We start from the raw sequence: 144179 nt of genomic DNA, 5'->3' as shown, positions 1-144179 counted from the left end.
AGAGAATCAAAGGCCAAAATCAAAGTGTTGTCTGGACTTGGCTCCTAAATCTGGAGGCTCTGAGAAAGAATCCACTTCCAGGCTCATTCAGGTTGTGGCAGAATTTTGTTTCTTGAAGTTGCTGAACTGAACTCCCTTTTTTAATGCCTGTTGTCGGCTCGACCGCTCTCAGCTCCTAAAGATTTCCCTCAGTTGCTTGCCATGTGGCCTCTCCATCTCAAGCCTGCTATGGCATATCAAATCCTCCTCATGCTTGGAATCTCTCTGGTTTCCTCTTTTGCTGAAGAAAATCCCCTGCTTTTAAAGAGCCCATGTGATTAGATACTCACCCTGACGATCTCTCTTTTGTAAATTCGAAGTCAATCAATTAGTACATTAATTTGCTAGGGCTACCATGGCAAAGTATGAGAAATTGGGTGGTTTGCACAACAAGAATGTATTGGCTCACAGTTCTGGGGGCGAGAAGTTTAAAATCAAGGTGACTTTTGGCAGGTTTGGATCCTTCTGAAGGCCGAAGGGAGAATCTGCTCCATGCCTCTGCCCCAGGTGTTGATAGTCTCAGGCATTCCTTGGCTTGTGAATGGCTTTCTCTCTATATCTTCACATCATCCTCACTCTCTGCATATCTTTCTCTGTCCAAATTTCCACCTTTCTATAAGAAAACAAGTTTTTCTGGATTAGGGCCCATCCTAATGACCTCATCTTAACTTGATCAACTTTAAAGACCCTATTTCCTTTTTTTTTTTTTTTTTAATTTTTTTTTTCAACGTTTATTTATTTTTGGGACAGAGAGAGACAGAGTATGAACGGGGGAGGGGCAGAGAGAGAGGGAGACACAGAATCGGAAACAGGCTCCAGGCTCTGAGCCATCAGCCCAGAGCCTGGCGCGGGGCTCAAACTCACGGACCTCGAGATCGTGACCTGGCTGAAGTCGGACGCTTAACTGACTGCGCCACCCAGGCGCCCTAAAGACCCTATTTCCAAATAAGGTCATGCTCGCAGGTACTGGGTTAGGATTTCAACACAATTCAACCTATAAAAATTAGTATTCTTAATTACATCTACCAAACTGGTTTTCCCATATAACATGATACAATCACTGGAGGAACACTAAGGGCAATGCTCATGGGACCACATTACAGTGCTTGTCACAATTTTCATTTCTATTAATGCCTACCTATGAAAGGCTTTAGACTATACTCAAAGCAATACCTTCTAGACAATAGAATGTAGAGAATGTCTAGTTCTAATCATGTAAGGGTCTAAATGATCTGAGGGGATTATCATATATATAAAGAAATTGTACTAAATGTTGAATCTATTGAGCCATTTTCATTTTTTGTCAGTTATTATTGCCGACCTAAAAATATTACAGATTGCTTTAAAAGTGTTGCTTTTCCTGAAGAAATACATTTTCCAAATATAGAGTAACAGAGAATTAACATATTCAGAGCTATGGTAATCCTCACTAAAAAAGTCTTTTATCACTGAATTTTAGTTTTTATCGATGCTAATTGCATTTGGTAGCATTTCAGCATTGTGTGATGCCCTCTGACATTAGTAAAAATACATTTTTAGATTCCAGGGCTCATATGCAGACCTGATAACAATATCTATTACCAGATGAAGCTACTAGTCCTTTGTTTGACTCCTGGATGAATCACTTTTTATTTTAAAGACAACTATATGGCAAAATCTATAGATTGCAGTGCCAATTAAAGTTGAAATGGGTAGTTATGATATTTTAGTTTTTAGGGTCTTGATGACTCAGACCCTAGTCTGAGTGATATCTATCTTCAGTAAGTGATATCTATCTTCAAGGAAATGGAATAGAGTGGTGGCATTTATTTTGTTAAGGCTGCCATAACAAATGCTACAGGCTGGGTGGCTTAAGCAACAGAAATTAATTTTTGCATAGTTCTAGAAGATAGAAGTCTAAGATCAAGGTGTTGGCAGGATGGGTTTCTCTTGAGGCCTTTCTCTCTGGTTTGCCGTTGACTGCGTTCTCACTGTGTCCTCAGATGGTCTTTCCTCCCTGTGCCATCCCTGGGGTCTCTTGTGTGTTCAGATTTCTTCTTCTTTTATGGACACCAGTCAGATTGGATTAGGGTGCACCCTAATGGCCTCATTTTAACTACTTTAAAGGCCCTATATTTAAATACAGTCAAATGCTGAAGCACTGGGAGTTAGGGCTTCCATGTATGAATTTGTGGGGGACACAATTCAGTCCATAATAGTGGTTAAGCTTATGGGTTTTAGAATCAGTGAGATTTAGTGTTAAAAGTCATGCTTTCAGTGTCCTGAATCCATCAGGATGGGTCAGGTTAGGCTGAAGTGATAAACAACCCAAAGACAGACAAAGATTTATTTCTCACACTCACTACATGCCCAAAGTGGATTGGCTGGAGTCCCTAGTCTGTATTGTCCCCACTCAGAACCCAGGTTGACAAAGCTGACATCGATATCTGAAATACTGATGGCAGGTAGCAAAAGAACTGTGGCGAATTTCACACTGACTCCTCAAAGTGCTGCTCAGAATGACATACGTCATGTAAGTTCACATTTCACTGACCAAAGCAATTTACATGGCCAAGCTTACTTTAGGGGAGGTGAGGGGCTGGGGAAATAAAATCCAGCTCGGGCTTAGAAGGAGACATAAACTGGAATATTTGTGCATAGCCCCATTATCAATGGAAATCACTTATTAGTGTGTGGCATAAGCAAATCATTTAATCTCTCTGGGCCTCATTTTCCTTAACTGAAAAGTGGAATAATACTAATATTAATACCTGTCATGTGTGGTTCTTGTGAAGATTAATGAAAAGAATGCACTTATCTTGTGAGATAATGAAAAGAATGCACTTAGCACAATGTTTGGGAAAGACAAAATGCTCAATAGATGTTAGGTATTATGATTATTATTACCATAAATAATATTAGAACTTTCCTTATATAGGGGGAACATTAGAGAACTAGTCAACCCTTCTTTTTCAGAAATAAGGGAACAGAGGCCTAGAGTGGATAAGTGACTATCACTACCTGGAATAGAACCCAAGACAGAGTTTATTACTTCAGCCCACTGTCCTCTATACATTGTTGACTTTCATAGTCTCTTAAATATATATATATATATTTTTATATATATGTAAATATATATATATGTGTATATATATATGTGAATTTATATATATAAGTATATATAGAATATAATTTATATATAAAATATATATAGAATATAATTTATATATATAAATATATGTATAATTTAATAATGTATATATAAAACAGATATGAATGCACTGTAGTGAAGGACAATAATGGTAATTTATAGGGTTGGGGAAAACTCCAGATCCTGTAACACTTTAATGGATGGGGAGACAAGATCCTCTTTATGGATAGGTTAGTGGTTGTGAGATGGGAACAAGAACCCGTAGGGAAGAAACCCAATGAGAAAGAAATGAGAAGAAACACGAGCGGCCAAAGCTGCCAGCTGGCACCACTGCTCAAGAACAAGGAGTCGCCTGAGTTGACAGGTGGATATAAACTGGGTATAGAAAATACAAGGAAAAAAGAGCTATCTGAGTGTCCACAGCTGCCCTCCTCACATGCATGATCCTCTCACAACATATTTCATGAACTAATATTCTCCACAGGGAAGTGTTCTCTCTACTGGGAATAACAAACAAGACATTCTCAACAGCCCCTTGGGCACCGCATGGTTGGCATTGGAGATCTGCTCAAGAAAGGAGCTGGGAAAGGAGCTGTCCACTCTTTTATGTTTCTTCCAACTACCGGAAAACATTAGCATTGTAATTTAGGAGTGGAATCTATTAAAAAGATGTGCTGGCGTTAAAATATGTAAGGAAATGAAAATGTTTATGAAATTAAAAATTAAAAAATTTAAGGAACAATGCTGCAGAAATTCTAAGAGTGTCAGAAGTAACTAGAATATCTTTGGCCCAGTCCTACTCTCTCATTTGAAAACAGAATTTGGAATCAGGCCAAGTGGCCTGGGTTGTAATGCTGGCTCTCACCCTTTTATTTAATTTATTCTTTATTAATTTTTTATATTAGAGAGAAAGAGAGATAGAGAGAGCATGAGTCGGAGAGTGAGGCAGAGGGAGAAAGAATAATCTTAAGCAGGCTCCATGTTCAGCACGGATCCTGATGCAGGACTCAATCCCAGGACTCTGGGATCATAACCTGAGCTGAAATCAAGAGTCAGATACTCAACAGACCGAGCCACCCAGGTGCCCCTCTTCACCTTCTTACATATGTGACCCTGAATGAAGTGCTTAATGTCCATAAGTCTGCATTTTCCTATCAACAAAATGGGAATAATAATAATACATACCTCATGGGGTCGCTATGAAGATTAAATGAAATCTATCATCAAGAAATGTCTAGAATCCCTATCCTCATCGTTACACTCTCAGAGTCTCTTCAGGCCCAACCTTAACATTTTCAGAACAAAATTTTTAAAATAAAATCTATCTTTCCTCTGTAAATCTGATCGCGAATGCAAAGCTTTTTAGTTCAATGCACACTTTTTTTTGTCAGTTAAATAAACTCTTTTCAAAATTATGCTGATATTCAGAAAAATATTGCTTACTACGTTTTCTTTAGTTAGAAATCTTTGTATGAATGGTAGTAAATTCTCTCAGCCTGATTCAGTGAAACGAGTACTAAATCCGACCATCCAGAAACCTAGATTTTATCCAAGAACATTGTCACTAACCAGCTGGATGGCTTCACACCAGTCTCTTAATCCCTGGCTTTCTTACGCATCAATTTTAGAAAGTAATGAGGCATCGCCGGGTAAGCAATGAGGATTCAAAAAAAAAAGGCAGAGTCTCAACTTGAACAATTGCAAGAATAATAATACCTCTAATCAAAACACGAAAGTCAGAAGGTAAAAACAATCTGTCATAAAAGAACATAAACTTTCTTTTAACCATGTTGAGCGTGAGGCTGATGGTGGAGCATCTGGTTGGAAATGTTGAGAAATCAGTTGCAATCTACAACTGGATTTCAGCAGCATAGTTAAGGCAGAAAATACCAATGTTAGGATCATTACTTAGAATACTTGACATTATTATGGTGGACAATAATGATAATGAATATGTAGGTACGAAAAGAACCAACTGGCTAACAAATTATATTGGGGAGTGAGAGTTCATGATAATGATATCATTATCATTGTCATTATCATTATCATTATCATTGTTGGCTAACAAATTATATTGGGGAGTATATATATATTATATGTTATATATTATATGTTATATATTATATGTTATATGTTATATGTTATATGTTATATGTTATATATTATATATTATATATTATATATTTTATATTATATATATTATATATAAGGAGAGTGGAATTGGAGCCAGAGAGCCAGAGAGGAATCATGACAGTGTGGTGCTATGCTATAGATGTCTATGTCTTTGTGGTCAGGCAGTGATGTGTGAAGCTGCAGGTGATGACTGTGTGAACTTTTAAGGGCCTGAAATAAATAAACACAACTTCTCCTAAAACAGCATGCTGACTCTCCCTCCTCCCCCAATCAAAAAAACCAAAAACCAAAAACCAAAAAAACTTTAGGTCTAATTAGGCACTGAGTAAGCCGCCAGCTTCTAACTTGGCATCAAGGGAAGAGAGCACTGAGAGAAATCTAGAAATAGAATGTCAGTTACAGGAAACAATCCAAAGCATGAGACTTGAGAGTAAAAGTCCATTGAATTTCACCCCTGAGAAATTTTTTTGGCCTTCAACAGTGCTGATTCATCAGCGGAGTGGATTGGTCAGAAGCCATCTTGTTGGGAATCAACTGGAAATTGACTGCCGAGGAAATAGAAACTCCATAAGTTTGGGAGTGAAAAGAAGCAAAGACTTTGTATGGTTGTCAAAGGGGATAAGAAGGGTAAGGAAAGAAAAAACAGTCCATGTAACGGAGGTAGAGGGAAGGGAGTCTATTTTAAGAAAATGGTTGAGATGAGATCAGAGCCTCCATGTAATCAAGTGGAGCAAAGCTTTAAAATGTTAGTCTAAAGTGGAGATTATTCTTTAAATATTTACCCACTGGGTAGTATGATTAGTGTAGAAGAAAACTCTATTAAAAGCAACTTCTCTGTTTCTAGAATTTGTCTTTATTATTTTAAGTAAAGGCAGACTCTACCTAAACTAATTTACTAGTGTGTTGATGCTAAAGACATGAAATTATTTTATTAATTTGAATAAATGGCCTCCCACCCACCCCACACCCAATTTTTCTCTTTTTTCAGCTAGTTGTAACAATCCCCAGAAAGCTTTGTTTTTCTCAACAGCTGCTTCTGTTGGTGGCACTCTGTGACCCCTTCTCAACCTTCTGCATCCAACCTTTATGAGAAGGGGGAGCTAACAAACTAATTAGACTGGTAGGTTATGAAAATACAAATTGTGGTACACACCCACGCCAGAAAGGCCTGCCTACATGCACAAGAGTCAAATGTTTGGGCTTGCCTAAACCATTGAAAACTGCTAACCTCAGACCTTCTCTCACACTTGGAAAATTGGTTTTGTTTTGCTTTGTTTTATACTTTGGCATACATATAGAAGTTTGACATATTCATGGAATAAAAACTACAGTTGGAACAATGACATCTACCTTAGGAAAATTATGTAGAAAATTTGGAGATACAACCCAACCATTTTGTCTTTAATGGTAACATGCAAATTGCCAAAATATCAAAACCTGCTTTGGCTGTTGAAATTGTGAGGACAAGCTTTATATAGAAGTCACTTTTTGGTTCCATATAATGGAAAAGACCCCACATGTATCGATAGTTGGCTTGTGAAATATGGTATTTCCTGCCCAGCTCCTGGCAGAATTGTCTTTGCTGAATCTGCCTATAACATCAGTAGACTTGTAGCTATCTGTGCCAGCAGAAGGTCAGAGAAGATGCAATATTTCTAATCCATTGGCTACCTACATCAGAATGAACTAAGCTTATTTTAAAAGAAATGTAGACTCCAAGAATTTCCCCTGCATCTACTAAATCTCTGTGGGTGAGTTTTGAGCTCCCCGGTGATTCTTTCAAAAACTAAAGTCTGAGAACTAGATTTCAAAACCTACAACCACATGTAGATTTAGCACTGCTCCGAGGGAGTGAAAATGGGCATACCCTCTATGACGTGCCAATTTTTCCTACAAATATTTTTTCACCAGAATTTAAAATGAGCATATCCTTTGACACAGCGATTTTATTTCTAGGGATTTATCTCAAAAAAATTGGACAAATGTGTAAAGACATGTAAAAAACAATCTTCATTACAACATTGTCTATTTTAATAGAATAGTGGTAATAATTTAAATATCTACCAAGAGGGACACGCCTGGGTGGCTCAGCTGGCTAAGTATCCGACTTCAGCTCAGTTCATGATCTCACAGTTCGTGAGTTCGAGCCCTGTGTCTGGCTCTGTGCTGACAGTGCAGAGCCTGGAGCCTGCTTTGAATTCTGTGTCTCCCTCTCTCTCTGCTCCTCCCCTAGTCACAATCTGTCTCTCTCTCTCTCTCTCAAAAATAAAAATTAAAAATTTTTAAAAAGTCTACCAAGATTTTGATTCAACTGTATACACTTATTAGGTACCCTGTTGTAAACACTTCAAAAGCAATGCTGTTTAATCCTCATAACATTATGTCATGTAATATAGTATCAAATATTACTATAATATAATAATGTTATTACCCCATTTTATAGATGACAAAGCTGAGGCACAGAGCAGTTAACACAGTTAGCTGGATCAGACAGCTATTTCCCAGTAGAGCCAGGACACAACACCGGGTAGTCTGTCTCTAGAGTCTGTGGGCTTCACCCCACACTACCTGCCTCTCTTGACATTCTGCTGCCTTCACATAATCATTAACGTGGAAGGAAATATTTGACAAAAAATTATGTTTAATATGGTCATATTTTTGTGAAAGTGAATATTTATATATGCATTTTGAAATTAAAAATTTTTATGAAACAGTAAAGGAAAAGAGTGGGCGTGAGAAGTGGGTGCACCAAATTAAAGACAGTGATGGATGTTTTCTAGTTTTTGCTTTTTGCTTGTCTGCGGTTGCTTTTTTTTCTTTTTTCTTTTTTTAGCAATGAACGTATAACGTTCTTATAAGAGAAGAGCAACTTGTGATTGAGCCTAACATGGAAATATATTGTAAAGTCTGTGCTTTTGGAAGAGTGGCCTTAAAGGATAAACAGACTAACTTATAAACAGAGGGCAGGGAAAATAAACTTTTATTTTCCAGCATTCTCCTTCCTCCACTCTAGTCTGCCGTGTTTCTAGCTTGTTTGTCTTCACAGTTAGACTTCTTTTTCATGAGCAAACTAGCGTAAGTGGCTTTTTTTTTCTTTATTAGTCATTTTCTTTTCTATTTGATGTTTCTTTTTCTCCACCAGAAAGGAATAAGATTTCTCTTTCTAAGTAAATGATGCTCTTTGCCTCATCTATAAGCCTGAATGTGATTATTTAATTAAGTTATACAGGGTCTTCTAAGGAAAGCAGCTTTATTCAGCTCCCTGAAGGTTATGTGTTTGATAAACAGTCAGCAGTGATTCAGTCCGAGGTGACAAAACTTACAAGGCCCTCAAGATGCATGTCACAGCAAACTCCGGGCCAAGTTAATGTTTGGTTAACTGAACATAATAATTGAGGGATTTTTGAACTTATTTCACTCTAGTACAGGCAGGTAAAATTGGTGTTCATTTTATAAATGTCACTACTCTAAAAAAATCTGATAAGGCAAGGTGATTTGCCTGTCCTCTGAAGATTTTAATTCTGAAATGTAATGTGTTTTGCTGGTAAGTTATTTTAATTGATTATATTGTTTATCAGTGTGAGACTGTTTTATCCACCCAACATTTACTGCTATGTCACATCATCCTGAAAAAAAATGGAAGTAAATGAACGTTCAAAATAGATTTGGAGTCATCGTCACAAAATAAGATATGCTTTTGAACAACAACCTGTCATTTCTCTGGAAATTTAAATTGACATTTCTGTGTCTCAGCAAACACCTAATTTTGACAGAATTAGAAATTAAAAAATCACATACCCAATCCAAGTCATAATTGCTCAGCAAATATAAGAAGTCTGTCATTTGAAGTAAAGCCAGCTTCTTTTTCTTATTTCAAGAAGTGCATTTTACCTATCCAGAGCTCGTACAAAGAGAATAAATAACCAAGGTCAAACCACAACAAAAATCCCTTGTGGAATCGCCAATTTTCTAAATTGCCAAGTTTCTAAAAAAAATGTTGTGTTAACTCATAAACATAGTTCTTCTTTTGAATAAAGTTTTTCTGAAATGTATTGTATTCCTACATGTTTTTGGTAATTTTATCTGTTCATGTTTAATTTTTTATTTAAAAACTTATTTATTTGTTTTTGAGAGAGAGAGAGAGAGAGAGAGAGAGAGAGAGAGAGAGCATGAATGGGGCAGGGGCAGAGAGAGAGGGAGGGAGAGAATCCCAAGCAGGCTTCATACTGTCAGCATGGAGCCTGATGGGAGGCTTGATCCCACAACTCTGGGATCATGACGGGAGCTGAAATCAAGAGTCACACCCCTCTGTTCATGTTTTAAATCAAACACATAAACCAACATCATTGCTCAACATAGAAAAGTATTTATGGCATGGCTATAATGTTTATAAGCACATATAAAATTGCATTATCTAGAACATTCTGCATAATTTGCAATGAACAGTAAATCTTTCAAAAGCATTTCAGGTCATTGTATTTAGGGTCAAAGTCTTCAGCATTTCCCTAAGGTCAAGAAGAAGTAGTTATTGGTTAAGCTCCAAGGGCTCTCAACAGACATTGATAGGTAATTAAAGGGTAATAGAAAAGGTAATGTTGCTTAGTCTTTTATTTACAATGTCTTTCTAATTTTGAATATGTAAACCCACTTTGCCTCAAATTTCAGCTATTTAAAAAAATTCTAATTTTGTCACTTCATCCACCATAAGAAGGACTCATTCTTAGCAGCCTGTAAGCATGTGGTCTCTCAATAATTGAAGAAAAGTCGACTCAAATATTTTAATCAAAACCATTAGTTATAGGTAGTCTATTCAGCGATATCACTGAGGGGAAACTCAAGACTTAATAGTTTGGGCAGAAAAAACTGTTCTGAAAATTTGGCTGATATTGGGTTCCAATGGTTCCTGAAATTGTGATTATCCACAAAAGCATACACTAAGCTGACATACACTAAATACATTAAAGTAACATACACTAAAGTAACATCAGAGAGTGGAAAATGTACTTCTTTGGGAATCAGGGTATCTGTTTAATTATCTTCATTCCACATCCTCATGTATAAAATGGGAACAATGACACTGACTTTCAGAATTATTGGGAGGTAGTAAATATTGCATGGGAAATTGCTGGTCCCATAATCAACTCACCATAGATGTTACTTTCTTTCCCTTTGAACAATAAACATAAGTGGAATATCTGCAGACTTGTCCTTGTGATAGAATTGTATTTCCTTCCTTCTGCAAATATTTATTAAATAAACCAATCAGGGTTTGGGCATGAAAACAGATGTCGTTTTGTATTCCAAGCGTGAATATTTTTAATGCAAGGAATTAGAGGCTTACACAGTGGTTGGAAGGGTAGGGAAATTAAGGTCAGGGAGGCTGTCAGTGACAATCTCAGACTGTAGCACCACAAGATTCTCAGCTGCTGGCACAAAAGACTCCCCGAATGTCTAGAACTCCACTGACCCCTCAGCCTGTTGGACTGATGCAGATGATTCTCAGGAATCTTGCATAGAAGCTTCTTAGAACCTCACATCTGCTTGGTCATCTGTCTGCAACTGCCTCCAGAAAATAATGGTCCCCTTCTCTTCTAAACATTGTGCTTGTGCCTTTCATTACCACAGGATTCTGGGAAATGTAGTTCTCAGCTTCTTCTGTAATGGAGAGCTGAGGGGGTGGCAGTGATGCCAAGTTGATTCCAGATCATTCAATGCACCTACTAAGTTGCAAGGTTCAGTGCTCAGTGCTGTGGAGAACACAATAATGATTCATGTGTGGATCTTCTCATCCTTCTACCAGTCTGGCAGAGGTGACAAGACTCGTGCATAAAGTGGTTCAAGGCGGAAGACTGGGCTAGAGGCAGATGCAGGGACAATGCCAAGAAACTTAGAGAAATAAATGGTGCTGCTGGAGAGATATCAGGGATGAGTTCAAGGAATAGGTGGACTTTAGATTGAGCTTTGAAGAACCAGAACGTTTGGGGTATTAACAAACGTGGAAAAACAGGGAATTCAGGGGCATGAAAATGATACGAAGAGAGTCATAGAAATAGAAAAGATTGCAGTGAGCATTGGGAACACGAAGTGATTTTATGAAGTGGAAGAAAAGTGTTCTTGAAAAGGAACAAAATGGCGGGGAAATCCCAGAAAGTGGTTTTTGTTATATCAGTGGACACCATTGCCAAATAGACTTTGAAATCGTTAATAGGAAATTGGGAGGAATTGAAAATTTTGAGAATGTCATGGTTAGATTGCCCCAGGAGGATGAGGATGAAGCCTTGCCACCACTCTGTTCCACAGGTAAGAATCTGTCAGGACCTGGCTAGACCATGATGGGCACCGCCTCCCCCGACATGTGCCAGATTCAGTGTGTACTACCATAGGTACGTGCCCTGGGGATCCCCCACCGCATAGGTCAGTAGAAGAAATTGGGGTTCAGAAAGGTTTCAGGACTGCTCAAGTCTATGCAGCTGATGAAATTTCAGGGTTGTGGATCTTGATTACAGAATTAAAATTGTTTCCACATAACTTGCTCTAATACTCTCTCCCCACTGCAGTCCCACCAAAAAAAAAATACCCCCCAAAATCTCTAACAACAAGAAAACTTTGAGTTTTCTGCTCCCTTTTGCCAACTGTCTAGATCTTATTCTGAAATCCTGAGAAATAACAAGAGGGTATAAAATGCGCTCCAGCTAAAGATCATACTTACAACTCAGGTTTTCTCATAGCCACATATTACAGCATAAATATTGTGCTTTACATCACAAAAGAGGAGATCCTGGAAGTTATTCTTCTTTATTTTTTAAGTGTTTATTTATTTATTTTGAGGTGGGGGAGGGCAGAGAGAGGAGGAGAGAGAGAAACCCAAGCAGGCTCTGCGCTCTCAGTGCAGAGCCTGATGTGGGGCTCGATTCCACGAACTGCAAGATCACGACCTGACTGAAATCAATCGTCAGGTGCCCAACTGAATGAGCCACCCAGGCACCCCTGAAAGTTACTCTTCACTCAATACAGTGACAAAAAACCTATTCCACAAATGCCCTGGTAATGCTGGTACTCTCAGTCCATGTCTTTCAGTCCGTTTAGTGTATTACCTAACTAATTTTAAGAACGAATGAGTCTCTACTTATACAAGCATTACAATACCGTCACCATGTTCAAGATGAACCCACCTTCTGTTTCGCAGAAGTTTACACCGTGGAACTGTGACCCAAAACATTTCTGACCCTATGTATCATTATTTCCCTCCTCATACCTTGGCTCTTCTGACTCTAGGCCCCAGGATGTGTCACTGCTCTGCTGAGTTTCTCTACCCAAAATGTTCCATCTCTGCATGATTGCATCCTACTCATCCTTTAAGTCCCAACCGAAGTTCTGTTTTCCCCATGAAATCTTTGTTCATCCAATGCCACTATCACCCCTCTGAACCCTCCTTTCGCTAATACTCCCATAGCATTTAACCTAAATCACTCTGGGAGATGTCTATTTACATTTTGGTTATTTACATAACCAAAATCACTCTGACAGATGCATATAGTGTCTCTGACCCACTGGTCTGCAAGGTTCGGGAGGGCAGGGCCTGAGTTGAATTGATCTTGAATAGCCTTCCCGTTATTTAGCAGAGTGCCTTCAAGCAGCAAGTGTTCAATAAAGATTTATTGTGCTTGGTAATGTGTTTGCCCTCTCCACCTTTCTCCACCTGTTTGGTGTCCCAGGAAGCTGACATGTTAGGTTTGGCCAAAGGGAAGGAGGCAGGGAGAAAGGTGAGGTTGGGGCATTCATTCTCCAGATTTCTCCCAGCGGCTATGAGAGGTCCTTCCCTGTATCAACAGTCACAGCTTTTTTTTTATGTTTATTTATTTTTGAGAGAGAGAGAGAGAGAGCGAGCATGAGTGGGGGAGGGGCAGAGAGAGAGGGAGACACAGAATCCAAAGCAGGAAAGAGAGATGGAGACAGAGCATGAGTGGGGGAGGGGCAGAGAGAGAGGGAGACACAGAATGTGAAACAGGCTCCAGGCTCCGAGCTGTCAGCACAGATCCTGACCTGGGGCTCCAACTCACGAACCGTGAGAGTATGACCTGAGCCGAAATCAAACACTCAACCGACTGAGCCACCCAGGCGTCCCAAAGATCACAGCTTTTAAGGCAGTGCTCTTCCTTTTTAGGCCATTCTTTTTAGGCTCAGAGATGTAATGGCCCCAGTCCTAATACCTGAGACACTGCAGCATCCTCATGGTTTTCCTATACTCGGTCAGAGCTGGGGTGCTAGTTGAAACAGGGGAGTTATTAGTAAGAAATAAAGGACTTCAGTGTGTCGGCATAACAGTTTGAACCAGAGTTCTGTGCAACAGAAATAGAACGTGGCTGCTTGTTTGTCATAGCCAAGGCCAAACGCACTAAGGAATTAGCACATCTGTCTTAAATTTCTTACCCGAGAGCCTGATTAAAATGGCCCCCACTTCCTTTGTCAGCAGTATATCACGAGTTCTTGTAATGAATAAATGACAAAAATAGTCAATACTTAATATAGCACTGTATTATGTGCCGGACTCTGGTCTGAGCACCTGACTGAACAATGCTTTGGGTATTCATAACAATCCAATAAGGGAGGTACTCTTATTGTTCCTATTTTACAGATGAGAATCTGAGGCCCAGAGAGGTTAACGAACTGGCTTAACATCACAGTTGATACTTGACAGGCCAGGAATCGAAGACAGGCAGTTTGGTTCCAGAGTCAGCAATTCTGATCATATTGTGTGTGGGGGTAGGGTTTCAAAATAGGAATTTGGGGGGAATACAAGCATCCATCCATGACAGCAGGTGAGTCTGATGCACAACGGGAATTAAGAACCACTGTATTCTATGTAGTGTTTGTACAGATAAAGAAACATTTTTCTTTTTTAAAAATAATTTTTTAATGTTTATTTATCTTTGAGAGAGATGGAGAACCAGAGCCTGAATGGGGTAGGGGCAGAGAGAAGGAGAGGGACACAGAATCTGAAGCAGGCTCCAGACTCTGAGCTGTCAGCACAGAGCCCCATCCGGGGCTCAAACTCACAAACTGTGAGATCATGACCTGAGCCGAAGTTGGACGCTCAACCGACTGAGCCACCCAGCTTCCCCGAAACATTTCTTCACTACACAGATATTATACAAAATGTTCGCTGAAAGATTCAATAGACGTATACAAAATAAATATGAACATGTCTCCATTGTATCACATACTCTGTCGTCCTATTTCAAGTATTTCCAGAACACATTCTCACAGCCATTGCTTAAAACAGTTCTGTGATAGAAGAATCAGACTGGCTGAGAGGGAAGATGGTAATTCTATCCAGAGGGAGTGCATATATCCATTGATGGAGGGTTTGATATCTTTGCGTACCCTGTCCTCTCTGGATACTGGTATCATGATCTTCCATATTCAGAACTTCTTGCTGATTGCGCAGGTGCACACACGAGGCTATAGGATCTGCCTTGTGACTCACAGCAGGTTCTTCATGGTTTGTTCCTTGCTTGGTCATTCTTGGCAGGATCTATCACTGTTTGTAGCTTTGCCTCTTTCTCTCATGGCCTGCCTGGGGGTTTGGCTTAAAATAACATAACTTTGGCAAAATGTACAGTCTGCCCGGGGGTCTCCCAGCCTTTCCTGTTTAGGAGTTAATTTTGATGTTTCTGAAACTTGTGTTCATCACCCCACCCCAAGACTGGGGACAGAGAGAATGGGGAACATGACAGAGACAGTCACTCCTTACCAAGAGGAGAGCCTGACCGTACTGTAGCCTGAATCAGGTAGCTGCCTGCCTTATGGTGTCCTTTCAAGATTTGCCACACACCCAAGAGGGAGGATGGAGCTGACAAGCACAGCTGAGGAAGTGCCAATGACTTTAAGGTAGGAAAATGGAAATCATCCAAAATTCAACACAGACCAAAAAGAGTGATAAAACAGGAGAGCATTCAAGATCTGTGAAACAACATCGAACACTCTGACATTAGGTGTAAATACATATCCAGAAGGAGAGGAGAGAGGGAGAGAGGGGGGAGAGAGGGAGAGAGAGAGAGAGGGAGGGAGGGAGAGACACATCAGGGAAAAAGAATCATTTAAAGAGATAATGGCTCAAGCTTTCTGAAATTATTGAAAGACAACAAACCATAATGCCTGAAAAGCACAGAGAATTCTGAACTCTGAGCAGGATAAACACACACACACACACACACACACACACACACACACACACGAACATCTAAGGCAACCAGAGGGGGAAAGTTTATTACTTACAAAGTAGAGCAGAGAAGAGCGACAGTGACTTTTTCAGAAATTGTGTTACCACAGTACAGCATCATCTTAACAGTCGTGCTGAAAGATAAAAACTGCTCATCCATTGGAGGGGATTTTCGAAAATGAAGGTGAGCACTGTCTACATGGGTAGAGACTGCTTTTGGCATTTACATGAAACCACTAAAACTTGACAACACTTGCCACATTGTACTGCACGATGTATACTTCTATACTTGTACCCTGTTCTGTATTGTGGGATCTACTCAGAGATAGGGACCTTTTATTCATTTTTTCTCTGTAGCCACATATAGCACCCGACACCCAGAACGTGTTCAACAAGTGTTTCTTATTGACCAAATCAATTTAAATTTGAGTCATAAGGCAGATAATTTAAATAATTCTTATTAAACAAGTATTTCCAGTGTCGACCATGTGCAAAGCATCATCTGTTAAATTGGAAGTTAAAACGATTTACTGAACCACTCTCGTATTTTTTGAGTATGAATAACGGCTTCCCATATTCACTATCATTCCTCCTCCTCCTCCTAACGCTATGTTATGCCCATTTTATGCAGAGCATTGTACAGTGTGATCTAGGGACAAAGAGAGATATAAAAGGCAGGGTCTCCTTCTGTCAGTTTAAGAATACAGAAGATCTTGAAAGGGAAGTTAAGATGGCAAAGTTAAGATGGGCTTGTCTTGTCCCTTGAACACAGCTACATGAACAACAAAGCATTTAGAACTCCTCGGAAATCGATCGGAGGATTAACAGAACAATCTGCATAATCTGAGGGAGAGAACACAGCAGGTACCTGGTGCTGTAAGGTGAGTGGGGGAGGGGTAGAGAGAGAGAAGAGAGAGAGAGAGAGAGAGAGAGAGAGAGAGAGAGAGAGAGAGGATTCCTAGCAGGACTCTTCCTTGAAAGTGTGGAGTCCCACGCATGGCTCAAACTCCACGCATGGAGATCATGACCTGAGCCAAAATCAAGAGTCGGACACTTAACCACCTGAGCCACCCAGGCAAAACTTATATATCGTGATTGTGTATGCGTCTAGGTATACACACATACATATATGCGAGTGTAAGTGCTCTTGGTATAAATCATACATTTTTAGTGTTACTGCATAAGTGATATAAAATTGAATATAACTATACACTCATACTAATGCACGATTACTACTTTAAGTAACCCCCAGAATCATACTTTCATTCAGTTATTTACATTCATATAGTTTTTAACTTTGTTCTGAGTGATGTGCCATGCTAATGTTGGATATTAGTATTAACAAGCCTAGAAGGTAAATTTTCCATTGGATTAAAAACATACAAAGCAAATGATTTGTATTGTTAAGTTATACATGCCTATATGTATACTGATACACATTATAAACATGATATTAAAACATTAAAACATTTAAAACTAAATAAGAAGTATGTTTTATCTTATATTGAAAGATGTCACAGAACAATACAATAAATACTCATATAGCCTCACCTAGATTTATCAAATGATATTTTGCCACACTTGATCTCCTTCTCTCTCTCTCTTTCTCTCTCTCTTTTCCTCTTTTTGTCTACACACACACACACACACACACACACACACTCCTTTTACTCAGCCATCCAAATATTAGGCTACATACATGAGGACACTTTACCTCTAAAAACAGTTCTTAAGAACAGGGGAATGGGGCCCCTGGGTGGCTCAGTCGGTTGAGCCTCCGACTTCGGCTCAGGTCATGATCTCACGGTTCGTGGGTTCCAGCCCCGAATTGGTCTCTGGGCTGACAGCTGGGAGCCTGGAGCCTGCTTCGGATTATGTGTTTCCCTCTCTCTCTGCCCCTCCCCCGCTCATGCTCTGTCTCTGTCTCTCTCTCAAAAATAAATAAACATTAAAAAAAATTAAAAAAAAAAAAAGAACAGGGGATTCTGCTACACAACTATACCACTACTCCACACCTAAGAAAATCACTATTAGTTTGATAACCACATCCAACATGCAGTTCATATCCAAACTTCCTAAATTATTTCATCATATCCTTTTTTTACTAGTTGTTCTTTTTTTTCAATCCAGGATCCAATCAGCATTGATATACTGATTTGGCTCTTATGTCTGTTCATTCAGACTCCCCAAGTTTTCATCTGGACCAGTGCTTCCTCTGTGTATAATATTAAATCCTTGGAAGAGTTCTGAAGAACACTCCATATTCCAGATTTGTCTGTTTCCTTGTGTTAAGGTTCAGGTTGAACATTTCTGGCATGAACACACTGCAGGTGATGCGAAATGTCTCCTGCCACATATCAGGAGGCAGGACATCAGGCCACCCCACTAGTGGCATTGCCAAGCTTGAACACTTGGTTAATGTGGTGATCTCTCCATTATAAAAGCAAATTTTGTCCTTTGTAATCAAGAAGTCGTCTGTGGGTGGATACTTTAAAACTGAGAGACTCTCCTGTGCCCTAAGAACCTTTAAACTATTGTTTAAAAATCTATTCTTGATGATCATTACATTTTGGGTTACAAAATGATAATTTTTCATATTCTACCAGTCCTGTATTTACTAGTAGATGAAGTGTTCTTTATAAATAAATGACAAAATTTTAACAACTAAACAAAATGACAGGGTGCCTGGGTGGCTCAGTCAGTTGAGCATCCGACTTCGGCTCAGGTCATGATCTCACGGTTCTTGGGTTCGAGCCCCGCGTCGGGCTCTGTGCTGACAGATCGGAGCCTGGAGCCTGCTTCAGATTCTGTGTCTCCCTCTCTCTCTCCCGCTCATGCTCTGTTTTTCTCTCTCTCTGTCTGTCAAAAAGAAATAAGCATTAAAAAATAAAAAAAAACCACAAAACCAAACAAAATGATAAAAATGTCACCGCCAGGCCTTAGTACCCCTGAAATTCTAATCCCAGCTGCTCAACTAGTCTCTCCAAGTTCAAAGGTAGATGGTGGCATCCAAAAGTACCCGGGATCCTCAGTACTCAGTGCATTTCAGTGATTCACCCTGAGGTAAGTTGATAACATTCACACATCAGGCTGAGTGTTACTGCATTTAGGGAGCCTTCCTCATTAATCCCAGGTGGACACAGTCTCTCTCCTTGGTGCCCAAGGTGTGCCCTGTACTAACGTCCATCAGAGAGCATCTCTGATACTTCACTGCACATTCATATTGTTATGGTTATTTCCTTCCTTTGGATAAACTCAGGGAGGAGGAGGACCTTGTTTTATTGATCTCCTTACCCATAGCACCTAGGACAATGCTGAGTGTCACACACTTAATTTACATCATCTAACAAAACTCCTGAGAAGTAAATAGGGCACACGTCACCTACTTGTTTTTACAGAGAAGAAACCTTTTACAGAGGGAAACCTTCTCTGTAAAACAAGGAAGTGAGAAGGAGGATTGAATAGGTGAAACACAGAGGATTTTTAGGACAGCGAGGCCATTCTGTATTACACTGTAATTTAATGGTGGGTATATTTCATTATACATTTGCCAAAATCCATAGAATTGACGCAAAGAATAAACCCTCACGTAAACTATAGACGTTAGTGAATAACGATGAATCAGTATTGGCTCCTCAGTTGTAGCAAATGTACCAAACTGATGCAAAATGTTAATAATTGGGGAAAAATGGAAGAGAATAAGGGGGCATATGGGGGACTCTATGTACTTTCTCCTCATTTTTCTCTAAACCTAAACTGTTTAAAACAATAGAGTGTATTAGTTTAATATTATATTACACTTATTTAACATGTATGAATTACATTAATATATGTAAATTATATATACACTATTCACAACAGTAATGGGGAGGGATGGTGAAGAAAAAACAGTGTTTGCAACATTCTCAGTGCATCATATGGTGAAATGTTCTTAAATCTGGTTTTACTGGGCTTCTCAGTTAACTTCTTATGGAAACTTACCCCTAATGAACTGCATTGCTTCAAGAGAATTGATGACAGGAGAGATCATATTCCACAGCAGAACTAAACTAGGGGGAGTTTCCTTCTCAGTAAGGTGTAGGGTGCGTTACCAGAGACATACCCGTGGCTTCAGGTACTTCCTAAGTTAAACATGGGTGGGTTTACGCAACAGGGAAACCCGGATTGTCTTGCCCTGAGAAGTACTGACACAAGAAAATATTTCCATGGCTTTAGATTGGGTGAACTTGCTCTTCAAGCAAAGTTTCTTCTTCTTCTTCTTCTTTTTTTTTTAATAAAAAAAATGTTTATTTATTTCTGAGAGAGAGAGACAAAGTACGAGCAGGGGAGGGGCAGAGACAGAGGGAGACACAGAATCTGAATCAGGCTCCAGGCTCTGAGCTGTCAGCACAGAGCCCGACGTGGGGCTCTAACTCATGAACTGTGAGATCATGACCTGAGCCGAAGTTGGCTGCTCAACTGACTGAGCCCCTCAGGCGCCCCCCAAGTTTCATCTTCTGACAGCACCATCTTGCAGCAGGGATGGCACAAGGTACCCTGCAGTGGCAGTGGCAGTCACAAAAATCCACATTGGCCTGGAGCTCAGGTCAGGAGTTGTCACGGACAGGGCCTTCAGGGTCTCCCACATTAGCTGGTTGTGGGCAGCAAAGGTGACACGCTTGGAAACTAGGGCATTGTTAGGCCATTAGCTTATTTCACTATTTTTTTTTCCTTTCAAAGCTTCGTTGAATCATGAATATTATGACTGGAAATTAGAAAGAGAGGAGGAAATGTCATGGAGGGAGGTTTTGTGTATGCTTTGAAAAAAGTTACACACACACACACACACACACACACACCTGCCTATAGGATTTTGAACTATAGAACATAGTTCAAGACCTCTGGAGATTAGAAGGCACGAGTGTAAGGAGGTGGAGTGCGTCATTGGTTCTGAAAAAAGGACTAGAAAGACATAGGAGGACCCTATTAACAAAGTTTTGTGTTTCGTGGTTGTTTTGTTTTGTTTTGTTTTTCGGTGGCAGAAAAGTGGGGGGTAGGGAGATGGGGGTGGGGACACAATGAGATTTTAAGATGGAAATAAACCCATCTCTCTCTCCCCCAGATCCCATATGCAATTTCTATGCCTAAAGCATATAAGAGTTTCTCCTAAGAATGGACCTGCTGGATCACAGGACATGCAAATCCTCAAATTTACTAAACAATATCAGATTGTTTCAATCTTGTTTCTCCTAGTCTCTAGTGTGCTTTATCATATTCTTTGTGGTATATTTTAAAGACCAGAGGTTTTGAGTAAAGTCCAATTAATCAATTCTTTAATACTCTTAATTTAATTCTTTTTTGTTTCCTAAGAAATCTTTGCGTGTCCTGAATATTTTCTTCTAGGAGTTTTGTAGTTTTTACTTTTCATTAGGTTTCTGATCAATTCAAGTTAAGTTTTTGGGGTGTGGCAAAGTATTACAAATCAAAATTCGTTTTCTTCAATACGGCTGGCATCTTTCATCCAGTTATTTTAGTATTATGTGTTCAGATGCCAAACCAAAACAAAACACTGTTCCTTCCTAATGGATTACTTTGGTATCTTTGTGAAAAATTAATTGTCCATATGTTTGTGGATGCGGCTCTAGTCTCCTTATTCTCTTTTATTGTTCTGTGTATCTATTCTGTTTTGTTTTGTGTTTTAGTTTTTTTTTTTTTTAATTTATTTTGAGAGAGACAGAGACAGTGCGAGAGGGGGAGGGGCAGAGAGAGAAGAGAGAGAGAATCCCACTGTCAGCACAGAGCCCACTGTGGGTCTGGAACCCATGAAACTGCAAGATCATTACCTGAGCCAAAACCAAGAGCTGAATGCTTAACCAACTGAGCCACCCCGGCACCACTCTTTTCTTATATCAATACCTCACCTTTGTCGTTACTGTATCTTGATAACAATCTGGAAATTAGGTAGGGTAAATTCTCCAAAGCTTTATTGTTCTCTGTCATCATGGTCATGGACAGTGTTCCATGAGTGTGAAAATAAAAGATATAAACTTTGTTCCAAGGGAACTGGATTCTCTCTCCCCTCTTCTGTGCTATTATTGTCTTATAGGTCATAATTATTTCTTTGTACATTTTATGTCTTTTAAAGAAGAGAAGAAAGGACAGGCATAGAGTCTTTTATATTAATCCACATATTTACCATTTCTGATGCTCACTTCTGCCTGTGGATTTTAGTTAACTGTCTGATCTCATTTCCTTGCTCCAATATATCTCCAGTTCCCACTCTCATTTTTTTCTCCTACGATTGTCACAATATTTGGTCTTTATGTCATTTTTGTAATTATTGGCTTATCCAATTATCTTTTAATCATTAAAAGAAGAGAAAAAATGAATATTTATACTGCCCTTTATATTTACCTGTGTAATTACCAGTGTTCTTTATACATATGGATTTGACTGACTATATGGTGTTACTCCTTTCAGTCTGAAGGACTTAGCATTTCTTGTAATGCGGGTCTGCTAGCAAAAAGTTTGCTCAGTCTTTGTTCATCTGGGAATGCATTATTTCACCTTCATTTTTGAAACACGGTTTTGCTGGTTAGGACTGGGATTAAGGTGAGGCAAGTGCGTCACTCACCTTGGGCACAAAATTTAAGGGAAACCAAAAATCTCAGGAATCAAGAAAAATATTCTGATGCAATATTTTAGAACCAAAATTGGTGCAGTAAAATCCACAATGAGCAAAATGTCAAAATTTCAAACAAAAGCAAGATGAGTATTACGGATTTTTCATTTCGCCTCAGGCTCCCATATAGTTTGGCATGGCACCTGCTGGCACAGATTTTTTACTCCTAGAAATTTAAATATGTAATGCCACTGCCTTTTGGTCACCACTATTTCTAATGAGAAGTCAACTGTTAATATCAATGTGGTTTCCTTGTACATAATTAGTTGTTTTCCTCTTGCTGTTTTCAAGGTTTTCTCCTTGCCTTTGGCTTCAACAACTTGATTATGATATCTCTAGATGTGGATATCTTTCTGTTTATCCCATTTGGAGTTCTTCAGGCTTCTTGGATATGGAATGATTTGCATCAAATCTGAGAAATTTTTGGCTATTATTTCCTCCAAAATTTTGGGTTTTTTCCTCTCTTCTCTCCTTCTGGGACTCCCATTACACATATGGGGGTATGTTTAATATGTTCACAGGTCTCAGAGGCTCTGTCATTTTTCTTTATTCTTTTTTCTAACCTTTCTTCAGATTGGATCATTTCTATTGATCTATCTCCAAATTTCCTGATTCTTTTTCTCTGCCCACTCATATTTGCTTTTGAACAGCCCTCCCCCTGCCCGCGCCCCCTCCCCCCCAGGAAACTGATGTCTCTGACTAGTTGTTTGTTTGTTTTAATTTTTTTTATTTTTAAATCTGGCTTCCTAGAATTTCCCCTGGATCAACATAACTCTCAGCCAATAACAGGTCAAAGGTTTGCTTTGAGGCCTCTACTCTTTGCCACTGGCCCTATATGTGGCTTGGGGAATGCTTTGAAACTACAGGCAGTTTACAAGTCTGCCCCAGATTTTACTTTCTGCGTGCGCAAGGCCCCACGTTCAGCCAATGACAGATAACCTTCTCCAGTCTTTCTAGTGTGTAAGCATGTCCTGGTGTATGAATGCAATCTTCCTGAGCCCTAGAAATACATGGGAGCTTACCAAGACCCACTAGTCTATCTCATTTTCCAGATCTCCTTGTTAAATTTCTTGCTGTTCTGCTAATCTGTTACTTGTTCCAACTAGTGTGATCTCAGGCTAACTGCAATGTTGGCTTCCCTGCATATTTGCCAGAGATCATTATTATTATCATCAATACCACTGGCATGTGTTTTTCTGCATTCTGTTTCAGATCAATCAGTCTGCTCAGGCACTGAGGCTGCCCATCTTCACAGCCTGTTCTGCCCTGGTAGAACTCTGTGCCACGAAGCTGATGGGACATGGGATACAGAAAGGATGCAGCCTCAGCCTAAAACTTCACAGATTCCCACTGCTGGTACAGTGGTTCAGTAATTTTTGTTGAATCTATGCTTCTCAAATTGTTATATAACTGTGGTGAATTTCCATAGTTTTGAAATCATTATTTTTGAAAAATTGTATCTAGTTTTTAACATTACTCTTTGAGGCAAGTATGTGCTAAGCTTGTCTCTGAGAGGACAGAATCTTCTTTATGGCCATTCTGGAAGTCCTCTGCAAGGACTTCCTTAAAGCCACACAGCATCACTTCTGCCTCATTCTATTGGTCAAGGTGAATCACAAGGCCAGCCATGTTAAGAAGTTGGAAACATAAGCCCTACCTCTTGATGGGAAATCTGACACAAAGTTGCAACGCTCATAGGCAAGCATAGAGGTACAGGAGAACTGTTGCAATCATCTTGCCAGCAATCGCTCACAGTGTGAAAAGATATAGACTGAAAATAGAGAGAGAAGCAGAGATGTGTATATGGATACAGATATGGATTTAAACATAGTATAACTTTATATCATTATAACTTCCTTATCCTTACCTAAATACATTGTGAGAAACAAAAGGCATGCTAAACAAGAAACAGAAATAAAAGGAGTCATTGAAAGCAAAACCTCTATATTAGATCTAGTTTATAATGAAAGTCTTTGCAATGCCCAAATTAAAGTAAATTTAAATAAAACAGCTTGAGAAAAAAATAATGTGTGCTTGTGAAGGGACATTAATAACCAAAAGTTCATATTCTGATTCACCAGGACAGTTGGCTATATCACAGTCCTAATGAGGCAAAATTGTGAAAGTTTCCTGTGCAGACAGAATCTATTTCATTCTCCCTCATAACAGCCTGATGGGGTAGGTAAGTACTACTAATGAGAAAACCGACTATTAATTTGCTGACATAGCTGACAAGCAGCGGAAGCAAGATTTAAACCCAGACAGCCTGTTTCTACAGTCTGTGCCGCATTCCAAACAGTATTTTCCCACAACCCACTCTTTGATTCCCTCAGGCCCATTCAAAGTCCTCTAGTTATATCTAGGAATTTGCAAGCATGTGACCCGTGCAGATAGGACTTTCAGCTGCTGCGTCATAGCCACCATTTTCTCTAACATTCCTGCACTGTTCTGGTCCCCATGGTTACGGCCACTCAATCGGCAAAGCCTCAGGAAGGCACTGGCTGTTGATGGTGTAGTACTCTACTGCTGACCCTCTCATGCCATTGGTCCTTATGCCCAGTTGCAGGTACAGCCACTAACACCCAGCGGGGTCGGTGCCGCCATCCCTGGCAAAATCTTCTGTTGCTGGCAGACGTCCCACCCTGTCAGCAAGAGTGCTGAACTGGGTCAGGCCTCTCTGTCTCTCTGTCACTGCATGGCCTCAGCCAAAAGTCAAGGTGGGCAACCTGAGTCAAACAACAGACACAGCTGTCTTCAGAAATCACCCTTCTCTTGATGTGGAGTACTGGGCTAGAATATACTTGAGGGCTCTCTCTTCCCTTACGATGACTTTTGCTTCAAGAGGTCATTCAATCCAGGGGTGCCTGGGTAGCTCAGTTGGTTAAGTGTCTGACTTTGGCTCAGGTTATGATCTTGCACAGAGCCCTGCGTCGGGCTCTGTGCTGACAGCTCAGAGCCTGGAGCCTGCTTCAGATTCTGTTTCGCTTTCTCTCTGCCCTCCCCTGCTCACACTCTGTCTCTGTCTCTCTCAAAAATAAATAAGCATTAAGAAAAATGTTTTAAATGAGGTCATTCAGTCCAGATGTAAATAGACTCTTGGTGTCTCTGCATCACCAGTCCTCAGTCTCTTGACTTATTGAGATAAGTTTGAGAAATTCCCTTAAGTTCTATTAAATGTAAGCTGAGATCCCCCACAAAAATGTTATTTTAAGAACCGAGTGCTGTTTGGCACTGGTCCCTAGATGTGGCTATGTAGACTGGGCAATACATTGACATCAAACTCATGTAACTAGCACTATTATCCATATTTCATGAATAACAACAGACTTGAAAAGTATTTTTCTGGTGGTTCTGATTCTGATAAATGGTATTTTCATATACAAGGGAAAGAATGACTTTCACAAGAAATCGTGGGCTGACTTTCACCTTGATACTCTAAAAAAGTTTATGTTGGTATTGAAGCTTGGAATACTTCATTAGGGAGAGCTGCCTGTTTAGTACAATTTCCTGCTTCTGTATGATTTTCAGTATGCTATTTTTTCTGGAGCAGTAAGGCATAATCTCTTGGAATAGTTTGTATTAATATTTTAAAGTAAAGCAAATTAACAAGTATAATTATGATTTTTGTTTTGGTTTCTTGGTCATATTCCCATGAGTGAATCAAAGCTGTTTCCCTTAGCTTTTTATTTTTATTTTTCCTAATATTACATCCACTTTTGACTTAGTACATTAGGGCTGAATCTTAGTAAGTGGCCAAAAGAATTGAATATACTTCATGTCGTTATTTATTTTTACCTATTAAGAAATTTACTGATGAGTGGGCTCTCACCCTATTGAGGATGACAAGAAAAGCATGGAAAATTGAGTACTTAGTTTTCCTTTAAATCTGAAATGCTCATTTGTCTGATTTTTTTTATGTTTAAATTTTTTTATTTCTACTTTTATTTTTTATTTTATTTTTTTACAATTTACATCCAATTAGCACATAGTGCAACAATGATTTCAGGAGTAGATTCCTTAATGCCTCTTACCCATTTAGCCCATCTCCTCTCCCACAACCCTTCCAGCAACCCTGTTTGTTCTCCATATTTATGAGTCTCTTCTGTTTTGTACCCCTCCCTGTTTTTATATTATTTTTGTTTCCTTTCCCTTATGTTCATCTGTTTTGTCTCTTAAAGTCCTCATATGAGTGAAGTCATATGAGTTTTATCTTTCTCTGACTCACTAATTTCACTTAGCATAATACTCTCCAGTTCCATCCATGTAGTTGCAAATGGCAAGATGGCATTCTTTTTGATTGCTGAGTAATACTCCATTGTATATATACCACATCTCTTTATCCATTCATCCATCAATGGACATTTGGGCTCTTTCCATACTTTGGCTATTGTTGATAGTGCTGCTATAAACATGGGGGTGCATATGTCCCTTTGAAACAGCACATCTGTCTCACTTGGATAAATGCCTAGTAGTGCAATTGCTGGGTCATAGGGTAGTTCTATTTTTAGTTTTTTGAGGAACCTCCATACTGTTTTCCAGAGTGGCTGCACCAGCTTGCATTCCCAACATTGCAAAAGAGATCCTCTTTCTCCGCATCCTCGCCAACATCTGTTGTTGCCTGAGTTGTTAATGTTAGCCATTCTGACAAGTGTAAGGTGGTCATTTGTCTGATTTTTTAAACATAATCTGTATATGTGGAAATACTAGCCATAGGTAAAGTATATAATTACCTGAGAATTTTATTTTTTTGAATTAACATATTTTAAAAAGTTATTTCCAATTCTGCAGTGTTTTATGATTTTGTTTGAAAGTGTAATAATTCAAGAACACTCACTGAAAAGGTGTTTCTTTTAATAATACAACCCACAAAGAACCAAGACCCATGAATTCTCAAACATAGTATATTTGCTAAGTTAATGTCTTTTTAGTTCTCATGGTCTTAAAATTATTCACTTAGAAAGCTATTCTTTGAGTACAAAAGAAATATTAAGAATGGTATTTTTAAAATAGTAAAAGGAAGGTATAGTTGACATTTTTGCTTTGGACTATAGAACTATATATAATTATATAAATCATAATTAGGGGATATGGTTTTTTTTTAATTTACAAAATGGTTGGATACAATTTCCATTGTAATGAGGCAGAGGAGACTACATATTCGGAAGGAGATTTACCTGAAAATAACAAACTGTTGGAATTCTTGGGATTTGTGTGCATGGGCAGTTCTGTTCAAATTAGTGCAATCTCTTCCTACCACTCCCTCTTAGTCTCATTTATTTTATGTACACTTTAGGGGAAAGCATTTTTCTAGATCTAATGTTTTACATGGCTTTAAATAGTTACAACTACCTTTGTGTAATAGGTCCTAAATCATTATATGCAATTGTAAGCATGTTTATGTGCTTGAACTGTAGGTTTCACAAAAGAAAGTACAAATAAAGTTTCATCACGTGAAATCTGCAAGTAAGTAATTTTAAATGGGGCAGATTTCCCCAAAATCTCTATTCCAGGACTATTTGTTCTTGTCTTATTTTGGTACATATCTCTAATAATGCTTTAGCAGATAAAGAGATAACAGACACATCTTGACTTCTCCTCTGCAATTGGAGGGTCTAAGTTTCAATTGCACACATAATAACTACCCCCAGGAGCATTCAAAAACATAACACTCACGCTCACGTTAACAAGAAGATCAATTCTCTTCTATGCTAGGTTCTGCCTTCCTTGGTATATTCCAGAATTTCACAGGATGCTTACTTATTATGAAAGACCAGCCATATTTGCCTTTGGCTTGTTGCTAGAATCAGAACTCAGATTGTTCTGTCTCTGAGAATGACAAGCTCCACAAATACTGTGAGAAGCTGGGTGTCTAAAACCTGCTATGCTGTTTCTACATGTTAATGGAGTTAAAACCTGTATAGTCTAAGGAAATTCTCCATTAATCCTAGCCAGCATTGAATCATGTTACTGGTGCCTTCATGGTGGTTGCTGCAATCACCAGAGTCGTTCTTCAAGGTGCAAGAAAGGATAGCCATCATCAAGCCACAAGTATTAGCATTAACATTGGTCTGAGCTTCAAATGTGACAGTTCTTAATGTCACTCAGACTACCGCCCTTTAGATATGAAAGTCCCACACTCCCACCCCATGGAAATGGATGACTAATCTGGGAGTGGTACTAATGTCTTCCAGCCATAAACCCAAACCTACAGCTCTCCCTGACTACACAGTTGGAGCATAGATCAGCTCACCAATTCTCTTGCTACCTTCATAGAAACTTTTTTTCCCTAGGACCTTCCATGCCCTTCCCTGACCTAGTCAGAGCACATGGATCCATTAATTTTGGATGGTTTCTACTGTCATGCCTTCAAATTCACTAATCTTTTCTGCTGCAATGTGTGAGCTACCATTAATCTCGTCCAGTGTATTTCTGAATTCAGACATTGTAGTTTTCATCTCTAGAAGTTCAATTTGGCTATTTTTACTTCCTCCACACCTACTTAACTACAGAATATAGTTATAATAATTGTTTTACTGTTTTTGTCTGTTTCTTTTTTAAAATTTTTTAATGTTTGTGTATTCTTGAGAGAGAGAGAGAGCAAGTGGGGGAGGAGCAGAGAGAGGGAGACACAGAATCTGAAGCAGGCTCCAGGCTCTGAGCTCAGCACAGAGCCTGATGCGGGGCTTGAACTCACAAACTGTGAGATCATGACCTGAACCGAAGTTGGACGCTTTACCAATTGAGCCACCCAGGTGCCCCTTGTCTGCTATTTCTAACATGTATGTCAGTTCTGGTTTTAATTGGTAGATTTTTCATCCATCTAAGGTTCCTGTTTCCCACTCCTCTGCATGCCTAGCAATCTTTGACTGGATGCCAGGTGTTGTAAATCATGTTGAGTGCTGGATATTTTTGTATTCCTATCAATATTTTTGAGCTTTGTTCTGGGATATAGTTAAGATAGTAGGAAAACACTTCGATCCTCTGGGTCTTGTTTTTAAGATTTATCAGGTGAGACCGAAGCCATGTTTAGTCTTTGGCTAATTATTTCCCATGGCTCTGACTAAACCCTTCAATCTATCCAATGCCCTGTGCACATAGAGATTTCCCATTTGACTGACACTCAGGAACTATACCCAGCCTATGTGTGCTTGTATTATCCTCTCTGGTTCTTTCCCTTGTCTCTAACAGTTTCCTTACATGGATACACTGAGTATTGTGCCACACAGTCAGGGGGACACACTGTAGATCTCTGGGTTTCCCACTCCTCTTTGGTACCCTGCCCTGTGACCTCTAGTTGCCTTGGCTTCCTGGATTCTTAGCTCCATGTTTTCAACACCTGGAATCTGTTAGGCTCCTCCTGTGTTCCCCTTCTCTGAACCACGGCCTGGAAACTCACTTTTTCTGCGGGGAAAAATGGGCTCATCTAACTTGTTTCCTCTCTTGCAAGGGTAACTATCCTAAGTTGCCTGATGTCTGCTGTCCTGAAAATCATGTATTTCTTTTCTCCCCATTTTTTGTAGTTTCAGATGGAAGCATAAATCCAGTGCCTGTTAGTCAGTCTTGGATGAAAGTGTAAATCCACCCAATTTTGAATATCAGGCAGACTTCAAAAATTTTCCATCTTGGAAAGGAAGATCTGAAGGAGTGATGTTTTGAGATTGTCTGACTAAGAGAGATAGCAATCTTATTAGAAGAAAGGACCTAAAGCTGTGTTTACATAGTATTTTACATAAGATTGAAAAAATTCACATTCTATCAAAGAATGAGGGAGATTGTGGGGGGGGGGCTAACCCTACTCTTGGTGCTGCCATTGGGTTGGGGTCTCAATGTTTGTTCCACCAATAAGCCCACGAGATTCTTATGAAATCTTTCCTCCATAACAACAGCAGGTTCAGACATCATATTTGAAAAGTTTCACCCACACAAAATTAAAATTGTACCCATCCCTTCTCAACAACTTCACCCGTGGAGAGGACAATACTTGGTAGAATGTAATAAATATATCAGGTCCTTCTGCCTTGGAACTTTGCATAGACTGGCTTATTAGTTGTGTATCTGGAATGCAGTGCAAAAGGGAACACAGTGTGAGGTACCTCAGGAGTGGAATGAAGCCAACAAGCATACTCCTGCTGAAAATATTGGTTACATTTGCCAGATTTATTGCACTATCCATATTTTATGTGGCGATAAAGCAGCCCAGCCTGTGCCTTTATGAAGCCTGGGTGATTCTCCAGAGTAGAGTTGTAGGGACCATCAGAGAAAGACAGAGAATTTATTTTTCCTTCCATGCACGAGGACACACTGATTTAAGAAACACCTGCCATGGGGCGCCTGGGTGGCTCAGTTAAGCGTCCGACTTAAGCTCAGGTCATGATCTCACGGTTCACGAGTTCGAGCCCTGCATCCAGCTCTGTGCTGACAGCTTGGAGACTGGAGCCTGCTTCAGATTCTGTGTCTCCCTCTCTCTCTGCCCCTCCCCTGTTCATGCTCTGTCTCTCTCTGTCTCAAAAATAAATAAACGTTAAAAAAAAAGAAACACCTGCTTTCCACCTGAGTTCTTACAAAAGCTACAGTTTCTGGCACCTCTAAAGCAGACACCATATTTTGCAAGAACCCACGGACTCACCCACATGGAAATAAATACATTTTGGAGCCAGAAATAGCCAAAGGAAATAGCCAGAAATAGCCAAATGTTGAAAAAGAAAACCAAAGCGGGAGGCATCACAATCCTGGACTTCAAGCTGCATTACAAAACTGTAGTCATTGGGACAGTATGATATTGGCACAAAAACAGATACATAGATGAATGGAAGAGAATAGAGAACCCAGAAACGGAGCCACAACTATGTGGTCACCTAATCTTAAACAAAGCAGGAAAGAATATCCAATGGAAAAAAAGACAGTAGCTTCAATAAATGGTGTGGAAACCATACAGAAAAATAAATCCAAAATGGCTGAAAGACCTAAATATGAGACAGGAAATGATCAAAATCCTACAGGAGAAAATAGGCAGCAACCTCTTTGACCTCAGCCATAGTAACTTCTTACTAGACAAGTTGCTGGAGGCAAGGGAAACAAAAGCAAACGTGAACTATTCGGACCTCATCAAGATAAAAAAGCTTCTGCACAGTGAAGGAAACAATCAGCAAAACTAAAAGGCAGCCTACAGAATGGGAGAAGATATTTGCAAATGACATATCAGATAGAAGGTTAGTATCCAAAATCTATAAAGAATTTATCAAACTCTACACCCCCAAAAAACAAATAATCCAGTGAAGAAATGGGAAGAAGACATGAACAGATACTTTTCCAAAGAAGACATAACAGATGGTCAACAGACATATGAAAAGATGCTCAACATCACTCATCACCAAAGAAATACAAATCAAAACCACAATGAGATATCACCTCACACTGGTCAGAATAGGTAAAATTAACAACTCGGGAAACAATAGATGTCAGTGAGGATGTGGAGAAACAGGAACACTTTTGCACTGTTGGTGAGAATACAAACTGGTGCAGCCACTCTGGAGAACAGTATGGAGGTTCCTCAAGAAATTCAAAATAGAGCTACCCCATGACCCAACAATTGCACTAGTAGGTATTTATCCAAAGGATGCAGATGTGTTGATTTGAAGGGCCACCTGCACCCCAATGTTTATAACAGCACTATTAACAATAGCCAAAGTATGGGAAAAGCCCAAATGTCCATCTGCTGAAGAATGGAGAAAGAAGATGTGGCATATGTATAATGTGGAATATCACTCGGTGATCAAAAAGGATGAAATCTTGCCATTTGCAACAACGTGGATGGAACTAGCATATATTATGCTAAGCAAAATAAGTCAGTCGGAGAAAGACAAATACCATATGATTTCACTCATATGTGGAATTAGAGACACTCAACAGATGACCATGGGGGAAGGGAAGAAAAAAATAAGATAAAAAGAGAGAGGGAAGCAAACCATAAGAGACTGTTAAATACAGAGAACAAACTGAGGGTTGCTGGAGGGGAGGTAGGTGTGGGATGAGTTAAATGGGTGATAGGCATTAAGGAGGGCACTTGTTGGGATGAGCACTGGGTGTCATATGCAAATGATGAATCACTGGGTTTTACTCTTGAAGCCAATACTCCACTGTATGTTAAATAACTTGAATTTAAATGAATAGATTTTAAAAAATAAATGCATCTTTAAATTTTTAAGGAAAGTTCACAAGAATGGCAGCTTTACATGCTGTGAGAAATATAGAAGTGTCTGACATGAAAGTGCCTGTGATCTAGGAGGGAAATAAGTCACATATTTATTAAAAGTAGCACGAGAGAAGGAGAGGTCAATAACAATATCACGTGGCAATAGAAGAAATGTCAAAGGTAATCAAATATGTGGTAGAGGGAAAAAAAAAACGTTTTTCAGCTCAAAAGGCTGTGCAGTCACTAGCTGGCATGGCTTAAAAAGGCTTCGTGGAAAAAAATGAGGCTTATGCTGAGCTTGAGAGGATTTCAATGAACAGATTTTGAATCCCCCCGCTACCCCCTCCCCAAGAGCCATTCTGACTCATTTCCATAGAACTTGCATTTCACCAGATCACCTTCAGAGGTAAAGGAGAGTTTCAAGAAAGGGAGAGCGGCAACCATTATGACATTCTGCATTTCTCACAGTCGAAACGGTAAAACATTAAGTCCTAGAGACAGGTGAGTCCCAGATGCTCCTGCTTCTCAAGCTGTGGCAGTCCCCCAAAACTGCTTGCAGACTCTTAACCTCCGCCAAGGCGAGGAAGGAGAGCCATCATTCACAAGGTGGGAACCGTTTCATTGAGTAGGAAATAGTGCGAGGAATCACCCATCATTCTGATCATTACCCGAGTCAATGAATACGACTGACGGACAAGACCCAAAGCTGTTCCAGAACTGCTGTGTATGTTCAGGCCAGACTGGTAGCATCATTTTTCTGCTGTCTGTGGAAGTATCTTCTAGACTGGATGCCTGGAAAACTGCTGAACGCGGGACTGCTTGCCAATGAAGCAGAGAGAGTATGCTGCTTACTCCTCCCCTCCCCCACCCCGGACACAGAAGAGCAAAAATGTTCTGCACGTACCAAGAGGAATTTTACTAGAGCTAGAGAAAATGAAGACACATGGAATTGAAGAAATAAAGACAATTAAGCCCATGGGGAAGGAAAGGACAATGCTGTGTGCAAAGCAAATTGGGGCAAGTTGGACAAGGGCGCGCACAGCTGGTGAGGAGTGTGGGGTGGGTATTCCAATTGGAGCAGGAGGGAGGCGCTCACCCACTGCAGGGCTTATAAGTGATCAGATTATGAGACCGTTTCTGGCGTTGGCTCGACTGTGTCATTAAAAATTTAGAGCATAAGCTTCAAAACATCTTAAACAAAGAGTGGCATTTTATTCCATAGAGTTGTCGTCACCATTATAATTACTCTTCAGATTGAAATTTCAGGAAGTCTTTATTTTATTTTCCACTTCCTACAACATCCAACATTTAATGTCAACCTAAAATTTTTTCTCACATTTATCATGTAAATTTTCAAATACCGTGAGTACGGGAAGAGAGCATTCAAAGATATAATGCCAAATCTTTGTTTTCATTATTCCAGTGCCTGGATATTTTAAAACCATTTCTATGTGAAAAGTAAGTATTGATAATTAAATCTGGCAATCCCATTGTAATTTATTCCCCTTTTAGAACTAAGTACCAGTAAGTAAATGAAGTAACATTACTGTTCACATCGGAAGTGGATTTTTATATGTTCCATTATGAATATTAAGATGGAGACACATCACATAGGGTGTTCATCAGGCAGAAGTGATTGCAAAATGAAGCAAGTGAGAGCCAGATAATCATATAAGTTAATATTGTTTAAATTGTTGTGTGTAACAGTCAACTTATGCTTTACTGCTAAAGGAATGCAGTAATGCAGATAAATGAAAAGCACCAAGACATTATAACCACTATTCCAAACTGAAGCCAATTCCTTTTTTTTAAATTAAATATAATTTATTGTCACATTGGTTTCCATACAACTCCCAGTGCTCATCCCAATAGACGCCCTCCTCAATACCCAACACCCACTTTCCCCTCTCCCCCACTCCCCATCAACCCTCAGTTTGTTCTCAGTATCCAAGAGTCTGTTATGGTTTGCCTCCCTCCCTCTCTGTAACTTTTTTCCCCCTTTCCCTCCCCCATGGTCTTCTGTTAAGTTTCTCAGGATCCACATATGAGTGAAAACATATGGTATCTGTCTTTCTCTGCCTGAATTATTTCACTTAGCATAATACCCTCCAGTTCCATCCACGTTGCTGCAAATGGCCAGATTTCATTCTTTCTCATTGCCAAGTAGTATTCCACTGTATATGTAAACCACATCTTTATCCATTTGTCAGTTGATGGACATTTAGGTTCTTTCCATAATTTGGCTATTGTTGAAAGTGCTGCTATAAACATTGGGGTACAAGTGCCCCTATGCATCAGCACTCCTGTATCCCTTGGGTAAATTCCTAGCAGTGCTATTGTTGGGTCATAGGGTAGATCTATATTTAATTTTTTGAGGAAACTCCACACTGTTTTCCAGAGTGGCTGCACCAGTTTACATTCCCACCAACAGTGCAAGAGGGTTCCCATTTTTCTACATCCTCGCCAGCATCGATAGCCTCCTGATTTGTTCATTTTAGGCACTCTCACTGGTGTGAGGTGGTATCTCAGTGTTGTTTTGATTCGTATTTCCCTGATGAGGAGTGACGTTGAGCATCTTTTCATGTGCCTGTTGGCCATCTGGATGTCTTCTTTAGAAAAGTGTCTGTTCATGTTTTCTGCCCATTTTTTCACTGGATTATTTGTTTTTCAGGTGTGGAGTTTGGTGAGTTCTTTATAGATTTTGGATACTAGCCCTTTATCCAATATATCATTTGCAAATATCTTTTCCCATTCTGTTGGTTGCCTTTTAGTTTTGTTGATTGTTTCCTTTGCAGTGCAGAAACTTTTTATCTTGATGAGGTCCCAATAGTTCATTTTTGCTTTTAATTCCCTTGCCTTTGGAGATGTGTCAAGTAAGAAGTTGCTGCGGCTGAGGTCAGAGAGGTTTTTTCCTGTTTTCTCTTCTAGGGTTTTGATGGTTTCCTGTCTCACATTCAGGTCCTTCATCTGTTTTGAGTTTATTTTTGTGAATGGTGTGAGAAAGTGGTCTAGTTTCATTCTTCTGCATGTTGCTGTCCAGTTCTCCCAGCACCATTTGTTAAAGAGACTGTCTTCTTTCCATTGGATATTCTTTCCTGCTTTGTCAAAGATTAGTTGGCCATACATTTGCGGGTCCAATTCTGGAGACTCTATTCTATTCCATTGGTCTGTGTGTCTGTTTTTGTGCCAATACCATGCTTTCTTGATGATTACAGCTTTGTAGTAGAGACTAAAGTCTGGGATTGTGATGCCTCCCGCTTTGGTTTTCTTTTCAATATTACTTTGGCTATTCGGGGTCTTTTGTGGTTCCATGCAAATTTTAGGATTGCTTGTTATAGCTTCGAGAAGACTGCTGGTGCAATTTGATTGGGATTGAATTGAATGTGGAGATTGCTTTGGGTAGTATGGACATTTTAACAATATTTATTTGAAGCCAATTCGTAAACACAAAAATGTTTTTAAGCCTTCATGTTAACTGTTCATTCATGTATTGCCAAATTTATCAATAACCTTCTATGTGCCAGGTACTGTGACAGAGAAGAAATTATTAAATATTGCAAAATGGTTAATCTTATAATAATAAACATGGAATTTTATTAAATGTAGTGGGAAGAACCTTGGGCTGGATGTCTAAATGTGGCTCTTTCCTCATCCGGCTTAGTGACCTTTGGAAGGTTACTAAATCTCACCTTGATTTTAGTTTCCTTATCGGTAAGTGAGATTATACCTAAAATTGCTTTGCAGCCTAAGTTACCATATTCTTATGAAAAACGTATTCACCTTTATTTTTAAATAAGTTATGGTTGGATAAAGTTTTAGGACAAACTAGAAAAAAAAAAAATGGGTAGGCTCTGATGCTAATGAAACCAGGCTCATAATTTCCATTTTGACCTAAGGCCTAAAACAGACTCACACCAGCTTTGCAGACAAGGGCTCTGATTCAAGTTTAGGGCGTGGGTGTGACAGATAAGTGGCAATTCAACCACAAACCCAAGCCCTAAGAAGATAGCACCATGATTTCACCTTTGTAGACCAAAGGACAACACTGAGATTCATTGATTCAAGTTGATATTCCATTATAGAAACTAATAAGGAAGTCTCTCAAGGAACTTGGTGAAAGGCAGAAAGGGAAAGTGGAACCAAGATAATTGCCCTTTTGATGGCTACCTGGCAAGGTGCTGACAGGTTGAGAATGGTGACAGTGAGAAGCTGAGGAAACCGGGAGAAAAGGCTTTCTCTATGTAGAGATGGAAGGTGCACTCCTATGTTATGTGGAGTCGATCTTGTGACCATTTGAGGGAGAAAACAAGGCACAGGTACTGTGCATTGTTCAAAGCCAATTTTTGTTTAGATCCCCAAACAAGAGATATTTATTTTGTGCCTTCTGTGTACCTGGCACACTTCTAGCAATGGGGATACAAGGAAAAGTCCCCGCTTGGTGGAGCTTACGTTCTAGTTGGGGAGACAGACAATACACATGAATGAATAACTAAGTGGAACAGCTCCAGGTCCAGAGAAGGTTGTGGAATCTAGGAAACAGCATAATGGGATAGAAAGTGCGAGGAAGGAGGGAGAATGGCAGGAATAATGACACTAAGGTAGTCAGCAAAGTGCCTCTGTGCAAGTGCCGTTTGAGATGACGCATGAGTGGCAAGAAGGAGGCAGACTTGCAAAGGTGTTGGGGAAATGCGTTTTAAAGAAATAGCCCAGAAATGGGACTCTGGAATGCTCAGGAAACAGAAACAGAAAGAAAGCCCTGGGGTGCCTGGGTGGCTCCTGGGTTAAGCCTCCGACTTCGACTTCCGCCCAGGTCCTGATCTCCCAGTTCCTGGGTTTGAGCCTCGCTTGCTTGGGCTCTGCGTTCTGTGCTGACAGCTCAGAGCCTGGAGACTGCGTCAGATTCTGTGTCTCCCTCTCTTTCTGCCCTTCCCCGGTTCGCACCCTCTCTCTCTCTCTCTCTAAAAATAAATATATAAACTTAAAAAAAAAAAAAAAGGAACAGAAAGAAAGCTCTAGACGATGGAACCCCAGGGGATGAAAAGACAACTTGTGGTACTTGCGGGCTATGGAAAAAGAGTTTCAGCATTGTTTCAATTGCATTGGGAATTCATTGAGAGTTTTAAGGAAGAAGTAATAGTACTTGCCTTTTAATTTTTTTTTTAATGTTTATTTTTGAGAGAGAGAGAGAGACAGAGCATGAACGGGGGAGGGGCAGCGAGAGAGGGAGACACAGAATCTGAAACAGGCTCCAGGCTCTGAGCCATCAGCCCAGAGCCTGACGCGGGGCTCGAACTCACGGACCGCGAGATCGTGACCTGAGCTGAAGTCGGAGGCTTAACTGACTGAGCCACCCAGGCGCCCCGAGTACTTGTCTTTTAAAAACATTACTCCGGCTGCTGTGTAATTTTGTATTGTGTGGGATCGAGAAAGGAAAAAAGAAATTTTACACAGAAACATTTCATAAAGCTTTTCTTTAATAAAAAAGAAAAATCAGATTTAAAATGTGAAACATTCACTCTATCTGCATGTGTATCTGCCTGTCAGATGTCTTCAATAAAGGCTTAATAAGGTACATTCTTTATGTACTGCCCTGTGACCCACGTTGTAAGAAACAATCTCCTAGGGAAGGAGTAATGTTAAATGATGCCCAAAAGAGAGCCCAGGATGGGCAGGGTGGGGGGACGTGGGAGAGAAGATTGGGAGGGAATGGACAACATTTAAAAAATTTACAGTTAAATGTAAAAAAAATTTTAAAAAGATGGTGCTGTACACATTCCACAGCACTTTAGAATAAAGAAAAGCAATTTCCATGAAAGTAAAATTAGTTTCCTTAGTTGAACACATGTGCCAGACATTGTACCAGATACTATGAACCCAAAACGGCAAGAGATACAGTCCTGAAGTTCTAGAGTTGTGCTGTCCACTGGAGTAGCCATTAGCTACATGTACGTACAGAGCCCCCAAATGTGGCTAGTCCAAATTAAGGTGTGTTGCCAACCTAAAATACACTGGCGTTTGATAGCGTGAAGAAAATGTAAAATGGGTCCTTAATTTTTTTATATTGAGTTCAGTTTTAAATTTTGAGCACATGAAATGATAATGCTTGGGACCTATTGCGTGAATTCGATACATTACTAAAATTAGTGTTGCTGGTTTCTTTTTCATTTTTTAAGGTGGCCACTAGAAAATGGAAAGCTACATCTGTGGTTCACATCATGCCTTCTATTAATCAGTGCTGCTCTGGACTTTTAAAATCTGAATAAGAAAATGGCAAGTTGAAGCCACACAAGACAAGCTCTGCCAAATGTAGGGAGGCAGGAAAGAGAAGCTGAGGCTGTCGGGCAGCTACAATCCACTCAGCAGTATGTGAGGGGGAGGGAAGAGTCTTGGCTAATACCAATAAAGAATTGTCATTCTCATAAACCAATCAAACACGGAAAGGAAGGAGGAGGTACAATGTTTTTGTGGCGAGTGATGATGCTTAGCTTTAGACAAATTATTACAGGTGATGGTGGGATACCCAAGTGCACACAGACTGGCATAGCTTTGACCTTGAATCTCAGGAGAAAATTGGGACTGGCGATGAAATTTGGGAGTTTTCTGAACAGATGTGGTGACTGAATTATACAAGGGGGAAGAGAAAGAAAGAGAAATGTGTGACTTGTGGAAGAACTACATTTCGGGGAAAAGAGGAGAGAACCTTAAGAAGACAGAATAGGGAGACAAAAACCAAAGCAATGTAGTGTCATTGATGCTGAGGGAGAGAAGGGTTGAGGGCAAGGAACGGTTCATTCTTTTTTCCTCCGGTGCTTTTATTTATATGCCTTCAGTCTTCATTCACCAAACATTTAATAAACGCCTACTCTATGCCAGGTATTGTGAGGCTTGCTGGAGACACGGCAATAAACATTGGAGGTGAAAATAGTATAGTGTAGAGGGAGGGAGGACTGGGTGAGGAGGCTATGACGGTGGAGAGACAAATAGATTCTAAAGCTTTGCACAAATGACATTTAGTCGACAAAGCTATCAGTGTATCACAGAACCAACACAAGAAAAGAAACGAATCAAAACGGCATGAGAGGAATACTGAATAAGGCATATAATGAAGTTAATAAAATATTTAATTATATTTATGTTTGGCGTGTAGATATAGTATAAAGCAGGTGCCAAACCCCAGCACCATTGACAGTCGGACTGGCTAATGCACGAGGAGGCTGTCCTGTGCTTTGTAGACTATTTAGCAGCATCCAAGGCCTCTACCCCCTAGATGCTAATAGAAATCCCCTCACTTTCCCTCCCTGAGTCTTGGCAGTCAAAGATGTTGCCAGATATTGCCAGATGTGCCCTGAGGAGAGGGCAAAATGGTTCATGGTTGACAACTACCAGCCTGAAGTAAAAATTCAGCAATTAAAATGATTATGTATGGTAAAGAATACTAGTTAAAATCATGCTGGAGGATATGTCCTTCAACTTTTGATAGCTTAATAAATAGAATTTAACTTCTTATTCGTAGGAGGGTCCATTGGTACTATGGAGTTGGGAAGGGGTATGTGATCGTTGGGAAGTTGAGATTCTTTCCATCTTGTGACTCTTCCATTTTCAATATATGACTTCAGATTTCCCTGGGTGTCAACATTTAGCTGGCAGGCCAAGGAAGAGAGAGTGTGGGGTCACACAGATGGTATTCAAGGACCAGGTCTGAAGAGAATATGATCATTCCTTTCCACATTCTATTAGCTAACATGGCATTCCATTTCCACAGCAAAGAAGGCTTAAAAGTGTTGCGCCACTGTGAACCCAGAAGGAAAGGGAAATGTACTTTATGAGCAATTAGCCAGTCACTGCCAATAAGCCACAATTACCTTAGATCTCAAATGTAACTTTGTCCTTATTATCAGATTTGAATATCTACAACAGTCAACTTGATAAAATCGTTAGCTAAATCTCCACGTGTCTTATTGCCATGTACGGACACTGTTGCTTTAGGGTTGGCAGTCTTGAGTTTCAGTTGGTAAAGGAAAGCAACAAAACGAATTGGGGTTTCTATACTGAACAACACACACTCATCATGCAAATGGTTTTATAAGCGCTTAGGACAAATGAGCAATGCTGCCCTTCAGAGAGATGCAGGATGGAATGTTAAATGTTATGACTGAAATCACAGATTGGATGGGAACTTGAACTGACAGCCAGGGTTACCTCGGGAAAGTCACATGGCTGACTTTCTGGATATGGATCCGGGTATAGTTACTTCATGTCTGTCATGCTGGAATTGAGACACAGGATCCATCCATCATCAGGAAAATGAAACAGCTTCATTAAAATCTTCTGAGATGATAACTCACTCAGCTTCTCAAATCCATGACTTATTTGAAACATAGAATAACAAATAGTTTGCATTAAACAGCATTAGTGTGGCACACCTCTCATGTTTATTTTTTGTTCTTTCACTAGGCTAATATTTATCATCATTTAACTAATAAGCTAGACGGTATCTATACTACGTAGATCACCAAACCAATTTCTCAGCACCCCAGGGCAGGAGAAGCACCCTCAGGGCATTAGAGGGCACAAAGTAATGCAAGAGCCACCCCACATGTTCAGGAAGGGGCACTCCCGATGACCTGATAGGTTGGAAGACCAGATAAATAAGCATACCTTATATATTGGACCTCGTAGTACATTGCTTCTTAGAAACAATATTGTGATTTGTTGCCCAGGCTGGTTGCAAGATCTACACAGTCTCAATGTAACCAAAATACAAAATTATTCACGGAGGAGTCTGGACTAACCCACAAATAGTATTAAATTCCTTCTGTTACATTTGGAGGCAGCACGGTGTGGTAAGTAGCAGCTGGGGCTCGTAATAACTAACTCACAGAACTGCTGGATTCATTAAAAAGACAGCAAATAAAAGACATCTGGTCCCAAGTATGTACCATGAAGGTTGGTTCCAGGTCATTCCATTTTCTTCTTCTTTCCTTCCACTTGAATGCAATTACACTTACTTACATTTGTTTCTACATTAGTCTGAAGTGCAAATAAAATGACCTTTGGAAAGCAAAATAAAAATATATTCCCCTCCCAGTACAAGTCTGTTCAGAAAACAATCAAGTTGAAATAGACATACAGAGCAGTGATGATGAAAAATAAGCATAAACTATCAGCACGCAGCTGAATAATCTTTATAAGAATGTGAAGAGAGAAGGCACCTTGCCTTGGCTATGGCCTTCAGGTCTTTATAAAAATGTTGACAGCAATTGGCACAGTATTTTTCATCTATGGATGGCCTTTTTTCTTCTTCTGAGTTACTGCAGTGAAATATACTGCAGCAAAATAAATCCTACAATGAGGGGAGGCCAGCATAGGGCAGACATGGCTAGCTGACCCCCAAAGATGCACCCCCCTCTCCTGAAGGGTAGGGTTGTTGGCTGCCTGCCTGTCCCAGCCTCTTGGCTTTTAAAGGGAGTCATGTGACTATTTCTGGCCAGTGAGCCAGAGTAATGCTTGAATAACTCTTGTGAGCAAGAGTAATGCTTAAGACAAAAGCATCCTGAAGAGAGTGATAAACAAAAACCAGAAGACATGCTAAGAAAAGAGAGCACCAACAGGAGAAACAACATCCCTGTTCCCCCAAGGATGACTTTGATCATTTTAATGCAGCTCAAGTCTTTACTCCCAAAGGAAACAACCATTAAAGACAACTTTATTTGATAAAATTAATGTGGTAATTAATAAAGAGATCTTCAAACCAGTGTTAATAAATAAAAATTGGAAAATTATGGTCCTTTCCTCTGAAAGAAATAAGTGATATTCCTGAAGATGAAGAATGGATCTCCTAGGATTTTTCTGGGAAACAGGCTCCCAAATCATCATTGCTAGTATAATTCACTTGGCCCTCTTATAGACTGAAAGAACATTGGGTGAGATGTTTTCTCTACATTAACATGATTTTTTGCAGACTTCTGCAGATAGGAGAGAAGGGACGGAGAAAATATTGCCAAGAATTTTGACACTACAAAGACTGGAAGGGAATGTTGAGTGAATTAAGAACTCTAGGAGGTTTTAACACTCAGAATATACAGCCATTGCTTAGTGCACTGAGAAAATTTATAAAGATAATTTTGAAATTCTTAGAACAACAGAAATCTAGCCTATATTATCACTATTATTTTTCTTTTGTTGCTTCTCTATCCTACCACAGTCGCCCAGTGTATTACTGCACATTAGGGAACCCAATATAAAAGTAGTTTAAAATTACAGAAGTAATAAATCCTTTTGGTTTATTTTCTTTGCTTTTCTGAATATTTTCAAAATCTCTACATTCTAAGAACAAAGCAGGGGTGTAAACACATGCCTTTAGAAGTATATACTAAAAATTTTTTTAAATGTCCATATTTTGGGGTACCTGGGTGGCTCAGCCAGTTAAGCCTCTGACTTCAGCTCAGGTCATGATCTCCTGGTCCGTGAGTTCGAGCCCCGTGTTGGGCTCTATGCTGACAGCGAAGAGCCTGGGACCTGCTTGGGATTCTGTCTCCCTCTATCTCTGCCCCTCCCCCCTGCTCGTGCTCTATCTGTCTGTCTCTCTCTCAAGAATAAACATTAAAAAAAAAAAAAGTCCATCTTTTAAAGTTTATTCTCGAATTCCTTGTCCAGTAAATTTTTGTTAAAAATTAAATATTTATTGGGGTGCCCGGGTGGCTCAGTCAGTTGAGCGTCCAACTCCTGATTTCAGCTCAGGTCATGATCCTGGTTTAATGGGATTGAGCCCAGTGTGGACTGAGTGTGGAGACTGCTTAAGATTCTCTCTCTCCCTCTGCTTCTCTCCCCCACTCACATGCTCTCTCTCTCTCTCTCTCTAAAATAATAATAAATACATAAATAAATAAAAATGAAAAAATTTTTAAATATTTATTGAGTCAATATATATTTGTTGAATGACTGAGTAGTGTCCTGCAGACACTTTTTGAGAGGTGGGTAAAGTGAACTGATTTTTTCCGGGGCGATCCAAACGAGTAAAAGAAACAAAAAGATTGTTGCTTGTGACTCAAGAAACCCTGGTGCCCGTGGGTCACGTGGGTGGGGACTTCATGAACACGATCTGTGTATCCCAGAAAAACCTGCAGAAGGCCATTCAGAATCAGTCCGGAAACAATACGGAATAGAGAGGACACAAGCCTGTTGTTTCATTGATTTTTATCTTATATTGAATTACATTTGGATTTATATTGAATTCAATTCAATATTTATGTTGCATAAATTGATAATTATTAAAATTATTTAAATATTTTAAATTTTTAAATTTTTAAAATTTAATATTTAAAAATTTAAATATATTTAATTAAATATAATTAATTAAAAATATTTAAATATTTAAAATATAAAAATTTATTTAAAATTATTAAAATAAAATTATTAAAAATTATTAAAATATCAAATAAATTGAATAAATTCAATATTTATATTGAATTACATTTGGATACATGTTGGAGGTTTCTTCTCATCATTATCTTTGAAACATCCTTCTTCTTCCTCTCTCCCTCTCTTCTTCCTTGCCTCTTGACCGTCTTTTTCACTCTCCTCTTCCTCATCTTCACTGCAGTGTAGTTCTCCATATTGTGCCAGTCATTGGACAAATTCATTATGACCGGCCAACCCAAGTTCGGTGTGGCATGCTGAACATTTTCTGTCCTGATATGTGCAGCTATTTTCAGCTGTTGGAAAAAGTTAGTTGAGATCACTTAATCTGAAAACCAATTGAACCCCTTATAACTTTTGCTGAGGCCAAATGAAATATGAAGAATAGGAAATAAAATATCACTGACCAAGGTCACAGTGAACATCACCAGCATGGGTTTAGCCTTCCCGATCAGCTAAGTCATATGCAATGTCACTCTCCTTTTTTGACTCTAGTGAAACCTTTACCGTTTGGAAATGCCTGGATTGACCATGGGTTTATAGAATTGACATGCCTGATAAGAGTGACCCTGTGGCAAAGTGAAGACCAACGGGTTCCCCTCCTCCCTGTTCCCTATGTTATACAGCCCGACTTGCAGATTCTGCTTCCTCCGTCATGACTCTAGCTTGTCATTATTGCCTGTTATTCTGCTAAACCATGGAGTTCAGCTCTGATGAACTAATAGGAGTAAAGAGCTAGACAAATAGTCACACTGTTGTATTAATTACTGACATTTTTGGAGTTGTTCCTAGTTCTCTGGTGAGTTGGCAGCATCCTATGTCCATACAAGTCCCAGTAGTCTCTGGAGAACATGTAATTCCTGGGACCTAACAAAAATCTTTAAATTAAAGCTCCAAGTGTAAAAGGGAGGTACACATCATTTATTCAGTATTATAGTGGGTCTCTTGCATCAATCTACCTGCTCTGGAAAGGAATTAGCCAAGAAGTCCCTTACCTACTCAAGATCAGGTATGATTTCCATGTCCTCACCTCTAGGGAATTTCTTTCTGATCGTTCTTGAAATTTGAACTGAGTTTATTTTATCTCAACATTTCTGGCATATTATGTCCACGAACGCTTCCCATTCTGGATTCTTGGTGTTCTCTACCCTCCATTCTATTTACCTATTTGTTTATTCGATAAGCAAACAATGAACACTCATGCTCTATAAGGGACAGATATTGGACTTACTTCCCTGGGTACAAAATAATAACACACATTGTCAAAAGGTATGGGCAGGGGGAGTGTGGTCTATGATCCATAATGAATGGCTTTGCATTCACTCCACTGGCTTGAATCTGCTAAGTGGAAACTGACCAGAGGTAGCCTTTTCAAGTTACCTATGTCCAATGCAGATTTTTCAACACAAGATTCATCAGCATAAACTGTTTAATCTAGGTGAGTGCCTATGATGGTTGATTGGTCTCCTTGTAGGAATAGATTCTCTTTGTCTCTCTCTCTCTCCTCCATCAGTGGCTGCCCTTGACCTTTGCTGTGGATTAGATTTGGCTTTCAAGATCAAGAGCCTCCTGCCACAGACTCGATACTTCAGTGTCAAGGAGAGGAAGGATAGCAAGTGCTACTGCCATGAAGTGCAGTGTCATCAAATTATGAGAGCTAGGGGCTTTGTATTTAGTAACCCCTAATAATTTGTTCCTAGATGTGTTCAGTGCACATGCTGGCCCTGCTATCCCCACGTAGCTGGCTGGATGTTTTACATCTACAACATCAGGCAACCCTCTAACATGTGATACTGATAAGATGCAGTGCCCTTCACGGGGTCTAGGCAGCCCTTACGGGTTGATACCAAGATGCTGTGGTAAGAACTGGGGCTGAGACTCAAAATTTACACAAATGGGTGCGTGTGGGTATGCACACACACTACGTACATGGGTTTAAGGTATTTTATTTCCTCTATCAAAAATACTACATTTAAATAATGGGTCCCATGTGGCGGAATTTTGGGCACAATGGGAGAGAGTTTTATATAAGTTGACCATTCTTTTTTTTTTTTAAATTTTTTTTTTAATGTTTATTTATTTTTGAGACAGAGAGAGACAGAGCATGAATGGGGGAGGGGCAGAGAGAGAGGGAGACACAGAATCGGAAGCAGGCTCCAGGCTCTGAGCCATCAGCCCAGAGCCTGACGCGGGGCTCGAACTCATAACCGTGAGATCATGACCTGAGCCGAAGTCGGACGCTCAACCGACTGAGCCACCCAGGTGCCCCTCTTTTTTTTTTTTTTTTTTTAATGTTCATTTATTTTTGACAGAGAGACAAGAGAGAGACAGGGCATGAGTGGGGGAGGGGTGGAGAGAGAGGAAGACACAGAATCTGAAACAGGCTCCAGGCTCTGAGCTGTCAGCACAGAGCCCGACGCGGGGCTCGAACTCACAGACTGCGAGATCATGACCTGAGCCGAAGTCGGACGCTCAACCGACCGAGCCACCCAGGCGCCCCAGCAGTTGACCATTCTTAATCCCCCTTAAGTTCACTTTTATTTTTTTATTTATTTTTTTTTTTTAATTTTTTTTTTTTCAACGTTTATTTATTTTTGGGACAGAGAGAGACAGAGCATGAGCGGGGGAGGGGCAGAGAGAGAGGGAGACACAGAATCGGAAACAGGCTCCAGGCTCTGAGCCATCAGCCCAGAGCCCGACGCGGGGCTCGAACTCACGGACCGCGAGATCGTGACCTGGCTGAAGCCGGACGCTTAACCGACTGCGCCACCCAGGCGCCCCCCCCTTAAGTTCACTTTATCCCGAAAGTCTATTATCTACTTTGTTCAATCTAGCCACAAGCATAGGGCCTGGTGGTAACATTGCTGTCTTTCTAGATGAGGTTGAATTTAAGAGCTTCAGGTGTGTTTGCCTCAGCTGAGACTTTTTAGAAATGCTTCCAGTTTAACACAATTTTATGTACATTCTTCCAAATACTTTTAATTTTAGTCATGATGTTGAGATAAATATGATCCACATTTTCCCTTTCATCTAATGAAATGTCAGGTGATCTTTCCAATAAAAAGGGGGTCTCTTAAGGGCTAAAACACAGGGATTTGATTTTTCTTTTTTTTTTTAATTTAAAAAAATTTTTTTTTTTTTTTTACGTTTATTTTTGAGACAGAGAGAGACAGAGCATGAACGGGGGAGGGGCAGAGAGAGAGGGAGACACAGAACCGGAAGCAGGCTCCAGGCTCTGAGCCATCAGCCCAGAGCCCGACGAGGGGCTCGAACTCACGGTCTGTGAGATCATGACCTGAGCTGAAGTCGGACGTTTAACCCACCGAGCCACCCAGGCGCCCCGGGATTTGATTTTTCAAAATTAAACACACTATGATTTATAAAGTCTAGGATTGTTTCAGAATGTGAAGTTAACAAACACAAGATGAACTTGTAATCTAGAAAAATATATCCCTCTTCCCTTTAATTCTATTTTTATTACTACTATTTTATAAGAAAACAATAGAAATGTACAGAGCAAAATGGACTCTCTTGCTTTTAAAGTCTCCCCCCCCCCCCCCCACCTGCCCTTTTGTTTAGTTGGTACTTTGGAACAGTATAAAGTACCATTTCTCAGGGAGTTCCACGGAACACAAGTCCCACAAAAGTTACCTCACTAAAAATGTTCATCACCAGTTAAATGTAGAAATTATTCAATAGTATATCCTGTCTGGAGATTTACAATGTACGTTACCATCTGGAGGCTCTGAGAGAATAGAAGGTAGTAAAAGAACGGTGTAGTTAGATGTATGGACTTTGGACTCAGACAACTTGGGTACAAGCTCCAAGTCTGCTATTTACTGATTGTGTGACCTTGAGCAAGTGCCTTAACCTCTTTAAATGTCAGTTTTCCCATCTCTAAGATGGCCATCAAAATAGTACCAACCTTACAGAGTTGTCGGAAGACTTCACTAATAGTTTCGATAATGCACTTAGCAGAGTGCTTGGCACATAGAAAGCTCTCAAATTTTTGATAATTATTGTATTGTCATTATTAGAGGTGGCTTGGGGTCTACACCTTAGCTACTCATAAACATTCAGGTCTCTGCTGTGATTTCCATCTTGACCTTATCATTCAGAGGGGATAGATTTGCACAGATAATGGATCTCCCAACAAGCCAGCTTTCACATCTGGAATCTGCTCCAAACATGATCTACACTTTGAAGTCTAATGAAGCCAATCTCACTCACAGGCAAACTGCAGAGAGGAGTTTATCTACACCAGTTTAGCTATCTAACTTAACAAGTTTATCTCCCTTGTCATTCTGTCCTTTCAACCCTTTCCTTTTTATTTTATTTACTATTATTATTATTATTTTTACTTACTTCTTGTTATGCTTTTCAGCTGCAGTACTGCTTTGGCTGATTTCGTGTTCCCCTCCCTCTTTCTATCCAGCATTATACTGAACTGATTTCAGGCAACTTGGCTATGCTTTGTTAACCCAGCAATTTAACAAACAGTTACTGAGCACCTAAGTGGTCCTTGAATTTAGGTATCGCTTTGAACATGCAAGCCCAGGATATGACTCCGGTAAAGGCAGAGTCTGAATGTTTTCCTAACATGAGGGGGGGAAAAAAACCGAAAAGAAAACAGCTTCTTTGGCAAGCTACCTGATTAAAGAGCTGAAATTCAAGAAGCCCTCTGGTGAGGAGAGAGAGACTGTGAGCGCAACAGGAAGAAGCCATAGACCCAGTAGCAAAGGTTGAATTTTCCTATCGCAAGCACACTTCTTTTTCCATACGCCCTCTCTCTGAAAGCTGCTGACAGAGCTTTGGCAAAGACTCATCCTCCCGCTCCCTGATAAGCTAAGCCCTGCTTTATATTTAACTCACTCCTGAGCAGGAGGGGTGGGGTGGGGATGCCTCGTTTATAAGGGGAGCTGTGTCAGTCCTCTTCCTCCAGCTCAGCCTGTCTTCTGGAGCCCTTATCCCACCCCCTGGTTTCCGCCTTCATCCTTCAGTGGCCGGTGGGGAACGTGAGGGGAGAGGAAAGACGCAAGGCTGTCAGAGAGGGGTGTGGGAAAAAGGAACACAGGCTGCCAAGCCAGGGAATTCCTAACAATTTAAAAAGGAAGTCAGCTGACGTTAGTTAGTTAAATTTAACATCCTTTTATGTGCAATATTTGACTTTGGAAACAAAAATGAACTTTGCCGAGGGAGAGGCCTCCAAGAGATACTGCATTGAAACGAAACATGTGGCTATTATCTGTGCGGTGGTGGTGGGGGTAGGATTAATAGTAGGACTTTCCGTGGGCTTGACCAGGTCGAATCACTCCACCGGGGACGCTGGGCAGGGCACAGCTCCGGCTCCTTCCCACTCTCCTTCCACCGAGAGCCCTCCACAGGACCAGGGGGTCTGCCCTGCCAGCGAAGATGAAAGTGGAGACTGGAAAAACTTCAGGCTGCCGGACTTCATCAACCCAGTGCACTACGACCTGCAGGTGAAGCCCCTGCTGGAGGAGGACACGTACACAGGCAGCGTGACCATCTCCATCAACGTGAGCGCGCCCACCCGGCACCTGTGGCTGCACCTGCGGGAGACCAGGCTCACCCGGCTCCCGCAGCTGAGGAGGCCCTCGGGGGAGCAGGTGCAAGTCAGGCGGTGCTTCGAGTACAAAAAGCAGGAGTACGTGGTGGTGGAGGCGGGCGAGGAGCTCGCACCCAGCAGTGGCCAGGATGTCTATCTCCTGACCATGGAGTTCGCCGGCTGGCTGAACGGCTCGCTCGTGGGGTTTTACAGAACGACTTACGTGGAGAACGGACAGATCAAGTAAATATTAACTTTTGCTTCCTTTACCCTCGGCTCGCCTACTTGTTTTTCATTTCTTTTCCTTTCCTTTTCACTTTCCACTTTTTAATTGTTTCGTTGGTCCGACTGTTTTCTAAACTTGGTTTCAATTCTGCCTGTTCGCCTGGGACACAAAAACCCATGCCCTGCTGTATTTTCAAAGCCTGTCCTAAAACTTGAAAGTATTGAGTGAGCTGCATGGAGTTCAAAAAAATCAGTGTAACTCTTTTATTTCATCGGGAGAAATCATAATGTACTGCATCCTGTCGGAATGCAGAAACTACCTGCAGAAACTACCTCAGATTTTTAAAATACACGTGTTTGGCAAATTTCACTGCCATTAGTCTTGGGCTGTAGGACAGTGATTTTAAACTGAACTTTAAGAAATATATTACACTAAATTCAAGTGAAAGTCAGTAAATGTCAATTATAATTTTGAGTATTTTTGGGGGAGAAAAGATGTTGAAGGAGTACGTAGAATCCGTGGAATTGTCTCTGTGTCTGTATCTAGGAAGGAAGGCCGGATCATGTCTTTGTTTTATAATGGCCAGAACCATGTTTCACTGATGAATTTTTAATAAACACTCACTGAGTCCACCCATTAGTGGCAGCACACGGACAAATCTTTGGGCTTATTGTCCATCATGCAGTATGCAATGGTAATGCTCCATAAACGATACATTGCAATATAAAAGATATATTAAGTAATTAAAGACATAAAAATATATTAAGGAATTAATATACATATTTGTACATTTCCGTGTTTAGCAAAGATGGTTACTTGCCTTGACAATCAATCAGATGCTATTACCAGAACTATGTTAAAGGCATAAACTCTCTCAATGAATTTAAAAAAACCCTTCACTCTGTGGGTGTGGCCCTTGCATCAGGAAGGAAAGCTGTACTGAGGTATCACTGAACTTGAAACTGCTTTGACCTTGCTTACATGGATTCTTGACAAGTAAATGATTAAGTGTCACCATTCACAAATGTGAGTCCGGGCCAGCCCACTGAATATCCCTGCCCTATGTTGTTTCAAGCATCTTGGAAACCTTTGGAGCAAAGTAAACCTTTTGGTCAAAATTCTCCCTACTGTTTGTCAGAGAGACCCAGGGACTAAAATGAAATGTTTAAGTATCTCTATCTTAATGTGAGGTACACTAGTAAATTGAGCAGAAATGATAATTTGAGAAAATATTTGGAGAGCATGCTCATTTAGATATGATATCTTAATATCGTTAGTAATAAAACAAGCTTCTTTTTGGCTGACTTTTCTCCTTACAAAAATTAAAAATAATGAAAGCATGGAAAATTATAAAGATGGAAATAAAAAAAATAGAATTTTCACATCCAGTGGTAACTTTGGTAACATGTTAATGAATATTTTTTAGGCAATCAAATTGTAGTCATATTATGTCTATGTATCTATATGCCTTTTTAACTTCATATAAGCATTTCCTCTCATTCTTCTATATTTTCAAGAATCTGATTTTAGGGGCGCCTGGGTGGCGCAGTCGGTTAAGCATCCGACTTCAGCCAGGTCACGATCTCGCGGTCCGTGAGTTCGAGCCCCGCGTCAGGCTCTGGGCTGATGGCTCAGAGCCTGGAGCCTGTTTCCGATTCTGTGTCTCCCTCTGTCTCTGCCCCTCCCCCGTTCATGCTCTGTCTCTCTCTGTCCCAAAAATAAATAAACGTTGAAAAAAAAAAAAAAGGAATCTGATTTTAAAGACTCAGCATGAATGCACTATTATTATTTAACCCCTGTTTCCTAATACTGGACATTTAAGTTGCTTTCAGTATTACAATAAACAAGTCAGAAAAGACCATAGTTGTAAGTAAGCCTTTAAGTACATATCTGTTTATTTCCTTATGTTAGGAGATATCCAATAAAATAGAATTAATTGCTGGGTCAAAGAGTACAAATATATCGAGAAACTTGTAACATTTATTTTGCTTATTTCATAAATGACACACATTCACTGCAGAACACTTGAACCAGAGAAAATTGCTCTCACTCAGGTATAGTCATTGTTAATATTTAAGTAGATATTCTTCTAGTATTTTTTCTGAGCACAGATAAGCATGGCCTTATGTTGTACATAGTATCATGTAACAAGCTTTTAGAATATATCCCCCCTTTACGTGATTTGTAGATGGTTTAATGGATACATGATCATCGATTATATGAATATAATCACCTTTTCCATTAAATTTGGGCATTGGCGTTTCTCCTACCTTTTTACCTTTTTTAATAAACACCCATAAAAATGCAATAACATCCTTACAAAAATATGTGTAACGCTTTCTAATATCTCTATAGGAAACTTCCTAGGAAATTGGCCCAAACTACGAAGTACATATGTATGTATGCAGGTGTGTATGTATACACGTATATGCATATATATATATAAGGCATGTGCATGTGTGTGCATGTGTCTCCAAACTGAATTTGAAAGATCTGTCCCAGATTTCCTTTCCACAAATGATGAGTAACAGTGTCTATTTCTCTGACCTTCGCTAGTGATTAAATGAGTTTTTAGACTTTCCAATTTGGGGGGGAAAGGCCTAGTATTTGGAAGAATACTCACTTTCAAGAGATTCTAAAAATTCATTAAAGTGAAAACAAGTCAAAACTTTTAAGTGATTGTTGCTAAGACGTTAAAATTGTTTCCTGGGTTGAGAAAACAATAGAGATTTCATCTGAGTAAAGCCAGCAAAATATTATAAAAATTCTGTGCACGACACAAGGCCAACAAAGATGGAACAAGATTCCATTAATAAATTTCTGTTATGTATTTCACAAGTTTAAAAAAGCACTATGTGCGAACATACATAGTATTCATTCAACTCTGGATTGTTTTACTGGCCAGGTAATTTTACCGTAAGATATATACACCCGAGAGCCGATATTCTGAAACTCCGCTGTCTGTGATTGTTGTTCAGCAAATCTAAGTTACAGCAAGATTGGCGAGATAGGGGGGCTCAGGTTCTCGTGGAGGATTGGGAGCCCAAGGTTGTCTGCTTTTATCAGTAGTAGCTGACGCTATCACATTACACAGGATGCCGCCGGTTCTTCACTGCATACATGGTTTGGGAACAGTCCTGGCACGTACTCAGGAGCCTTAGTTAGGCTAAATGGACCCCTTTTTTGTTTATCTTGCTTTGAAATATTTCAAGCGTATGAGGAAAGTCCATACATTTTTTTATTCCAGCCTCTACATAACATTTTGACAATGCAGGCCTATAGGGGTTCTCATCCACAGTGTCCATATAAGGACGCAGGAGTGAATTCACTGGGAGCAGCACCTTTCTTTCATATTCTAGAGCGAGCTGCGTGATGTTTGATGCACGTGCAATTTAAAATACCATCATAGCAGTATGCTTTTTAAGTATACAGTCCAATGGTATTTTCTGCCTCTTCTGTCTTATTGTAAAATTAAACTCCAGGACTGAGTACTGGCTGTTGCATATTATCATTGGGATATTATCGTTGCCACCACAACGCAAACTCGACACGAGTGTGCTCAGTAGCAACCAACATTTCCTGATTTCTGCATATACAACCAGGACTTGAACTTGAATGTCACAGAGAAGAACCAACTGTCTGGGCTGCTTTCCCTCAGATTCGGAGGCAAGAAGAGAGTTGAAGAAGAAGGTAGAGTCAGTTTAGAGCTCCCTGGCATTAATACCCACCCATATCATCTTGCTGGGGGTAGAGCTATAGTGAGGCTTAGGAGAAGAAAGTTTGAGAAACTTAGAAGTCATTTTTCCTACTTTCTGGTCTGTTCCTTGTGATCGGAAGAAACTACTTTTAAAAGGGTCAGAACCTTTGGAATGTTTTTCTGTGCATACCGCTAATACCCGCCACCCTCTCACTGTGTTGTGTAGCAAGCATTTCCAGTGGTTCTGTTCCCAAACAGAGTTGCCTTCTACTCTCGTCTCCAAAGTGTATACTGTTTTCTTCTCTGTAAGGGTCAGCATTTCCTTCTTGGTGTTTGAGCTACTCTTACACAGCATTTCCCAGCTTGCTGTTCCACAGAGTTCTAGTTGAACAGGATATTAACAGATATTTCCAGAACAAAATCAGGGGAGGGATTCTGTGGCCAAATTAGTTTGGGCAATAATACTAAATACAAAAAAAAAAAATGTGTTTCCTTTTTTTTTTTTTTTAATGTTGGAACTTCTGAGAGACTTTTATAGAATAACATACATTATGAATCTCTAGAGACTGCCATGAATCTCTGGAGTATGCAGTTTCCCAACTGTGTGAGGCTGTGAAATCTTCTGTGGGTCCCTGAGAGCAGGGCTGTCCCTCTCTTGTTCACTGTCTAGCACACAGTGTACTTCGATATTAATGAATATAAAGAAGCATTTTTATGTAGGCTCTCACATGACTATTGTCCTCTGGCACATGCTGGGACATGCTGCGTAGCCAGAGCCCTTTTCCCGTTATGCAGTCCAACGTCTACCAGTAACCTCTCTGTCTTCCTACTCAGTCAGGACGGACATTTTTTCTGGGTTCCTTTTCTCCCCATCTCCTCAAAAGGAAGAGGAATTGGTAAAAAAAATTTTTTTAACTTAGGACTGCAGTCTTCATATTTCAAGGAATGAGAATCATTGGAATTAGCAGGAATTACAATTAGAATTTACAAGAGGGACAGATGGAGGCTAGTTTGGGTTTTCTGGGTATTCACAGCATTGCTAGGATTGAAGCTGAATTCTGATATAATGGTGGGATGTCAAAAGGCAGAGGCAAGCAGGAACATAAAAGCAGATAAAAAAGGAAAGGCACAAGTGAGAAAAGCAGAGTGAGGAAAAGAAATTAGCTTGTAGGAGAGGTTTAGATGAAGAGGTGAGCTGGAGATAACTCCGGAAATTTCATTGCGGGGCGTGGGAAAGAAAGGCTAGCTAATGGCAGGCATGTAGGAAAAATTAACTAGCAGCTATTTAGGTGGATGGTGAGGGAAAGAGTTAAGTCCCTGTGGGGGCACATGGGAGATCTTGCAGTGATCCAGGAGAGAGAAGATGGGGATCAGGTAGAACAGTGATTTCAGGATAGACAGAAGAGGACACAGTGGAGAAAATCATTTGGAGGTGACATGGTCAGGCTTTGAAGACTGCTTGACTGTGAGAAAGAGGTGAGTTAGTTATGTGTACAATATGCCACAATATGTCACAGGTGTGATAGCTCACACCTTTAACTGATACTGGAAATAGAATGGTAGAACCTGGTTTGGGGGCGAAGGTCATGACTTTGTTGTCAGATGCCTATCAGACATCTAGGAAGACATGTCCAATAGGCATTTGGATACATAAGTCTGAAGCACAAGGTTAGGGCTTATAAGAAAGATTAGGAATTAATGTGAAAACATGGCAAAACAGAAACCAGTGAGGGGTGCCTGCGTGGCTCAGTTGGTTGAGTGTCCGACTTCGGCTCAGGTCATGATCTCATGGTTCATGAGTTCGAGCCCCGCGTCAGGCTCTGTGCTGACAGCTCAGAGCCTGGAGCCTGTTTCGGATTCTGTGTCTCCCTCTCTCTCTGCCTCTCCCCTGCTCGTGCTCTGTCTCTATCTCTCAAAAGTGAGTAAACATTAAAAAAAAAGAAAGAAACCAGTGAGATGGTTCTAGTTAAGTGTGTGTGTGTGTGTGTGTGTGTGTGTGTGTGTGTGATATATTTGCACATGCATGGAGATGTGTACTCATTTGTAGGTTTAATCTTGAAGTTTGTTCATTATATTCTTAGACTGATATGTTGAGCTATCAGTATACCTATTATCAATAAACAATATATCTATTTTTGGTCTTGTTGCCTGTTGCAGGAGGCATGGTAATTTCCTTTATTTTGGAAGCAAGGAAACAAATTTTACTTCACCTTGAATGTCTTCTACATAGAAAAAAAGCAACTGGAAAATACATTTAAATAATTAACTGGTGCGGTGTCTGGGGTGGCTCAGTTGGTTAAGTATCTGACTTAGGCTCAGGACATGATCTCACGGTTCACGAGTTGGAGCCCTGCGTCGGTGTTTGCTCTGACAGCTCAGAGCCTGGAGCCTGCTTCAAATTCTGTGTCTCTCTCTCTCTCTCTGCCTCTCCTTCACTTGTGTGCTCGCTCTCTCTCTCCCTGTCTCTCTCTCTCTCTCAAAACTAAATAAATAAATAAAAAAGAAAGCAAAGCTAAACCATGATACATTTAAAAAAATACTGGTTCGTTCAAACCACCATGAAAATACGTTGGAGTCTGAATAATCTAGATGGGTTGTCTTGCACTCATCAGCTCCCCTATTTAATTCTGCAGTCCTTTCCTTAGTCTGCACAGCCTCTTAGCAATTGTGGCTGCCTCGTCTCCATCAGAAGGCCTTTGTTGAAGGTTTTCACACAGATCTTGCCATTTATTTTGCTGGTTAAAGTTACTAAATTGCTGAACATAGCCTGAGAGTCTTCATTGGAGATGCCAGATGATATATGAGGTAATCAAGGAAAAATTTTTTTAAGTAGATTCAGAGTGAACTGGTCTGTGACTTGCATCTCACCTCCTCTTCCTCCAGCTTTCTCTAAAGTCACCTTGATCTGATGTACTCTGAGAAGTCAGAGGGATTTCTTCCCTTTTGTGAATTAATAAGCTACACAGAATTGTATTTTTAATGTGCTGGTCTAGTAAGTGACTTATTAACATGACATAGAGAGAGGCCCCTACGGAAAAATGGTTTAGCTCAGCACATTTGCCTGGCATTATAATTAATCAGGACATGCTCACGAGTCACTCCTGAACACATCGTGCACTTGGCCAGGCTTTCCCCATTAATTTGCAGCACAACACAACTGATTCTAAAAAGAAGAGGTTTTAATCACCGAGTAAAACCTCCCCCCAAGAAGGTATGACCTAAAATTGTTTTGCATCTTCTATACCTTGTTTAAAATTTGCATATATTTAGAAAACTTCAGTAACGTTGGATGACATTTAGCAGATATAAATAGGGGCTTTTGAGTTCTATAGGAGTTCATGAGAAAAAATAACAAGTTACCATTGAAAAATATTGTTATGTTGCCTACAGTATTTATATACCAAGTACTTTTGTTCCAGGACAGATACTCTTGTTTAATGAATGAATTTTGAAGTCTGTTCATTGTGGAAAGTGCATTAACATACAGCATAGTTAGCTTTCTAGAGTTAAAGGAAATAGGGTGAGGTGTATCCTAATCCCATTATGTAAATATGAAGGGAATTTCAAATATATTACTACACGTGATCTATCCCTTATTACCCCCACATAACCCTGTGATGGGGACAGATGTGCTTTGGTTACCAGGCTTTATAGATCAGGACACTAAGAATCAGTATGTTTTGTGACTGGCGCAAGATCGCACTTTAAAGGGCTGAAGTAGGATTGGAATCTAGGAATTTTTACTCTTAGAAGAGGGTTTTCCCCATGAAATCATGGGGAATAAGCCAGAAAACAATACGCATTTTGTAGCTCTTCTGCTTGTTGAGTGTCACTTTACCTTACACCAGTGTAAGTACAGGTCACTATAATTGAGCTACACTTGGTGTGATGAACGTTCACTGATAGGGCCACCAAGATAGACCAAACACAGCACCCAGTGACACTGTCAACACCATTCTGTTCCATTTCCAAAGGCAAGTCTGAGATACCCTAATTTAGGGAAGGATTTTTTGCATACAATCAAGCACAGCCTCTTTTAAAGAGAGAAGGTGAGGAACAACTGAAAGTTCTCTCTGTGGGTGCTTGGGGTGGGGGGGGGGTGTATATGCTCTTGCCCAGAGCAGAAACTGAAACAGAGCATTTAAAAATCTACCAATGGCTATTGCTTAGGACAGTGGAATCCCACTCCCTCCTCCCTCCTCACCCTGCCCCTGTACCCTCTCCCCTTCTTTCTTTCTCTCTCTCTCTCTCTCCCTCCCCCCGTCCCATCCCCCCCCCCAACCCACTCCTATTCCCAAATTAGTTAATTGGCTTATTTCTGAGGTGTGACTAAACTGAAACATTCTTGCAGAGAGTGATTTTTCTTTTTCTTCTGCCCTGGAAGAAATCAGAAGCCCGAAGAATTCAGAAGAAAAGGCAGCTGACTAAACATGGGGCTGGGGCTTGGTGGAGCTGATTATAAAACCTTAGTACCCAGGGAAAGTGTGCAGGTTTCTTTATATCCTGATGTGTTTGTAATTCTCTACTGTCTGAACAGTATTAGAAACTTCAATTGACTAAGCTATTATCATCACAAAACTAATCAGGAATTACCTCTGTTGAAGAAGAATACATTCTTGAAGCTTTTTAGGATAACTATTATTTTAACGAATTTCAAACTTACAGAAAAATTACAAGAATAGTACAAAGATCTCCTAGAAACATTTTACTCAGATTCACCAATGTTAACATTTTGTCCTACCCCCCCCACTCATGCCCCCCCTTCCCATTAGAGTATTTTGATACATTATTTCCCTTTACATTTTAACACTCAGTATATATTTCTTAAGGGACATTCTCTAACATAACTACAGTGCAGTTATCAAAATCAGAAAATTTAACATTGATATAATATGATTATCCAATCCACAGTCATAATCAAACTTCATCAATTAACCTAAAATGTCCTTCTGAGCTATTTTTGTCAGTCCTGTATCCAGTCTGAATGCATGCATTACATTTAATGTTATGCCTTGTTAGATTCCTTCAAACTGGAACAGTCCCTTAGCCTCTCTTTGTCTTTCATAACCTTGATATTTTTGGAGAGTACAGTTATTTTGAGAATGTCCCCCAGTTTTAGTTTATCTGACTTTCCTCATGATTTAAAAATGCAGGTTAAGCATTTTTTTTTGGGGGGGGGGGTCAGGCATTTCACAAAAGTGGTGCTGTGTCCCTCTCAGGAAATCCTATCAGGAGACAGATTCCATTGGTTTGAGCATTATTAGTGATGCTGTCATTGATCACTTGCTTAAGGTGGTGCCTAATACTTCCTCCACTGTAAAGTTACAATTTATCTCTTTGTAAGTAATTTCCAGAGATTCTTTGAAACCATTCAGATACACCTTTCCTCATCAAACTGTCACCCATATGTTTTGGCATCCACTGACGATTTTCTAAGGCCATCATTCCTCCTAAAATCACTAATAGGCAATCCATGTGTGGAAAAAAAACACAACTTTCCCTTCTCCTCACCACCCATAAATATCTATATCTGTATCTATATCAGAGTAAGGATTCATGGATTCTTATTTTAGTCAATGGGTTATAATTTCATTATTAATTTTGACACTCTAATTCTCCCAGATTCGACCATGGCAGTCCACTCAAGTGGGCCCCTGTGTCCTTTTGACTCGTTCCCATGGTTCTTTGAGAACTTCCTTACTTTTGGGCAAAGCAAAGATGTTCCAGGATCATCTTGGACTCTTGCTGACTCATCACTGGAATTGCCATTTCTCTAAGGAGTCCTGGTTCCTTTTAGTGGGGAGTGGTATTTAGAACTCATCATCTGGGAACTAGCTTTGCTCATTTGCTCCAAGCTTGTCAGTGCTGCTACTCCCGCTCAGCAGAGAGAACTCAGTTTGTATTTTTATATCCACCGACCTATATCTACACACAAAACTCATTGAATTTACACCAAACCTGCAATTATAATTTAATATGGAGAGACATTCTAGTCTTTCCCCTTTCCAAATTTATAACTCTCTTCCCCAACAATGAGAAACCTGCTTTCCATTATCCTCTTTTATTTATTTATTTATTTATTTATTTATTTTCACTTGCTCAAGCCATTAGAACACAGAGAATGTTGTTTCTGAATTGCTAACACATACCACTAGAAAACACAAACTTACTTACTGGAACTTAGTATTCATTTAGAATTATTTTTAGGGAAAATGTTCATATGTTAAACACACAAATCTAATGGACACAGTTCAATGAATTTTGACAAATGCACACATCTTTGTTACCCATATCTCTAATAAGATAGAAATTTTTTTCAGTCATCCAAGAAAGTTCCCTCCCTCAGGCAACAGTCTCCCAAAAGACAGCCACTTTTCTGGTTTTACTTTTTACAGATTAGTTTTCTTGGCTGAGTTTTTTTTTTTTAATGTTTTTATTTATTTTTGAGACAGAGAGAGACAGAGCATGAATGGGGGAGGGTCAGAGAGAGGGAGACACAGAATCTGAAACAGGCTTCAGGCTCTGAGCTGTCAGCACAGAGCCCGACGCAGGGCTCGAACTCACGGACCGCGAGATCATGACCTGAGCCGAAGTCAGGCGCCTAACTGACTGAGCCACCCGGGCGCCCCTTGGCTGAGTTTTTAACAGGAAATTATTATATCTAGAGAGGTTTTTTTTTTTTTTTTAAGAAATTAAAAAAATATTTCTTACATGTGGATGTTGACCTATGGCATATTATCTTTTGGATAAATTAATGTATATAATACATCCTTAAGCCAAAATGAAATGCAGACTCTTAGCATGGCTTCTGCTGACCAGTCAAACTTCTTTGGCCCCAGTCCCTCTAGTTCAGCGGACACCTTTCAGCCACACTGGACACCATTCAGGTCCTCAACCACATGAAGTTCTTTTCCACTCTAGAGCCTGTGCACTTTTCTGTTCTCTCTGCTAGGATACAATTTTCTTACGCTTCCCCTGTCTGGCTTTTTCTCATCATTCAGACCTCAGTAAACCATTACCTACTCCAAGAGATTGTCCCTGACTATTTTACCTAACGGTGCCCACCACTTTTCCTAGGTTTTTCTCTGTCACTTCCCCTGTTTTATTTTCCGTATACCTCTTATCACTCTCCTATGTGCTTATTTAGTCTTTGTTGTTCCCTCAGCACCTAGAATAATGCCTGGCAAATGTGTTTGTGTGTGTGCGGCAGGGAGAGGGATGGGGTGGGTGGGTAAGGAGTGTGGAAGGAAAGGGTTTGATAAATATTGGATGAATGAATGATCTAATACTTTAGCTTCATATTCTTTATGATATGCCTGAAGGACAAAATATTTTCCTTAGCCAAATTATTAACAAATATGTCAACATTTCTGTACTCCCCCTTTCTTTTATGCTTTTTACTTTGCTTACTCTTCTAATGAGCAAGTGTGCAATATTTTACTGTGATATAACTACCTTTAAAAAGTATATATTCAGGGGCGCCTGGGTGGCGCAGTCGGTTGAGCGTCCGACTTCAGCCAGGTCACGATCTCGCGGTCCGTGACTTCGAGCCCCGCGTCGGGCTCTGGGCTGATGGCTCAGAGCCTGGAGCCTGTTTCCGATTCTGTGTCTCCCTCTCTCTCTGCCCCTCCCCCGTTCATGCTCTGTCTCTCTCTGTCCCAAAAATAAATAAAGGTTGAAAAAAAAAAAGTATATATTCATTGATTTTTTGAGCAGTTACTCAGAAAAAAATGTTATTTCCACTTTGAAATGATGGAAATATTAAACCTTAACATTTTAATTTTCAAAGGCATTTGCCTAGTTAGAGCCATAAAAAATGCTCTTTTCAAAAGTGGGTTTTCCTGCTTTTCAAATGCTCTTTTTTCAAAAGCAGGTTTTCCACCTGGTCAAAGATTATTTCACCTGGGAGATTACTCAGAGCACTGCCTTTGCATAGAAATGAAATTGGAGTCTGTCCCCGGTGCAACATAACTAAGAAAGAATGTGCCATTAGGGACAGGAGCTGGGGACTCTGGAAGATACTCCTCTGCTCTGTGACAGGACACAGCTGTTCACTCTCAGAAGGACAATTAGAAACAACTCCTTGAGTTTGGCTTTGTTGTTTATCTACTTGTTGCTTGATGGCTTTTGAGTGGAAAAAGTGACAGCTCATAATTGGATTTATTTTTGCTTATCTACAGTTCACAGATTTTTAGTTATGGCACCAAAATATCAAACTATTCATATAAAATATCTAAATCTGGAAACTTCCAGATTTTCATTTATTTGTTAACCTAAAAATTCCAAGAAAGGCTTTGACAACTATTTGATAGTTTTCTGGATAGAAGGTCATTTTAAGACCTGCAGTATAATTACATAGTAGTTATAAATACATGCAGCTGTAATTACATAATTGACTTTTTCTATAGGAATAGAAACACAGGGACTGTGAGAAGAGGTGACATGTATTTTGTTTGTGTGTTTGTTTCTAAGGAGCATAGCAGCCACTGATCATGAACCAACAGATGCCAGGAAATCCTTCCCTTGTTTTGATGAGCCCAACAAAAAGGCAACCTATACGATATCCATCACCCACCTCAAAGAATATAGGGCAATTTCAAATATGCCAGTGGAGGTAAGTCCTTTAAAAAATTTTTTGTTTCTGCAGATCGTCTGTTTAAAATAGCAGGTAAATTTTCTTATTTACTATGAGAGAACCCAATGAATTCTAAAATCAAATGTGCCCTCATAGTTCATTAGAGGCTTGAAAATTCATTTTGACAATCTCTTTTCTTGGAGTCCTAGAAGTCTTTAACCTGACATATCCTAGTCTAGTCAAAAAGCCATGGTTGGGTTCCAAGCAAGAGTGAATACAGTTGACCCTCATCGGCTGGGCTCTGCTTAACGGAAACAACCCCCTAGTCATGACAGACTAATGGCAAACTCATGGAATTAGAGACTTAAAAATATTCTTGGTCCCAGTGCCTATTCTTGATTTTCAGATAAATAGAAGCCCAGTGTTTAAGATTGACCTGCTGCAGAAAATCATCACTTAAATATTGGAGTAAAGAAGCCAACTCCAGGGAAACTCATGCCCAAAGATTTTCTAGTGAACAAATAGTGATCATGAAATGTTAGAAAAAAAAAAAAAAAAAAAAGAAAAAGTAGGCTCCAGTAAGTTCTGTCTGTGTAATTACTGGCATAAGACTTTTTCCTCCATTACTGCCCCTCCACCACAGAAAGAGTAATGCAGCTAACTAAGGTTGGGGATTATTGTACCTTATGCATAGAATAAATGCACATATATTGACATGTAAAAGGGTCAGTCTCATCCTTATATATAATTGTCCTCTAACTGATACCAGAAAAAAACCCTGCTTAAATTATATCTGCCATTGTTCTGATCCACTGTCTGAAATGTCATCATTGAAATTCATCCCTCTTAATGACCAGTATTCCTCAGAAAAGCAAGAACAAAGTAAAACCAACAAAAGCTTTAAGAGGGTTCAAAAGTAAATTGTCAGCTATCCATGCCTTGCAATGTGAATTAGTTGATCAATTTGTTTTACTCTGGTGTCAGGCACCTGAGCAGTTGAGCTTTGACTGGAGAAGAAAGAGAAAAGGATAAACTAAAAGAGTCTGGCACACTGACCCAAAAGGCTGGGCCAGGGTAAAAGATCCTTTCAATGTTTGGTCGGGATGGGAAGGGCAGGTGGGAGGAGGAAGGATGCAAACCTTACCAACTTCTGCTTAAGACCTCTCAGAGGACCTTTTCATTTTGCAGAATATATTCTTCACCTCTTACTAGTTCCAGACAATAGTCCTGGAAGAAGAAGGATATTGGGTCATTAGGAGTTCTCACTAGTAGTGGTTACTAGAGTAACTTTGCTGGCGTTCAGATACTTCTCTACAAGCGCTTGCACACCCATGCTTGCTTGTCAATGAGGCATCGATTCTAGTCCAACCTTCCTCACTTAATCCCCTTTGAAAGCTTCCCACTGCGGTGACTTACTGTGTGACTACAAGGCACATGGAAATATTTAAACAGTGGGTAGCACGAATTGGGCAAGTATATGTGGATGGAATATTAGGCCTGGTGATTGGGGAAGAGGAAGGCAAAGCCAGCATGGGCAGAAAACCAGACAGATGGAGTCAGTAGTGGCATCAGTAATGAAATTCTTCTGTCCATGATAATCAAGACAGTGACTTTAGTGATGATACCTTGGGTCTTTGATGTAGGCATCAGAGATGGAAAAGAGAACCCAACATCCTGCTATGCCTGGTACAGCAATTGCCCTCCCTGAACAAACATTTGCTTAGTTCTTCCTTTGTGTGAGGCATTGGGCACTAGCCTTTTCTTCATTGACAGATCTGCTATCCCCTCAAATATCATGGTTGGGATTGTATATTTAATGTAGAAAGACAAACAAATTCCTATATCCTAGTCAAAGTTGTGTTTTCCCTGAGAAACCTCGTACAGTGTATAGTTCAATCACTCTTTCACAGGTCTAAAAATTAAGTGCCATTTCCGTTAGTCTTTTTCAATATCACCATTCATGGGTAAGAGGAAGTTTTACCCCTAAGCTTTGACAAAGGACTTCTGACTAAAACTCCAGGTTTGGAGGAATCATTTGTTTGTCTTGTCTGTGACTGATCTTTTGATAAATAAAAGATTCTCTTTTGTTTTCAATAGAAAGAAGAGTCACTGGACCATAAATGGAATAGAACAACTTTCAAGAAGTCCGTCCCTATGAGCACCTACCTGGTGTGCTTTGCTGTACATCAATTTGACCGCGTTGACAGAATATCTAAAAGGGGAGTACCTGTGAGTCCCATTATATATTTTTTTTATTTTTTTAAGTTTATGTATTTATTTCGAGACAGAGAGAGAGCGAGAGAGCAGAGGAAGGGCAGAGAGAGAGGGAGAGAGAGAGAATCCCAAGCAGGCTCCACAGCATCAGCACAGAGCCCAATGTGGGGCTTGAACCCATGAACCATGAGATCATGACCTGAGCCTTACCTGACTGAGCCACCCAGGTGCCCCAAGTCCCATTATATTTTTAAAAATTTCCTACCTAGGGATTTGTGATTAATTTTCTATTTTTTTAATGTTTTTCCCCCCACTTAACAGACTAGGAAAGCCCATTCGTCATCAGGGTCTATGAGCTTGATGATAGATGCACTGAAAATATCGAAAATCATAAGCTGAAAGGACACATGTGAAAAATAAACACGACAGACATAGGAATGAATAGTTCTGAATTCTTTCAAAGGGAAAATTCACTATAAATCTAAAGCTAGCTCCCAAGTATATCAGCACAAGTATATTAAAATATTTGAGCATGCCCAGTTTAGTGAAGTGGTTAGTATATGTGTTTGGGTGGGGTCCTCCATGGAGGCCAGAGAGGAAGGAGGAAACCATAGGAAGATGAATATCCTTCAAAGTTTGTGATGCCATTCCTAAATGCAATTCAAAATAAGATAACAACAAAGTGTCAAAAAGCATATTTTTACAGTGTAAGAGATAAATAAGCTTTTAGAAATCAAGATGATTAATTCAATAATTTTCTTTTGAAAACACAAATACTTTTACCTAATTATTCTTCTCATTCTGAAGGCTCCCATTTTGCTCATGCCCTAAACACTTGCTTAATCTGATTTTCTTTCCGTTAGTCCACCTCTGTGCTATTTTATATATATATATACATACACACACACACACACACACACACACACACACACACACACACACACACACATATATATTTGCAATATAACTTTATAAGGAAAAAAATCATCACTCCTATTTTACAGATGAGAGAGTCGAAACTTAATATGTTTAAGTAATTTGCTCAAGATCACCCAACTGGCAAGTGGTGGATACTGTATGCTGCTAAACCTTCTGAAATATGATATTCTGAAAATATCTTTACCTCTTCACCAATCACTGGAGGGAAGGGATGAATTCCTCCACTTCCTGTGACACTATCTCCTAAGGAAATTTACCTTAATGTTGGTATAGTAGGAGTCGAGCGTGGTTTCCAGCATGCTGCCTTTACTGTAACCAAATTATAGCAAATGAGGGAATGTCCTAACACCTTTTCAAAGGGGTTGTATATCATGATGAATTTTGTCATCCCTTACCACACGTGTTGCTTTGATGTGACCTTCAGTCATGGTAAAGAGCACTGCCGGGGGCTAATAGATAATAGTAGGGGTAAGAAAGAAATGCTGCTAGAAAGAGGAAATTGTTTTTTCTATATTGTGCTGAATGTCCTTGCTGGCACTCCTCCTGCTTAACATAGAGGTGATAGCAGTAGTTCAGCTTGGTTTTTCTTACAGACTCCTCACGGTCATAGAATTTTTATCTGCAGGTGCTTTCTTCATCACCTGCAATTCAGTTGCATGAATGTTTTTCATCATGTGCAGGTGTGTTCTACACCAATTTTTTAAAAACCTAATGATTGCTTTTTGGGCAAGTTTTTTATTTTGGGTGGAAATGACAAGGCAAAGCAGAAGGCTTAAACAATTCACTAGTGATGATGTAATTGCATAAAAAGAAAATGTAGGGGCACCTGGGTGGCTCAGTTGGGTAAGCGTCTGACTTCGGCTCAGGTCATGAACTCATGGTTCATGAACTCCAGCTGTATGCTGTCAGCACAGAGCCTGCTTCAGATCCTCTGTCCCCCTCTCTCTGCCCCTCCCCCACTCATGCTCTCCTTCCCTCAAAAATAAATAAGCATTTAAAAAAATAATAATAATAAAAGAAAAAGAAAAAGAAAATGCAGTCAACTCATCAGCAACCAACAGCGTACTTGGAGTTATTTCCTATAGTGATGGTGAGTTTGCATTTCCAAGGCACCTGGTCCTCTGACCAAGGATATTTATTTGTAAGGTGTGATAGTGGCTGGATGAGTCATCAGAGCCCATACCAGTTAGTTAGCTGGGCTCTAATGGTGGATTTTGTATAAAGGTTTTAGATGACATAATGGAAAATACAATTTGGCAGAAGATCCCAATGGTATCTTTGAGTGGTAAATATTTCTTAAATATCAGAGCTGAGTGCATACTATTCTGTTGTAAATTTGGTTAAGTTTTCACCATTTGGGTGGGAAATGAATATTGTCGTAATATATTGCTTTCTGATGATCTATTTGGCAAAAGGAAAACAGAATGCTATAATCTCTTTGGACACTTCCCAGAGACTCTGGGTTGGGAGAATTCAGTGAAAGTGAAACATGGAGCTAAACAAAGTAGGGGCCCTTCCCTTCCACCCCATCTACAGAAGACAGGCAACCAGGTTTTTCCCTCCTGCAAAACCTGGTAGGGCTGTTTTCTACAAAAGGTAAACAGAACTCTTACTAGAGAACTTGCAAGGCATCTAGTATGAATGCCAATTTATGGTAAATTCTGCCTCATTGGCATTTGAGAGGTTCCCTGCCTGGCTTTTCCTACCCACTCACTCTAAATTGAAATCTAACAGTTAACACTCAAGCACAGGTACCCCAGTACAATCTCCCATTCTAGAAAAAATTAAGGGGAAACCGACCTACTTAAATATACTTAAGTGTGATATCAATGGAAATGCAAACCAGCCTCAGTACTACATTCTTAGAGCTGAACAGACAACTTAAGATAAACAGGCATCTGAGGAAAACAAACAACATAAAAGAAAATCCAAGGCAAATAAACAAAAAAACACTCTGGGACCAATAGTAATGATTGGGGAAACTAAAGAGAATTCCAAAAAAAGCCATAAAAAATTAAACTTTGTCACCTATACAAACTTTAATTATTACTCTCAAATTCAAGAAGATATGATCACCATAAAATAGAAACAGAAGCTATGAGAAAACAATCAGAAATCAGTAGTTCAAGTTTAAAATAAAACATGATTTCCAAGGCATAATCTGGCTCTGATCCCCAGTAACCCGTTACTAATTACCAATAAGCTTATGGCTTCAGTCCTGCCATCTGCTTTGTATTTTTATCAAGTTCATGGAGATATTTATGTTGTTTAAAGTCCTGATATGTCTTGTGGGTTTTCCATTTTTCCATTGCATCTATCATTTCAGTATGTGGGGGTACATCAATTTTTAATTTACTGTACCATCTTGACCCAAAGTCCCTATACTTCTATTTCAGTTTTTAAAAAATGGAACTAGGTAGCTTTTGTGTAATACAATACTTTTAGTAGAAATTTCATGAATCAAAAGATACTTTGCTTCTGACAGTATTATTTTGGTACATTAATCACTTGCTATTCATAATCAGATTATATTGTGCAATCAACAATCAGTAGTACCCTGATTAAACCCTTGGGTATGTTCACTATTCTGGCAAAAGTTCCTTTATATCAATAAACATAGAATCCAGACCTATATTCTTCTGAATTGTTTACTAGCAGGTATTATTTACACAGCAGGTATTAGTAGTTGAACCATTCGTTATGCTTAAAATGTCCTTGCTGCTCATGAGAAAAAATTGGAATAGAGGATTCATCCCAAAAAAACTGTTAAGAAGAAAGGTAACTGAGTTTGGAAGGTAGCTCAAAAGACTTTTAACTTTGTATATTTCCTTTATTGAATATTATTTGCAATGCATTTTGATTCAGTCCTGAAAAATAAAATTTAGCAATAATTGAGGCTAGCCTTTGATGGAAAGACTTTTTATAACTCTGTTGGTAAGAAATCTCCTGAGGACTTTTTCAGGTTTAGTTGATTGTTTCAGGATTTTAAAGTCAGTAAAATCTTTAAGTAATATCTTCAGGTATTTATCCAAAGAAAATGAAAATACTAACTTGAACAGATATATGCACCCCTGTGTTCATTGCTGCATTATTTTTAAAATTTAATTTAATTATTATATCTTATTTATTTTTATTTTAAATTTTATTTAAATCCAAGTTAATTAAGATATAGTGTAATAATGGTTTCAGTTATGTATAACACCTAGTGCTCATCCCAACAAATGTCCTCCTTAGTACCCATTCAGCCCATTCCCCCCACCCACCTCCCCTCCAGCAACCCTCAGTTTGTTCTCTGTATTTAAGGGTTTCTTATGGTTTGTCTCCTTCCCTATGTTCATATGTTTTATTTCTTAAATTCCACATATGAGTGAAATCAAATAGTATTTGTCCTTCTCTGACTTTTTTTGCTTAGCATAATACATTCTAGTTCCATCTGCACTGTTGTAAATGGCAAGATTTCATTCTTTTTGATGGCCGAGTAATATTCCACATCTTTATCCATTTATCAGTTGATGGACATTTGGGCTCCTTCCATAATTTAGCTATTATTGATAGTGCTTCTGTAAGCATTGGGGTGCATGTGACCCTTCAAATCAGCACATCTGTATCCTTTGGAAAAATACCTAGTAGTATGATTGCTGGGTTGTGGGGTAGTTCTATTTTGAATTTTTTGAGGAACCTCCATACCGTTTTCCAGAGTGATTGCACCAGTTTGCATTCTCACCAACAGTGCAAAGTGTTCCCCTTTCTTTGCATCCTTGCCAACATCTGTTGTTTCCTGAGTTGTTAATTTTAGCTATTCTGACAGGTGTGAGGTGGTATCTCATTGTGGTTTTGATTTGTATTTCCCTGATGATGAGGGATGTTGAACATCTTTTCATGTGTCTGTTAGCCATCTGGAGGCCTTCTTTGGAAAAATGTTTATTCATGTCTTCTTTCCATTTCTTCACTGGATTATTTGTTTTTTGGAGGGTGTAGAGTTTGATAAGTCCTTTATAGATTTTTGGATACTAACCCTTTATCTGATATGTCATTTGCAAATATCTTCTCCCATTCTGTAGGCTGCCTTTTAGTTTTGTTGATTCTTCCCTTCGCTGTGCAGAAGCTTTTTATCTTGATGAAGTTCAATAGTTCACTTTTGTTTTTGTTTTCCTTGCCTCCAGAGACATGTGTAGTAAGAAGTTGCTATGGCCAGGGTCAAAGAGGTTGTTACCTGTTTTCTCCTCCAGGATTTTGATGGTTTCCTGTCTTACATTTAGGTCTTTCATCCATTTTGAGTTTATTTTTGTGTATTGTGTAAGAAAGTGGTCCAGGTTCATTGTTCTGCATGTTGCTGTCCAGTTTTCCCAACACCACTTGCTGAAGAGACTGTCTTTTTTCCATTGCATTGTAGCATTATTTACAATAACCAAGATATGTGAACAACTTAAGTGTCTGTTGATGGACAAGTGTATAAATACACACACACACACACACGCACACACACACACTCAGAAATATTATTCAGCCATTAAAGAAGTCTTGCCACCTGTTACAACATAGGTGGATCTCAAGGGCATTATGCTAAGTGAAATAAGTCAGAGAAAGACAAATACTGTATGATTTCACTTACATGTGGAAGCTAAAAAACAAAAATAAAAACAAACCAAGAAAACAGGCTTGTAGTTACAGAGAATATATTGGTTGTTGCCAGAGGAGGGGGTGGGAGGTACATATAACGGGTGAAGGGGGTCACAAGGTACAAACTTCCAGTTATAAAATAAATAATTTATGGGGGATGAAAAAATAAAATAAATGAAATCACTGGATTCTACTCTAGAAAAACAATTAGTACAAAATGTAGAGATTATATGACTTTTGAATTAACTCCCAAATTATCAATAAAATGTACTTCTATTGTTTATATAGGAGTCAAATTTTGGGAAGCAATATCCTTGATAAACGTGTCATTAACCTCTTAGGTTAGTTCAAAGTCTTCTATTGGGCTGTATTGCATTCCATTTTCAAATCCACAACAACGTGGATTATGAATATATTTTTAAGTTATAGGTTTAATACCCATACATTATAGAAAATGTGGCTGGAAGAAAGCAAGTAGAAAAAAGGAAAATTAGGGGCGCCTGGGTGGCTCAGTCAGTTGAGTGTCCGTGTTCAGTTCAGGTCATGATCTCACAGTTTGTGAGTTCAAGCCCCGCATCAAGCTCTGTGCTGACAGCTCAGAGCCTGGAGCCTGCTTCGGATTCTGTGTCTCCCACTCTCTCTGCCCCTCCCATGCTCATGCTTTGTCTCTGTCTCTCAATAACAAATAAATGTTAAAAAAAAAAAGGAAAAAGGAAAATTGCCTATATTACCATATATAAAAATCATTCTAAGTTATTAGTTTTGTGATGCCATCTGAAGTACATTTGACCTATGACCTCAATAACTTTGCTAGACTTTTTAGCTTGGCACTAGTCTTCCAGGAACCAAATTCAGGACAAATTAAATGGTAAGAGTGATCCTGTTCCTGAGAAACAGTAAGTTCTAATTAGGACTTGGGTTTCTTTGGGCTTTTGACCTCCGTCTTTTGTAAAGAGGGATGTGCAAAAAAGGAGCAGTTACTTTGCTAGAGATGAATTCAACTGTAGTCAAATTCCTTGGCTTTCATGATCAGACGGAGGAAGTTGAGGGGGACTACTCACTACGAGAGGCTGGTATTGTCCATTTAATTAGTTTTATACTATAACAATATTAATTTGATTGACTCAGTGGAAGAGGTTGTATTGTGCCTGCTTCCAAAATGTTATAGGATGATTCCTGAATAGAATTATACCTTTGAATGAATCCTTCCTACTGCCTGTGTCTTCTTACTTGCTTCTGGCGTGGTCCATTTGTCTGGATTGGAAAGATTGAGGGCAGGGAATATGTATATCATGGGGCTTTTTAAAATAAACTTTATATTTTAGAGCAGTTTTTGGTTTTATGCCATGGATTTTAATTTATGCATTCTCCTACATGGAAATAGTCTTCTTAGAAATAAGTTTTATTGGGGCGCCTGGGTGGCGCAGTCGGTTAAGCGTCCGACTTCAGCCAGGTCACGATCTCGCGCTCCGTGAGTTCGAGCCCCGCGTCAGGCTCTGGGCTGATGGCTCAGAGCCTGGAGCCTGTTTCCAATTCTGTGTCTCCCTCTCTCTCTGCCCCTCCCCCGTTCATGCTCTGTCTCTCTCTGTCCCACAAATAAATAAACGTTGAAAAAAAAAAAATTAAAAAAAAAAAAAAAAAAAAAAAGAAATAAGTTTTATTGTTTTCATACTCATATATTTTTAAACTTCTTATTTTGAAATAATTTTAGATGTACAGGTGTTGCAAAGATACAAAAGAATTCCCATGTAACATTTACCCAGCTTCCTCCAAAGTTAACATCTTACAAAACCATTTATCATACATTCATCAAAACTAAGATATTAGCATTTGTACAAAACTATTAACTAGACTACAGACTTTATTTTAATTTTACCAGTTTTTCCACTAATGTGTTTTTTTCTGTTCCAGGATCCAATAGATTATACTACATCGTATTTAGTCATGATGTCTCCTTAATTTTGTCTAGTCTATGACATTTTCTCCATCTTTCCTTGTTTTTAATAACCTGGATATTATTGAAGAAGACTGGTCAGATATTTTGTACAATATCCCTCAATATCCCTGAAGTTTTCTCATGATTAGAGTAGGGTTTTGGATTTGGAGGGAAAATACCTCAGAGAAAAGGTACACTTCTCAGTAGATCATATCAGGGGACACACGCTATCAACACAACTTATTGTTGGTTGATGCAAACTTTGGTCATTTGGTTCAGGTGGTATCTGCCAGGTTTCCCTAGTATAAATTACTATTTTTCTTTTCCATATTCTATCTGTTACAAGTGATCACTAAGTATAGCCCATTCCCAAGAGGAAAGGGATTAAACTCCACTTCCTGGAGGGAGGACTATCAAAGAATTTATGGATATATATTATAGCCACCTCAGCAATTAATAAGGATACGCAGGGAGAGATAATTAAAGGTTATGTACATATCCTATTTCTCCTTAAAACTTTGACCACTCATTGTCGTATTCGCCAGTGGATCTTACCTGTAGCAGTTCTCCTTCTAATGACAATTTTCTGCCTCAGAGCTGTTTTTGACATAGGTTTATTTTATTATTTTAAAACGACATGTTTGCTGTGGCTTTGTAAAGTTTTCAGAATGAGTTTAATTTCATGCATTCCTTTATTGGAAGGGCTATTCAAAATTAATGGCTCTTAATCTTCCCCCAAAGCATGTATTCAATCCAGGAAGCCATAGAAGATTGCTAATGATTCATATTCTTTATTTAAATTTACAAAAAGATAAACATAATACTAATTTAAAATATAAATTTCTATGAGGTAAGTTAGACTTCTTTAATGTTTGGTTTTTGTTTTAAGAAAATTCTGCAGCAGTTGTAATCATCAGGCACCAAACAACTTAAATTTTGACTCAAATGAACTGGCACAAGTAACTCTCTTGTAGTTTTTTGAGGGAAAGCTGTCTGGATCTTCCTCTGTTCTCGTTCCAGTCCATTGTTACAGCATAAGTTCTATGGTTTGCTTTTTTTCTTGGCCTTCTGCTTTTTTTTCTAAAAAGCTTTTTTCTTGCTTGCTTTCTATGTCTGTCTGTCTGTCTGTCTGTCTGACTGTCTATTTAGAGAGTATGAGCAGGGGAAGGGCAGAGAGAGAGGGAGGGAGAGAAAGAATCCCAAGTAGGTTCTGTGCTGTCAGTACAGAGCCTGATGCCAGGCTCGATCTCCCAGTGAGATGGTGACCTGAGCTAAAATCAAGAGTCAGACGCTTAACCTTAACCACCTGAGCCACCCAGCAGTCCCTAACAGCCTTTCTAATGAGACTTTTGCAAGTCAAAAGCTTTTGGCTTTCAAGTTTATTGTGTGGGCATGAAACACCTATTTTGGAAGTGAAAAACTCCACTTTTTTCCCCCTTGTATTCTCTTAATGTTCTACTGGTAATGTGGATATCGCTCACCTATAAGGAAGTGCAGACAAAGAAAATCACAGAGGTTAATAATTCAGTACATTACCTGCAATGATACTAGTCTTCTCGATGGGACGCATAAAACTCTCACGTGTCAAACACTGCTTCATATACTAGCTTATTTTATGTTCACAACCACACAAGATAGGTGCTGTTATTCCTATTTTGCAGCTAGGGAAAGTCAAGTTTCATTCTTAGGGTAGAGAAAAGAGGCAGTATGATACAGTAAAGACCAAACTTTGGGCTGAATCCTAGTCAGTTTCGCCCTAGTCTTCATTGGTCTCATGTACACACGAGGAAGTTTCTTTTTAAAACCCTTCAAACTGTAAAGTCTGATGTAGAGGTCTACAATTCTTCTCTAAAACCATGTGGCTAGTTGCATGTTAAAATTCAGCAACTTTCTGATTTGTGAAGGTCAAATGGTACAAATACTGCATAGTTTTGAATAAACTACAGCAGGATCTGGGGCAGCACCTTACAGTCAAAGAGAAATACTAATTTCTGCAGCACTGTTTTTGTGGTGAGAAAAATAAAGATTAGAAAAAACCATCATTTGTTCAGGTCAGATGAGTCTGCAAAATTAGTTTGCTCTGAACACATAAAAAGCTTTGTATTTTCAGAACTCTTTGGATTTTATCATTGTGAAAACTGGAGTAGTGAAACTTGTCAGTGATGCAAAATATTCTATTACTGTTAATAGTCTCAGATTCACAGAATTGATGCATAGAGTGACACACTGCATGGAAAGTGCTTCTTCCATTACCTGGAAATTTTAAAGTACTCCGTGCGACTAATGATTAATCATAATGATGACACATAAAGGAAATGGCAGCAACCAATCAGGTTCCTAATTCTCATGGACGTAAATTCCTCCTCTCAAATATTCCTGGAGATCCTTGAATGAAAGGGACAATATTAAGAACTCTGCAAGCCTTCTTTACAGGCAGTTCCCGTATGATCAGAGAAAAGTAACAACAACAACGATAACTCAGATGTGTCACTCTTCCCAAAAGAATAATCAGCTGAACATATGCATTAGAAGGCACAGACTTTAAATCGGACACTAGCTCCATAGATTCAGTACTTTGAGATACGACTCATGGTATCCAACAGTGGTATACCTCGGTCATTTAATTTACTTGGGGAAATTGCTGCCTCTGCAAACTAAATATATGCATACAAATTAGGTTCTTAGAGCCTTACAAACTTTGTATTTATATATAAGGTTGTAAAGCTTATATATAAACTTGCTATTTGACCTTCAATAGAGTCCTTGAATAATAAAAGATATATGACTCAGAAGGCAAGAAGAAAGAATATGCACGCATCTCTTCTTTCTCATTCCAAGCTGTTTCAATATTGCCAGTCATATACTTAAAAAAAATCATCACAGTAAAGCAAACACATAAACAAGAAAGATGGCAATTATTTCAAAGTGATGACAATTTGGGGTAATTCCCTGAACTCTGTCATGGACAGATGGTGGCTGATGGTGGAGGAAGGCTAGCCACCTTTACTAAAGCCCACAGAGAGGAGCAGGAGATACCGATGGAGCATGAGTTGAAGACGAGGTCAGAGAGCAGGAAGGGCTGAGCAGAGGACGAGTGAAGGCAGCAGCAGAGGGAAGAACGCTTGAATCAGCAAATCTGAACATCACAGATGACCTGCAATGAAATGGATGCCACATGAAAGGATTTTGAAGCTTCAAATGGCACACCATGTTGGCAGTTGGCCGTCTTTAAGAATATGGTTTTTTTATATATAGCAGATAGGACACGCTTCTAGATAAACTTTGGCTGGTTATGTTACCAGATTCATGTCTGAATCTGTATATTCTGTGATTGCTTAGCTCAGTTGATCAGAGCAATGGTCATAAAATATGATCGATGACCCTTCAAAATAAGGGTCATGGATCCCATGTGATCTTCAGACTGGTTAGACTATGAAGACAGAACATAGCTCTGGGGGCTTGAGTTTCTCAGAAACAAAAGAAGAAAGGACTACTTTCATTGATTGAATCCACATTAATATCAATCTACCAACAGAAGTCTAGAGAGTGAGAAAAAACAGAATATGTTGTCTCAGAAGCATTGTGCTTAAAGGGAGTTGATCCACTAGCATGGGAAAGAAGATCTGGTACAAAGAGCACAGTCTTTCTCTTCCCCATTTTCCACCTGGGGTTCCCACTGTTATCTCTTCTTCCTCTTAACTCTCAACGGTGAGTCTAGGGACTCACTGTTATCGCTTCTTCCTCTTTCTCCCTCTTTCTCAACGTTTCATTGTTCAAACATTATGTGTGGCACAGAGGTAGGGTGTCAATAACAGTGGAGGAAGTCATGATGGAACTACCTTCCTGAAGTTTTTTAATGAGAATAGATGTAGTAGAAATTCTGAGGGAGTTTTGACACCCTAATTAATTCACAGATGAAAAACTCTCAGAATTTCTGCATCTAACGGAGCCATCCTGTCTAGTCGTGATAGTTTTGATTTCACAGGGGGCAGCTACCTCTGCTCTGTACAGTGGCCACCGACTGGATCCTTAGTTTCACTGAACTTCTTGGAAAATGCATGTCATTGTTTCCATAGAAAGAGAAAACAGTGAGAAAATGTATCATCTATCCTGACAGCTGAAAAAAAACAAAAACAAACCTCAAAGGATGTTGCGATGATAGTTACGTGAATAGTGTTGCCTTTAGAGATGAAGATGAACACATCTTTACTTTTGCAAATAAAGCAAGAATGTCAATGACCCAGTGGATGTGGGAACAGTGAACCAGCACTGGTAATTTCAGGGATGCTCTTCCAGTACTTGTCCTTTATTTGCTTTTTACAAAATGTTTATTTATTTTGAAAATGAGAGTGTGTGTGTGCACATGAGTGGGGGAGGGGTGGAACAAGAAGGGGAGAGAGAATCCCAAGCAGGCTCTGAGTTGTCAGCACAGAGCCTGACTCGAGACTCGATCCCACTAACCATGAGATCATGACCTGAGCCGAAATTAAGAGTCAGATGCTTTACTGACTGAGCCACCCAGGCACTCTGGTATTTGTCCATTAAATTATTGGATCTTTCCACTGTTGTTCACAGCTGAGAAAAAATGGCTCAAGATCCATGCCTATAAGAATACCAAAATTAGCAATGCTTTTGGCATAATAAAGGAAGAAAGTAGGCATAATTTCTCTTTTTTCCTTTTTTAAAATTATGAGTCACCTGTGCCATTAGGTAGATGGGATTGGATTTACCAAATGACTGCATATTTTGCTTTACTTGAGGGTTTTGAATCTGGCCATAAGTTTAGCAAGTACGCTTCACTTGAATTCCTCAAAGTTATTTTTAAAAGACTTTTTTTAGGGAAGTTTTAAGTGTACAATTAAATTGAAGGGAAGGTATGAAGATTTTACATATACCTCCTGCCCCCACATATGCATCCCTTCCCCCATTATCACTATCACTCCTCCAAATAGTACATTTTTTTTTTTTTACCAAAGATGAACCTACATGGACACATCATAATATCCAAAATCCATAGTTTACCATAGGGTTCGCTCTTGGCATTGTACATTCTATGGATTTGGGCAAATGTATAATGTTATTTTTGTATCATTGTTATATCCTACAGATTACTTTCGCTGCCCTAAAAATCCTCTGTGGTCCATTTATTCATATTTCCTTCTTCCTCCACCTCCTAACCCCTAGCGACTACTGATCTCCTTATTGTCTCCATAGTTTTGCCTCTTCCAAAATTAATATAGTTGGAGTGATACAGTGCGAGGCCTTTTCAGATTGGCCTCTTTCAGTTAGTAATATGTATTTAAGGTTTCTCCCTGTCTTTTCATGGCTTGATAGCTCATTTCTTTTTAGCACAGAGTAATATTCCATTGTCTGGATGGGGCACAGTTTATTTATCTATTGAAGGACATCTTGGTTGCTTCCAAGTGTTGGGAATTGTGAGTGAAGCCGCTATAAACATTTACGTGCAAGTATTTGTTGGACATGTTTTAAAATCTTTAGGTAAATACAAAGGAGCACAATTACTGCATCATATAGTAAGGGTATGTTTAGTTTTGTCAGAAACTTCCAAATTGTCTTCCAAAGCGGCTGTAGCATTTTGCATTCCCAGCAGCAATGTATGGGAACTCCATGTCCTTTATAGCATTTGTCGTTGTCAGTGTTCCAGATTTTGGCATTCTAGTGGGTGTGCAGTCGTACCTTACTGTTGCATCTCCTTGATGACATATGATGGGGAGCATCTTTTTGTGTACGTATTTGCAAACTCTGTATCTTCATTGATGAGGTGTTTGTTAAGGTCTTTGGTCCATGTTTTAATCAGCTTGTTTGTTTTCTTCTTGTTGAATTTTAAGAGCTCTTTGTATATTTTGGGTAGCAGTCCTTTATCAGATATGTCTCTTGCAAATATTTTCTCCCAGTCTGTGGCTTGTCTTCTCATTCTCTTGACATTGTCTTGCACAGACCAGAAGTTTTTAATGAAGTCCAAATCATCAATTATTTCTTTCATGGTGTTGCAAGAAGTTATCTTCATACCCAAGGTCATCTAAGTTTTCTCCCATGTTATCTTGTAGGAATTTTACAGTTTTGCATTTTACATTTAGGTCTGCAATCCATTTTAAGTTAATTTTTGTGAAGGGTGTAAGGTCAGTATCTAAATTCATTTTTTTGCATGTGCAAGTTCAGTTGTTCCAGCACCATTGGTTAAAAACATGATCTGTATTCCATTGTATTGCCTTTGCTTCCTTGTCAAGGATCATTTGACTATTTTTATTGTGTCTATTTCTGGGCCCTCTACTGTGTTGTACTGATCTATTTGTCTATTCTTTTGCTAATATCACATTGTCTTGATTAGTATAGCTTTGTAGTAAGTCTTTAAGTCAGGTAGTATCAATCTTCCAACTTAGTTTTTCTCCCTCAATATTGTGTTGGCTATTCTGGGTCATACATGCTTGAAATTGAGGGGTAAAAAGTTTATACTTGGATTTGATTTATAAATCATGTCATAGGCACACAAATAGAGAATTGATGTAGTTTTTCAAGATGCCTCCCTCTCAGAAAATTTTGAATCACTATATTTTAGACTCTGGGAGTAAAATAGTTAAAATATCAAAAGGGTAATTTGGACAGTAATGAATAGTGCAAGCAAAAAAAAAATGTATCTAAGGGCTCTTTAGATGAGAAAATCACATGACTCATTTCCTCAAAGGCAGATTACACACACACACACACACACACACAGAGAGAGAGAGAGAGAGAGAAAGAAATTGATAGAAAAATAGGAACACATAGATATTAAGAATATATGTTCTAAATAGAAAAAAGTAATAACATTTAAAAAATATATTGGACACTATGCCAACTGTTGCGACTTACATAATTTCTAGTTATTGAAATTACTCAGAGTGTTATACAGCATAATTTCCTTTACACATCAGTCTCAGAGATGTGAAGTGATTTGTCCAAAACCATAAAGACCTGGGATTCAAACAAGTCTCTACCTGGCCCCAAAGCTCACCTTCTCTCCACTATGTTATATGTCATAGTTTTTGTGTTTTATCAAACAAAGAATAATTTTCACTGAATTTTTGTGTTTTGCTTAATAGCTCACTATATATGTCCAGCCAGAGCAAAAGCACACAGCTGAGTATGCTGCAACCATAACTAAAATTGTGTTTGATTATTTTGAAGAATACTTTGCTATGGATTATGCTCTTCCTAAATTAGGTGAGACTCATTTTTTATTTTCTTATTTTTAATATTGCCTTTGCTTTCACCTAAGTTAAATCATTTCCTCCAGGTTTAGCATTTTCAGTTAATAGTCACCCCTTAGTCTTTTTATTATATGACTAAAATATGTGTCTAATATTTACTAGACCCTGAAAGACGCATTTTGGATTCCTCCAAGAATAATGTCCATACTTACTCTGTTCTTACCTGTTAAATGCAAAGACTTTTACTTCCAAATAAAGATTAAAGTATTGTGTGGAACTGCAGACGCTGATAATAATGGAGCCAGAAATAGCAACCTAGATTAGTTGATTTCAAAGTCATTACTGTTCCAATAGCTTACATTGCTGCTCTCCCATCAATGAGTTCATAACTAAAAGAGATAAATGATGCCATCGGAGTCCTATGTTCTTCCCGTCCTTCCATTGGACAAGACTAATTCTAGATTCTCCAGCAGTTAGAATGAAAAAAAAAAAATATATATATATATATTTTCTAATGGGGGGGGAACGTTTTCTTTTTAAAATAAAAATAAGGCTATAATCGAAATGGTGTGGATATGACACTTCTACCAACAGCAAAAATGCTTTATTAGTAAGCTTGCGTGGTATTTGCAAAGACTTTAAATGAAACATCCATATAGATGTCTGTAGGGATAAAATGGAGGCAACAAGAATGCCAACCAACGCAAAATTGATTTCTCCACTTCAATTTATGCCTGTACTTTAACAAATTAGCAGTGCAAAGTGACTGGGAAACCAGGTTCTCTGAGTGGGAATAGCTGTGGCTCTGAGCACCTTTGTAGATGGTCCGTTTTCTCTTCAATGGCATCAGCTCCCAACTATTACAGAGAGACAGGAAGAGAAACAACTTTTCATCAAAATCAGAATAATATTTAATAAAACGTTAAGCACATCAATTTAAAAGTCTCTTCTCTCTTTATCTCACTTGTACCACCCAGGATAAAGTGGGAAGTGGAGCTCTTAGAAATTTATTCTCTCTGCTCCTTTTCTCTTCCTCAATCTCCCTTACTCCTTCTTTATACTTTAAAATGCATTTCAACCCTTTCAGAATTAACTGTTTCCTAGACTTTTTTTTTTACAGATGACTTCTGCATTTGTCACACTCCCTGTTTATTAAACACTGCACTAGAGTTCATTAATTATAATGTTAATACTCACTAGAGAAACCAGGTCACAAAAAAAGTCCTTTTGTTCAAAGATTAGGTACAAATTATACTCCATAATGTTATAGAAAATATTGGTCCTTGGAGGGAATAGTTCTTCACCCTTTAAGTGGGTGTTCTTGTGACAAAATAGCCAAACCTAAGAATGAAGAGGACACAAAAAGAAAACTACTGCTGTAATCTTGATTTTTATTGAAGATAATACACCCATTTTTCATTCTTTATAAAAAGGTTTAGGAATCCTTATTTTAACTAGAATCATTGAAATTCTGAGTGCTAATAGAGAAATTACATTTTTTTATTATAGTTCATTAACTGAAGAAATTGCATCCTGTCCACTAATCAAGCTCAACATTTTCCGTTTTGCGATTTAACATGGAACTGATCAGCACCGCTTCTTCCTATCATTATATCCAAGATTATGGGCCCAAACAAAAATAAAGAATAGAAAGTCCTGGTAGAACCCGACATGGTAGGTCTGGAAGAGAAGTGAGAAAGAATACAGTTTATTTCGTGTTGACCCAACTTCTTTAGTGCACACAAATGGATGGGACCCTATTCAATTAGTAGGGAATCGAGCTGATAAATTGTACAGAAATAGGGAAAAAGTGGAATTTTATATTCTCTAATATTCTGCATCCCTGGATAGAAATATATCTCTGTGTACTTCGAAGCCCTGCACTTCTAATAAAAATGAAGTACAGACAGAGACAAAGACATAAAATTATAGAGGACTGAAAAGAGCATTGCCATTAGTATCCTTCTTTGAAAAATAGAAGACACATTGATATCTGGAGTCAACAGGAAACATTCCATGGAAAGTTTGAGTGCATGAAGATTGAATAGTTCACACAAATAGATTATTGTTTTTTATTCTAAGAAATTATTTTTAGCCTTTTTAAAACACATTCATCCAAAGAACTTAATTTGGTAAGAAATGTTATAAACAAATGCAAAGAAGTATTTCTCATGGGACTGTTTCTTTTTCCATAGATGAAATCGCTATTCCAGACTTTGGCACCGGGGCTATGGAGAACTGGGGACTCATCACTTACAGAGAAACAAATTTGCTTTATGACCCTCAGGAATCAGCTTCATCAAACCGGCAGAGGGTGGCCAGTGTGGTTGCCCATGAACTTGTGCATCAGGTATAGAATCTTAGCATCAAATCAGCTTTTTTTTTTTTTTTTTTTTTGAGAGAGAGAGAGAGAGGGAAAGCATGAGTGCACACACAAGCAGGGGAGGGGGAGACAGGCTCTGTCAGTGCAGAGCCTGATGCGGGTCTCAAGCCCACGAACCACAAAATCATGACCTGAGCCAAAATCAAGAGTCAGACCCTTAACCGACTGAGCCACCCAGATGCCCCTCAAATTTTCGCTTGTTTTTTAAAGTAGCTTAAGACCATAGGAATAACTGAAATTAATTATAACTTGACAAATAAAAAACGGCCAACCAGAAAATCCTGCTTGAAAGTCTTTCTTAGTGCTACTAAATATTTTACCATAAAAACCTTTTAAGACACATTGTTTTGCCTGTAGTAAGTATACAGGAGTCTTTGCTATGACTTTAAATAGTCCTGGTGATACTAAAATAAAGGCAGTGAACGAAAGAGAATTTAAGATCATTTAAAAATCAGGAGAAGTGGAAAAAAATCAGGAGAAATAATGCAGGAAATAAATGCTAATTAAGTACAATGCCGGCCACTTCTGTGTCAAGTGACATTTTCATGGACAAATAAACGTATTGAAATTGTCTAGGCCTCTCTACCACAAGCATAAAAATTTAACCATCTCTTTATTGCTTATAATTCCAGTGGTTTGGAAATATTGTGACCATGGAATGGTGGGAAGACTTGTGGCTGAATGAAGGCTTTGCTTCCTTCTTTGAGTTCCTGGGAGTAAACCAAGCAGAAAAAGAGTGGCAAATGGTGAGCCCTAAACACATAAGCTCCAAATGTCTATTTTCCTCATGAAAGTGACTGAGATCTGTACACAATGACAATGTCCCCGAGTCAGGGGCCTGGTGCAATGGTGAACTGGGGGGCCAAGCCCGTTGTGTGTATGGAGTAGAATCGGTCAGCTCCACTGAACTCTATCTGGCTTAGGGTGAGTGCCGAGGTCTCGGAGAGCAATTGACCAGCCCAGTCTGAGGATATCCTTGATATAGTCCCTTAATAACATGTGTCAAAGTAAGAAAAAAAACATAATGAGCTTAGGCAACGCAGCTCTATATTTAAGTGTCTGTAGTGCTAGTCCTTTGAAAAATCTCTCATTTTGCAAACCACTTACCTTATGGTGAAATAGCGTGGTAAAGAAATAAGAGCATTATTTCTCTGTAACTTAGTGTTACAGAGAATGTGACTTTGAGCAAGTGACGTATCCTGAGTTGGTTCTCTCCTCTATAAAAGAAGAACATTGTTCTCTCTCTTGTAAGCTTAAAAGCTCCTAAAAATACATGTAACTACCATTATCCTACCTTATGTCCCTGAGGGGCCTGGAACAAAGGCGTCTGTGAACCCTAAAGATTTTTTTCTGAAAAGCTAAATCTGTCTTTATCTCTATTTAGATGGTGTAGGTATGCCTGTCTGTTAGTATATATGAAAGTGTAAATGTGTAGATGTGTAAAACTAGAGAATTACAGAAAGTTGTGTACTATAAGACTACCGCCCTCTACTGGAAAAAATAAAAAGACAAACTTGAAGCCTTTGGCCGATTCTACAAGCTATCTTAAAAAATGAAGAAGTTAACTTGCAACAATTCCTGCTTTAGAACTTTAATCTACATCAGGGTTTTCCAACCATGGAACTACCGACATTTGGCCCAGATAATTCAGGAGTGCTTGGTAATGGTGGAGGCTGTCCTGGTATTGTAGGATATTTAAGAGCATCCCTGGCCCATATAGAGATACAAGTAACCCTCCCTCCCCAGTTGTAAAACCAAAAATGTGTCCACATGTTTCCAGATGTTCCCTGGGGGACAAACTTTCCACTAGTTGGCAATCACTCATATATGTTGAAAATTGTTGATTTTGTAATTTATTGAAACTAAACTATATAAATGAAAAAATATGTTGTCCTTTATTTTCTATAAAATAACCTGATGCCATACTTATATCAAGGTATTGCAAGGAAGTATAACATTTTAAATTGTTGTCATATATATATATATGTATATATATACATATATATATACATATATATATACATATATATATATACATATATATATGTATATATATATGTATATATATAACATTGTAATATTCCAATTCAGTATTTCAAAACACCAATGAAATTTCAAAAGAAGTTAGTATGCAGTTCTTAAGTGAAATTTAATCACATGGTCCAACTCATTTATTCACCCATTCATCATCATTCATTCATTCCTTTTTTTTTTAAGTTTATTTATTTATTTTGAGAGACAGAGAGAGTGAGAGAGCATGAGCAGGGGAAGGGAGAGAGAGAGGGAAAGAGAGCGAATCCCAAGCAAGCTCCGCATTGTCAGCATGGAGCCTGATGTGGGGCTCAAAATCACGATCTGTGAGATCCTGACCCGGGCCGAAACCAAGAAGAGGACACTTAACCAACTGAGCCACCCAAGTTGCCCCCATTCATTCATTCTTTATCCACTCATTCAGTCTTCTATCTTTAGTGAACACTACAGAGTATCCAAAACTGAACAAAACATAGTTCTTGCCCTCAAGGAGCTCCCAGTTAAGGGTATGGCGGGTAGAGGGGACAGATAAATAAAAAGACAGACTGTAAGAGAGCCTGATAAGTACCACAATAGTGGAGCTTCACTTTACAGGTGAAAACTCTGATGCACAGGAAGGTAATCTCACTTTCCAATCTCACATAGAAAATTGGTAGCACAACTAAGACTAGAGTCAAATTTCCTGACCCTGAGACCTGAATGCGTTCTGCATCTAAAAGGTGTACAAAGCAATGGAGTACTACATGGCAATGAGAAAGAACGAAATATGGCCCTTTGTAGCAACGTGGATGGAACTGGAGAGTGTGATGCTAAGTGAAATAAGCCATACAGAGAAAGACAGATACCATATGGTTTCACTCTTATGTGGATCCTGAGAAACTTAACAGAAACCCATGGAGGAGGGGAAGGAAAAAAAAAAAAAAAGAGGTTAGAGTGGGAGAGAGCCAAAGCATAAGAGACTCTTAAAAACTGAGAACAAACTGAGGGTTGATGGGAGGTGGGAGGGAGGGGAGGGTGGGTGATGTGTATTGAGGAGGGCACCTTTTGGGATGAGCACTGGGTGTTGTATGGAAACCAATTTGACAATAAATTTCATATATTGGAAAAATAAAATAAAATAAAAGGTGCACAAAGTTTTAAGTCCAGATCAAAATTACCTTGATTGGCAGTCATCACTTGACAATAGTACCTTGTCTATTATAAATGGAAATCACAAAATTGGAAAATGTAAATATAGTATGCTCCTCTTTGGGGAATATTTTTAATAAAAGAAGACCAATAAGGCTTTTGGTTTTTTTTTTAAGTAATGATTTAACAGAATGAGATTTCAGAATCTGATTATGAATCAAAATAATAATAGCAGCTAATGTGTTGGGTTTCACTCCACCAGAGACTATGCCAAATGCTTACCATGCATTATCTCATTGAATTCTCTAACAATTCCAAAAAGTAGATGCCATTATTATCGCAATTTGATGGGTGCGGGAGCTTGCTTAAACCTACGTATCTAGAAAATGGCAAAAATTGAGTTATGAGCTGTGGAAGTCTGACTAGATGGCTAGACCTCTCAACCACTGTATTTGGCCAAGAAAACATAGTATTGGAATGAGAAGATGATGAACTATGGCAAAAGCTAATATTTTCTTTGATTAATTATGAATCATCCAAATTCTAATGATTAGTTGACTGAAAAAAAGAAATCCCGAACATTAGTTTTTGGCAGATCAACATGTATTCTCACTTAATTCTGAGAACAAAGGTGTGAGGCGATAACATGCCCATTGCACAGGTGCGGAAATAGGGCTTGAAAAGCTTGGCACATGTGCGAAAGTCACACAGAAGTGGCAGAGACAGAATTCACAGATGCTTGTGTCTTCTTGGCCTGTCACATAGGGGCGAAGTCAAAGGAATTATACTAGAAGAAGGGAATGGAATCCATGCAGATGAATCAGTGCAACATGCGATTCATTTGGACACCTAACGCTTGTCTTAAGTAATTTGAGCAATTTATATTTATTCTCCGCCAATTTTTTATCCCTGATATTTTGAAATATGGACGAGTATAGAGGAAGTGCTGTATTTCTTTGGTGCGTTGTGTCGTTTCAGAGAGATCAGATGTTACTTGAAGACGTGTTACCTGTACAAGAGGATGATTCTTTGACGTCTTCGCACCCAATTGTTGTCACTGTGACAACTCCTGCTGAAATAACATCTGTCTTTGATGGAATATCCTATAGCAAGGTGGGGAAGATAGGACATTGTTGTGAGCATCTTCCTGTTTAGTGACTTTTAGTAAATGCCTAAAAACGGTAAGAAGGTTAGACTATGCTCATGGGCTTTAGAAAACAGTGTGGAACTTATTCTGGATGCTGAATATTCAGTAGTTGGTACTTTTCGGACAAAACGATCAATGCTGGTCATTGTCACAAGACTTTGAATCAGACTTTGAAAGATTTCTCCCTTCACTTTTGTTTATAGCCTCTCTCATTCTAACTGAACATGTACACTTTAAGCTTCAAATTTAAAATTCTTTTATCTGATTTTTTAAAAGACAGCGAATCTTCTTTTTCTGCTATGTGGTCTTTGGAAAACGCCATATATGGGGACATCTTTTCTATAGAATCCTTTAGTGCTTCAGGAAGAACTGAAACCCAACTCAGTTGGAAGGAATTCCTTTTATCCATTTTTATATAAGACATAAAGATGACGTTATTAGCATGTTGCAGATGGGGCATTTTTATCCAAGAAATTTTTTTGCAAAACTACTGAAGGTCTGCAGCGACCCATTTTCTCCCACAGTGTTTCCTTCCTACAGCTCCTCCTCCAAATGTATTCATGCCTGCATGCAGCATGATGTAGTTATTTCCCTTTTGCTGCTCAAGGTTTACCCACTATGCTAAGTTGCTCAAAAGCCACTGGAAATGAATACAGTTTGTTATTCTGGATAATACCTAGTTTTGTTGAAGACAAAATATTTTAATTATTAAAATGAATACTAGATAAAATGGCTTACGTGAGAAAAGCCATCTATAGATGGCTACTGCAAATTTATAGCATCATAATTTTGGCTTTCCCTGTCATTCCCACAGCATCTTTTTAGGCTTCTTTTCTCATTTTTCTTTCATATTGCTAATGATTCTTTTATATTTCTGTTAAAGTGAACATTTCTAGGCCACTTACAGGATATTCTAATTACTCACATGGAGATGTTTATATTTTATTAAATCGGTTTCTTTCCGAGTCCTAGATATTCCATGGGTTTAAGATACTAGGTCAGAAATAAATGTTCTAAGCCTTTAGCCCTCTCTGTGCAAAAATAATTTATACTTAATAAATTGCAGTAAAAATTGCTAACAGATGGGGAGAAGCACATGTTCTTCCGGCAAGTTACTTGAAAATGGATATAAAAATTTATCAATACTGCATTTTAGTATTAATCTTATAACATGTGCAGAGAAAGTAGAGAGCAGAAGTATTCATTAGATTCTTCAGACAAAATAAAACCAAATGAGATGAACTGCTTTTGAAAAGGATTTTATACCTAAATGATGTATCTATATTAAACTATTTGACCAGATAATTCCTCAACTATTTCCACAAAATGTAGTATTTTGAAAAGTATTGAAATAAATTTAAGAAGTAGCCAGAATTTTATCATGGAATTACTTTCCTTATTCACTGAAAAATAAGAGTTTTCTAAGTCTTTCTAACGGTTCTCTTTCATTAGAAAAGCTCCATCTGCTGGTTCATTTGATGAAGTGCAATAATTATTTAACCCCCAAGTCTCTGAAATGATGGCCCCTTTATCAACTACTCTTGACCTTTTGTTATTTTAGAAGCATAGATACAGGAGGTGTGCCAAATGCTATTTTTGTTTTAAAACCATGGAGCTATAGCCAAGTAATTTAGTGGAGTCATATTGAAGAGATAATCTCACACATATGATCATGAAATACTAGTCACGACAGTGGTCACTGGTATCCTTTACTAGTTCAATTTGCTATTCTTTTCCACCATAGGGCGTTTCCATTCTGAGGATGCTTGAAGACTGGATAACCCCAGAGAAGTTTCAAAAAGGATGTCAGGTATGATTTATGACTTTTCATAGTTCTACGTGTGAGCCACATCGGTCCGTGGCTGATGAATGTCGGTATGTGATTAATCAAGGAACTACTCCTCTTTTACTTTTTCCTCTCCTTACGCAGGGACAGATTAAACAGCAAAACATAGAAAGGTGACTTCACATCCAGTTAAGTGCCCACACTGTTACCTCTAATTACCATTTAGCAGAAATTTCATGGAGAAGTTACATGGAGTCCTTAGTTATTTTTGATATCCTTTACATGTGTATTGGCTTAGGCTGCCATAATAAATACATCGACTGAGTCGTTTAAACAACAGAAATTTATTTTCTCACCGTTCTGGGGGCTGAGAAGTCTCCGACCAAGGCACTGCAGATTCCTGTTTTAGAGAGGGCTGTTTGCCTGGCTTGCAGATGGCTGCCTTTCCCTGTGTCCTCACATAGCCGAGGGAGAGAGCTTTCTGGTGCCTCTTATCATCAAGGCATTGATCCCATCATGAGGGTCCCACCCTCATGACTTCATCTAAACCTAAATACCTCCCAAAGACCACATCTGCCAACACAATCGCATTAGAGGTGAAGCTTCAATGTATGAATTTTGGGGAACACAACTCAGTCCATAGTGACATGATATAAAGATTTAAGTGTATCTATAAAAGCCTTCCTTTATAGTTCGTGCAAGGACTTTTTCCTTATTACTGGACTTAAAAGTGGCAAATACACACATTCAAGGAATGTGTAGAGTCAAGGAATAAAGAGGGCCTGCTTTCTTTTGGAAGCAGAAATGGTAATACATTTTCAAAAGCATTTCACACATCCCCCTTAGGCATACTGCCCCAGTGGATATTTCAGCTTCTTTTTTGTTTTTCTAGAAAACCTAAGCCAAATCTCTCAGGGTTTTAATGGCATCAGTGTGGCTACACTCTGTCCCTGTAACTGTCCTGTCTGTAGGTTGGCCCATTCAGCCTGGAGTCGGAATTGTCTTCCTGCTTCTTCCCATTCTCCTCCATCCTCCCCACTGTGAGGCCTCAGGTGGTTAGGCAGAGCAGTGGTGCTGGGGTGCCAGTTCAGAACGTCGAAAACGGGTCAGAGCAGCGTCCTGCCAGCCTTCCCAAAGGTACCAGTACTCCTTTTGGATGTGATTCCCCAGGACAGTGTCCGCTCACTATTCCTTCAGCTCTTACCACCACTGAGCCTTCTTATGTGGCATCTAGCAGTCTCTATGCCACCCCAAAAAGAAACAGTCTCTTTACCCAATGGCAAAATTCCTAGGTGACTATTTACGTAAGACACAAGACCAAGACTTAGGAGATATTCAGGGTGTACATCAATGCATTTTACTCCTCTTGTCTACTAATAAAATACTCTCTGTGGACACTGGAAGAAAGGGAGAAGCCATGTGCCTGTTCTTATGTGTACATTAGAACACCTTGTAACGTTTCCACCAGCTTCAAAGTCACATTTCATCATATCTTCTCTCACTGTGAGCACCTTTAGTGGGGAACTCTGTCTTCTGTATCTTTGTATATATTCCAGTCCCTAGTAGACTGCATTACACATGATAGACAATCCAAACAGTGCTTCTTAAATGAATGAATGGTCTGTAAGAAACAACACAGAGAAAAAAACAAAGACAATTCATTCTTTAAAAATTAAGTTAAAATTCCATTTGCATAGTTTCATTCTAAATGAAACTGATGGATAACACATTCTTGGAATTTTCAAAGCTGACTTCAAATTAAATGATTTTTATTTTTTTTTTTATTTTTTTATTTTTTTTTAATTTTTTTTTCAACGTTTATTTATTTTTGGGACAGAGAGAGACAGAGCATGAACGGGGGAGGGGCAGAGAGAGAGGGAGACACAGAATCGGAAACAGGCTCCAGGCTCTGAGCCATCAGCCCAGAGCCCGGCGCGGGGCTCGAACTCACGGACCGTGAGATCGTGACCTGGCTGAAGTCGGACGCTTAACCGACTGCGCCACCCAGGCGCCCCATCAAATTAAATGATTTTTAAAGCAACTCCTAGAGATGTACCAGGAGTCTTTAAAAGTGAATAGCTATTCTAATAATTCAGTAATACTCTCATATTTCCTTTATCCTGGTATCTATGGTATAATTAATTAAAAATCTAGTCCTATCTAAAACTAATATGTCTCAAGTGAAATATGTCTTCCTCTACCCTGTGACTACAGATGGAGCTAGAAACCAAACTAGAATGAATAGATATTAATTTTTTCATGCCATCATAGTGCTGTGGAATAAATTAACACACACACACACACAACCCACTAGCCACTAAAACACTCACTTTTCCCCTACAATCTTCAAACACTAGCTAATATCTGAAAACAGCATATGATCAGTATAGACCACACTCAATAAGCTCTCGAGCCAATTGGAACATTCTTTTACTTCATTCAAGTATCTGAATAGTGTCTTTACTTGAATTAGCATCACTCTATGTTTGCTGCCCCTAAATTCCACAATCTGTGATATTGTTCAAGATCTTTCCCTAGCAAATACTTTCTGACCAAAGTGACTCTTCATTAGCTGACCTGGTATGGAACTAAATCTGGGGATGGCCAGCTGTCTATTCTCTTTCAAGCTCATCACCTTCCCCCAAACCCTATCTCAGACCTCAAAGTAGGTAGTAGTGAAGGGGAATAAGATCAAAGCCATCACCTGGAAAATCTTTAAGGCTGTGCTTGTGCATAAGAAATGATAACAGGTAATGGGGAATTTGTAACAGTATATGGTCATGAAATCAAGCTGAGAAATACATCCATCCTTTCTTTTTCTCCTAGTATAAGAAATAGCCCTGATGAGACAGCAATGGCTCAGCTGCAACTTGTCCTTTCCCTTCCTGGGATACTAGTAACAGAAACAGTCTTCTTTTCCTTTTGTGCTTACCACACCAAACCCAACTAATGAGGGGCTATTATTGGGGGATGTAGGTCATCATGAAATTTTGAGTGGAATGACTGCATTGTGACTATTCAAGGTGAAGAAAGAAATTTCTCAATATAGAGTATTCAGAAATGCACTAATCTAGACAAAATAAAATTGATGTCTTCTGTTTTGAAAGAGAGAGAGAGCACGCGCACACAAGCAGGGGAGGGGAGAACAAGAGGGAGACAGAAAATCTTAAGCAAGCTTCATACTCAGCACAGAGCTTTACATGGAGCTCGGGGCTCCATCTCATGAGGGTGAGATCCTGAGCTGCCAAAATCAAGAGTTGGACACTCAACTGACTGAGCCACCCAGGCACCTCAAAATTGATGTCTTTTAATATACTGTTTATATAAATGTCTATGTAGCCTGTAGTTCGGAAGAAGCAAGAGACTGCAGTTTAAAAAGCAGTAACAATAACGACACCACTGACAGAAACCACACAGACTGGTTAAGGATTCAGAATTCCTTCAAAGTTACCTTAGAAAAATCTCATCGCCTCTCTAGGCACCAGTTTTCTTCACCCCCCAAAATGTGAGATGTATTAAATAATACTTAAAGTCCCTTCTAATTCCAAGATGGCATGTTTCTAAGCTCAAAGCATCGTGAGTATACAAATAAACTCCTCTAAATTAATTTTAAAAAGCTACTACTCACTAGAAATTGTCATTAACAGGTAGCTATGGTTATAATTCATTACTAATACTCAAGTATCCATTTATTTTATTTAGAATGAATGATTTGTGCAAAGCTCTGGAACAAATGCTTAAAACTGATATCCAGTGAGCGCCTTTCGTTTCTTCTCCCTTCCTTTGCCTGCCCTCCAGTGGTAGTGCTGAGCAGTGAACTAATCGAAAGAACAAAAACAAAGGCAGCTTTCCTAACTGGTCGCAACCCTAGTCCAGGCTTCTTGGAGCTGGCTGCTAATATTGTTTTATCTCTCTATGCCTGAAAAGAAAGGAATTTAGACGACAATGTGACTTAGGCACAGCACCTCCTGAAAATTATAGTCACTTTGAGTGAAAATGTCATGTGCGAAGTCAACCACTTGTTATTCTTTGAAGGCTCAAGAAACACTTAAGAAAGTGATGCTATTTTATTTTATTTTCTTTAATTTTATTTTTTGAAAGAGAGTGACGTGAGCAGGGGCGGGGCAGAGGGAGAGGGAGAGAGAGAATCCCAAGCAGGCTCTGCACAGCCAGCATAGAGTCCAGTGCAGGTCTCCATCCCACAGCCATGAGATCATGACCTGAGCTGAAATCAAGAGTCAGATGCTCAGCCGACTGAGCCACCCAGGTGCCCCAAAGATGTTCCTATTACATGGGACAATTCCTGACAGCAACAGAGGAGAAGTGGCATAAGTGGCATCCAATTATGAGACTAGGAGAAAAGTGGGGATTTTTTTTTAGGGACCTACCACATTGGATCTGAAAACTCACATATAGAGAGATTCTGTGAACAAAATCGTTAAAGGGGAGAGCTTTCTAGTTAAAAATAATTCATATTTTAAAGCCATTTAAAGAGTAAAGACATTCTTTAAAGCGAATAATTTCCCAAATTTATTCATGATCAGGATCATCATTATTATTCTTACTGTTCAAAAGGTTGTATATCCATTTCCTTAAAGCAGGAGTCTACCAACAGCGACTTGCAGGCCAAATCTGGCCCACCACTCCATTTTCTAAGGTCTGCAAACAAAATCATTTCTACAACTTTGAACTGTTGAAAAATCACAAGAATAACAATATTTTATGACACATGAAAGTTACATGAAATTCAAATATCAGAATGCATAAATAATGTTTTATTGGTTATTCATTTATACATTATCTATGGATACTTTTGTGCTACAGAGGCAGAGTTGAGTAGTTGTGACAGGCATTATAGAGCCCACAAACCTTAAAACCTTTACTATATAGCTTTTTACAAAAAAAAATTTTTTTTTTTGCTGAGCCCTGGCTTAGAGACAAGCTCACCTGTTTTATCTTTGCATATTTTGCATATTGCCTCAGTCATTCATGTGTGGTGGGGTCATCTAGTGTCTGAGATGAGAAAACATCACTAATAAATGAAGGTAAGGGATGTAGCCAGTGGTGACAGGTTGACAGCTCTAACAAGATCATAGAATTATGGGTCTTTCTTCATATTGGATCACAAATGTTATGGACTGTTGACTATTTACTGAACACTTGACTGCCCTTAAGTATCTCATATTTCTTGTCCTGAAAAAAAATTAAGCTTTTCCTTTCCTGTGCACAAGCCCATTAGACTATTAAAAAAGAACAAGCTGGGGTTCCTGGGTGGCTCAGTCGGGTGAGCATCTGACTTTTGATTTCAGCTCAGGTCATGATCCCAGGGTCATGGGATTAAGCTCTGCGTCTGGCTCCACACTCAGCGTTGAGCCTACTTAAGACCCCCTCCCTCCCTCCCTCCCTCTCTCTCTCTCTCTCTCTCTCTCTCTCTCTGCCTCTCCTTTTGTCCCTCTCCTCTGCTTGCACACTGTATGTTTCTCTAAAATAAAAAATGAAAAAAAAATTTAAAAACCAAGCTACATCATTAATAAGGAAAAATATTCCTTGTGCTTTACAAATAAATTATTTGCCGTTCTTATAGGTTACAAAATGTTTTGCATGCCGTGTGTCATTTGATTTTTGTTGCAGGTACACTTGCCATATTATACATTAGGGTGAAATATGTTGATAGATTCAGCTCATGTGTGGAAGTATGAGAAAAGCATACTTTGATTGATTTCTAAAATACTTGTTATCTTTCACATACAGATTTACTTGAAAAAACACAAATTTGGGAATGCAAAAACTGAGCATTTTTGGAGAGCACTCGAACAGGTATGGAGACTATCCCCAAGTATTTCTTTGATTAACATATGATTTATCAATCATTTCTTGATCTGATTATTCTATCCTTTTATTTTCCCTAATTTGTTAATTATTCCTCGTTTTTTTTTTTTTTAATATCAGGCAAGTAATTTACCAGTGAAAGAAGTAATGGACACATGGACCAAACAGATGGGTTATCCTGTACTTAATGTGAAAGATATGAGGAACATCACACAGAAACGTTTTCTGTTGGACTCAAAAGCGAATTCTTCTGAGCCACATTCAGCTCTTGGGTAAGGATCTAAAATGCATTTGAAGAAAAAAGCAGAAATTTGATGGAAATACTGACCACTGGCTTAGATCTTAGTCTCCAGTACGTGATTGATAGATGATAATATTAAAGCACAATGTCTTTAGGGAACCAAAAGCATTCAAACATAGGTCCATGGTCTCCAGGTTCAAGATGGTGGACTGAACACATGCCTCCAAGTCCTGTTCTTCCCAGAAATCACCGAATAAAGAAGTGCTAAAAGAAATAAACTCATAAGAGAAAGAAAGAGGAGGGGCTATATAGATTCTAGAAGGAAAGCCAGAAGGAGAAATAGTGATAGAAAACAAACAAACTGAAGAAGATGAAGCCAGATAAAAAGGGACTTGCTGTAGAGGTGGAAACATCTTCCCTATCCCTAGACAGGCTCCGGGCTGTCAGCATGAAGAGTGGAGCACAGGAGTGAGAAGTGAGGCTGAAAATAGGACAATTAATTTGAAGTCTAGACTCAGGACAATTGTGCCAGTCAGACACACCCCCACTCCACTTTCCCGTCATCTACTAACAACCTTTCCTCTGTTTGGAGCTCTTAGAAGTCTGCCAAAAGTCTGGCAATGACCCAAGGCAAAAATCCAAAGACTCTACCCCCTGCCCTACCTCCCCCACCCTCCCACCCCCCCGCAAATAAATGGACTAAAACAGTGGAGGAGAACTAAATATTTCCACTTGGTTAGGATGCCCAGAATACAGCTTTCCTTCCAATGGCATTTGTAGGATGGGTGGGCTGGAACTGCCAGCTCCCTGCATACATGCTCAGAGCTCCCAGTCAGACTTCTGTCCAGAGGAAAAGGCTGTTTCAAAAATATACCTTCCCCCTCAAAAGCAGAGGGGTTACATACAGGACACCAAGAATAATTAATTTAGTCCTTCTTCCCGAAATATGAATGGGCAATTAACATCACAAGACACATAAAAAAATCTAAAAGCATAAAAGGTTGAACAAACAAAAACCTGTCACTGTAAGAACAAAATTGAGGAAATAGAAAATAAATTTATGAAATACATTCAGAGATCAAAGAAGCTACTAACACTCATTAGCTCAGAGCAGAGTATCTTTGAAAAAACAAACTTGGAATATAGAATTGCTCTGAAAGATTAAATTTGTGGTTGTCAAAGAATTAATAGACCAAGTGGCAAGAAATTTGGGGAATTCTCTATAGTTATAGGGCAAACGCAGAGAACTGACAAATATGAAAGAGAAGACAAATATTGAATGTCCAGCACCCAACTAACAGACGTCTCTCAAAAAAGGAAACAGAGAAACTTGAGGGGCAAATAATAAAGGACACAAGGATTCTGATTACAAAGCCCCGTTGAGGTCACAGTTCAAAAAGGAAAAAAAAAAAAAAAAAAAAAAAAAAAAACCTAGCTACATTCTCATGAAATTCCAGAAAACAAGGATACATGAGTTAGAGTGACATTAGACCTGTCCACAGGTCTTCTTGAATGCAAGAAGAAAATGCAACAATCATCTAAAATGGCTGTAGCAAAAAATATCTTCAACTTCTAATTCTCTTCCCAAACTAAACCAAATGCAAATGAACACCAAGGACATTTTCAGACATGCAACTCCAGAAAATGCTTTCCACACAGCACTTTTTAGAAAGTTACTAAGGCTACGTACATCCCAGGGGAGGAAGAAGAGAAAAAATGCGCAAAATCAGAAAGAGAAGAAACACATCCAGGAAACATTGTATCCAACAGAGGAAAGTCATGAAAAGAAATGCTGGCCAATAGCGACCCAGGGGGCTCGCAGTGCCATGCATAAGAGCAGGATGCTGGGTTCAGGTAGGTGATTGCCATGAGAAAGCAAGTATGGTTGAGAAAACGGTGAGATTATGAGTTTGTGAATGCCCATCAGTTGGGCAACTGTAAAGAAGAAAACTAGAGAAACCAAATCAAGGCTGTATGTAAAAATTGTGATCCAAGAATGTAAACCAGTAGAATAATTTTATGCCACTGACAATCCATACAATAAAAAGGAGTCCTTTTGACTCTTATGTCAGGCTGTTAGGGTAAATTTTTATTTAAGTGACTCAGGGGGCCAAGATATCAGCCCATAGAGAAAGAAATGTAACTCCAACCCACCTCTTGGACAACCATACGTATACAACAGTATAATTTCAAAAATGTTACTTGTTGGCTTTTAACTTTTATAATCAACAATGAACAACATGTAAAACTTGTGTTACAGTGGCAGAGTAGATTGTAAATATAAACAGTCTTAACATTGTAACAAGAAAAAAAAAAAAGGCTGGCAGAGAAAATGAGGTGGAAGAGGAAGGAAAGGCGGCAGAAAGTGTCAGGATAGTAATTCAGTGGTGGGCTGGTGCTGACTCGAATCCCAACTCAGCACCATTATGCTGGTAGCTTGAAATCCATCACTGAATTAATGGAAACTAGCAAATACTGCATTCTGCTCCCCCGGTCCTCCAAGAGCCAGTTGTTTGTTTACCAGAACTCCATAGGATATCCTGCAGTTTCTCCTCATTGTAAAGTAGGAGATTTTGCTCCTATTTTACAGTTGGGAGAGAGTAGCAACACTGACATTTATGAAACAGGAAATGGCAACATGATTCCACTACCGTAAAGGAACAATTATAACCTAGAGAAAGTCTAATAATTTTACTTCCCTAAATTTTGACTGTTAAAGGGCAAATGGAAGAGAAAGCAGTGTAAGTTAACTAAATCACTCTCTTGCATGGATGAGTTAATAAATACTATCTGAAAAAAAATTTAAAAAGCTATTTAGAGTTATAGAATTAGACGTCAGAAGAATTAAATCCAGAAGCATTTTATTATATTTTTTTTAATTTTTTTTTTCAACGTTTATTTATTTTTGGGACAGAGAGAGACAGAGCATGAACAGGGGAGGGGCAGAGAGAGAGGGAGACACAGAATCGGAAACAGGCTCCAGGTTCTGAGCCATCAGCCCAGAGCCCGACGCAGGGCTCGAACTCACGGACCGCCAGATCGTGACCTGGCTGACGTCGGACGCTTAACCGATTGCACCACCCAGGCGCCCCAATCCAGAAGCATTTTAAATTTGTTTTAAGTTTTATTTATTTGTTTGAGAGAGAGAAAAAGAGAGGGAGAACGTGAGCAGAGGAGGGGCAGAGAGAGAGAGAGAATCCCAAGCAGGCCCTGCATTGTCGGTGCAGAGCCTGATGCGGAGCTCAAACCCATGAACCGTGAGATTATGACCTGAGCCACATCAAGAGCTGGACGCTTAACTGACTGAGCCACCCAGGCACCCCAGAAGCATTTAAAAAAAAAAATTTTTTTTTAACATTTATTTATTTTTGAGACAGAGAGAGACAGAGCATGAACGGGGGAGGGCAGAGAAAGAGGGAGACACAGAATCGGAAGCAGGCTCCAGGCTCTGAGCCATCAGCCCAGAGCCTGATGCGGGGCTCGAACTCACGGACCGCGAGATCGTGACCTGAGCTGAAGTCGGACGCTCAACCGACTGAGCCACCCAGGCGCCCCCAGAAGCATTTTTAAAAGGGGATGTTTCCAAGAGGGGCTGGGCTGTGGGAAGGGTAGAAAAGGAGACTGGCTTCCAATAGCAGTTCTTCTAGTTTTTGCTAAGAATGTTTTTTATTTACAAACTGCACAAATGAAGTTCTCCTGAATATTTAAACAGCAATTATAAACTCAATCAAATTCTCTTGCATATATCATTTATAAGTAACTTATGAACATCACTACTTAAAATTTTATTAAATCCCATTTATAATTTCAAAATACAAACAGCTAAAGACACAGATTTATAAATCAAATTTAAAAAACATTCCTATATATTTTTTTATGAATGTAATGAAAATTCATACTGTATACCAAATTTATTGAGCATTTTCAACATATTAAGAATCAAACCTTTAACTTTACAAACTCAGAGTTTTCAAGACGTTTAAACATGACTACTGAGTTAAGGTAGCCTAAGAATTTCAGTTAAAATTATAAATACAGTATGTTATTTCTCTCCGGTTTGCCAGCCTTTTAGAAATTGGCAAGGGTGAAATTGGAATGATTCTACAAATATTGTACAAGCTGACAAAATGTGCAAACAGCCAAATATTTCACACTTACCACACTTCTATGAATATGGCTTGTATAAAAAGTCTTAATATTATGTCCATTTCTGTATAATTGGTTGTTTTTGTATACATTTCTGGGATGCCAATCTCTCCCAACAGAAGAGAATGAAATCAGGATCTCTGGAGCTCTGGTATGGGGCTGGCCACAAAAACCTGGGTTTACCACTTTGGGGATGTCATCTCAGCCCCCCATTACCCAGAAGAGCCTGCTCCTAGACAGCATCCTGATAAATGGGAACAGCACTGTGTAGCACTAGTTCCCTGGAAATCATTCCAATGTCACCCTTGCCAGTTTTTCCCCCAATATCATTGACAAACAATTGACAGATGTCATGTATCAGTTTAAGATGTACAACACGATGGCTTGATTTATGTGTATTGTGAAACGATTACCACAACAGGTTCATCGCCCATGCCAATTTTTATTGTCCCATCTTTGAACTTCTGAATACTTGGTTTGGGTAGAGAGACTTTTGCACCCACGGTCACTTTCAGCTGGTCTCTAATCTTCAGTGCCCAATTTCCACCGAAAAGGCCCTTTGCCCTCTTTATCTCCTCTTTAATAGTCTCATTGATCTTATACACAAAAAGTTACTTATATATAAATCATCACAAGAGCAGTTATTCAGTAGCAATTAAGATAACATGAGGAAGGAGACTTACAGGGTGTGACAAAGGTGTCCCAGAATAACTATAAGCTGGTTCTTTTACAGTTACTGTTTTATGTTCTAATAAATTATACTGGCCAAATTTAATACTGCTAGAGACTATTTAGATATGAAGACTTAAAAAAATATTTCTCTCTTGTGAAACAAGCTTCCATTGGGGAGTAATTACTGTCTCCTGTCATGTGTATCCATGGATAGACTGAGCCTGAATTAATGGGTCAGGAGGTGTGCTTGAATAGGCAAGGGCACAGAAGACTTTCTTGAAGAAGTGATATTTAAGCTAAGTAAATTGATATGAGGGGATGACCATGGGGGATGTTCAAAAGAGAAACTACAACATGTAGGAAGGCCCTGGGCCGGGGAGGGGGCGGGGGCGGGGAGTAGCATTACACGTATAATATGCAATGCTTACTAAGTATTTACTAAGTAGCTGGCCCTACTTTAAGCACTTTAGAGTATTTTATTATTATAACAGGTGGGGAAATTGACAAATGACTGAAACTTATTAGATAACTTACATAAGGGCACGAAGAGTATAAGTGATGGAACTCTGGTTTCAACATGGGCAGTCTGGCTCCAAGAAACTGAACAGCAGACAGACACTGGGCACAGTGGTGAGAGAGGCAGGGGCCAGGCACGCAGACCACACTGAAGATTTTGAACAATAGTGTGCAACTTTAAGGACTTCAGAGAGAGAGAATTGGTAGGATCACCTCTACGTTTTTCAAAGTTCCCCTTTGGCTGCGTTACAGAGAATAGATCAGAGCAGGGCAAGAGTGGAAGCAGGAAGACCAGTTACTATGATAATTGTAGCAAGTGACTCACGTGGGAGATGATTCAGAAGATGGGGTCTGCTTTAGCAGAGTGGGCATGGGCTGGAGGGGTGTGGCAAATGTTCCAAAGATTGGGTTGAGCTACAATTTCTCATTAAAGAGTAAACACTATGCAGGGAACTGAATTGGATGAATTTACAGGCAAGAATCCCATTTTAGAATACTGTTCTCATCTTGTTCCACAGTGGTCTAACCAAATTTCTAGAGAACTGAAAGATCTGTAGAGACACACTTATGACACGTACTGTATATGGTGGGTAACAGAACCTATTTTCTGGCTTCTGATTCAGGGCTTTGAAAATTAAGTCACACTAATAAATAACACACTCGGGTGTTTCCAGAAATTCAAAGTGTCAAAATTCAAATTGGACTTTCTGTACAAGGCATCAGAAAATGAAGAGCACCCAGTATTATTAAACTAACTACTTTGAAAAAAATTAAAAAATAAAGTAACTACTTTGAAGATCTTGGCTGGCACCTGAACTGGAAGAATATCAAGAAAGCCAGTGGTGCTCACCTTGTTGAGGCCCATTATCAGACTCTGCTTCTGGAAGTGTCAGATAGTCAGATAGTCACAATAAATGAAATTCAGAGTGACTGGGTATCTTGCTGTATGCAAATGCCAAAAATTAATAGTTCATGCCAAAACAAAAGAAATTTGAGTTCCTAGACCAAGTGAGATTAGTCAGAGAGTGTCAGTATAAACTTCTTTATCTTTTCTTTATTTTGGAAAGGAAAGATTAGGCTAGAAAAGCTTTGTTTTCACTCTTTCCTCTTCATAATATATGAATGAATTGAAACCTAGATCTGACTTAGGTGATAATTCAGTTACAAAAATCAACATAATGACTTGTGATCATTCTGTTAACTATAAACTGTTTATTTTATAGTTACTGTTTTATGTTCTAGCAAATTAGATGGGCCATATTTAATATGCTATTTAATAGCCTTTGTATATTAAAATTAAAAAAATTTTTTTCTTTCTGGAGAAACAAACTTCCACTAGGAAAGCTTCATAGGAATTGTTCTCTTCTGACATATGTATGTACTGATTTGTTAAGCCAAAGACATACCCAACACTGTTTTTAAAACGGTAGGATTGCATTTTTTAAACTACTCCTTGGTTATGGATTTCTCTCCACACAAACACAAAAATTTATTAGCAAGTAAATGAAATGAATATTTTATCAAGTCTTCACTTTTTGAGTTATAATAAATCTTTAAATTGTATTCATCAAGATTTAGAACATGGAACTATATTAACATTCACACTTTTCTCTACCTTCTTTAATTTCTACCTTCAGATACTGTTTTTTATTTAGATTCACAGATGCATGATTTTTAGTGATCACTTATTATAAAGTCAATCTACTTGATCCATTTTTGTAAATAAAAAAAGTTATATATGCATAGGAAAAACCTTATGTGCTATGCTGTTGAGAACATTTGTTAAAAATCTATAATAGCTCCTGAACAAATAGGAGAGAAAATGACATTCTATCAAAAGTGATCCTTCATGATTTTTCACTTGGTTAAAAAACTAGATCATAACATATGCCCTCATCCCCCCAGAAGGTAATTAGCTTTTTCTCCAACCCTAGTGTTCACCTGACTCTATGTTCAGATATATTCCTGTCCAGTAAAAAATGTGGTTGAATAAGCTGTACTATAAACTGAATGGCCCTCTCCCTTTTCTCACTGCTTAAATATTTCAAGATGAGGGAATTTTTATGAGAAACTTTATAATCTTTATAAACTTACACACATGTGTGAGTTATTGTTTTAACACTACGGCCTCAAGCATCAGGCAAGCTTACATGTCTCTGGCAGTCCACTCAGCGTTAACAGGGGGAAGATGGGAGTAGGTATGTTATTTGGGGGCAAAGGCAGTTTCTTTAGTGAAAATTAGATCTTGTTAGATACAAAAAAGTAAATTGTACCTTTCAAAATGAAATCTGATCCTCCTAAATTTTAGATGTCCTGTAGGAGACTCCCATCATTCCGTTTATGTAATTTTCATTTCTTGACATTTTGTACTCAAATCTATTATTTTACTCAGATTGCATTAGATCCTGTAAGTGATTCTAAAACTGTAAAATCATAAAGCCTCAACCCTCAATCCTTTTAGTCTTATGATTCTCTTACAGACTTCAGAGCAACGTTTGTACATAACTTAGTAGTGTATTTTATGCCCGCTTTTGGGCACAGTGTCATCTCAGAGACCATGTTTTACAGGAGGTAGTCAAAATGTGAAGTCTTGACTGTGCACACAGGGCATCCAGACACTTGCGCACTCTGTTCTTTCAGTCAGGTCGGCAATGGGGAACGGGAGGGAAAGAAATGTTCATTTATGTGGCAACACCAAAACAGAAGAGTGGTGGAAGGGCGAAACATGTAGGTAGGGTGTGATTTTTACCAAATGCTTCTTTGTCTATCTGTTGAGAAGCTACAAGGGATCACTTTTAGGTTGACTTCCCTAAAAGCAGATGCTGAGGTGATGATTCAAGTGAAAGCTACTCCTCAGGAAGTGTTTCTAGGAAAGACTGGGAAAGGAGTGGGCAGTGAGAGGTCAAGCAGCAAAAGTGAAATATCAAGCAGGTGCTGTAGAGGATAGCTACCCTATGGGGAAGTTGTGGAGATGCTGTTATAGAGGGGTCCTGACAGATGGGGCGAAGAAGATTCTCCTGCCATCCATCATTAGCGAAGGGCTGCATCCACGAATGTAAATTTCAAAGAACTTCTGGCAGCTAGAGGGCAGTTCTCTGACAGACAGCCCCAGGTGCTTGGCTGTTGGCTAGGAGAGCACATTGGAATCTAGGGTGTACAAAAATGACAAAGGGATTCAAGGGGACAATCTTTGCTACATGACCCAAGAAACAATTTATGCGTGGGTTCTATGGAACTGCTAACCCAAAACATTTCACAGCCATAAAATCCTCAAGGAAAGCTAGTGACAACTCAATCCCATAAAACATTTCAACAGTTATAAAACAAAGGATTACTTCTTTCTTGGAGATGGCAAAATGTGTTCTCCCTGAATTACATAAATTTTATTATAAATTGAAAAGAAGTATCATTCCCCATTCTCTGTTAGAGACTTGAATGATCACAGATGTAGAAAAACAAGGTGAACTTTGAGTTGGTAAGCAAATCCAAACACACATTCATCTTCTTTCTAGATCTGTTGTATTTTCTGATTGATGGTACATAATATGAGAACAATCAAAAAACTTTAAGACCTCTTTTATGATATTTCAATAATAAAATGTTATGTGTAGGGGTGCCTGGGTGGCTCAGTTGGTTAAGTGACCGACTTCGGTTCAGGTCATGGTCTCACGGTTTGTGGGTTTGAGCCCCGCATCAGGCTCTGTGCTGACCGCTTCCTCAGAGCCTGGAGCCTGCTTCAGATTCTGTGTCTCCTTCTCTCTCTGGCCTTCCCCTGCTTGTGTTCTGCCTCACTTTGTCTCTCAAAAATAAATTTAAAAAAATTTTTTTTAAATAAAATAAAACGTTGAGTATATATGGAACCAAAGGACAAAAATAACCTCTTCACCCTGCTCCCCAAGAAAATATTAAGTAACTAAAGAGAACACCAAGAAACCCTGAAACATGTTTGTCTGATAATTGTTCCTTTGCAGCACACTTGATTCATATGTAAAATAGGAGATATTTGAAGAGCATGAGAATCTTTAAGGGATGATGGCGGTGCTACAATTTGAATTTCAACATAATTTCTAAAATGTGTTATTTCCTTTGTGGCATTTTAAGATTGTCTTCCGAATTTGAAAAATGCTTTGTGTTCCTTGACAGAAACAAACCATATTAGATTATGTGTAAGTATGTGTGTGAATGGTCAATGTTATTATATAATGAGTTACATTTATGCAATATCTTTATTCCAAAGCCTCAACACATTTTATTGAAATAATCATCATGCTTAGCTAATTTGTTGATACAAAGTTCCAAATTTTAGAGATTTGTAGAAATTGGAAGCAGTTATATAGCCTATCTTCATCTCTAAAGAGTGTTATATTAATTGCTTTAATTGTATCCTATACACTGGATATTCGTTTATGAGGAAAATATGCTTGTCTATTGCTTTTTAATTTTTATTTGGGAAATGTTTTTATTTTTTAGTAATAAAAGTTAAATTTTCCTTTTTAAAAAACTTTAGTTACACATGGAATATTCCAGTTAAATGGACTGAAGATAATGTATCAAGTATTACATTCTACAACAGGTCAGAAACAGGAGGTAAATTTCATCAATTGATTTATTTCTTCTTTGCATTAATATACCACATTAAACTAATGTAAGTGTAAAGAAGCAACAATAAAGCTGGGGCTTATAATGTAAATTTCAGCTAGAACAGAACTCTTAAGTAATTTATCAATGAATTCAAGCTCTTATCTCTAATAATGAGAAACTTTCTACCTTGTGATATTCTTTTTAATGATTTACCATGACTTAATAACAAATACCCATGCCCAAAGGAGAAGTGTCACACACCCAGTCATTGGATGATTAATGCATAAGTTTTCTTTCTTTCTTTCCCCCTTCCTCATTTCTTCCTTCCTTTCCTTTCTTCCTTCTTTCTTAACTTTACTATTTTTCCTTTAGAACAGAGAAGTAAGTCATGGAATTTCTTAAAACCAAGCCTGGTTTCTTAAAATGCTGTCATTAAATTAGACCTATCATTTTTCCAATTCAGTATAATATTAGAATTTTTAATGGCTCCAAATTCTTTTCTAAGTTGTAAATTGTCACCAATAGCTCAAAGCACTATCTGTATCTATTTCTTTCCTTCCTTCCTTCCTTCCTTCCTTCCTTCCTTCCTTCCTCCCTTCCTCCCTTCCTCCCTCCCTCCCTCCCTCCCAACTATCTGTCCGTCCGTCCGTCCATCCATCCATCCATCCATCCGTCCATCCCCCTAAATGAATTACTTGGTATGTACCTGTGTTAAAATCCAGCTGTGGCTACTACGCTAACTTAAATCAACTGGAAATATGTTTCTATAGTCTATCCCTGTGGTTTGTCTTTTCCTTTCTTGAAAAAATTTAGTAGCATAAAAACAAGGAGACCTTATCTCATGTTCTCTCCTTCAGATGGCTGAAAAAATAATAGGGCATCCTAGAAGATTGCTACTTTTTATACTTTTACCATCGTACTTGTTTTACATTTCAAAATCATTTCTTTTAGAAGACAAATGATACTCTTCTTCACCCCATCCCATGCAGGTTTGGTTTCAGAAAAGCATTTGGCATGGACTCTCCCTTGTGACTTCTTAGGGATAAAAGTAAATAATCTATCCTTTATTTACATATTTGCTCCTACAAAATAGTCTAAACTATTAATTAAGTATGATTTCCCCTAACAAGTAAATTTTCATCCAATTTCCAGGAGGTTGATTTTTTAAAACAACCTCATTGAGATAAAATTCACATATTATGCAATTCACCCATTTAAAGTGTTTTTTTTATTACATTCACAGGTATGTGTAACCATCACCACAGTCCAGTGTAGAATACTTTCATCACCTCAAAAATAAATTCCATGCCCTTTAGCTCTCAATCCCTCTATCCTTCTATACCCCAGCCCTAAGCAACCATGGATCTACTGTCTGTATAGATTTGCCTATTTGGACATTTCCTATAATGAAATGATATACGTGGCATTTCATGGCTAGCTTTTTACATTTAGAATAATGTTTTCAAGGTTCATCCATGTCATAGCATGTATCAATACTTCATTCTTTTTTACTGATGAATTATATTCACATCGTATCGATATACCACCTCTCATTTATCTATTTATCAGTTGATGGGCATTTGGATTATTTCTACTTTTTAGCTGTTAATGCCGCTGTAAACGTTTGTGTACAAATTTTTCTGTGAATGCAGTAGGTTTTTGGGGTTTTTTACTTTTATTATAAATTTGTGTGTGTGTGTTTAATTTTTACTATAAATTCTACCAGCTTTGTTACTGTCAAGGTAAGCACCCTTTCTGTTGCTTTTGCTATAAAACTTTCTCTTGATCATTTATACTAACAATTACTTTGATTGTTACGGTCAACATTCCTCCTGAATTCCTCTAGACTTCCCAGATCAATGCCATTTTGTCTTACTATTTTTTATATGATTATGTTTACTTGAATACTGAACTCTATCTTTTGTGATCTGCCTTTTGACCATTTTCTTACTCATAAGCATGTGTCAATGGAAAATGGAGAAGACAAAAGAGACACTTTAAAATGTGCAATACCACTGATAAAGCACAAAATGAGGCTACCATTCCATTGGAAAGTTCTCAGTGAATTTGGTTTAACATATTACTACATATATTTGCCGTTGGTTACCATTGGTTAACTGAGGGTTAGAGGAATGTTTTGGCAGCTTCTTGATTTGCTGTTTACAGGTTTAAAAGCATGAATAATTTGTCTATGCTAACAGCATTTTCATGGAATGAGGTTTCTGTAAAAGTGAAATTTCCAGATAACTAAGCTTACTCAGGTGTTTTGTAAAATAAACTTGAAGAGTTAACAATAAACATTTTTTACATGAATTAGTAGACAAAATATATTAATAATAAATGTAATCCTTATTAATTAATTAGTTCTTTCAAGCAAGTATTTACTGAGAGCTCACTTATGTGCCAGACACAGTGGTAGGCATGGAGATAATGCTGAAGGGAAAAAAATCCTTACCCTCTCCATGCTTACTGTCTGGGGAGGTGCAGACGAGTCAGCAGGCAAATATGTGTCATAAGTGTCTGGTGTGGCCATGGGGGCTCACTGAAGGAAGCACCAGCCCAGATTTGGGGGTTCAGGAAAGTTTACTAAAGAAAAGGACATCTAGGCTGAGAGTTAGGGGTGATAGAAGTAGTGTTTAAATGGATGATAGGATTGACCAAGTGTAGACAAGAACTGTGCTCTGGACAGAGAATGCTAGTGGGAAAGTGAGGGCAGAAGGCTCTCCCAGCAACTGTATCCCTCTGTCTTTACATTGAACACATTTTTTTTTTTTTTTTGTGGCTATAACCATTGATTTAGCTGTCTTTCCCCTCCCCATAGAATATTTCTTAAGGAAATAGAGCTTATTGGGTTTTGGTGTTGTGGTTGTTCTGTATATTCAGCAGGCACCCAGTAATTGTTTATTGAATGAATAAGTGAAAGAATGAATGGAGAGGCTCTAATGTTTACAGGGCTTTGAAGACAAACATGTCTTTATCTGAAATTTCAGAATCATGACTGCTCACTTAGCCAGAAGCAAACTAGACATCTCTTCCTACTTCAAAGTGCCTGCTCCATTTTTAGGCTATGCAATAAGTTCCTGTTTCCTGTTTAAGGACATCTTCAGTTCTCAACTCAGAGCACAGATGACAAACACGTCCCGAGTGCACTGAATGGACAATCAGCTCAGGTTACCAGCCCTACCACCCTCCTCTTGGTTTCTCTGATGATTCATCAGTTAGAGATTTCCCAGGCAATGTTGGGACTTCCCACAAGGCCTTCTATTTACATTTGTGTTGCACATGATATTTTAAACATGAAAAAAATTTAACATGTAATTTATAGAGGACCTCTATCACAGACTCTTCTCAGGCTCTTCTAACCTGCCCTGCATAATCTCTCTTCTCACTGTTTATAGTATGTTTTGTGCAATCAGTTTAATCAATCCTTCCTTATTCCTACTATTATTGCTTTATATTTTAAATATCATTTAACATCCATATGCTCTGTCTTTTCTTTTTTAAGTAAATTATAAACTCCTTGAAGATACAATCTATACATCAAACTCCTTGATGACAGGTCAGGAAACCACCCTATTCCCAATGAGGTTCTGTGCACAACTTAAGACTTACTAAGAGTTTAGTAAGCCCTTGCTTCATGAAGGCTTGTTTGCCTTCAGACTGCTGTGCTTTTAGAGGATACGTGTGTATATTTAATTATGTATATTTAATTATGTGTATACTTTAATTATGCCTCTATCTTTAGTACTGCCTACTATTTTGTCAGTGCACCTACATTTAGTAGTATACCCCCTTTTTTCTTTTTAATCTGCTGCTTTCTAACATTTAGAAGACTTGAAGGTCATCACATGATACCAGATAACTAATCCTACTAAAACATAATATTTTAAGATAGGTGTTTGTAATGGCCTAAGTTTCTCCTAGGCCATAAGAGATGGTAATGACTTTGTGTTAGCCGTTTTCATAAATCTTTCAGGTCTGAGAATACATTCTGGGTGGTTTAGATAGCCAAATTTTGACTACATATAAATAGAATATTACTAGAATTTTATGGTAGTTATATTTAAGTATATTTCATATCAAAATAATTATGGGTGTATATTTTTTAAAATTTAATAACAGAAAGAAGGAGAGACTTCATTCTTTCAAGCTGAGCCTCTTGGAATATTTGAATTTTGATTCAGTCATTATGAATTCAGTTTTGCAGATTCAAAAGCTCAGTTTCATCAATTCATCCCTGGTCAACCAAATCTTGAAAGATTTATTCACACAAAGCAAACATATAAGAATGCTAATTTGTTAATTTATACAAATAAAAATATACTGGCCAAGGTGAACCAGAATACTCATGCCAGCTAAGTAGGTATCTCTTTCCAGGAAGAAAGTTTACTTAATAAGAGTAAAGAGAGAGTTAAGGTAGATCAATTATTTTAGAGATTTCATCAAGCTGTGATAGCTTTATATATTGCATTAACCAGGGGAGTCTAATTATTGTATTTAGAGGCTATTTTGATGCAATAAAAGTTTCTTATTCATGCAACAGTCCGATGGAGGTATTCCTCACCTGCCATCTCTTCTAGGTGGCTCACTCCCAAATAATAACTTAGAAATCCTGTCTTTCTCCTTCTTATGGCCCCACCAACCCCCTGAACTTTCGACTCCTCTGCTAGGTCTTTGCATCTGACCAGAAGACAGAGGAAGATAATGGAAGGACCAAGTCTAGAAATGCATCTATTACTTCTGCGCACAATTTGTGTCCAGATGTCAGTCCCATGTTGCTACCTAACTGCAAGGGAGGCTAATAAATGTAGTCTAGCTGTATACCCAGGAGGAAGAGAGGAGTGTGGTAAATCACCAATAGACCTCTGCCACATACACTGTTCTCTATAGGAGGCAATCTGTTAAAGATATGAAACACATGTATCAGCTCAACGGTGCACCTGCTTCCCTAGGCAGACTGAGACACACTGACAGATCTTTACTACCCAACTCTTCTTTGCAATTATTTTTTTCCAAGCAACAAAACCATCACCAGTGATAATCCTTCATCATGGTAGCCAGGTTGCATTTTCTAGATTCCCATTTATTATATATTACATATTAAAACTACACCTTTCTTTTTAGGGAGATTCTTTAAGCCACTTGCTGAGATTAGGAGGGACCCCATCATTGTTACTAGCACAATCATTAATATTTTCTTAAATAAGTGATTTGTTGAAAATTTTACCACAAATGTATAACCAACCAATTTTATAATAGATCATGTTAATCTTAGTTTAAGAGAGTAAAGCTTTCTTCCTTGACTCTAAATTCTGATACTGCATCCTACTAGAAATTTTTAGCTCCCCAAGTGTAAATTGTGTGTCATTAGTCAAAAATTACTACTTTTGTATTTTTCAGCTGTTTTACTATTAAGTGATGCACAAACTGTCATTTTACGCTGAAAAAGAATTTGCTTAAAAGTTCAATGCAACAGGGGCGCCTGGGTGGCTCGGTTGGTTAAGCGTCCGACTTCAGCTCAGGTCATGATCTCGCGGTCCGTGAGTTCGAGCCCCGCGCCAGGCTCTGTGCTGACTGCTCAGAGCCTGGAGCCTGTTTCAGATTCTGTGTCTCCCTCTCTCTCTGCCCCTCCCCTGTTCATGCTCTGTCTCTGTCTCAAAAATAAATAAACGTTAAAAAAATTTTTTTTATAAAGTTCAATGCAACAAAGCATTTACATCACTAAAGAAAAATGTTTCTTTCTCTACAATTATCAAACTCTCACAAGCTTGATAGTCTAGTTGTCTAAAGTTTGTTATAACTATTTATATAAAATGGTATACCTGCACATCTCAGAGATACTGTGGGTTTGGCTCTAGACTACCACAACAGAGTGAATATAGCAGTAAGGGAAGTCAAACAGATCTTTTGGTTTCCTACTACGTAACATGAAAGTTACATTTACGCTATACTGTAGTCTGTTAAGTGTGCAATAGCATTATATCTAAAAAACAATGGATATACCTTAATCAAAACAATACTTTATTGCTACATTTACTAACCATTATCTGAGCTTTCAGTGAGTCATAATCACTGAGCACAGATCACCATAACAAATATAGTAATGAAAGAGTTTAAAATGTTGCAAGGATTACCCAATGTGACACAGAGACACAGGTGAGCAAGTGCTCTTGGAAAAATGATGCCAATGGACTTGCTCCATGGAGGGTTGCCACAAACCTTCAATCTGTAAAATAAAAAAAAAAAAAAAAAAAAAAAAAAAAGGTAGTATCTGCAAAGCACAATGAAGCAAATTTCAATAAAGTGAGGTATGCCTGTATTAAAGAACTGTTACATGAGTTCTGTTACTGAAGTTATCTGGATTGAAATTAATTAGCCCCTGGATGAAATTGTGAAAAAGGAATTATCTGTCTTCTCCACCATCCAGACAAATAAAAGAAAAAGGGAATTTTCTAGAGAGAACTCCTACCCAGAAAGAATTCATGCAACACTTCTATACATAAAACTAGCAAGAAACAGAACAAGACAATTTATAAATTGAATGACAGGTTGTTATGTGGCCATTAAATTTCCATTTCACATACAGGTATTCCGTGCTTTCTGAAAGTTCATATTCTGCCATTTCATGTTAAAACAAGACCTATATTGGTATGGTAATGACTTTTTTATAAAAATGAACGTGCTCTTTGGATTTCTTTCAGTTAGCAAAAACAAGTACTAACGTAGATCCTTTGTAGAAACAAAGTGGTATTATACAGACTTTTAGACAGTGGGAGACACTCTTCTATGTTATTTCAGCTTATGAAAGGTTTCACAGGAATGCATTACTTTCCCCCTGATAGTGGGGGATCTCTGCATAGAAAACAAAATTTCAAGGTGTTTACAATATACATTTTTTAAGTTTATTTATTTATTTTGAAAGAGTGAGAAAGCAAGAGTGACGGAGGGGCAGAGAAAGAGGGAGAAAGAGAGAGGGAGGATGGAGGGAGAGAGAGAATCTCCCAAGCAGGTTCCATGCTGTCAGCGCAGAGCCCGATGTGGGGCTCGAACTCATGAACTGAACCAAGAGATCATGACCTGAGCCAAAATCAAGAGTCGGTTGCTTAACAGACTGAGCCACCCAAACGCCCCCTAAATATACTTTTAAATGAAAAGGATTACAAATCCTAAAAACAGTAAGGTTCCATTATGTGTACTGTGTGCGTGTTTATGCACATATATAGACGACACACATGCAGTAGAAATATTACATTAACTAGTGGTGGGTAATTTTTATATTCTTCATTATGCTTTTTTTTGTTATCTTCCAAATACATATTTGGAACTGTAAGGAACACATACAACTGTTAAAATAAAAAAAAATAATAATAATGGTAAGTGGAGAAAGGAAAGGAAACATATGCCCTGACTTCCATGTGCCATGGGGAATGGCCACCAGTATTTTTAGTCCTACTTACTTCACTATGCAACTAAACAACCCAACAGTCTTTTGCTGTTGACAACTGTTCTGAAGGTAGCATGAACTTGGAAAGTCCATCACTACTGACTTCCTGGATCTCAGCTTCCTCATCTATAAAGTGAGAAAAATCACAGTAACCCGAGACAGGCTTAACTAGGTATATATAAAGCACACTAAAATACTGCAGTATTTAGATGGATTGCCAGGAACTTCTCAATGTTATTTATATTTGCCTTGCTATTTATAGAACTGTGCCATATCCCCTTTCATAATAATGAGGATAGCTACCATCTGTTGGACAAATCACTGTGTGACCAACGCTTTACTGATGTTATCTTATTTAATCTTCACAACAGTCCTGTGAGGGATTTTTATCCCTATTTCCCTTTGGTGAACTGGGACACAGAGAGGTCAAGTGATTTGGCCAAGATCACACAGCTAGTCAGTCACAGAGCAAGGGTTTTATCCTAGATCTGTCAGACTCAAAAGTTCATGCTCTTTCTCCTATAACATATGTCTCTGTGCTTAGCAAGAGGCTCTCCTCCAGATCCAAACATCCAAAGTGTACGGTTGCCAAAAGATTAGCTTCCTTTCAACAACCTGTCCATGGGAGAATGACAAAGAAAGATAAATACTACGTGAGTGAGGTAAAGGTTTATAATTTGTCAAGTACCTCCTCTGAACGCTCCTAAAAAAAAGTATTGTCTTGCTGAAGAGCTTACTCATGTATTATGAAAAACTACTGCATCCTGGAGATCTTCCAACCCTCGTGAACACTTCCAAAATTTAAATCATCTTTCCTCCCAGACTAACTCGTCTTCCTCTACTCCGTAATGGCAACATCATTATTTATCCAATCATGCAAGCCACTTTCCTCTCCTCTGACTTTCCACATCAAGTAAGAAAACCAACTGTTGCTTTTAACCTGTGATGTGTCTCTTGAATGCATCACTTCCTTTCTTTTTTCGTTGCCTCCACATCAGAGTAAGCCCTTATTCCCCCTTGCCCTACGTTATTACAGAAGACTCTAAATCTCCTCCCAATATCTCTCTCACACCACCAGCAAAGGTATCTTTCTATGAAGCAGACGTGAGCATGGCATTTCCCTGCTTAAAAATCTTCTCTGTCTCTCAGAAAACGGAGTCCTTCACGTGGCACGTGGCTCGTGTACTTTGAAGAGCCAGACTTTATTTCCAGCTTCATCTTCTATTTTCCGATATCACATCCTACATCCTCACTACATTAAAATTGAAAATTTTCAAATATACTAACTACTCTCACACCACTACTTACACGGCATATTGTCCATGCAAACGAGAGAGTGTATGAATTAAAGAGTATAGGAGTAACACTAACAAATAAATACTGGTCGTGTCAGAGCACAGCTATTATTTTAAGTGAATATTTTTTTATCTTACACATAAGTCTCTGTTCCTTCAATGCTGAGCTTCTAAAATCTATATACTAGAGCTCTCTGTAAATACTGGATGCTACTTTAGAAAGAGAGTTCATTTGGCAAATCCATTGCTGAAAAGCATTGATGTGATCAACTGAAATAAGGAAACAGAAGACTTTACAAAGATAAATAAAATTGGAAGAGCAAGTATGAAATGGATTACAAAATCAAGAATGTCGTATTTGGATTTCAGGTCTATTGCGAGCCTTCTTGACATTTTAAAAGCATTACTGATGCTCAAATCATTGTTCTGCTAGGCAATAGCCATTTCCATCAATTTGAATGTTGATTTTAATAAATAAAGTATTCTTTGAAATGTTTACATTTTTATCGCCTCCCCAGGCTGCCCAGTGCATATTCTTTGTGTAATTCATCCATCACGGTTAGAAATATGCAGACTACCCCCAGAAGCACGAACCACTCTGTCTTTGGGCATTGTTTACTTTTATTGAAGGATTGACAAGCACAGAATTATTTCACTCTTTTGGCAAGCTACTACCAGTAAGAAGTATAAGTCACAAATCACAGGACGCTTATTTACATACGTTATTCTTTTTCAGCTCACGTACTACAGTGACATTCTAAAATTAGGCAACTAAATAAGAATTAGGCTTTGGGGCTTTGGATCCAAATCAAGCTTGACTCCTTGAGCTGATATTTCTTTTCTCTTCTTCTGACCCTCTGGGCCTAATTTCTCTGTGTTTACAGTATATGCAAACATGTTTCTCATTAGTGTTTATTTACTACCACAGGAATCACTTTGAACTCTTCTAATCCTGCTGGAAATGTTTTTCTCAAAATAAACCCAGATCATATTGGGTTTTATCGTGTAAATTATGAAGTACCAACTTGGGAATGGATAGCTACCAATCTTTCCTTCAACCACAAGGTAAGAGTAGCGGTGGTTGTGAATTGTTTTATTTTTGTTCTAAGAACAACAGCTTGAATGATATTAATTTTTTCAACATTCTTTGTTTTAGAAATTGTGCTTCTTACCTCATTTTCTTCTTCTTCCCAGGGGTTTTCTTCTGCTGACCGCGCAAGTCTTATCGATGATGCTTTTGCCTTGGCAAGGTGAATTTTGGAATGAGTTTAGACTATTTAAAATACTATGGATTGTATCCCAAATCTCTTTTCTTAATGAGTTGCAACAATGTTCAAGTATTAGTTATAGCTTAAAATATCCAAAGCCACTATTTATAACTTTACTGTTTTCCTTAACTCTCTTTTTAAAAACCCATATAAGCCTCATAGCCCAAATACTGATATTAGCTCTTATCAGACCCACAAAAACTCACCTTTGAGTAGGGTTTGACTATACCAGAGCCCTTGAGCTAATTAGGAGTGACATTTGCAAATGCTCAAAAGTGCACTTGCATAATTTGATATAATAAAATGACAATGTATTTCATTAACTTAGTTCTATGAGCCTAACTAAGCCCATTGTATCATTTTATGGCCAGAGTTGTCAAATCTTGTTGAAGTAATCAAGGTAAAAAGAATGAAACATGGTGCTCTAGGATTGATCAGAACTAAGGTACCGTTTAAGAAATTTGACTTTTTTTTTTTTCTTTTCCCATGGCTTGAACGTAACCTACGCTTAGAAAAAAAATCATCAACATATATTAGGGAAATGGAGGAGTAGTAACCACAGTACCTTTGAGGGTTTTTTTTGTTTTGTTTGTTTTGTTTTCAAGTAGCCTAACACCACGAATTCAACTGGTATTTGTTGAATTTCTGATACTTGCAGGAGCTAGGGACACAGCCACTGGTTTCGTGGCTTTGTAGTGGCCTCATCCTAGACATAAAAAAGCCTTCACTGGCCCCTTTGTCTGGGTTGGGTGTCCCTTTTGCGGACTCTGTATTTCACCACGATATGATATGGTCATTTCTTATTAATTGTCCATCTCACCTACCAAGCTACCAAACTGTAAGTTAGTGAGGGTAGAGGAGCCCAGATCATGTTCCCGGTGTATTTTATTCCCAGCTCCTGTGACTGGCCCATGGCAGAAGCTCATTAAATATGAGCTGAATGCATACCTGAGGGATAGTATGCCAGCACTAAAGGAATGAGAGAACTATTTTACACAATCTTCCTCGATAATACACTGGAAGTCAGAAAACCTTCTCGACAGTTTTTTTTTTTTTTTTAATTTTTTTTTCAACGTTTATTTATTTTTGGGACAGAGAGAGACAGAGCATGAACGGGGGAGGGGCAGAGAGAGAGAGAGAGAGAGACACAGAATCGGAAGCAGGCTCCAGGCTCTGAGCCATCAGCCCAGAGCCTGACGCAGGGCTCGAACTCACGACCGCGAGATCGTGACCTGGCTGAAGTCGGACGCTTAACCGTCTGCGCCACCCAGGCGCCCCAACCTTCTCGACAGTTTTAAAGGAGGGAATGAGTAGGGCTAAAAAAAGGAGCTGGGGAACCAGATTAAAATCTTGGTTCTGTATAACCTTAAGTAAATTTCTTAACCTCTCTCTGACTCTTGAGTAGAATGGAGGTGACCTGGTGAGACTTGTAAATGAAATAATGTGCATAAAGCGCCCCAAACGATGTCTGGCCTGTAGCAAGTACTTAATTAAAGTGTACCGCTTGACTGTCCCAGACACTGCACAGGCCTCGGAAATTAAGTGGTAAAGGAAGATAATATTTTAAAACATAATAGAACCATTAAGAATTCTTTTTGGGGGAAACTCTCCTCTGAATGCATCATGACCTTTTCCAAAGCTTGGCATCTTCTTGGCTGTTAGAAATTACACAGAATGGCACTATCTTTCTTTATGGTTTAATTCCCATCACAACACAAGGCAGACAGTTCTTTTTGCTTTAAGAAGTGAAAGCCTCTTGAACAGCTCTCTCTGGGGAACTGTGTATAAAGCAAATAACTCATGGAATTGAAAGACTTTCTCGCATTTGCTCAGCTCCTCGGCCACAGCCCCGTAAAATTTTGAAAAGATAAGGAAAGGAAGAAAGTGAAACACATCTGAAAACCAAAAAGTATGTAGAGTCACACAGCAACCCATCTGGAAAATACCTGAGCTACCACCTGGGCTATTGAGCTATCACCCAATTTCTTTCTGTAACACATGAGGAAAACAAGACTCAGGGAAACAGAGTCCACTAGTGTTGACTGCAGCCAGGTACAGATCACTCTGAAGCTTTCGGGAGAAAAAAGCAGAAACACATCACATTCACACACAGCACATTCAGATCACTCTGAAGCTTTCGGGAGAAAAAAGCAGAAACACATCACATTCACACACAGCACATTCAGATCACTCTGAAGCTTTAGGGGGAAAAAAGGAGTTACACAGGTAAGTGCCTGGGGTAGGATAAGAATTCATGCAGTTCCGCTCGGTTGTTCAAAGAGAAATGTAACTATCATGTTTCATAAGCAGGACTAAAAGAGCACATCTAAAAATAAATGCATTCTTGATTCCCCTGTCCCCAAATTTGAGGAGCCAGTACTCTTACTGCCCTGGATGAATATCCAGATGGGTACATTTGTCTAAGACAAGGAATAAAAATTCTTGCAACGCTTCAAGTCCCCCAGACTGGTTCAGTTTGAGGAGATGGCCAGTCCAGTAAAACCATCAAAGTTACCAACTTCCTTTAAAGTTCCTCCCTGCCCCCAACTCAGGCAGGTTGTAGGCCGGCTACCTGCAGCAGGAACAAGGTGCTTGATGTCCTCCCCATTGTTAGGCATGGAACTTCTACTTCTCCCCCCCTTACTGGGCTGCCTCTGCTTCCTCCAGACCTAAGGCAAGGAGAGCCAGAAGGGAGAGAAGGTGAAGGGAAGAAAGAGCCTGACCTACTGTCCACATTTGGTGCCGTCTGAACTTCGTAGATGTTGAATACTGACTCTTTTCCTTGTGTGCTGTTTTCTTCGGGTGTTTGCCATCCACACCCATTTTTATTGCTAAGAGTCTTTCTCCTGCAGTTCCTTGAGGTGAGCAAGTGAAAACCTCAGAACCACCTCTGCTCCACAGGAAGTATTCATGTATCTTTTCCCCCAACATAGTCTGGAAGGATGGGCCACTCCATGCAGTCTTATCTCTTCACTGTGAGTTCAGAGCAGTAGTCAACCGTAGTCTCTTATTCTTTAGATTTCTTGGGGTATCAGACACCAGGCCACTGTGCCTCCAAACTCCGGGTTACACAGGTAAAACTTGTCAAGTGATCTCATTAAAGCCTCTTTTCCTAAGCTTGACATAAGGGAAAAAGCCTCTTGTATCCCTGTTTCCCCTGTGGAAGGAGAGCATTCACAGGACACTGACAGTGCTCCCAAAAGCCCTCTTTTATTTTTGTTAAAATTTTTTTTAATATTTATTTATTTTTGAGAGAGAGAGAGAGAGAGAGAAAGAGACAGAGTGTGGGTGGGGGTGGGACAGAGAGAGAGGGAGACACAGAATCCGTAGCAGGCTCCAGGCTCTGAGCTGTCAGCACAGAGCCCGACGCAGGGCTCAAACCCACACTCCATGAGATCATGACCGGAGCTGAAGTTGGATGCTTAATCGACTGAGCCACCCAGGTGGCCCCCTAAAGGCTTCTTTTAAAATGTCTCTCTCCCCCTAGCCTCTCCAATGCCTGTAATAGGCTAGTGGTGGGTTATCAGCTAAGAATCACAAAAATCTATCCTGACCATGTTAGTTCCAATTTGGTGGGCCTGAATCTTACTTTGGGATTTAGGCCAAGGGGGGTGAGGCAAGGGGCCTTGCCAAAACTGAGACAGAAAGAATCCTTTTTTTTTTTTTTTTTTTTTTTTTTTTTTTTGTCCACCTGTTACCGTAGGTTTTTCCTTTTCAGTAGCTTATATTGTGCTCTGTGGCCCACTCTGTGCTACAGCCAGGAGAGGGGTGAAGAGTAACATAAGGGAAAGCAGAGAGTACTGGCTAGCAAGCCAGTGGGTGGGAGCAGGGGTCTCTAGGTGAAGAAAGAAGGGCAGAAAGGATGACTTAAAGGGCCACCTAAGCTAATGATGTGGACAGAATTTCAGCCCAGGCTTTACAGAGCAGTGGCTCCTATGACATCCAAAGTGAGGAGCAGGTTAACAAATAAAGACAGCCAAGTGAACATCAGCTATGCCAGGTTACAGATCTCTAGGTCACTAGTTTTACCATTTTATAGGTGTTTGAGAGGTGACCAGAGCACAACACAGACCTGGATAAGCAACCTCACCCTCCCAATCTCCCCCCACCCCAACGCCGCCCATGGACTCCCTTTTAAAGAAGGAGAAGTAATCAACTAAGACTCCAAAAAGGATCTATTTGTTTGCAAAGAGACTGTTTTATGCCAGAAATTAGAATTTAATTGGCAAGTGAACCCTGAGAGATCAGACACATGGGAACTTTTGAAATTCTCCACACCACCCAAGGCTTTGCGGGGGAACATCAGCACATGAGGTCAGTTCCTTCCACCCAGGCACCTCTCTGAACTGTTTCTAATGTCCCAGTAAAGAGTAATGTTTGGCAAGACACTATGCTTACCTCAGCTTCTCTGAGGATTATGCTGTCTTTCCAGGTCACATCCAGGGAAGCAAAAACAAACCCTTTGTTACAGGATTCCCCAAACTTCCTGGCTGCCCTAGCCAAAGATAGGAGAGCAAGAATTCTCTCATTAGACCTGCTTGTCCTCTTGGCCATTGAGTTTGGTGGAAACTTTAAGTTTTAGCTTCCCTCTTCTCTGGATTATAGGACAGTTTAAGTCCATCAAGCTAGGCTTCTGCTAGATTGATGGAAGATTTTTTTTTAATGTTTATTGATTTTGAGAGAGAGAGAGAGAATGTGAGCAGAGGAGGGGCAGAGGGAGAGGGAGAGAGAGAGAATCCCAAGCAGGCTCCACACTTTCAGTGCAAATCCCAACGCATGGCTCCATCTCATGAACGAGATCATGACCTGAGCCGAAATCAAGAATCGAACATTCAACTGACTGAGTCACCCAGGTGCCCCTGGATGATTTTTGAATAAAGAAAATTCTTAACCACATCTGGCTTTCAGAAATGTTGTATGTCTATGGATTTAACTAATGGAATTTGAGACTCAAAGTTGCATAAGAATGGTATCCTAGGTTGAGTTCCCTTTCTAGAAATAGAGTATGAAATGTGGGTTAATGTATGTGTAGTTTATTGAGAGAGAACTCTCATGAGATAGGGAATATGAGAAACAGAATGGGACAGGGATAAAAAGCTAAGCCATAATATGGTCTCAGATGGAGTCGAGCTTTGCCAGATTCCACTAGAAAGCTATGAATTGTGCTGAAGAGTGGGTCCAACTTGAGGAAAACAGGTTGGCTTATTTTATTCCTGAATCCTAAAATTAACAGCCAGGGGCGGGGATTGCATAACCTTTTAGGTAGGATGGCTGTATTTGGCCAAGGGCTGTTCTCTGAAGAAGGTGGCAGCTGTGAGCCAACACAGGACTGTAAGGGGATTTGAGAAGGGCACTAGAAATGACTTTGTTCTCAAAAGCAGGTCTTCACATGTGGTCCCAGCAGTATCAATACTACCTAGGAGCTTGTGAGAAATTCAGATTCTTAGGCTCTACTCCAAACCTGCCAAATCAGAACCCCTGCTAAATCAGGAGTATGTGATTGAATGAACTTTCCAGGTGTTGCTGATGTATGCTCAAATTTGAGAATCATAGTTCTAAATGATACTGCTCTTCAGGGCGCCTAGGTTAAGAGTCCGACTTCAGCTGAGGTCATGATCTCGGGGCTCATGAGTTCAAGCCCTGTGTCAGACTCTGTGCTGACAGCTCAGAGCCTGGAGCCTGCTTTGGATTCTGTGTCCCCCTCTGCCCTACCCCCGCTCACACTCTGTCTCTGTCTCTCAAAAATAAATAAACGTTAAATGATGCTGCTCTTCCTCTGGAGTTATCAAATACCAGTAGGAGCTGTGGAGTAACATAATTTGTGGAAAAAGAAAGGTGCATCAGCTAATTTCTCAAAATGTCATCCCTATAATAATCAGCAAAAACTCACTCCCAGTCCAGCGTTCTGACCATATGACTCAGACTTAAAGAAAACAAGTGATACCAAAATGGAACTGTTGCGTAGCTATCAAGCATGTTGGAAAATATAAAGCAATGGGATAGGATATTGATTTTCAACATTTGAATACATAGTATTCCCTTCTTACTTCTACTTATGCTACCTAATTAGCCAATTCTTCTGGCCTTAGTAACCAAGACTCATTCCTTCCAATCTTCAACTATCTGAAATATACAGACCACTTGGCTTCTGACCAAACAATGTGTCATCCTTCCTAAACTTTCATCATTCTCTTCGCTAAATTGATCCTCAGAGCAACAACTATTCTTCATAACCACCTTAAAAAATCACCCACTGGACATGGTTGTTGCTCTATCCACCAGGGAAAATAGAGAATCATTAAAATTAGAAAATTCTCAAGTTTCAAGTATCAACACAAAATTCTACATTTTTTTTTTACTTAACCAACATTCTGAATAAAACACACCATTTCTCCATATTATTTATACTATTATTAAGGGAGGTTGAATGCTTCAAAATATAATTCCTTCTAAATAAGATCAGGAACTAAGAAAATAGGGGAAATCAACTCTCTGAACTGAAAACAAGCTGTGTATCATATCTCATTATGTAAGTCAAATGATATCAAAGATTTGTATTCTTCTCTATCTGTCCAATATTAGTACATCCTGTAATCAAACTCTTGGGAAGAAATCAAGATATATTTACTGTCTTATTCATTCACAAAATAATTTCAAACATAATAGCCAACACATCAATATTACTAATTCAATAATTTAACATTTATTATTTAACTTAAACTTTCAAAATGTAATTTGAAAAGGCAGGATTCCCATCTAAGGTTCTTTTTTAAAACCTAGTCTAAAATGTGAGGCATAACAGATTTCTGAGAACAGTATTTCAAAAGGCTCTAGAATCCCTTTTAAGGAGGAAGAAATTGGGTTCTTTAAACTTTGAAATGTCAATAGAAACTTCAGATTTTGTGGAAGAACAAAATCTATATTTATTGGTATTACTTGGAAGTATATGAAAAAGATGTTTTAATGGGTAATATAAGTTAAATTGGAATGTTTTAAGTATTCATAATTCATGAGTGTTGTCATTCATGCTTCTTCACATCAAATGTAATTTCCATAAGATATATTTATACATATACATATTTATACATATACATATACATATGTATATTACAATCAGCTTATGTCTATCCATCAATATTAGCCATAGCTAAATGGCTTTTATCCAAAATTTTACCTTAGCAATTTTTCAAATGTACTTTTTAATATTCTGTCTTCCACTTTACTACTGAAAGTATGAAAGCACTAATGCATCATGTGAACAAACCTCTTTGACTTGCCCCCCCCCCCACAAAATAAATCCATTTTCTTAATCATTTAATAGAAGGATTCTCATTAATGTTGAATTCCGTGATTTCCGTATGAGTACTTTCAGTCAAATGAGTACTAGTCTATGGTTTTAAATTAACTGTTTTTTTTTTCTCTTCCTTAGAGCTCAACTTCTAGATTATAAGATGGCTCTAAACTTGACCAAGTATCTCAGAATGGAAGAAGATTTTTTACCATGGCAGAGAGCAATTTCAGCCGTAACCTATATCATTAGCATGTTTGAAGATGATAAAGAGCTTTACCCTGTGATTGAGGTGCTGTTAATGATAGATCTTATGAAAGTAAATGTGTAGCAATTAGAAGAGTAGGGAGATTTCTGAGAGAAGGAGCTTCCAAAGCACATTGACCTGCCAAGTGAAATGAAAGGAAAGTACAATGACATGACTAGTCAAACCAAAGAGATGCTATCTCTGTTTTTTTCCAACTTGAAGTATGTCCGTATTTCTGGTTCAGTATACCACATAATGATATATTTTAGTGTTGGAAAGAATATAAGAATTAATATTTTAGTTAAAATAGACAAGATACTAACTAGATCTTATTTTTAATGGACTTGTCAAAGTTAAAATGAATTTATTCTTACCAAAATATAACATTATATTTCCTTATTCTTACTGCTGTTATTTCCATGTTGAGAGTTTATGATGGGCTAGTTATTCTGATTACTTTGTTTTGTGATTTCTGACACACTTTGCCAGGTCACTTGCGATTTTAAGGAAATTCTGGATTCAAATCTGTAGCTCTTCCACTTACTAAATGCAATAACTTGGACAAATGTTTTAATATTTGTGAATCTTCATTTCCTTCGTACAATAGGAACGTCAGCACTTCACTGTCCATGGCAATGGGATAGTGCAGACCATATAAAATAAAAACCCTTTGTAAATCCAAAAGCAATATACATACATTAGTTATCACTATTTTAATGTCATCAATACTTGATTAATCTTCTTAGTGCAGTAGGTAGGTCAGGTGTTACTCTGCTTATCACAAATGTTAACTAAAAAGTAGAGCTTAAAAGGGGCTTACCCAACGTTTTACAAAACATTAGAGAATCACCAAGGATGTTCTTATCTTCAGGACTGAAGCAAATTTGCAATGTGATAGAACTGAATACTTCCCTTCCCTAACGAGAGACCCGAAGTTCTCTGGACTAGTATGAAAGATTACAACAGGGGCTTTATATTATAATTATTAAGAAACTTGATAAACAGTAAATTCTTACTCACTGTACATGGTGCTTTTATTTCAGGAATACTTCCAGAGTCAAGTGAAGCCCATTGCAGATTTTCTGGGATGGAATGATGTCGGAGACCACCTTACAAGGTTATTTCTTACATTTTTAAATTTTCACTTAATATTTGTCAGTGTATGTTAAAACATGTTAAAAAGTGCTCAAGGCCCCAGCTTTGTGTGTGTTTGTTTTTTAAGGTTACTACGTGCTTCCGTATTAGGGCTTGCATGCAAGATGGGAGATCGAGAAGCTTTGGACAATGCTACCCAATTATTTCAGCAGTGGCTGAGTGGGACTGTAAGGTGACTGTCCAGCATGTGTTCATTTCTAGAGGGCTTCAAACTTAGAAATGAAGACTTTAAACCTCTGAAACACTGTTTCTTTTTCTAGGCTTCCTGTAAACCTCAGGCTTCTGGTATATCGGTATGGAATGCAGAACTCTGGTAATGAGACTTCATGGAACTATACTCTTGATCAATACCAGAAAACTTCATTAGCTCAGGAAAAAGAAAAACTACTGTATGGATTAGCATCAGTGAAGAATGTTACTCTTCTGTCCAGGTAACTTTTTTCTTCACTTATATGAATGGCATTTGATGGCTTATGTGTCACTTTAAGATGCTAATTAAAGTAAGATACATTTCCAAGAACATCTATTAAAACATATTTTCCCAGCAAGAAACAAAATATCCATGCAAGAGTGGAATAAAGAAGTGTAACCTCACATGAAAACATGCTGGAAGTAGGCAGTTTCTAGTTGTGAGCAGTGGTTCAATATTTTCATCCAGGACCTGGGGTGTTTCTCTTTCTATTCTGCCATCCTCAATCACCATCTTATCTCAAAGTAGATGCCAATTCTCCTTCTCGCTGCCCTAAAATAGTCTATCAAGAACTTGATCGTTTTGCCAGTCCATAAAACATGATATTGATCCATTATTTTGATGGCATTGTTCTATCTGATGAGAAAATTAGCAAGTGCTTACATGCCTTACTAAGACTCTTATGAATTAGAGGATAAAAGATAAGTTACACAAAAATTCAGGACCACCACTAAAGTGCAGTTTCTGGAAGTTCACTGGTCTAGAGTATGTCAAGGTATGCCCTCTAGGTACAGCCATGGCATAAAGTTAATAAAAAATCTATTGATTTGGTCACTTAATTTATCTTGGACTTATTTGCATTATACTATAATTATAGGTAATTAATCTAAACATATAGGTTACGTTAAAAGGTTGTTTCCTACAATCTAAGGAAGAACAAATAAGATGTGACTATTATCCTCTAGAAAATAAAAGTATAAATACTTTCCCTTAATTTACGGGCTCCCTTTTTTTTTTTTTCCCCAGTGGGATAATAAGTGGGTGAAGTGCTTTTATTCAATAAATGCAGTTAATTTTTAAAAGTTAATAGCTAAAATTTGAATTGTTTTTCTCTTTGGATTTTCTTAGATATTTGGATTTTCTCAAGGACCCAAATCTTATTAAAACTCAGGATGTGTTTACAGTCATCCGATATATCTCATATAACAGCTATGGGAAGACCATGGCCTGGAATTGGATTCAACTCAACTGGGACTATCTAGTCAACAGGTGGGATAATCAGCTAATGGTCTGTTGCTCTCTTTGTTTGATATCATCTACATATTCTGTTTCTTTTTGCTGTACTTTCTCTGACATCTATACAATATCTGGAATGGCATATCATTAGAAGTAAAGAATCATGGTAGTTTCCTCCTAAGGAAGCAATATACTAGTTAATTTTAGGCCTAATTCCTTTTCTGGAAGTTATTGTTTTAACTGATCTACAGAGTTCTGAAATCTGGAGAGATGCCTAAATTGCATTATTTTTAGTTTGGTTAAAATAAGTTAATATAAATCTCCCTGTTGTGTTAGCACTTAGTATAATTGCAGACACATATTTATTCTCGATTAATATTTAATGAAAACGAAGTGAGAACTTCTGGACCTAGGTTCACATTGTAGCTCTATATCTTACTGAGCTTATATGGATGATAATTTTTATCCCCCCTGACCAGATAATTAAACTTTAGGTATTTTGAAAACTTCTTAAAAAGGGACCTATATTTCCCAGGCAATAGCAATCATAAGATGGGAAATAGAAAGGACAAGAGAACAAGTCAAACTAAAGGGATGCTTTCCCAAATTTATTTCTTCAGCCCCATGTAGAAGAAATGTTGCCATTCTTGGTGCTAATCTTCTAAATTTAATGCTTACTCCCATTAAAAAATAGATCCCAAATAAATGTGCAAACATTGACCAAAAGACCTTTACTGTGTGCAATCCCCTCGGTGGGAAATAGGCCGTTATCCTCTCCTAATCTCTCCTGTTTTCCCATCAGCACTACCTAGCTGACAATGACTTATCAGAGATACTAACTATGAAGAAAATTTTCTGTTTTCTTTTTTACCCCATCATTCATCAGACTGCCATTAGGTTCATTCACATTTCTTATCCTTCTGAGATCCAGATTGTATCTGTATGTTTCAGCCCCAATACCCTACATTGCTTTTGCCTATTTGTGATGAATTTTTCCCCTTTCTGTTCTTGTAATTATTGAATGAAACTGCTCCATCTCTATGAAGTTTGACTGGTGTGTGTGCGTGTGCGTGTGCGTGTGTGTGTGTGTGTGTGTGTGTGTATGTGTGTGATGCCTGTCCATCTGTGTATAACCATTTCAATGAAAGGCATGATGGAATTAATAAATCTACCTATTGGGAACATGTTGTTATCTGGAGATAACACTTCATATTATGCAAGCTGGTACCTTCCATTTGCTTACTATATGCCTAGTGACATGTACTGAGTTTTTTGTTTTAATCAAAAAGACCGTAAGTCATTTTTTTTTTTTTTGGCATTTGCTGCAAGAAACCTATGCAGATAAAGAGTGCTTACTTTTGAATTATTATAAAAAAATAAATAATGTTCCATTTTGCATAATAAAGTGGCCATTCCCTTATTGTTTATTAAATATAATACTTCTCAAGGCCTATTTGAATAGTTCTAGTGTGATTGATTTCAAATAATGCATATTTCATTTAAAAAATTAGTTCACTGTCATTCCTCTTAATAATTAAGAACTAGAAAAAGACAGGTGTTACTTTGTCATAAAAGTCATAACCGTCTGGTCCTAAAGTAAATCAGACCTAATCCTGAAATTAAAAAAAAATGATAAACTATTTCCAGTGCTACTTCCAAAACCCTTGCCCAGGGCTTTTAAAATTTCTTCATAGTCTAATGATCTAATTCTCATGAGGCATTATTTCACATAGACTCAAACATAAAATTATATTACAATCACATGGTGAACACAAAAATAACGCCCAATATTAATTATGGTTAGTTTGAATAAATAGAATTTTCCCACTAAAATTGGATAGGATAAATTAAACAAAAATGAGCAAGCTATATACAAATATGTTCAAACTTGAATATTTTCCAGAATTCGAATGAGTGGTTTTCCTGCCTAGGATCCTGAACAACTTATTGTCATCCTAAAATAAATAAGCTGCTTTTTTATAAAGGGTTTGTCATATGACTTTTATGACAACTGATGGCCACATCACTAATGCCCTTTCTAGTTTGAGACTTAACCAAAAAGTTCCCAGGATACTTCAGCAATTATTCTTTGATTTTGTTTATCCCAGTAAGGTCTTAGATGAAACTGTGAAGGGGAATGAACTTAGTAAGTCAGTAGTGTGGTGTGTTAGAGTTTGATTTTAATTTATGACTATGGATGAAAATCAAGTCAGTAGAGACATAATTGTAACTATTTAAAGACTGCCTCAAACAAAAAAATTAATTAGAATTTAATCAAAAGTTTTATGAGCATGAAATAATTTCTTTTGGATTATATGATAAAACTTATGTAAATATTAAATCCAAGAAGAGGATTGTTACATAATATTATTTTTAAAATATTTAAGATAAATCTTTATTTTAGTTTTAAAAGTAATTAATAGGATAAATATACAGCATATTTCCCTTTAAATGCTACAGGCTATGTGATGTTGGTTTACTGGTATAAACATATTTTGTTCTGACATTTTTAGTATTTATACAAGTAGTTTCAGTCTTTACTCAATCTCTCCATTGCTAGTTCCCCAAAATATTCTTTAATTTATAGTCACTAAGAACAAAGCAGAAGAGGAATATTATAGAAGTTATAGAAAGTCACTGAGAAAAATTGTGTTCTTACCTCTAATTAACAGACTTTCTTTGAATCTATAGAATATCATTACAGCAACTTAGTGTGATTCTCCTTTTTTATTTTTATCATTTTTATTTTTGTGTGTGATTCTCCTTTTTTAAATCCCCATTTTCTTATTATAAAATGAGTATGTATTTTATTGCACAAAATACAGATAAGCAAAAATAAGGATGCAAAAATTACTCATAATTCTACCATTTAGAAATAACTCTTAGAGTCACACCACTGTTTCCTTGAGATATTTTCCTATGGCTGTTTATTTATATAAAAGGAATCATATTATACATATGATTTTATAACCTGCTGTTTCCCCTGCATCATCCTATATCATGGATGTCTTTTCATGTCTTTAAGTATGCTTCTTCAATGTTATTTCTAATGCTCAGTCATATTTCAATGTGTAGATACATCTTAGTTTATTTGGCCAATCTCCATATGTTGGATCATAAAATTGTTCCAAACTTTGTGATGAATGTGGCAGAACTGTCACCCAGAAAAAAAAATTACTCCTATCCTTGCTAATTGAGTATATAAAAACTGATATCTCATTTTAAATATAATTCTTTCACCCAGTAAATATTGTGTAACATCCATTATGTGCTAGGCACTGTGCCTGGCATTGAAGATATGACAGTAGAAACAAACCTGGTTCTCTGTCCTCATGGAGCTGAGAATCTGGTGATGGAGTCCAATATTAATTAAAGAACCACACTAATACATGTATACTTAAACCTGTAATAACTACAAATAGAAGAGGTTCTATGTACACTGAAAGAATGTAAAAGGGAAACTGACCAAGTCAGGAGAAGTTGGACTTTAAGGGCTTCCCCAAGGAAGTGACAATTGAGCTGAATTCTAAAGGAAAAGTGGGAGTGACTTATGTGAACAGGAGGTGAAGCACTCTTGGCTGAATGCCTACTATCAGAAAAGTAAAAAGATAATGGCCAACCTTTGCAGGGTCAGGTTAGTATTTGGGCTGTTGTTATAAGAGCAATGATAAGCCACTAAAGGGTTTTAAGTAAGAAAGTGAAATGATTGATTTTACTTTAAAAAGAAAGCTCTGGTAGTAAGTCACAGACCTAGATAGGGGCCAGAGTGGATTTGAGAGAAGCAGTCAGAGAGCTACTAGAACAGTCCCAGCAAAAGATAGTGGCAGATTGGACGATGGATGTAATGATGGAGATGAAGAGATAGGAACAACATTTAGAACTTGGTGAATTAGAAACAGGACCGTCGTGAGGAGACAAGGATAGTGCCTAGATTTCTAGAAAACATAAGGCTTGTAGAAGGAGAACAATGGCTTCAGTTTGCTATTTATGATGCCTGTGAGTCTCTTTTGAGATGTTGAAGTAGAGATGGTTTCAAGGAAGTTATAGTCCCTTGTCAAATGCTTAAATATTTAAGTTTAAAGTAAATCCAAGGTCAAAAAATGCCCATTATATTTACTGGCATAAGAGCTATTAGTAACTCTAGAGATCTAGTTTCTTAGTGGAGTGATGGGGGCAGAACCTAAATTGAAGCAAGTTAATAAAACAGTCAGTGGTGAAAAAATGAAGACAAGAAATGTAGAGGACTCTGAAAAGTTTGACTCTGGGGGGCGCCTGGGTGGCCTAGTCAGTTAAGCGTCTGACTTTGGCTCAAGTCATGATCTCACAGTTCACAGGTTCAAACCTTGCATCGGGCTCTGTGCTGATAACTCGGAAGCTGGAGCCTGCTTCAGATTCTGTGTCTCCCTCTCTCTCTGCCCCTCCCCCATTCACACTCTGTCTCTCTCTGTCTCTCAAAAATAAATAGACATTAAAAAATTTATCAAAAATAACAATAAATTCTTTAAAAAAATAAGTTAACTCTGGATGTCAAGGTGAGAAAAAATATATTAAGAGAGAGATGCCAGATCAAGGAACAGGAGTGTTTTCTTTATTTATGTGGAAGATCATTTTAATATGTTTAATATATTTTAAAGCTGATGAGAAAGACCCAGTGAAGAATGAGAGCTTTAACATGTAGTACAGAAAAGATTCTTTAAAATTTTTTTCTAACGTTTATTTATTTTTGAGACAGAGAGAGACAGAGCATGAACAGGGGAGGGCCAGAGAGAGAGGGAGACACAGAATCTGAAACAGGCTCCAGGCTCTGAGCTGTCAGCACAGAGCCCGACGTGGGGCTCGAACTCACGGACCGCGAGATCATGACCTGAGCCGAAGTCGGACGCTTAACTGACTGAGCCACCCAGGCGCCCCCAGAAAAGATTCTTTCAAAAATAAAGTTTTTAAGTGAAGAGAAGTCGGAGCCAATGCACAGATGATAGAAGAAAACTAGGTATCTTTGTATATTTGCAAACTAAAAGATGTAGGAGTTACTATATATTTTCTCTGTGGATTAGAAGACAAGGTCGTCTTTGTTGGAGAGGGAGGAAAGCAGGAGAATGTCTGGAGGTTGGAAGAGAGTGACAACACTTGAAAAAAGTAATTCAAGGATAAAGAGAATGAATTGACCAGGGTAATGTAGGAGGACTGTCAATGTGGAGGGTCCATTTAAGATTGATATTCATGAATTTTTAGTGAAACATTATGAAGAAAGGTGGGTGACTGTCCTTGACAGATTAGCCACCTGGTGCAAACACAGAGGAAATGGGCAGTTGATTTTCTCCAAAACTGGATTTCTGCTGGAAACAAATTATTAAACTATAAGGGAGTTTAGGGCTTAGGAAAAAAAAATGTTGTTGAAAATGGTAGACCAAGGAATCAAAACTATATAAGAAAATAAGTGCAAGGAAAAGGAAGATCTGATGGTCTGGTGGCACTGGACCTGGTACACTGACAATGGTTAGTTATTAGAATATTTCATGTTTTTTCCCATTGGCATATTTTGTCTTTATGTTTCTTCTGCAAACTGTGGATTCATTTCCTTGATAATTTCACGTTGGTATATTTCTCCCTTTTATCAATTTATATAGTGAAATGTATTTGTATAGTGAAGAACTGTATAGTGAAATATTTACATAGTGAAAATATTTGCTCTTTTCACATCAAAACAACAAATTTTGACTTAATTTTATGAGGTTGAATTTTAGTATAAACAATTTTTAAGATGTGTGTAATAATCTTAGTTTTTATCTCCATGGTTTCTGCTTCTGTTATGTGATAATTTTTAAGTGTAGAATTTCTCCTACCATTTGTTTACCTCTCTATATAGTGATATATTTTCTTTTATTCTTCTCTGGCATTCCAGTGGTTCAAAGTTAATACATAATTCTTGTGGTTGTTTTTCTTACACTGTGACTAGTTGTGATGAGATTTTTACCTGTATCATAATTATTCATATTACGGTCTGTAAGGAAATTTCTGATCCTTGCTCTTTAAGAGAAAAAGTGCAAAAGGGAAAGGAATCGAGTATCATCTCTAAAATCCTATCTTTGCACTTAGCTGTAAGTGTCTTTGCTTAGTCTAATATAGATCATATAGGCTAATATAGACCAATATGGTATGCAAGTAGCTAATAGAGCTTTTTGAAAGAAGAATGAATAGCTTATATTCAAATTTCTGCACCTGCGGGAAGATGCACGGAGTATTTGTCAGAATCAAGGTGACTAGAGCTACCCTGCTGTATCGAAAATACAGACATGCAGCAGCTTAAAGGATATGCGTAATTATTTCTCACTCACGTTAGTCTGCTGAAGTGAGCATTCTAAGTTGTTGAAGTAGTTCTACTCTATGAGACATAGGACCTTATCCGATTGGTGTGGTTGAAGGTTGGAGGGAGGGGAGAAAAAGAAGTCCAAGGCAAGCGATTTTCCTTTACCGAAGCCAGGAGGCAGTGGTTGAAGATACCGCTTCGGCTCATGTTCCACTGATACGAACTGAGCCACCCATCTGCACCTCGCTATGAGGGAGGCTGACAAATGTAATCTCTATCTGGGTTCTCACAGTGCAGGAAAGAAGAACAGATTTGGGGAATACAGCAAGCAGTCTACCACATCCGGGATAGTGTTGTGGATCTGTCTACAAAAAAAGTGAAGGATTTACTAAGAATGTTTCCTGAATAGAAATATTAAATTAAATGTGTTTCTATGTTTTACTTACTCTGCAAATTACTTTAACACACACACACGCACACACACACACACACAAATCAAAAGCAGATGTCTACATCTAGAGAAATGAGTTAAAGTTCTAGGCACTTATATTCCCTTTTACTTCCTTAAACTTCTCTTTAGATATACACTCAATGACAGAAACCTTGGCAGAATTGTCACCATAGCAGAACCATTCAACACCGAACTGCAGCTCTGGCAGGTATGAACATAAATCCCTCTGGACTTGTCCAGGAAGAAAGAATTTAACTGTTTTCTTTGTTTCAAACAGAAATGGCATTTTCTCTATTCGGGTGGCAGAAGACAGGGAGAAAGAAATAATTCTTATATCTAATTAAATGTGTACCTATTTTTTCCTAAACTGAAAAACATTCAAATAATCAAGAAACAAAGTTTAAAAGTGGAGAAAGCTGAGGCCTTGGGAGGCTTAGAAGGCTACCTTTTGGCTTACCAAAGCTTGGATAGTATGTGTCCCCCGGTAAATGTAGCCTGGAATAAGATGGTCAAGATTTGATTCCTCTTAAAATTCATAGTTTTGGAATTAAATTTTTTTAAATGTTTATTTATTTTTTAGAGAGGGAGAGAATGTGTGTGAGTGGGGGAGGGCCAGAGAGAGAGGGAGACACAGAACCTGAAGCAGGCTCCAGGCTGTCAGCACAGAGCCCAACATGGGGCTTGAACCCACAAACCATGAGATCATGACCTGAGCTGAAGTCCAACACTTCACTGACTGAGCCACCCAGGCACCCCTTTATAGTTTTGGAATTTAAAGACTTTTTAGGTTTCAAATTATCTCAGTTCCCAGAAGGAAAAACATTTATTAATGTTGGACAAATAGAGATCATATGAATTTTCAGTATCTGCATATTATATGTTGGAATGATAATATTCTGTGTATTAAGAAACAAAATTCAGGCACCTGGGTGGCTTAGTCAGTTGGGTGTCCAGCTCTTGATTTCGGCTTAGGTCATGATCTCATGGTTCATGGACCAGTGCAGAGCCTGCTCCCTCTCTCTCTGCACCTTCCCCACCTCAAAAACTAATTAGTTAATTAATTAATTAATTTAGAAAGAAACAAAAGAATTCTCATTTTTGTAAGTAGCAAACAACACTATAATTGAATTTGGGGAAAGACTTTGGAAGGAAGAGGAAAAATAGAACGAAGGTTAAAAGAGATGTTATTGGAAGTCCTTAATAAGTGAATTGAGAGTATATTAACATATTCCAGACTCCTGAAGTGAAAGGCTAATAAGGAAAGCCATCATTCCACAGACCAGGTTTTCCAGGGAATGCCTGGGGAATGCATAGGAAAGAGAGAAAGCCCCAGAAGCACAGCAGGCCATGCCAGCAATTTAGTGTGCTTCTCCTTCTCCAATATGGCAGAGCCTCCTTTGACTTGACATGGTGCCAGAAGTCCAGTAATGACTGCTAATGTAAGAGACGGGCTTAATCTAAACGATGCACCAAGACTGTACCTCGGTGTTATACAATAAGAATGAATTTCCAGGGAAGAAAGAAACCAATCCAGTTTGTAAGTAAAAGTCTTGAAGACTAGTTGGGCTTAAAATGACTTTCTTCATTATTTCCCTTTCTTTTCTAGATGGAAAGCTTTTTCAAAAAATATCCAGAAGCTGGAGCAGGAGAAAAACCTAGGCAGCAAGTGCTGGAAACAGTGAAGAACAATATTGAGTGGTTAAAACAAAATAGAAACACCATAAGACAATGGTTTTTGGATTTACCTAAGAATGGTTGATGTGTTCAAATATCATGTTTTAATTTTGTGAATCTGTTGTTTTTCCTGTTAAACATTTGGTGGCCTAATTTAGAAGCACCATGGAGGGAGTCTTATACCCAGATACTGCTTTTGCTAAGTAGTGTGTTTATATGTCTTGCAAAACTTTTAAATTGTTCTTCTTTGTGTATGAAGGAAGATACTAATAGAGTAGTTAATGTACTCAGGGATTTCTTCTAAGTGTACTTCATAGGAGATTCTTTGCAAACTGAAGAGAATTTAATAGCCATTTTAATGTCTTTAAATATCATTCTTTATATCTTAAATCTGTGAAAATAGAACAATTTGGTCTTAGCTTTACATTTTTAGTACCAAAGAAACACCACTTAATCTTCTCTCTTGATTGATTTTTAAAGTTTAAATACCAGTACTTGAGGGACCAAAATTACCATCTTAATCTTTATTTTATTATTCAGAATTACACATATCTAATATCATTATATTCACATGTGTCCTACTCCTTTAAATCCTAAAAAGTAACCCAGGTTTAAATTTTACTCAAGGATTGCATGAATTAGCCAAATAAATGGCTTTTGCCTTCACTATAAAATCAACAAGTGAACTCTCTTTGCCTTTCTAAAATAAATCTGAATGATTAACTTGAAAAAATATATTGTTTTCCAGTGTCACTTTACTCTCGAATAATAATGACTGTAGCGTTCCCCAAATAATTTAGCATGAGGCAAATATGATTCAAGAACCTAGCCTTTTTCATGCTTGGTACTCTGTCATCCTGTTCCATTCCCTACAAAGCTCCTTCAAATATGCTATGAAATTAGAGGGAAGATAGTGCTTAACTTTGCTCCATGGATTTTAGAGGAAAAAGGCTAAATAATTGGAAACTGGTCAGGAAAGAGAGAAGGCTGATTATTCCATAAAACTAAATGGAATTAGAATTTAGCTTTGATCTAACCTAGCAATCTAAGTGTGAAAATGAGGAAACCCATGTATGTCTCCAGCATGACTCTGCATATCTGAGGATATTTCTTCTTACAGACAACTTTTATGTATAAGCCCTTAGATCCTAATCCATACAGAATAGCACCGATCAAATTTATGTTCGTGACTTGATTAAAGACATCAATTTTGTAGAAGCCGGTGGCAAGAATATGTTTAATATGGCACTTGGTGCCTAGTGGACCCACAATGTAAGTCCAATAGGCAGAAAAGAAGGTAAATGACTATGTTCCAGTCTGCTATATCTAGAAAATCTAAATTTATTTGGGACCTTCAGAAGTATAAAATAATTTAAGATTGGTCTGATGATAATTCAAGCATATAAGAACAATGAAAATCTTAGCTTTGACTTTACTTACATAATAATGTGTCTCCATTAATACTCCCAAATTTTGTAAACTTTCCTACTGCTCTTTCATAATTATTGCTTCTCAATCTACGCAGCTAAACTGGCAAATTCAAATGTGGACTGGGGGAAAAAAGATTAAAAAAAAAAAAAGAAATTTCCAGACCAGAACTTTAAAAATATTTGAAGAAGAAGAAAAGAAGAAAAGACACATTAACACCATAAATCATCAGGAAAGTCCCACTATCCTCATGAGGCTTAACACCCTAACTTCAGATTAATCATAATCAAAACCAGCAGTTCAAGTCTATGTATTGTTTCAAGTGGACAAATAAGGAGTGGAATGGTTTATCCTCCTGCTTTATGTAATAAATAATTTTTTAAAGAAAAATGTAAGTTGGAGGGCGATGGTAAATAAAGAAATGCCAACTTGCCTACAAGTTATTCCATGTCCTTCCACTTTAAGCACCACAATGGAGAATCAATTGCTTAGCTTTCTTTACCCCACATGAAAAAGAAATGTGTACACCTCTGTCATAATAACTCCACTAGCCCTTTGGGCCCTTCCAATAAGCATCTGGTTTTTAAAAGGCTGACGACCGATAGACCTATGCCAAGAACAATTTACTACTCTGCTTGCTTGGTTTGTCATGATTTTCACAAGGGAGGAAAATTAGTATGTTGTTTCCAAAATTAAAACACAGTAAACCATCAACTTTAAAAAATTAACTGGAAGAAATGATCGGCAAGGTCATGTAGCAAGGGGCAGGGCCGGTATTAGTACCTTTGACCTAGGCAGTCTACTGTATCCCAGATCACTGCTATGTACCCACATGAATATAAACTAGGAATTCAAATAATAAACATAAAAGTGATAGATGGAGAAGGCCTGGGAAGCAGAGATATACAGCTAGGTTGATGGCAATGGTATTCCTGTAGTTTACCCTCCATGTTGGTAAAGTGTAAGTCGAAAAATAAACATAAGGTGGCAACAAAAATTTAGTGCCACAATTCTCAAAGGAAACTGAGAATAAGGAGGGAACAGAAGTAGGGGAATAGAATGACCAGTGGAGCTTTTCAAAACATTACTAATAACAACAGTAGCAAAGTTTTTCTTTTAACCAAGCACTGTTTTAAATACTAGCACTCCACATACATTAATTTCTATATTTAAATTTATAAAAACCCCATGAGGTAGATACTGTTAATGTCCTATGTTATAGACGGAAACACTAAGAGAAGTTGGAGAACTTGCTCAAGTCATTAGTGTCTGGCACCAGCCAGAATTTGAATCTTGGCAATTTATCATCAGAACCTTTGTCCTCAACCCCAGTGTTAGAACAGCAACATGTACTTTATAACTGGAGTGCTCCGGATTTGAATTTCAGCTACTTGGTAGTCAAGTACCTTCAATCTCTCTATTGCTCAGTTTCCTCATCTATAAAGTGGGGATAAAAATGACTATCTCAACGGGTTATTGTGAGGATTAAATGCAAAAATGCATGTAAAGGATGAATGTATGGGAAATAATCACTGGATAAACAAACACTAGACCCTTTCATTGTCATTATTATGGTATCTCCTAGTCCCCACTTAAGACACTAGTTTGCATAACACAGTAAACTTGGGTTTAAGAATAACCAAACCTAAGCAACTGAAGGCACTAAGGAGACGCAGTGTGTCAAACTATGCTATTGTTCACAGTCACTGCCCCTCCCTAAAGAGGATCTCATTATCTCTAGCATGGTCCAGCATGGGTGTGTGACCTACTTTGGCTGAAATATGAGTAAGAACGATGTTTGTTGATTTTAGTCAAAAATGTCCAAAGCTGGCACATGGTTTCCCACCTCCTCCATTTCTCTTCTGCCACTAGATCCAGTGATGTCCCAGATAAAGGCACCTCTATTAGTCTGAATTCCAGAATGAAAACAACACGGAGCAGAATGTAGCCGGCACACAGGGCACTTGCATTGTGAGTGAGAAATGCCCTTTGTTATTGTAAACCATTAAGATGTTGAGGTCTGTACCTCAGCATAAGCTAGCCTAATCTGTCTAGTACAAACACTAAACTAATGTGATACTCTCCCATAGTTATTTTTGTTCCAGTTCTCTCACCTTGTCCTTCCTCTATCAGGGGTTAGAAAACTTCTGCCTTTTCATCTTTGTAAGACTTACAGTTAAAAATAGTTTTTACATTTTTAAATGGTTGGGAAAAATACAAATAATAGTTTGTGGTATGTGAACATTGTATGAAGTTTAAATGTCAGTGCCCTTAAAGTTTTATTGAAACACAAGTTCAGGCATTCATTTACATAATTGAGTATGGCTGCTTTCCTGTTGCAACCGCAGTGCTGAGTGGTTGCCACCAGAGATCTTATGGCCCACAAAAAGCCTAAAATAGTTACCTCTGTGTCCCTTACCAAAAAAGTTTGCTGGCCCCCAGTCTTATATTTAGTTCTTCCCTCCTTTTGCATTCAATTATTTTCCCCCTTTCTCCCCTCTATTCTGTACTCCAACCCAGTGTTTCTCAACACTAGCACTATTGCCTTTTTGAGCCTGTTAATACTTTGTTGCAGAGGGCGATCTGTACTCCATGAAATGTTTAGCAGCATCCCTGGCCTTTATCCTCTAGTTGCCAGTAGTGTATCCCCCAAGCCCACATGTCTCTAGACATGACCAAATGTCCTGTAGGAGGCCAAATCTCCCCAGTTGAGAATTACTGCCTAACATTAAACTTGCGAATAAATGCTATGGGCATTATTTAGCCACCTTAAATGACAGGTAAGGAGACTACAGACATTCAAAGACCATTAAGAGGAAAGGCTTGATGATGAAGAGAAGGCTGAATAAAGTATTCATTCATTCATATATTCATTCAAATAACTAATATTTAGGGGCGCCTGGGTGGCTCAGTTGGTTAAGCATCAAACTTCGATTCCGGTCATGATCTCACAGTTCATGGGTTCAAGCCCCACGTCAGGCTCTGTGCTGACACCTGGGAGCCTGGAGCTTGCTTCTAATTCTGTGTCTCCCTCTCTCTCTCTGCCCCTCCCCCACTCATACTCTGTTTCTCTCTCTCAAAAATAAATAAAAACATTAAAAAAATAACTAATATTTATAAAATATCTACTGTATGAGAAGCCTTGTTTTAGGTGCTGGTTGTCCTAGGTTCAGGAATGGATTTAGAAGACAACTGGAAGAAAAAGACATTGTCTATTGTCACTGTGCCTTCATTTCTATCATCTTTTCCGTCCCCATCCCCCTCTATTACCAAGCTGGGATGCCAAAAATTGTACTTCCCTGGCTTCTGCATGATTTACGTTCTGCCAGTGATATACACTTCTATGAGACTTGGAAGGAAAAGAAAGAAGAGGCTGTTTCCAAGAGAGTGCAGGGGAAAGAAGTTTCTGGGGTAGATGTGAGTTGGCAGCTTCTGAACTCCATGTCCCTGTGTATTTACCATCGCTGTGATGCAGGGAAGCTCTGATGAGACATTCATAGTTTTCTCACTTCCGGGTGATACTAGCAGTTTCTGATCTCTGGGTCAGAGAGGTGGTGATATGCAACCCTGAAACCAGAAGCCTAGCACTGACCCTCTAACTTCTATTCCTCCTGCCCTTTTAGTGATGTATGAGTGTCTAATTCTTTGTATTCAATCTTTTTCTGCTTTCTGAACTGAGCCCTGAGTGATACAAGTGGACTACAGATTTTGTTTTGGTTTGTATTTCCATTTTACCCAGTGTTCTTTTTTCTGCCCACTGTCCTTCACATATAAAAAGCTCCAAGCTGGGTCCTTTGTTTGACACAGACTAGTGGACTGGATTGACCCTGTAAGAGACCACTCTAGCCTTGATGAGTTTTAGAACATGGAAAAAATCATGATAGGCAGTATTTGAAACAGATTCATATCTGTAATAAAGGGGAAAAAATTGGAGCAGTGTATTTTCCTTTTGTGTTGGGATACATAGGCATATTAGAATGCATCACTGAGAAAGCATCAAACATTTCTCAAATGTTAAACATAGAGTTACCAAATGTTCCAACAATTCCACTACTAATAACATCCCCAAGAGCATTGACGATGTATGTCCACACAAAAACTGATACGTGAATATTCACAGAATCATTCATAACGAATGGATAAACAAAAGGTGGTGTGACTATACCACAAGGAGGGATGAAGTATTATGATATATACCTTAACAAGGATGAAACTTGAAAACTTTATGCTAAATGAGAGAAGCTAGTCACAAAACGCCACATGTTGTATAATTCTATTTTTATGAAATGTCCTAAATAGGTAAATCTGTAGAGACAGAAAGTAGATAAGTAGTTGCCAGGGGCTCAGGAGGAGGACATGGGAAGTGATTGGTAATGTTTTTTTTTGTTGTTGTTGTTTGTTTGTTTGTTTTGAGATGATGAGGATGTTCCAAAATTAGATAATGGTGGGGCACCTGGCTAGCTCATCGACAGAGCATGGACTCAGTCTCAGGGCCAAGTCCCACGTAGGGTGTGGAACCTACTTAAAAATTTAAAATAAATAGAATTAGATAAAGTGATGGATGCCCAAGTCTGTGAATATACTGAAAACCACTGAATTGTAATACTATTTACAAGGTTGAATTTTATGATATATGAATTATATCTCAATAATGCTTTACCAAAAAAGTTGTCTTCCCTTTTTGGAGCTTCAGTAAACTCACTAAACAGTAGTACTGGCTCATGAGAAAGTCCTATATTCTCTGCAATGGATACTGACAATGCTCATTCCACCAAGTGCTTTTGTCTCCTTAAAATTGCTTCCATTTCCAGATTCAAGAATTTGCATCATTAATTCCAAAAGATCCTTATATTTTCATTCGAAGATGAAGCTGGTTCTTAAGTTGCATTTCTCATCATCAGGATTCCATGTGATCTTGACAGAACTAAAAATCACAGTGCCTCATTTCCCCCACCTCCCACCCTTCCCACCTTGGTGCCCCATCCCAATGATCAATGGTAAGCTCAGGAGTGGCCACTTGACCAAAGCAGAGCAGATTAACATATTCTGGGGTTATGATACATGAATATCAGAGAGGTCCTCTTTCTGCTGGGGTTTCCAAGCCAGAAGATTCCTGGCCATTCTTGGCCATCTTGCTACCACATGGAGAGAAGCCAAGCAGAAATAGCAGAGCAGGAGAGGAAAGAGACAGAATCCTGCCTACATTATTTGAGCCTCTGAATCTGTCTGTATTTAGGCATCCCCTTGTTCTTTGAAGAAAAAAATTAACCTATAAATTTTCTCTACATTTGAACTAGTTTAAATTGAGTTTCTCTTACTTTCAATGAAAAGAGTTCCCTCACATTCTCTCAAGAAAAGTTATATAGCTACAAGAGAATGTTAAGGAAATAAACATTGTTAAGCCTAATAGAAAGGGTCAACAATTGTTACCGGATGGAAGAAAGCAAGGAAAGAAGGAAGGGAAGGAGGGAGGCAAAATTAAGGGAAGAAGGGAGATATAGAGAGAGGAAGGAAGCACTTTAATTGAAAAGGAAGGGAAAGTAAGAAAACTGTCATAAATTATCATCACATATCGGCATGTAAATGGAAGAAAGTCTCTAATTTGTTTTCTGATATTCCCATAACGATTTTTTTCTCCACTTGAAAACTCAGAGTTAGAAAAATTAAATAACAGCCCTATTAACTAAGACCAATATTATACTTATTATCATGAAAACAAAAGCAATCAATCATTGAACTTCCAAGGTCATGAGAAAAACAAGTAAAATAACCACTTCCCCTTCCTGCAAATAAACTGAAAGGAGAAACTGAGGGAAAAAGCTAAAAAAATACATGAAGAAGGAAAAAAACTGTTTAATGAAGCAGGATAAAGCCTACAGCTTATAAGATACTTGTTTGTTAATTCAAGCATGTGTCATGTTACGTGTTTTATTTTTTTAATATTTTTTTAACGTTTATTTTTTGAGAAAGAGAGAGAGAGAGAGAGAGAGAGAGAGAGATCGCGTGCGCGCAAGCTGGGGAGCATCAGAGAGACACGGAGACAGAATCTGAAACGGGTCCCAGGCTCTGAGCTGTAAGCACAAAGCTGGAAGTGGGGCTTGACCTCAGGAACTGTGAGATCATGACCTGAGCTGAAGTCGGGCATTTAACCGACTGAGCTACCCAGGTGCCCCTCATATTATATGTTTTCAAATGCCTAGGGAGAATTTTAATTTTTATGACAGATATCAATTTAATTTTTTTTAATTTTATAGTGTGTTATTTTTCCATAAGAAGGAAAAGAGTTGTCAACTGCAAAGCCTCGTTCTGTATCTTTGAATCCTTGCCTACTTGTCTAATTAAAAGAATGTGATCCTATGGGGCGCCTGGGTGGCGCAGTCGGTTAAGCGTCCGACTTCAGCCAGGTCACGATCTCGCGGTCCGTGAGTTCGAGCCCCGCGTCGGGTTCTGGGCTGATGGCTCAGAGCCTGGAGCCTGTTTCCGATTCTGTGTCTCCCTCTCTCTCTGCCCCCCCCCCCCCCCGTTCATGCTCTCTCTCTGTCCCAAAAATAAATAAACGTTGAAAAAAAAAATTAAAAAAAAAAAAGAATGTGATCCTATACCCTAAGAAGGGATAAAGCCCAGAAATGGAAATGAAGGCAACATATTTTTTAGAGAGTAACTCAATGCTTTTCTTATTTTCTATACATGTAACTTATATAGTCAGTGTTCCTCTCAACCAAAGAGCTGTCTTTATTTTTCTCAGTCTAAAGCTTCCTGTCCTACAACAAAAATGGTAGTTATTAAAAACGAATGCGCCTAACAGACATGGATAGAACATTGCACCCAACTACTGTTTAATATACATTCTTCATAAGTGCATAGGCAACATTCTCGAGGACTGACCACATGTGAGGACATAAAACAAGCTTCAATAAATCTAGAAGAACTGAAATCACAGAAAGTGTGTTCTCCAATCACAATGAAATTATCTTGGAAATCAAAAACAAAAGGAAATTTGGGGAATTCAGAAGTATGCGGAAATTAAACAGCACACCTCCTAAATAACATAGATCAAAAGAGAAATCACAAAAGAAATTAAAAGATACCTTGAGGTGAATGAAAGCAAAAACACAACACACTAAAACTTACGGGATGCAGTATAGGAGGTTCTCAGAGAGAAATTCATAACTATGAACATGTATATTAAAAACAAGAAAGCTCTCAAATCAATAACTCAAGCTTCCACTTTGAAAAACTAGAAAAAAAGAGTAAACTAAAGCCACTAGAGGAAAGGAAATAGTAAAAATTACAGCAGTAATAAACGAAACTATTAAAATTAAAAAAAAAAAAAAAAAAAAACAAAAAAAAAAAAACAAAGACCAGCCTTGAAAATTCTGTGAACAGACAAAACCAATTTAGTCAGACAAAGCTTATTTTGCCAGACTAACTTGACCTGGGTCATTTCTTGCCTATGCCTCTGAAAATCATGAAAAGTAAAATTTAAATTGCTTCCCAAAGTTGATATGAGGTAACCATTGACCAATTGCCTATCACTTAAGAAAATTCTAATAGTATAATCAATCACTGTGCAGAATAAACAGTTACTGCTTTCTATGTAAGCTGCTTTATAATACTGTACCCAAGTCTCATTCTATGTTTTGAGTGCTCCCGGTTTACAAATTGTCTTATTGATGTGTGCACAATAAACTTTTACTAATTGCTACTTCAGTAATTCATTGGTTTTATTTCTGCTACTTATGAATTTTGGACATTTCATGGCATCAGAAGTGAGATACAAAGAAGACCCCAAATGACTCCAAGCCCAGTGAGCAAAGAGTGCTGGTACCCACAGAGCCGCTGAACTCTCACTACTTTCTTGCTGACTCTGGAATCTGAGGATCTCTCTTGGATCTGAGCTCTGTTCTCTCTGCATTTTGAGCATTCCAACTTTATTATGCATGCCTATGTTTTGTTTGTTGAAGCTTCTTGGTAAGTCCCCCTATTTTGTTCAAAAGAGGGGAAAACGTGTGATTCTATGTGTTTTAGAACAGTTGTTGGTAAACAGAGCCACTCATAGTTAAAAGGTCTTAGGGAATCTGAAGGCATAGTTGGATTCTACCTGGTCTATGGACCAGGATCTTGGGCCTTTTTGGAAAATGGGTGAACTTTTGGAATTGTAGTGGCCGCTATGGGGAATCTTTAACTTAGGTAAGTCCACCTTAAAGGGCACCCTTAAAAGAGAGGATACCAAACATCTCAGAGACAATGGAATGCATTCTTTGGTATGCAGAAGCTTCTAAAAAACAAAATGATTTCAAAAAAACATCTCTAAAAGGATCCTTACAGCATGCAAATAAAAAATCTTTAGTAAAAACTCTTTGGCCATCTGAGCATAACCTTATTTAGTCCATCCACCAGAAACACAATTTGGATCCAACTATTCTTTTGAGTTTTGTACTTGAGACATGGATAGAAATTTTAAAACAAAAGCTATAAGATCTCTGTTTGTCTATATGTTTATGTATGTCTATGTATGTATGTTACAGATATGTGATATTTTTCTACTTCTGAATAGTATTGCCAAAATTAATTTGTAAAGAGCTCTACTTAATTGGCTTAAAGAAAAGTTAAGCGTTTACATAAATCAAGTATAGTCTCAGAAACATAGAAACTAACCCAAATGTTTTTCAAGTTTACATGATCTGGGATAATCTTTGATAAATAAAAGCTAGTATAAGTTTGTTGGTTTAATAAAAACAGGAATGTGTTTAAAGTTGTCAATATTAAAATGTAATGCACACATACAACTTTTTCTACCTAGATTTACTAATCAAATAAGCTCATCCTGTCTCTATACCTTCAAAATTTGTCAACAAGAAAAATAATTTAAGATAATGATTAGCTGTTTAATGTCTAATCCAAGAATAATTGCTAAAAGCAAGCAATTTAAGTTTTCTAATGTTTATTTATTTTTGAGAGAGAGACTGAGCATGAGTGGGAGAGGGGCAGAGAGAGAGAGACACAGAATCGGAAGCAGGCTCCAGGCTCCTAGATGTCAGCACAGAGCACTACATGGGGCTTGAATCCACCAACTGTGAGATTATGACCCCAACAGAAGTGGGATGCTCAACCCACTGAGCCACCCATGTGCCCTACAAGTAATTTAAATAAATGTAAATAAAATAAAGATTTTGAATAATGGATATTCATTGCATAACTAAATCATTTCCAAATGAGATAAACATTAAATGCTAAACATAAGTTTATCTACTTCTGACTTTTTAATTTTTTCAGAGAAACAAAAGATATTTGGGTCTATAACTAAACATGTTTTGTACTACACTGGAAAATGTACTATGAGGAAGAGTATACTTTTAGAAATTATAAAATACGTTTATAAATTTGTCAGTTTGCGGTTTCTTATTTTTTAGTTTTCATTAGGAATTAAGGATTCTAAGGGTTAAAAATTCTAATTAATAAATGTAATTAAAGCTACCAAAAATAATAAGGGTGAAAGAAAATAACTGAATAAAAGACATGGGTCAGGAAAATAGAATGTGTTTTTGGATAAGTAAAGGTATGAAGGACATAGTTTTTTGTTCCAGGTGTTTTTGTGTTTGTTTTTGTTTTGGTAAAGGTAAAATGGTTGTTCCAGAAGAAGAAAGAAAAAGGACAAAACCTGAATGGACATAGTAATTTGCAGATGGTTTGTGAAAAAGGGACTTTATGTGTAGTCAAGCTAAATAAAATTGTAATAGATTTAAGTTTTTTTTAAAAAGGAGAGTTTTAATATTAAAAGTACACTAGGGCAAAATTAGAATTTGGTGTTCTCTCTGTTAAAATCACAGGTTTTTTTAGATTATTGGTCTGCTGTTAATAAGAAATTCTTTACCTTTAATATAATCTGCCTAGGAAACAAAGATTCTGTGTCTTATGAAAATATTTCCTGTGCTTCACATTGTTTTTATCAAGTCTGTGATCACTTAAAAAAATAACCAATTCTTCTCTATTAAAAGAACTGTGCTTTTTTACAACTATGTAGCTTTCTACACTTGCCTTTGAAATCTTTTATTGTCACTTTGGTTGAATGGATTACTTAGTATTGTTTCATGATGACCTGTTTATATCCTATTTGACTAAGTGTTTTTAATCTTTTGACGTTTTTAACTTCCCCAAATCAAATTCTGAATGAAGTAGAAACAGAAATGTTTATTTAGGTGTATTTGATGTGTTACATTGAATGGGAAACACTGTCAAATAAAAAGTAATGTTTAACTTTCGTGGGTTATAGTAACATAAGTATATATCATTAATATAAATGTTTTAGAAATTACATGAAATTCTTAAAAATTTGATATGTCTTGGTAAATCTTATCAGTCATAATTCTAATCGTCTTAAAATATTGTATATCACAAAAATAACCAAATTTACTTATCAACTGCATCATTTTTTGTGTGTATGTGTATGTGAACCCTCACCATACCTTTAACCACGGCTATTTAAGTCTTTTGTCATTTACATACAGTTATTGTTTTACTCTGATGTTTTTGCAAAAGGGTTCCAGCAAAAATGCTTTATCTTCAAAGAGATTCATGGAAAAGACCCAGACAGGCACTCTAAAATGCAGGTTTCTGATAACTTGAAGATTGTAACACTGAAGCTGGGTAAGAATTTCTAAAACTTTAATGGAAAACTGATTGACTCATAAAGTTGCTAACCCAAGACTGAGCAAAACAAGAATTAATAAGACTGAATGAACTGAGAAAGATAATTATAATTTTTATGACTTTATTTAAAATGTTGCTAATTTTTTAATGTTCTGTTTTCCAGATTTAAAGGACTCTCTTTTCTCCTCTCTTTTAAGCTATGTGTAACTCATAGAAATTTGGGAAAGTGGATCTTTGCAACGAAGATTGAAATATTTATCCTTTTATCCCTGCCTGATTCTATTCTAATAGAGTATTTAGAAACTCTATT

At 38.3% G+C, this 144179-nt stretch overlaps 1 protein-coding gene across 1 annotated transcript; it reads left to right on the top strand.

The window, feature by feature from the left end:
• Positions 1 to 48692: 48692 nt before the first annotated feature.
• On the top strand, positions 48693 to 133655 carry LOC123593820 (glutamyl aminopeptidase). The gene is made up of 20 exons (XM_045470347.1): positions 48693 to 49604; positions 61757 to 61898; positions 63957 to 64088; positions 78669 to 78789; positions 80972 to 81126; positions 81792 to 81905; positions 85297 to 85431; positions 87210 to 87275; positions 93003 to 93068; positions 93201 to 93352; positions 103163 to 103242; positions 112904 to 113040; positions 113170 to 113225; positions 120673 to 120823; positions 121822 to 121895; positions 122001 to 122105; positions 122194 to 122364; positions 123252 to 123392; positions 130247 to 130325; positions 131724 to 133655. The coding sequence occupies exons 1-20, from the start codon at positions 48976 to 48978 to the stop codon at positions 131874 to 131876; spliced, it is 2859 nt and encodes a 952-aa protein (XP_045326303.1). The 5' UTR covers positions 48693 to 48975; the 3' UTR covers positions 131877 to 133655.
• The last annotated feature ends 10524 nt before the right edge of the window (positions 133656 to 144179 follow it).

This window comes from Leopardus geoffroyi, chromosome B1 (assembly GCF_018350155.1).
Source record: "Leopardus geoffroyi isolate Oge1 chromosome B1, O.geoffroyi_Oge1_pat1.0, whole genome shotgun sequence".
In the NCBI taxonomy this organism is placed as follows: Eukaryota; Metazoa; Chordata; class Mammalia; order Carnivora; family Felidae; genus Leopardus; species Leopardus geoffroyi.
Note: the sequence above shows the minus strand (reverse complement) of the source record. Positions and strands in the feature narration are given on the sequence as shown.

What these genes read in the sequence shown, in the direction of transcription:
- LOC123593820 (XM_045470347.1), top strand. Translation starts at nt 48,976, where the DNA reads ATGAACTTTGCCGAGGGAGAGGCCTCCAAGAGATACTGCATTGAAACG. An exon ending in AGTTTCAAAAAGGATGTCAG is followed by an intron (nt 87,276 to 93,002) that starts GTATGATTTATG and finishes TTTCACATACAG; the next exon opens with ATTTACTTGAAAAAACACAA. An exon ending in GATGCTTTTGCCTTGGCAAG is followed by an intron (nt 113,226 to 120,672) that starts GTGAATTTTGGA and finishes TCTCTTCCTTAG; the next exon opens with AGCTCAACTTCTAGATTATA.